Source organism: Carcharhinus amblyrhynchos, chromosome 2, assembly GCF_965287045.1.
Source record: "Carcharhinus amblyrhynchos chromosome 2, sCarAmb.v2.hapA, whole genome shotgun sequence".
Taxonomy (NCBI): Eukaryota; Metazoa; Chordata; class Chondrichthyes; order Carcharhiniformes; family Carcharhinidae; genus Carcharhinus; species Carcharhinus amblyrhynchos.
In genome coordinates this window covers 13,488,237-13,632,415 of record NC_137325.1, presented here as the reverse complement: position 1 = coordinate 13,632,415, position 144,179 = coordinate 13,488,237, and the positions used below count along the sequence as shown (strand labels likewise).

General features: G+C 43.9%; 4 protein-coding genes across 9 annotated transcripts in view; 3 read left to right on the top strand and 1 right to left on the bottom strand.

The window, feature by feature from the left end:
• LOC145352563 (leukocyte elastase inhibitor-like) overlaps positions 1-8,193 on the bottom strand; it is a 37,513-nt gene extending 29,320 nt beyond the window's left edge. Inside the window, exons 1-2 of one of the 4 annotated variants that reach the window (XM_080202598.1) lie at positions 8,102-8,193; positions 2,989-3,167 (exon numbers count right to left, since the gene is read on the bottom strand). In XM_080202598.1, coding sequence (XP_080058724.1) covers positions 2,989-3,167; positions 8,102-8,135 — 213 coding nt within the window. In that variant the 5' untranslated portion in view covers positions 8,136-8,193. The other 3 variants (XM_080202616.1, XM_080202607.1, XM_080202588.1) reach the window with 3 other exon arrangements.
• A 5,935-nt stretch (positions 8,194-14,128) lies between these two features.
• LOC145352557 (MARVEL domain-containing protein 3-like) lies at positions 14,129-46,579 on the top strand. Of its 2 annotated transcripts, none has more exons than XM_080202575.1 (4): positions 14,129-14,270; positions 19,520-19,832; positions 21,316-21,491; positions 34,512-40,907. In XM_080202575.1, the coding sequence occupies exons 2-4, from the start codon at positions 19,558-19,560 to the stop codon at positions 35,198-35,200; spliced, it is 1,140 nt and encodes a 379-aa protein (XP_080058701.1). In that variant the 5' UTR covers positions 14,129-14,270; positions 19,520-19,557; the 3' UTR covers positions 35,201-40,907. The 2 variants fall into 2 exon arrangements, with proteins under 2 accessions (XP_080058701.1, XP_080058691.1); XM_080202565.1 differs by lacking the exon at positions 34,512-40,907 and adding an exon at positions 44,070-46,579 and having other exon boundaries at positions 14,149-14,270.
• Positions 46,580-59,814: 13,235 nt separating this feature from the next.
• On the top strand, positions 59,815-95,576 carry clptm1l (CLPTM1 like). The gene is made up of 18 exons (XM_080202551.1): positions 59,815-59,888; positions 60,887-61,096; positions 71,124-71,224; positions 73,570-73,759; positions 75,506-75,648; positions 77,837-77,915; positions 79,004-79,121; positions 80,555-80,649; positions 82,268-82,352; positions 85,846-85,949; positions 86,111-86,176; positions 88,171-88,221; positions 88,543-88,625; positions 88,724-88,758; positions 88,870-88,925; positions 90,881-90,925; positions 93,151-93,266; positions 94,388-95,576. The coding sequence occupies exons 2-18, from the start codon at positions 60,926-60,928 to the stop codon at positions 94,473-94,475; spliced, it is 1,626 nt and encodes a 541-aa protein (XP_080058677.1). The 5' UTR covers positions 59,815-59,888; positions 60,887-60,925; the 3' UTR covers positions 94,476-95,576.
• Positions 95,577-99,234: 3,658 nt separating this feature from the next.
• Positions 99,235-143,961, top strand: tert (telomerase reverse transcriptase). 2 transcript variants are annotated; one of them, XM_080202529.1, is made up of 18 exons: positions 99,235-99,594; positions 103,503-104,318; positions 105,200-106,562; positions 107,106-107,301; positions 109,556-109,745; positions 111,308-111,496; positions 113,369-113,530; positions 115,464-115,559; positions 116,565-116,650; positions 117,872-117,985; positions 118,116-118,187; positions 119,948-120,136; positions 123,004-123,130; positions 129,582-129,643; positions 139,579-139,703; positions 140,370-140,507; positions 141,510-141,623; positions 143,644-143,961. In XM_080202529.1, exons 1-17 carry the CDS (start codon positions 99,376-99,378, stop codon positions 141,611-141,613), a joined length of 4,248 nt encoding a protein of 1,415 aa, XP_080058655.1. In that variant the 5' UTR covers positions 99,235-99,375; the 3' UTR covers positions 141,614-141,623; positions 143,644-143,961. The 2 variants fall into 2 exon arrangements, with proteins under 2 accessions (XP_080058655.1, XP_080058664.1); XM_080202538.1 differs by lacking the exons at positions 139,579-139,703; positions 141,510-141,623; positions 143,644-143,961 and having other exon boundaries at positions 140,370-140,506.
• The last annotated feature ends 218 nt before the right edge of the window (positions 143,962-144,179 follow it).

Below are 144,179 nucleotides of genomic sequence, written 5' to 3'. Positions count from 1 at the left end.
CGGCAACGCTCGGCAAGTTACACTCCTCTCTCCTCATTAAGTTCCAGTGTACAGTTTAACCGATGATACTGCGTTGAATTGTTTCTGACAAAGATTATCATCTGTTAAGGATTTAACTTGGCTAAGATTCTATAAAGGCAATATTTCTTGGAAATTAAATAATCTTCAACCACCCCCCCCCCTCGTTGTTTTTATGCTAATTTACTGGCTAAAAATATAACAGTGAACTAATGTTGACAAATCAGTAATCTCCAGAGAAGCCTTTCGATAGATTATTATCGACCCCAGAATTAGTTTGCAGGGTGGCACAATGATGCAGGCAGCAGTGGTTAGCACAGCTGCCTCACAGCACCAGGGACTCAGGTTTCATTCCCGGCTTGGGTCACTCTGTGTGGCGTCTACACATTGTCCCCATATCTGCGTGGGTTTCCTCTGGGCGCTCCAGTTTTCTCCCACACTCCAAAGATGTGCAGGTTAGGTGGATTGGCTAAACTGACCCATAGTGTTAGGGGGATTAGCAGGGTAAATATAGAGGGTTATGTAAAGAGGGTCCGAGTGGGACTGTTGTCGGTGCAGGCTCAATGGGCTGAATAGCCTCTTTCTGCACTCGAGGAGGGACCTGGGCGTTCTTGTGCAAGAATAACAAGGAGTTGGTTTGCAGGTAATTAAGAAGGCAAATGGAATTTTGTCCTTCATTGCCACAGGGATGGAGTTTAAAAACAGGGAGGTTATGTTGCAGCTGTATAGGATGCTGGTGAGGCCACACCTGGAGTACTGTGTACAGTTTTGATCTCCTTACTTGAGAAAGGATATACTGGCATTGGAGAGGGTGCAGAGGCGATTCACTAGATTGATTCCAGAGTTGACTTATGAGGCTATACTCATTGGAATTCAGAAGAATGAGGGGAGATCTTATAGAAACATACAAGATTATGAAGGGAATAGATAAAATAGAAGCAGGGAAGTTGTTTCCACTGATGGGTGAAACTAGAGCTGGGGGCATGGTCTCAAAATAAGGGAGACTAGGTTTAGGACCGAGTTGAGGGGGAACTTAGTCCAGGGGTTTCAAAAAATATAAGGGCGGCATGGACAAGTTGGGCCGAAGGGCCTGTTTCCATGCTGTAAACCTCCATGACTCTATAAAGGGTTGTGAATCTGTGGAATTCTCTGCCCAGTGGACCAGTTGAGGCTACCTCATTGAATGTTTTTAAGACAAGGATAGATAAATTTTTGAACAGTAAAGGAATTAAGGGTTATGGTGAGCAGGCGGGAGAGTGAAGCTGAGGCCACAAAAAAATCCACCATATGTTCAAAAGGCCTCCATTTTTGCAGTGTGATTCCATGACTGCTGCCAAACTCTCAGGAGGCAACGAGAACAGGTTTGATGTGCAGCAGTGCGATCACAGACCACAGCAAGCTTCTCTCTCACTCACAGGCTTTACAATAGTTAAGCATTTCACTTGCTGAGTTTAGACACCTGCAGGAAAACGGAGGCGGCCCAGGAAAGATTTATAAAGGACGATATCAGAAACATAAGGATTTACATAATCAGGAAAGGATGAACAGGTTGGGACACTTTGCTCTTTGAAACAAAGATGGGGGGAGATAGTTAGCATTATGAAAGATAAGAGTGGACAGAAAATGTCACACCGTGAGGGTGGTGGGGGAATGGGTGGTGTGTGTGAAGAGAATCATAGAATCCCTACAGCACAGGAGGAGGAGGCCATTCGGCCCATCAAGTCTGCACCAACCACAATCCTACTCAGGCCCTATCCCTATAACCCTAGCTAGTCCCCCTGACAGTAAGGGGCAATTTAGCATGGCCAATCCACCTAACCCGCACATCTTTAGAATAACTCGATTGCCATCAATATAAAACATCCGACAACAAAAAAAAGGAGAACACAGAAAAAAAATTCAATACTCAAAGAGTGGTAAGAGTGCAGAACAGGTGACTTGGCTGCAGAGAATAATATCAGTGCATTTAAAGGGGAAGCAAGTCAATAATTCAAGGCAAATGGGGAAATAGGGTCAGAGCGATGAATTTAAATGAGGAAAGAGGGGAAGAGGCTTAAAAGAGCCATAAAGAGGTAGGGAGGTGGATTTGAGACGAAGGAGAGATCAACCATGATCTTATTGAATGGTGAATTGCCTACTTCTACTCCTAGTTCCTATGAAATTTGCAATGAGGGCCATCATTACATTAGTCTGTAGAACATAGAACATTACAGCGCAGTACAGGCCCTTCGGCCCTCGATGTTGCGCCAACCAGTGGAACGAATCTAATGACCCTCTAACCTAAACTAATCCAATGTTATCCATATGCCTATCGACTGACCATTTGAACGCCCTTAAAGTTGGCATTAACATTGTCACTGTTTTATGAAACTTAACCAGTGAAAAATCTGCAGGGCATTGGTTAGCACTGCTGTCTCGCAGCATCAGGGAGCAGGGTTCAATTCTCAGTTTGGGTAACTGTGTTGAGTCTGCGCGTTCTCCCAGCCTCTGCACGTTTTTCTCTCCGGGTGCTCCACTTCCAGCAGTCCGAAAGGCACTAGCTGGTTAAGTGCATTAGTTCAGTATATCTGAACAAGAGTCAGAGTGTGGCGACAAGGGGATTTTCACAGTAATTTCATTGCAATGTTAATGTAGGCCTACTTGTGACTTGCATAAATAAACTTAAAACATTGCCACGCGCTCATTGAATCAACTGGCCTGTTTCTGTACCATGCAGTCCAAAGATGTGCATGTTAGGTTGATTGGCCATGCTAAAATTGCCTCTTAGTGTCCTGAGATGCGTAGTTTCGAGGACTTAGTGGGTAAATATGTAAGGATAAGGGAGGGAGGCCTGGCTGGGATTGTGGTCGGTGCAGACTCGATGGGCCGAATGGCCTCTTTCTGCACTGCAGGGTTCTATGGTTTCTATGATACTGATCCAACGTAAATACAAATGTGCCATTCATTCGGTAACACTCATGACACACCTACCTTTGCCATCTGAGTTGCAGTGTTTCCTTCCGCACCGAGATATACCATTGCCAGTGCAGCTGATATACTTAATGGGGATACAAAGATATTGCCATTTCTATCCTCTTTGTTCAACTGTTTGAAGAGATCAATAGCAAACTTGACATTCGAAACACCCAAGTGATCCATTCCTAATCTGTCTGGAACAGGAGAGAAAAAAAATAACATTTGAATTGTAATTTTTTTTTAAATTCTTCTCCCAGTCAATTCACACAAAAGCTGTGTTGTTGAAATCCTAGAGTTATTGGTATGGGCTGCATGGGGACAGTTATATCCCTTACTGAGCAGGCAAGCTGACAAAAGAACAGCAAACACTAGTTTTCTTTCAGGATCAGGGAGGTTGTGAATGTTGGTCCGCTTAGCGGGAATAGTAACATCAGATTCCAGAACTACAAATTGATCACAAATTTCCCAGACTATTGCATCATAGTACGGTGGAGTCTGGCAATTAAATGGTTTCAAGAAGGAGACAGACACATTTCTGATATATGAAAAAAAACAGATTACAGGGAAATGGGACACAGGTCGGGAGGTGGATTTGAGACCAGGAGGAGATCAGCCATGGTCTGCTTGAATGGCGGAGCAGACTCGCAGAGGCAAATTGCCTACTTCTGTTATATCTAACAGTGCCAAGGACCTGGGTTTGATTCCCTGCTCGGGTCACTGTCTGTGCCCCCATGTCTGCATGGGTTTCCTCTGGGTGGTCCGGTTTCCTCCCATAAATCCAAAGACATGTTGGTTAGGTACACTGGCCAATTCTCCCTCAGTGTACCCAAACAGGTGCCGGAGTTTGACGACTAGGGGATTTTCACAATAACGTCATTACAGCGTGAATATACTTGTAACTAATAAATAAACATTAACTTTTCCCGTGGTCCTACAAAAAATTGTGATGCGTGCCATCATTACATTAGTCTGTGGCATTAACATTGTCACTGCTTTCATAAGGTCACAGTTTTCTGTAACTTAAGCAGTGAAAAAAAAACACCTGAAAGAGTCTGGTTATACAAACTCCAACGTCCTTAATGAAAACAGGTGCAACTACACAATCCGTAGATTGGAGATCGTTTTCTCAGCATTGCAGGAAAGCTGTTAAATAAAAACGGTTCTGATTGGAATAGTGGAGTCTGAGCCAATGCAGTCCCAGCCAATATCCTGTGTCCTCCGCAAAGTTGAGCTCACCCAAACCTCACAGGCTCATATTGGTACGAAGCAGTATCTTGGGAGGAGATTGGGCCCATACTCATTGGGGTTTAGAAGACCAAGAGGTGATCTTATTGAAATGCAAGGTTCGGAGGCTACTTGCTGAGGGGATAGGAACACAGGAACAAAGGAGGAGGCCATTCAGCCCATCAAGCCTGTTCTGCCATTCAATATGATCATGGCTGATCATCCACCTCAATGTCCTGTCCCCCAAATCTCTACGTCATTGACTGATTTCTAAATGCCAATCTCGGTTTTAAGCACAGCCAATGGCTGAACCGTCACATTCTTCTGGGGTAGAGAATCCTAAAGGTTCAAAACCCTCTGAGTAAAATCATTTCTCGTCATCTCACTCACAAATACATTCCCTTTATTTTGAAATCATGCCCCCCTGGTTTTAGACTCCCCAGCAAGGGGAGTCTGTATCTACCCTGTCGATTCCTTTAAGTATTTTGTACATTTCAGTGCTATCACCTCTCATTCTTTAAAACTCTGGAGAGGACAGGCCCAGTTTGCCCAATCTCTCTTCATAGGAATGTCTCCTTATCCCAGAACAAGTCTGGTGAATATTTGTTGCGCTCTCTCTATGGCAATAATATCCTTCCTATGGTAAGGAGGCTAAACCTGCACACTGTACTCTAGATGCACTCAGATCAGGTTATATATAATTAAAACAATTCTTCACCATTCCTGTTCTTCCAAATAAGAAGTCTCTCAACACCAGGTTAAAGTCCAACAGGTTTACCTGGTATCACAAGTTTTTGGAGCACTGCTCCTTCGTCAGGTGAATGGGGCCACTCACCTGATGAGGGGGCAGCTCTCTGAAAGTTTGTGATACCAAATAAACTTGTTGGACTTTAACCTGGTGTTGAGACACTTCTTATTGTGTCCATCCCAGTCAGCATCTCCACATCCTGTATTTCAAACCCTTTTGCAACAAAAAGGTTAACATATCAGTAGTTATACCAATTGCTTGCTGTACCTGCATGATAGCCTTCAGTGCCTTATTGACAAGGACTCCCAGGTCCCTTTGTACACCTACACTTTTTAATCTCTCACCATTTAAGGAATACTCTGCATATCCATTCATCCTAATAAAATGGATAACCTCACATTTTTCCATATTGTATTCCATTAGTCATGTTCTTGCCCACTCAAAAAGTCTGTTGAAATCCTCTTTGCATCTTATTGATAGTACACATTGCCACCCAACTGTGCGTCATCCATGAACTTTGAAATATTACATCTGGTCTCCACAGCTAAATCAATAATATATATTGCGAACAGCTGGAGCCTCAAGCACTAGTCACAGCCCAGGCTGCCAATGTGAGAATGACCTATTTATTCTTACTGCTTTTTGTCTGTTTTTTAAAAAATTCATTCATGGGACATGGCTGGCCGGCCAGCATTGACCCTACTCATCCCCCGACACGAGGGTCAATTTATCACGGCCAATCAACCTACCCCACACATCATGGGAGGAAGCTGATGCACCCAGAGGAAACCCACACAGCCATGGGAAGAACATGCAAACTCCACACAGTGACCCAAGCTGAGAATTGAACCCAGATCCCTGGCACGGAGGGCAGCAGTGCTAACCACTGTGCCACCCCCCAATTCTGTGATACACTTCAAGACAAAGGCATGCTAAAGCCAACACTTCCAATCAATGGAATAGAGTATGATATTATTGTAATATTTATACGATTATGCCACACCCAAAGAAAAGCTCAACCATTCTGCTGACACACTCTCTCTTCTCTCATTCCTGCCAGGCCCATTTCGAATGTTAGCTGGAGCTGTGAGTTTGGAATTTTTTTGGGTGGATCAAGAATTAGAACTTTTAAGCTTAATCTACACTGCCTTGGGGAAAGGTTGCAGGAATTTTATGTACAAATACCACACACACCCACCCTGGTTTTATGGCCTGTCATTAAGATCACACTGCCCAGGTATCCCTGTGTAAAAGGCTACACAAACCATAAAATACAAAAAGGTCATTGTTACTCATACTCACAAGCAGTTGAAAGATAACTCGGGTGCTCATATAATTCTACATACAAAAAGAGGACAAACATACTGGAAGCCATTAAGCCAAATCAGGTTTCTTTTTATTCATTAGTGGGACATGGGCGTCACTGGGTAGTCAGCATTTATTGCCCATCCCTAACTGCCCTTGTTCAAAAGGTAGTTGAGAGTTAACCACATTGCTGTTGGTCTGGAGTCACGATTTCCTTCCCCAAAAAAAAGAACATTAGTGAACCAGATGGGTTTTTACGACAATGGTTTCGTGGCCATCAGTCGATTCTTAATTCCAGATATTTTTAGTGAATTCAAATTTCACCATCTGCTGTGGCGGGATTAGAACCCAGGTCCTCAGAACATTAGCAGAGTATCTGGATCAATCATCTAGCGATAATACCATGAGGTCATCACCTTTCCTCCTGGTATCCCAGGGCTGGGCAGGTTAACAGGTCAGGTGGGGAAATTTCAAATTATTTTATTTCTATTGGGAGGCATCGTTTCCACAAGTGTTCAGGGACTGGTTTTAAAATCAATCATCAGGTGATGCAACACAGAGTGCAGGAGGCGGCCATTCGGCCCATCGAGTCTGCACCTACAATAATCCCACCCAGGCCCTATCCCTGTAACCCCACATATTTACCCTGCTAATCCCCCTGATATTAAGGGGCATTTTAGCATGGCCAATCAACCTGACCTGCATCACTTTGCACTGTGGGAGGAGACCCACACAGACACAGGGAAAATGTGCAAACTCCACACAGAGTCACCAAGGCCAGAACTGAACCCAGGTCCCTGGTGCAGTAAGGCAGCAATGCTAACCACTGTGCCACCCTAGTTAGATCCCTGCACAGAATGATTAAATACAATTACAAGATAACGCAGACTGGGTTTCACCTTCAAGTGAAAAGGGATCATAGGATCCCTGGTGCAGAAGAAGGCCATTCGGCCCATTGAGTCTGCACCAAACACTGTCCCACCCAGGCCCTATTCCCGTAACCTCTCATATTTACCCTGCTAATCCCCCTGACACCAGGGTTAACGTGAACATGGCCAATCAATCTAACCCGCGCATCTTTGGACTGTAGGAGGAAACTAGAGCACCCGGAGGAAACCCACACAGACACGGGGAGAATGTGCCAACTCCACGCAGGCAGTGACCCGAGGCCAGAATTGAGCCTGGGTCCCTGCTGCTGTGCTAACCACTGTGCATGCAGGAAATTAAAAAAAAAAATAATAACCTAAAGCCCATTCTGTAGAATGATCAGTTTTTTAAAAACTTGTTGGGGAGGTGTGGGTTCCTGTCCAGTGATCCAGGATACTAATTCTGAGACCTCCAACCCCCCCCCCCCCCCTCCCCAACATGACAACACGAATTCAGTATTGTTTTTCTTAAATTTGCAAAACTGTAATCCCTGCATCATCCACTTGGGCAAACGACGCAGATCAGTCTAACTCAATCTTTCAATGCATCAAATTCAATGCTTTGAAAATCAAAGATACGTCAGACTGAAAGAGAAAGAGGAAGAGAGAGACAGACAGACAGAGATACAGAGATACAAGCAGCCGCTTAGTTATTTTTAGACTCCCCCCCCCCCCCAAGTCACAATTTCCCAAACAGGAACTTAACTAACATGGCGATGGAGCAAGGCTCCTACACAACCCTGTGTTTACTGTTGTTAAACCTCAGCCAGGTTAGCTGGTGCTGGAAGGCAGACAGGCAAGACCCACCCGAGTAATAAGGCTGGGCGCAGCGCTCCGGCTCACTGTACACCGCTGCTACACTGACAGCGAGCGCAGCGCTAACACAGCAGCAGCGCAGGTAGACAGAGACTGCAGACATACTCACTGCGGGGTGACTGACAACACACGGAACAAAGCATAACCCCGCCCGCTTCTCCTTTACTTTATTGACTCCAATCAGCTGATGAGGGAGGTGGGTGGGGGGGGAGAGAGAGCGCAGGGCCGTGGGGGGTGGGGACAGCTGGACGTTGTCCTTCCCGTGATCCTGGGCGGACTGGACAGCGAAGCCAGTTACTGCGGGGTCCCAAACTAAATGCAGAGCCGGGCAGGACGTGCGTCTCAAGTTGTACCGCAGCCCCCTCCAGAGTGCAACTTTTTCTGCGTGGGCAACCTCTAAACTAACTCTGCAACATTCGGGGGACCAAGACGTCGGCAACGTTTCCTGCAATGCATTGAAACGTCTCAGAGTGTGTCACCTGATGCATGTGAAGAACCTGAGTATTTGAATGAAAGAGAAATACTGCGGATGCTGGAATCGGAAACAAAAAAAAACAAAATGCTGGAAAATCTGAAAGCATCTGCGCAGAGAGAATAGAGCCAATGTTTCGAGTCTGGGTGACCCTTCATCGGAGCTCTAGATTTGCAACATTGGCCAGAATTTTACCGGCACGTTCCGGGGCTCCCAGAACAGCATTCTCTGTTGGTCTCAGGTGGGATCTTGCAAGACTTGGGCGCGCAAGGCGCTAAAATTCCAGCAGTTGGCTCTATTCTCTCCCCACTGAATATTTGAAGTGTATTTGTTCGTGTCACGAGTAGGCTTACATTAACACTGCAATGAAGTTACTGTGAAAATCCCCTAGCCGCCAGCACCTGTTCGGGTACGCTGAGGGAGAATTTAGCGTGGCCAATGCACCTAACCAGCACGTCTTTCAGACTGTGGGAGGAAACTGGAGCACCCGGAGGAAACCCACACAGACATGAGGAGAACGTGCAAACTCCGCACAGACAGTGCTCCAAACTGGGAATCGAAACCGGGTCCCTGGCACTGTGAGGCAGCAGTGCTAACCACTGTGTCTCAGAGTGTTACTTGATATATGTAAAGAAGCTGAATATTATTACTGCTTTTTGTGTGATGGCCATTCTGGAATGATTGTAATGTTCTGACAGATTTATGAATACAGTATATTTTTGGGGGAAAGAAAACCTGGTGTGAACTGAACCTGCAACACAGCCCTGGTGCCTATGTGGCTGAAAGGTCTGGGACAAGAAACCTAACTGCATCAAACTAACATCTCAGTGGATACAATAGAGTCAATTTCATATGCATCTCAACTGCGCTGCAGCACCTCACTGTGCAATATCATGTAGATGATTGGAACAGCGTTGTATTTCCTGTAATTACCATTTTGTAATGTTCTTTTACTTGTACGGAAGCAACTCTGAATACAGCACCATCAATGTGGAAAATTTGAACATCATTGTACTCTGATTTTTTTTTCATGTTGCAGATGTTTTGTGAATAGAGTGTGTTTTCACATAGCAAAAAGTATGATGCTCTATTTGGGCTTATAAAATGCTACTGATAGCCTTCTCTTCTCGCTCGTAATGTTAGCTTGTGCCCAGTGGGGATTGGCATATATTCTGGCTGTGTCCATATTTCATGTGGAACCCTGAGCACTTTTGGTTGGGTTAGCACTGAAAATCAGCAGTGTGTGTGTGTGGCTCTACCTCGCCACCTACCTGACACTGTTGAGTCTTGCACTTGAAACACATGGGTGTGTCTACAGTCGGTAGCGAATGCTTAGTTCCTTCTCAACTGGTCCAGCAAGTCGTTCAGTGCTCAGGGCAACTAGGCATAGCATCGAAACTGGCATTTATTCATCAAAAAAGATCTCCAAGATGCATTTTAGCACCACCCTTTAGCAAAAATGTGAATGCATTGGAGAGAGCGCGGAAGAGGTTTACAAGCATGGGTTAGGAAAATACATTGGAGAAATTGGGCTTCTTTTCCTGGAGAAAAGAAGATTGAGAAGAGATTTGACATAACCCATTCTCATTACTAAGAGCCTTTAGGTTCAGAATTCTTCCGGTCACCTTTTCTGTACACTTTACACAAAGATCCAATATCTATGGCTCTGAGCGGAGATAAACATTGGAGAGAGAATGCCAAGTGCAAAGAGCCCAATTATCATGCTTTTTGGTGTTAGGGTCCCGGCTCAGAAACCCCAAGGTATATTGTGAAGCCAAACTAGACCCCAACACCTTTTCATCTTTGGTATTAGTGTGAGGATATGATGGGTGGAATTTTACGAGATTGATTCTGTTTTCAGCTGGTATGAAAATGGGAAAGTTCCTGATCCATTTTCTGGATGAGCTTTCACGCACAATCCTATGCACTTATTCATTGAAAAAAAAGGGCTAGCCTGTTTCTAGCTGCTTCAGGCAGTGAGCTGGGCCTTAATTCACCAGCTAGCCTGCAGAGGGAGCTACTGCACATGCACATACCTCTGAGGTGGCACATGTGCAATTTCAGCAGCAGGGGTCTGACAGACAGAGAGAGAGCTGTCAGGCCCCTGCTGCTGGAGCCAGCCTAAATGAACAGTACCCACCACCCCCCCCCCCCCCAGGGCCTATTGCAAGGGCCTATGGCTGATTGTGAGCCGCACAACACACAAACTGAAGGTGCCGCCCTGATCTGATCCCATTGCAGAATGGCAGCAAGCCTCTCCTCGCTCAATCAGGCTGCTCCATTCATGATCCAACACCTTCATGCCCTGCCCCTATAGGTCCCACCTTCTCCATGCCCTGCTCCATAGGCCCAACCCTTTGGCACTGCCCAGTGGACATTGCTCATGTGCCTTGTTGACATTACCCAGGTACTGGACTGGCAGTGCCAAGGTGCCAGGCTGACACTGCCAGGCTGGCACCATCCAAGGGACACCTCTCGGCCTCCCCGGGGCCGCAGGTTCCACTGGTGAGGACAGCACAACTGTTCCACATTTATGGGAAGCATTCTCGCGCCGAAGGGAACCTCTGCCAGATGTTTCAATCCAGACACATTAAATTGGGAAATGTCAAGCTAATTCACTTGTTATAGTTAAACTGTGTTGTTAAATAAAGTTTGTTTTGATAAAAGCTTCCCAGTGTGTCAGTAGAGTCACACCTGGATTGAAACAGCTCATCCTCACACTAATGTCTTAAATGAAAAATTGTTGGGACATGATCATTAGGTTACCTCTGCATTTACCTTCACTATTTCAGGGTGAACAGCTGAGTGCTCTGACTTGGAGTTTCAGTGTTTTGTGAATCTCCTCCAGTATGGGAAGGAAGGACTGAATGGCCTCCTGCTGTGATGCTATCTATCATTTGGAAGTGGCAGCGATCGCTTTCCAATGCCCCAAATCTGAACCACATGTGTTGGGTCAGAGTAAATTTGCCCTTTACCTGTCTGTCTCCATTGTCTAATCTGAGGACTGGGATCCTGCACTAAACTCTGTCCTTTTAACACTCCTCAGCTTAATCAAGCCCCAATACTTACTGCACCAGAACCTGTCAAAGGTTATGTGCTTTTTGATCTGGGAAACCTTTTCTGTCTCCATTTCTGGTGATAAACTGTCCACTAGTTCGCATTCCAAGCCCACCGATTCCCACAACTACCTCCACTATAGCTCTTCACCCCACATCCTGCAAGGCCTCTTTCCCATTCTCTCAGTTCCTTTGCCTCCACTGCATCTGTTCTGATGATGCCACTTTCCAAAACAGCACTGCTGATATGTCCTCCTTCTTCCTCACTCATGGTTTCCCACCCACTGTGGTTGACAGGGCTCTCAACCACATCCGCCCTTTCCCCCGTGTCACTCCTCTCACCACCCTCCCCTCCCTTCCAGAACCAGGATAGGGATTTGGGTTCTCTGCATGTTCTGCTGCCTCTGTTCTCCTGCTCTCCCCGTGCCCCTGTTCTCCCCACAGTGTTCCTGCTCTCCCTGTCCCCTGCCCAATTCCCTTAACCGGCACGCATTTATCCTGATAATTTTCCTCATTTACATGTCTTGGGGCACTAAGGGGCAATTTAGCATGGCCAATCCATCTAACCCAATCCTTGGAGAGTGGGAGGAAACCAGAGCAACCAAAGGAAACCCATGCAGACAACATGCAAACTCCGTACAGACAGTGACCCAAGCCGAGAATTGAACCTGGGTCCCTGGAGCTGTGAGGCAGCAATGCTAACCACCATGTCAAGTGACCTATTTAGTAAAAAGCAAACATTTTATTAATGAAATGGCAATGAAGGTATTTTAATGGCAGACTGTGCAAAGTTCCTTTGCCACATGTAGAATATGGAGATGTATTTAACGTATTGTAAACACTCAAGCTGAAGGCCTGAATGTTAACAATATTCAGAATTAGTTTCACCGATAATGTTTTGTGCTCATCTTTTGGTGCCAAGTTTTAAAAGGTTTAAGATCTTACTTCAAAAGTCAGAGGCCGCTTGACAGGGTAGAGTTTGAGAGGATGCTTCCCCTGATGGTGGGGGTGGGGGTAGGGGTGGGTGGGGATGTAGAACTAGGGAGCAAACACCCTAGTGCTGAGGATGGCATGGTGACACAGTGGTTAGCACTGTTGCCTCACAGCGTCAGGGACCTGGGTTCGATTCCCGCGCTTGGGTCACTGTCAGTGTGGAGTTTGCACATTCTCCCCGTGTCTGTGTCGGTTTCCTCCGGATGCTCCGGTATCCTCCCACACCCCAAAAGGTGTGCGGGTTAGGTGAATCGGCTGTGCTAAATTTTCCCTCAGTGTACCCAAAAAGGCACTGGAGTGTGGCGACTGGGGGATTTTGACAGTAACTTCAGTGCAATGTTAATGTAAGCCTACTTGTGATACTAATAAATAAACTTTAAACCTTTTACTTTACAAATACGGGGTCTCCAATTTAAGATGGAGATGAAGATGAATTTCGTCTCTCAGAGTTTATAGTCTTTTTGCACTAAAGAAATCACGCAACCTCAGAACTTTCACCCTGTTTCTCTCTCCACAGATGCTGTCAGACCCGCTGAGGTTTTCCAGCATTTTCTGTTCTTATTTCAGATTTCCAGTATCTGCAGTAATTTAACTTTTATTACAGTCTTTGGAATTCTCTTTCCCGTGGAGCAGATTGAATATATGCAAGGCTGTGTTCAGCAGATTTCTGATTGATAAGACAGCCAATTTTGGTGGGGGACAGTGAGGTGGAGTTGAGGTCACAGTAATGGTGGAGCAGGCTCGAGGGACTGAATGACCAATGTCATTCTGATGGGAGGGGACGTTTATGGTCAGTAATACATTCGGGAGCATTGGTGGCACAGTGGTTAGCACATCTGCCTCACAGCATCAGGGGCCCGGGTTCAATTTCTGCCTTGGCTCATTGCCTGTGTGGAGCCTGTTCTCCCTCTGTCTGCATGGGTTTTCTCTGAGTGCTCTGGTTTTCTCCCTCAGTCTGAAAGATGTGCTGGTAAGGGGCATTGGCCATGCTAAATTCTCCCTCGGTGTACCCGAACAGATGCCAGAGTGTGGTGACTGGGGGACTTTCACAGTAGCTTCATTGCAGTGTTAAGGTAAACCTCACTTGCGATACTGAAAAATAAACTTAAAATGAGAAGGGGGTAAGGGTCCCTAATTCAACCAAAAACGTTTTGAAAATCCCAGTTGCCCTAGAGTATTTAACTCAGTTAATTTGATTTAGTTTATTGGTTTGGTCAAAAACAGATTGACTTGAGTATTTAACTGAATTGAGCTGCACTGCACTATATGAACTACCATACTTGAAGTGTAAAGCATCGCACCTTTACAAGCCTTATTCATCTGGGGAACATGAAGCAGGTTCCAATGACGAAGTCCGCCCTCCTGAACCCCCCACTTCCTCCCTCCAGGTTTATTCACAGGCTGGGAGATCCAGGTGAGTGAGTGGGGGACCAAGAGGAACAGAAATTGATTTTTGTTTGGCGGGTTTAATCATTAACTTTGATGCTAAACTCTGCCCAGCCGCTTTCTGTTCTTCGTGAAGTCGTGTTTTTGAGGGTGTTTCGGTGAGTTTCTCTTCATTTGAATCAGAGATTCTTTCCTCCTGTGTGGGACCTCCATCCTCCAGTGGTTGCTGTAACTCAGAAACTGGGACAACCTGAATAACCAGTTGCACACACACACACACACACAACTCTCTGTCTTCACCTGCCTGGTTTCGATTTACAAACAGGACGCTGCTGGAGAACAGGGCGGACTTTATCTCGGTTTCAGCAGAGGTTAGATATCCTTTTATTTGCTTATTTGTCTTTTTGTCCTATTTATCTATCATACAAATATATATATATATATAGACAGATAGGAATTTAACACACATCGATAATCTTTTGAGATTTCATTCGAGGTGAACGGTTGGGTGATGTGGCCTTGAGGTTGTTTTGTGACTCTCTCTCACTTACCCAGCACAGGTAGGAAGGGCAAAGTGGTCACATGCTGCTATCTTATCACCTTCAAACGGCGCAGAGCCCCATCCAATGCCCCAGATGTGAGCCCACTGCTTCTCCCCTGGGTCTGATTGATGTATTTACTCTTTACCCGTTGGGTCACACAGTCTTAACCTGAAGATTGGGATGGCCAACTTAGGTCTCCTCCACCACTCCCTACCCTCCCTATTTAGCGCCTCTCCCTTAACGGAGCCTGCATCAGAATCTGGCTATTTTCCTCTCCACTGGGTTCTGGGTGAATGGGAAGCGATTGGATCTGCTCATGCAAAAATCTCTTTTGTTTCAGCCTCAGGTACCGTTGACACCTGCCACCACCTATCTGTGCTGTCCTTTGTTAAGAAATAAAGTAGGCTTTCATTAACGCTGCAATGGAGTTACTGTGAAAATCCCCTAGTCGCCACACTCTGGCGCCTGTTTGGGTGCACTGAGGGGGAATTTAGCACGGCCAATGCACCTAACCACGGGTCTTTCAGACTGTGGGAGGAAACCGGAGCACCCAAGAAAACCAATGCAGACACGGGGAGAATGTGCAAACTCCACACAGACAGTGACCCAAGGCGGGAATCGAACTCATGTCCCTGGTGCTATGAGGCAGCAGTGCTAACCACTGTGCCACCATGCTGCCTTAGTGCCCTTGAAAAGAGGCATCAGTCACAGATGTTAATACAGTGTTGGCATTGCCTGTACTGGAATTAACTTCTACCTGGTACCTCTCTTACTTGCTGAAAGAAAGGTATAATTAAATAGTCAATAGTGGCAAAAGAAATCAGGGTATTTTGCAAAACTGTCTAATTGTTTCTATATTGCATGTTTTGCTTTGGCAATTTTCAACTTGTCCTGCAGCTGTTAGACTTGCAAATTGAAATAAGGAACTAAATTAACAAGTCTAATTTCATCTGAAAGGGAGAGTACCTACTGAATCCCAGTATTTGAAGTGCTCACATTTTTTCAACAACCACTCAAATGCAAATTATTCTGTGTGAATCATAGTTTATTTATTAATGTCACAATAGGCTTACATTAACACTGCAATGAAGTTACTATGAAAATCCCCTAGTCGCCACACTCCAGCATCTGTTCAGGTGCACTGAGGGAGAATTTAGCATTGTCAATGCACCCTAGCCAGTCTTTTGGACTGTGGGACGAATCCGGAGGAAACCCACGCAGATACAGGCAGAATTTGCAATTTCCACACAGACAGTGATCCAAGCCAGGAATTGAACCCAGGTCCCTGGTACTGTGAGGCAGCAGTGCTAACCACTGTGCTACCCATGCTGCCCCTGGAATCCCTACAGTGCAGCAGGAGACCATTCGCCCCATTGAGTCTGCACCAACTCTTATCTAGGCCCCATCCCCGTAACCCTGTGTATCTAGTCCATTAATCCCTCTACCTGCACATCTTTGGACACTAAGGAGCAATTTACAATGGCCAATCAACCTAACCCACACATCTTTGGAGTGTGGGAGGAAACCGGAGCACCCGGAGTCAACCCAACACAGGCATGGGAGAACACGCAAACTCCTCACAGACAGTGACCCAAGGCTGGAATTGAACCCAGATCCCTGGCACCGTAAGGCAGCAGTGCTAACCATTGTGCCACGATTCATAAAGAGTGCTGTTTGTAATAGTCTGGAATCTTTCAACAAGAATTTGTCGTGGAATTTAAAGGGAATTGCTCGAGCAGAACACTTGCACCACAGAAGGATTTGGCCGATTGTGTTGCAGATACAATGCAAACCAGTTGGTGACGTTTTTATTTAAATGACTTTAAAATTCTCAGCCTTGTTTCCCAATTCTCCCACCCTCCCAAGGACTTGCCCTTCCAGATAACTGAAATCTCCAATCCCACAGAGGTATCTGTGCTCCATTCATCATCCTGCTTTTAATCACTCGAACATTGATGGCCCTGCCTTCAGTTACCTCGGCTCTAAGTTTTGGAATTCCTTCCAGAAAAGCCAGCATTTATTGTCCATCTCTAATTGCCCTTAGAAGGTGGTGAGGAGCTGCCTTCTTGAACCTTTGCAGTCCATGTGGTGTAGCTACATTCACAGTACCTGTTAACAATTCCCACACACTGTTAGGGAGGGAGTTCAAGGATTTTCACCCAGTGACAATGGAAGATGTATTTGTCCAGACGCCCCTTATAACTCATTATCGTATCTGCTTCCCCAAAGAACAAAGAAAATTACAGCACAAGAACAGGCCTTTCAGCCTCCAAGCCTACACTGACAATGCTGCGCAACTGAACTAAACCCCCCTACCCTTCCGGGGACCATATCCTTCTATTTCTATTCTATTCACGTACTTGTCCAGATGCCCCTTTATATTTCCACTGATGTGTTTCCATGTCAGGATGGTCAGGGGCTCGGAGGGGAACTTGTAGGTGATGGTAAAAGGCGGTGGTTACAGCCTCTTTAAAATCTACCGCTTTGACCACAATGTGGAGATGCCGGTGTTGGACTGGGGTGGGCACAGTAAGAAGCCTCACAACACCAGGTTAAGGTCCAACAGAGTTTTTTGGAATCACAAGCTTTTGGAGGGCTGCTCCTTCTCCCACTTAACTGACGCTTATCTTTCCTTATTCGTTTACGCTCCGAAAGCTCATGATTCCAAATAAATCTGTTGGACTTTAACATGGTGTTGTGAGACTTCTTTGACTACACTTTTAGCCATTTAACCTAATATCTCCCCAGTATCAGACTTTATTTGTAATGGTGCTATATGACTGTATGTTGTTTCTGTGAGGTTGCTAAAAGGTTATTTTCTCCTCATTTTAAATGGAAGGGGTTCTGCTTTTATTTCTTTTCCACACCATTTGGAATGATGGCATTTCTATCTGGTAGTTGCTGGACTGGCTGTGTAGCTGACAGTGTCTCTGTTGTGTTGGTGGGATTAACATCCTTGTCCCATTCTCAGTATCTTGTCAGAGGAGTCAGCCATGTCTCAGTCCAATACCTGTTAACTATTATTGAAGTCTTTTAACATTCCATCTGTATCCAATGTTATTTCCAGTTCTGTTCAGTTAGGTAGTGCAACTATTGAAAATGAAATCCTCTTTTTTTTTGCTATACTTTACCTTTTATTGTGTAGCTTGCGTATTTAAACTAATGAACATTGTTTCTTATCCTTGATAGTTTATTAATTGAACGTTGGTCACTCTTTGTGAATGGAGATTACTGTATAGATTACAATCTTGTGTATAGGGGTTTAGAATCATAGAACCTCTACTGTGCAGAAGGAGGTCATTTGGCCCATCACATTTTCGTCGACTCTCCAACAGAGCATCTTATCCTGGCCCACTCCATTCCCCTAACACCACACATTTAACCCCGCTAATCCCCCCTTTACATCTTGGGGCACTAAGGAGCAATTTGACATGACCAATCCCCCTAACCTGCACAACTTTGGACTGTGGAAGGAAACCCACGCAGACACAGGGAGAATGTGCAAACTCCACAGAGACAGTCATCCAAGGCTGGAATCAAAACCAGGTCCCTGGTGCTGTGAGGCAGCAGAGCTAACCACCGTGCCATCGTGCTGCCCTATTTGTGGATATTCAATTGGTCACCATGTTCAGTGACCTATTTAATGAAAAGCTAATTGATGCAATAGGAATGAAGGTATTTTTATGGCAGACTGTGCAAAGTTCCTTTGCCACATGTAGAATACGGAGATATATTTAACATATTGTAAAAACTCCAGCTGTAGAACACTTAATAATTTTTGGAACCAGTTTTACCAATAATATTTTATGCTCGTCTTTTGGTGCCAATTATTGAAAGGTTTAGGATCCTATTTCAAAATATCTTTACTCCTGTTCACACAGTTTTTGAGAAGAATCTAAAAGATTCATGAGAAAAGTTCAGGTACAAAGAACTCTGTTAGGTGGATAGATTGAAGCTGTTCTCCTTGGAGCAGAGAAAATTAAGAGGAGATTTAACAAAAGTGTTCAGAACCATGAGGGGCCTGATGGGAAGAAATGTTACCCAATAGTGGAAGGACTGGGAGGAGGAGAACTTTTTTTTATTTGTCATGGTACGTTGGTTGGCCAGCATTTATTGCCCATCCCTAGTTGCCCTTATTCAGAGGGCAGTTGAGAGTCAACCACATTACTATGACTCACATGTAGGCCAGACCAGGTAGATTTCCTTCCCTAAAGGACATTACTGAACCAGATTGGTTTTTCCAACAATCAACAATGGTTTCGTGATCATCAGTAAATTCTTAATTCCAGATTTTTTTTATTATTGAATTCAAATTCCACCATCTGCCATGGTGGGATTCGAACCCGGGTCCCCCAGAACACTAGCTGAGTTTCTGGATTAATAGTAGAGCGATAATACCCCTAGGCTATCACCTCCCATGTATCTTAAGATGATTAACAAAAGAAACGATGGTGACAAGTGAAAGATTGTTTTTACATAGTGAGTGGTTAGGATCTGGAATGTTCTGCTTGGGAGTGTGGGGGAGGCAGATTTAACTGCAGCTTTCAATAAAGAGTGGTTGGTTAAGCACCAATGGAACAGAGGTTCCATAGGCTGCAGAGTGAGGATTGGCTAAATTGCTCTTGCAGAGAGCCAGTATATTCATACCTGGCCTAGTCGCTATCTCCTGCGCTGTAACCATTCATAGAATCCTATAGTGCAGAAGGAGGCCATTTGACCCATTGCATCTGCACTGAGTCTCTGACAGAGCATCTTACTCAGATCGAACCCCTGCCCTATCCCCACATCTCCACTCATTTTCCCCACTTATCCACCTAACCTACACATCTTTGGACACTCAGAGGCAATTTAGCATGGTCAATCCACCCAACCTGCACATCTTTGTAGTGTGGGAGGAAACTGGAACACTGGAGGAAACCAATGCAGACACAGGGAGAACGTGCAACCTCCACACAGACAAGTCACCCAAGGCCGGAATTGAACCTTGGTCCCTGGCGCTATGAGGCAGCAGTGCTAACCACTATGCCACCATACTGTTCCTCTATGATTCTCTTACACAAATATACTCTAATCTTCAGATTTGACGTGGATACCTGGGAACAAATGAGGCTGAAAAATGTCTGATGCAAATAAAGTTCCAAGGAGTTCTGATAGAAGTCGACCCTCTAATCGACCTCATCGAGAACGAAGACCTCAAGACCGTTCCAGTGCTGAGGGTAATCATTCAGGTAGACGTAACAGAGACGATCGCCGAGATCCAAGGAATTCTCACCAAAGTAAACCATATCCTTCGAGGCAAGCACACCTTCCCAGTGAGAAGCAAGCACACCTTCCCAGTGAGAAGCAAGCACACCCTCCCAGTGAGAGGCAATCGTACCCTCCCAGTGAGAGGTAAGTTCCATTTTATAACTATTTTCCATTCCATGATGTCATGTATTCTTTATTTTATAAACATTAAGTACTTTACACCTTTTGTGCACAAGAATTTATAGCCAATTTTTCAGATCAGCTGACATAATTGAACTATTAGCTTCAGATTCGATGCAGTTGTGCATTTTTATATAAAGTACTTTCTTGTTTAATAAAGGACGTTTGCCTGTGTGGTTTGTAGATATATTGGAATTAAACAAATAAGCCCAAGATGCAGGTTGTACAAAATGAGAATACAGATGATCTCTGGCAATGACTTATTGGTTTGTGACATTGTGAATTTGATGGACATAGTCTGTGGCTTCTGATTTTGGTTTTCATTGAATGTTTGTGTCAGCTTTACTCAGTAAGTAGCCCTGGGCAGAACCTTCCTGTCTCGCCCTCCATGTGAATCGTAGCAGGTGGGACACGGACCATGCAAAAGTCCGTTGACATCGGCAGGATTTTCTGGGGTGAATGTGGCTGGAAAATCCCACCCCTTGTCCCTGAGTCAAAAGGTTGTGGATTCAAGTTCCAGCGTGGCTTTAGCTGTGTAATCTCAGTGCAGGGCTGAGGGAGAGCTACATTGTTGGAGGGACTATCTTCCTGATGAGTTGTCATCTAGACTCTATCTGTCTGTTAAGGTGGATGTAAAAAGAAAAGAAATGTTTGGCAGCTTGCCTAAGATTGATTCCCCTTGTCAACGCCACCAATTGCAGAGTGCCTGATCATTAGCTATTTGTGGGATCTTGCTCTGTGCAAATTGGTTGTCAATTTTGCTTTGATAAAATTTTCAAAAATGATCCACTGCTTGTAAGCCAGCAATTTTTTCAGAAGACGTGGACATTACTTTATGAATAGAAGCTTTTTTTCCCTCAGGAGTGCACTAGAATTTCTGTTAAACTTAATTGAGGAATGATCCCTACACGGTCCATCTGATCTCGATATTTTTCCTCATTATCAACCAAGTCAGTTATGTCCTCCAAGTTTTAGAGGTGATTTGCTCAAAATAACAATGGTCAAGCTGTATGTAGAACATGTTTTTATTTATTAAAACAAATTGAATCTTGTGAATTGAAGAGTTCGGAAGTGAAGCAAGCCATGACTTTTTAGAAGTTTTTTTGAAGTTTCAAAGTTTAAAGTTTTATTATTTGTGTCACAAGTAGGCTTGCATTTACACTGCAATGAAGTTACTGTGAAAATCCCCTAATTTTTTGTACTGTGATGTGTGAAGGCCCTCTGTGGATTCATCGCACTGGCTTTCTCCCTGCGGTTTAGCTTTTTGGAGAGAACGTTGTATGGTCAAAATGATTCTGGGGCTGTTTCAAAGATTGACAGCAACTTTTTTCATTGTTGGGTTTTGTCTATTTTTTAAAAAAAGTCCAGTTGTCAATTTTGGATTTGTTATGAATCTTTGAAAGCTGTTGAAAATCTGCTTTGAGTTTAAAATGTCCCGTTTCTGTAGATACGATCCACGAGGGGAATTTTACTCCAGACCACCTGATGCTAGATCACCACCACCTCAGGCTAACAGTCAGCCATCTTCCTCATCCCCACCTTATTACAGCTCAGCATCGCCGACTAACAGCTTTCCAAAAGAATCCTTTAGGACAAAGTGCTCGCATGTGTGCTCAAGAAGAGGCATGTATAACCTTACTGATCTTAAATTAGAAACTGTAATGTCAATTTTAAATTGATAAGCAGAAAGCTTTTATCTTGGGATATTGTCGCACAGTTTGTTAATGACCAAGTTTTCTGTGAATCTGGTTTGCTGAAGATAGTATTTCCTGTTGGTTAAAAATTCAGTTGCATTTTATGTTAGTATGTTAGCATGTGGATATTTGTAACACAGCAGTCCAATTGGATTTTATATTCAGAGCTATATATTCTGACAATGTAGAAGGATCATTATCCATCTTTTGACGAGAAGTGTAGGGAAGTATAAACTGAGTAAAATCCAAATGTTCCAATTCAAGGTGATTTTATACCTGGGTCATCGCATGGCCAGTGTTCCTCATTGTTTATTGAAATCTCCTTACTGTCTCATTGCTTTGCTGTCCTCATCACCGTCCGCTCTGTCTCTGACTGCGGTAGGGATTGTCAAATGTATTTTTAGGAGGTTTCGTCACGTGGCTTGTTGCCATCTTCCAGCCATTAGTTGGCCAACACATCCATCCTTGCGACGTACAGCCTTCCTACGCCAATCGGAAAGCAAAAAGACTCCTTACCCAATTGGATGATGTTTACCTGCTAGCCAAACAGCCTCCACCCTCTCACTTTTGATACTTTTATACTTGGTATTTGGTGTGGCATGGTTGCACAGCGGTTAGCACTGCTGCCTCACAGTGCCAGGGACCTGGGTTCAATTCCCAACTTGGGTGACTGACTGTGTGGAGTTTGCATGTTTTCCCGTGTCTGCGTGGGTTTCCTCTGGGTGCTCCGGTTTCCTCCCACTCTCAAAAGATGTGCGGGTTAGGTTGACTGGTAATGCTAAATTGTTCCTTAGTATCGGGGGAGCAGCTAGGGTAAATAATGGGGATAGGGCCTGGGTGCGATTGTGGTTGGTGCAGACTTGATGGGCCAAATGGCCTCCTTCTGCGCTGTAGGATTCTATGATATGTTAGGGGAAACATGAGTTAAAAAGAAAACATTTACTTTCAAATGTCCTGATGATCTTTCTCAACAGCAGTGCCCTGGAGATTCATCTTCAATTCCTGGAGACTCCAGGCCAAGCCTGGACTGATTTAATTATAGAATCCTACGGTGCAGAAGGAAGCCATTCGGCCCATTGGGTCAGCACCGACCACAATCCCACCCAGTCCCTATTACAGTAATTCCACACATTTACCCTGCTAATCCTCTGACACTAGGGTCAATTTATCATGGCCAATCAACCTTACCTGTACATCTTTGAACTGTAGGAGGAAACTGGAGCACCCGGAGGAAAGCCACGCAGACACGGGGAGAATGTGCAGACTGCACGCAGACCCAAGCCGGGAATCGAACCAGGGTCCCTGATGCTGTGAGGCAGCTGTGCTAACCACTGTGTCGCCCCTAAACTCTGACTCTAAACTTTGAGTCTGGACCTGAGCCAAAAGAAAAGTGGCAGAGCACAAAAAATAAGGAACCTGTCCTCTCTCTGTCTGACCCCAAAAATCTAAACTTTGACTCTGTCGGGTGTAGGGTTTCTCATCTGCACGAATTTGGTGTTCTGAGCTGCTGCCACATTTGTATTACCATTGATAACTTAGAAAATAACGAGCAGTCAAAGCTAGGGGAATTTCAGATTGAATGAACGCCAATGCTCAGACTTGTCTGTGCAGTGATTGCACAAGTTGTAGGACAGGAATTTGTATACAGTATTCAGATGCGATGGAAATGCCCTCTGGGTATATCCTCCACATTTTTCATGGAACCGTCCCGTGAATAGGTTACTTCTACCCACACGCAGGGAGGAAAAAACCAACCCACCACTTTCTTTTAGAAACTAACAGTAGTTAGCTTTAGGAAAATCTTGCATTGAATTATGGGCAGAGGGGGAGGGTTGTTGGGGTGCGTGATGCGGATTTTCCTGGCCCTACACGCCATCCCAGGAGGGGTACACCCGGATGAAGTGTCGGAAGATATTGTTGCTGGAGCAGAACAGTGTCAGCTGGAGCACAAGTTGATCGGCACGTAGAAGGTTCACAGAAGATGTGCCACAGGAAAGCACTCGCTCTGCAGGCTGAGAAAAATCAAACGCATAGAAAAGTCGGCAACCTGTTATGAGGAAAAGCAGAGAAGTGCAGGAAACCCAATCCCTGAAACTGGAGATACAGGGATACTAAGCAACACCGTAGTACTGATGAGTGTGTGGTTATGCAGGAGGTGAGGAGGAGGTAGTGAGTAGAGATACAGTGATTCGAGAGATGGCAGAACTTCTCTGCAACCATGGCAGAAATGGCCAGAAAATTCCAACCCATTGAATCTTGCAGAACAGAAGGAGGTTATTTAGCCCACTGTGTATGCGGTGGCTTTTTTGAAAGAGTTTTCTAATTAGTCTCACTCCCCTGTCAGAGCCTGGAAATTTTTTTCCCCAAAAGTATTGCACTTTGAAGATTGCATTAGAATCTCAGAATAGCATGTGAGCCATGACTCAGTTGGTAATCTCGCCTCTCGAGTCCAAAAGTTCGAGTCCCGCTTCTGGGCCTGAACAACAAAATCTAAACCCCGAGATTGTGCTGCGCTGTCAAAGGTGATGTCTCAAAATTTAGACCGGGATTGTGTTGCGCTGTCAAAGGTGCTGTTTTTCAGATGAGAGGTTAACCTGAGGTCCTATCCGTCCTCAGCTGGAAGTAAAATATCCCACATCACTATTTCGATTAACTTCAGGGGAGTTGGTCCTGGTCAATATTTTGTCCTTAGTCAATATCAGTTACGATTACCTGGTCAGTCTTACTGCTGTACTCTGTGGAGTTTAGAAGGATGGGGGGGAGGATCTCATTGAAACTTACAGGATTCTGCTTGGCCTGGGTAGAGTGGATATGTGGAAGGTGTTTCTATGAGTGGGAGAGACTAGGATCCCCACTGTAGGGATTCTATGATAACCATCAAAAGACCTTGTATATCCTGTAACGTGGCATTATTGTAGTTGTGGGCTAGAATTTTCCAGCCGTTCCCGCTGGTGGAATAGATCATAGAATCCCTGCAGTGCGGAATGAGGCCAGTCAGCCCATCTCGTCTGCACTGACTACAATCCCACCCAGCCCCCAATCCCCTTAACCCCACGCATTTACCCTGCTAATTCCCCTGACGCTGAGTGGCAATTTAGCATGGCCAATCAACCTAACCCCACACACCTTTTGGACTGTGGGAGGAAACCGGAGCACCCGGAGGAAACCCACGCAGACACGGGGAGAACGTGCAGACTCCACACAGGCAGCGACCCGAGGCCGGGAATCGAACCCGGGACCCTGGCACGGTGGGGCAGCAGACTTAACCGCTGTGCCGCCGTGCTGCCCTTGCATTTCCACCAATGTTCGACCCCCACTGCCCCCCCTCACTGTATGTTTCCTGTTGCGGAAGGGTGGGTGCTTTGTAAATCAGGAAGCCCTGTTGACTAGAAGATTCCACTGACCAATGGTGGGCTGCCTCCACCACGAAATCCCGTGAGCTGCGGAAGATCCCACCCCTGGATTTAGGAAAAGTTCAAGAAGTATTAACTACCTGTGAAATAGTACAGATGAACCGTGTGTAGACAATGGAAGAGTAAAGTTCCTTCCTTGTTATTGTTGTTGTTGCACAGTAACTGACTTTGGAGTTTCTATTGGACTGTTTCTATATTTGTCCTCCAGAAACTATAGTAACCAAACTGGTTTTAACTGCCCCAGTTTCAGGAATGAGCCACTCCCATTTGAACATTTTTCCTGCCTAGTAGTTTCTGAGCTGTGGCTATACTGTAACCAGGTGTTGTTAAGTTTCGACTATTGAACCTGCAGCCATTACATCACAGCGTATGCATGCAATACATCCGTCTGAGCTCTAGAGCAGAATTAGGCCACTCGGCCCATCGAGTCTGCTCCACCATTCAGTCGTGGCTGATTTTTTTTTTCTCTCATCCCCCTTCTCCAGCCTTTTCTCCGTAACTCCTGATCCCCTTATTAATCAAGAACCTACATCTCTGACTTAAAGACACTCAATGACCTGGCCTCCACAGCCTTCTACGGCAAAGAGCTCCACAGATTCACCACTCTCTGGCTGAAGAAATTCCTCCCCATATCTGTTTTAAGGGATCGTCCCTGTAGTCTGGGGTGGTGCCCTCTGGTTCTAGTTTTTCCTACTAGTGGAAACATCCTCTCCACGTCCACTCTATCCAGGCATTGCAGTATCCTGTAAGTTTCAGTAAGATTCCCCCTCATCCTTCTAATCCGCAACGAGTACAACCCATAGTCCTCGACCGTTCCTCATACGACAAGCTCTTCATTCCAGAGATTATCTTGCGAACCTCCTCTGAACCCTTTCCAAGGCCAGCACATCCTTCCTTAGATATGGCGCCCAAAACTGCTCACAATACTCCAAATGGGGTCTGACCAGAGCCTTATACAGCCTCAGAAGTACATCCCTGCTCTTGTATTCTACATCTCTCGACATGAATGCTAACATTGCATTTGCCTTCCTAACTGCTGACTGAACCTGCACGTTAATGTTAAGAGAATATTGAACAATGACTCCCAAGTCCCTTTGTTTCTGACTTCCTAAGCAAGCATTTCCCCATTTCGAAAATAGTCTCTGCCTCCATTCCTCCTTCCAAAGTGCATAACCTCACACTTTTCCACATTGTATTCCATCTGCTACTTCTTTGCCCACTCTCCTAACCTGTCCAAACCCTTCTGCAGTCTCCCTGCTTCCTCAATACTACCTGTCCCTCTACATATCTTTGTAGCGTTCACAAACTTAGCAACTGTGTCTTCAGTTCCTTCCTCCAGATGTTAGCGTATAGTGTGAAAAGTTGTGCTCCTAGCACTGACCCCTGAGGCACACCATTAGTCACCGGCTGACATCCTGGAGGAATATGAGAGACTTATTCTTTCTTTTCTTTGGAAAAATGATGAATTGTAAAAGAATTGAAAATTTTCACGGGGAGTGGCGATCAGAGGACATTTCTCCACCCAAACCCACAGGAACTGTGTCAGATGTGTTGCTAAAGGATGGAGTCATGATGGGATTTTTGAGTTCAATAGCTTAAATTGAGGCATTCCTGCTATTTTCTGCACAATTTTTGAGATCTAGCTTTCTATAATTTTGGAAATTTAGGCTAAAAGGTCTAATTAGAAACTAAATTGTGTAACAAGATGTTCTAACTTGACAGAATGTGGGGCGGCACAGTGGTTAGCACGGCTGCCTCACAGTGCCAGGGACCTGGGTTCGATTCTGGCCTTGGGTGATTATCTGTCTGTGTGGCATTTGCATGTTCTCCCTGTCTCTGCGTGGGTTTCCTCCAGATGCTCCGGGTTTCCTCCCACAGTCCAAAGATGTGCGGGTTAGGTTGATTGGCTATGCTAAATTTCTTCTCAGTGTCACAAGATGTGTAGGTTATGGAATTAGCGGGGTAAATGTGTGAAGCTATAGAGATTTGCGGGATAAATGTGTGAAGTTATAGGAGTGGGGAGAGGGTCTGGGCAAGATGCCCTTTCGGAGAGTGAGTCAATGGGCCGAATGGCCTCTTGTAGTGATTCTATGAGATTATTTTGGACTCCTAACCCATCAGTAGTTGTACGATCCCAACTGCATTCCAGACTATTAATGGAATGCTCTTTCCTTGCTTCACATTGTGGAGGCAGCAACAAGAACAGAGAATGCTGGAAAATCTCAGCAGGTCTGACAGCATCTGTGGAGAGAGAACAGAACCAAGGTTTTGAGTCTGGATGACAATTCATCAGCTCTACTCCCTCTCCACAGGTGCTGTCAGACTGGCTGAGATTTTCCAGCATTTTCTGTTTCAGATTTCCAGCCTCTGTGCGAATTTGTTTTTACTATGCTTTTGCCATTGCGCGCGTGCAGCTTCTACAGTGGCAGAGAAAGCTCGGAGTGCCAAGCTGCTGTCTATTTCACTAACTCGTGATAACTGCTGTCCTTGCCAGAACTGGAGGACAGATGATCAACCACACTGCACCAACATTTTAAATCATTTTTTTTAAGAATCCCTACAGTGCAGAAGGAGGCCATTTGGCCCATCGAGCCTGCACCAACCACAATCCCACCCAGGCCCTATCCCCGTAACCCCACATGTTTACTCCGCTGACACCAGGGTCACTTTATCATGGCCAGTCAGCCTAGCCCGCACATCTTTGGGCTGTGGGAGGAAGCCAGAGCACCCGGAGGAAACCCACAGAGACATGGGAAGAACATGCAAACTCCACACAGACAGTGACCCGAAGCCAGAATTGAACCCAGGTCCCTGGCGCTGTGAGGCAGCAGTGCTAACCACTGTGTCACCATGCCGCCCCAAACTTTTTTGAAAAGAAAAGTGACAGACTGCTTAGTAACATTTAATCAGTGCTGTGTGTTACTCGAGTGTCACTATTTTTAATCCTAATGCAAGTGATCTTATAATTAACTCTCCACCTTTGAAATCCATTTGGGAATTATGTGCAGGTGAGTAACCTTATTAAGATTCCCAGTATTTCAATCTTTTAAATCTCTGCAGCTTGCAATTTGGAACATGTAGCTTTGTGACTCTTCATAATGAAGCCTGAATTTCTTTTCCATTTGGATTCAGTGATTATGTTTGTCGTATTTGTACAAGTCGCAACTTTGTTCCGACTCCTGGTAGCACAAGTGGATTAACTGCCAATCTGTGGTGCTAGAAGAGGCAATTTTGTTTTTGTTCGAATTGCTACCATTACATTAGGGGCAGCATGGTAGCACAGCGGTTAGCACTGCTGCCTCACAGCGCCAGGGACCCGGGTTCAATTCCAGCCTCGGGAGACTGTGTGTGAAGTTCGCACGTTCTCCCCGTGTCTGAGTTGGTTACTTCAGGGTGTTCTGGTTTCCTCCCGCAATCCAGAGATGTGCCAGTTAGGTGAATCGGCCATGCTAGATTGGCAGAGTGGGATGCATGGGGATGCAGGGTAGGGTAGGCTGGGTAAGATGCTCTGTTGGAGAGCCGGTGCAGACTTGATGGGCTGAATGGCCTCCTTCTGCACTACTGTATTCTATGACTTCCAGCCTTTAATTTCATTTGTTGTTGCCAGATCTCATGCAGTAGTACAAAACTCAGTAATGCTGGAAGGATTGGTTATGTACAATGTTATGGTTTTTCCAATCTGACTCCTTCTTCTCACTCAAAATAAGAAATCCTGAAATGACAGTAACTGCAGCAGATAGTAATTTAAAAAGTTTGACACATGATATGAGATGAGAAAAGAACAGAACCTTGTTTGCTCATCCTTAGAGATCCATGCTGATTATTGCTGTTGACTGCTGTATGCTCAAATATAATTTGCATCTTTCGTAATTAATTGTTAAGAATTAAACTTGCTTAACCTATTGGAGTGTAATGTGAGAGAGCTTACAGGCACAACTGAAGTTACCAATTGCACAGGATATGACCAATTTTTAGTTGTGTTATTTGTAAGGCAAATGAAAAGTTCTTCCCTTAATAAGTCATAGCTAGAAGTAGGTTTTTCACATTAGTTTTGGTTTTTGAAGACTTGTAATAGTGCTTACTGATTTCCCTAAGCTAAATGTCCATATACGGTAATGGACAGGCATCAAAGTTTGAGTTCATTTGTCTGAATGTTGCATAATGAGGCAGCATAGTGGTTAGTCCTGATGTCTCACAGCTCCAGGGACCTGGGTTCGATTCGCAGCTTGGGTCACTGTCTGTGGAATTTGCATATTCTCCCCGTGCCTGCGTGGGTTTCCTCTGAGTGCTCTGATTTCCTCCCACAGTCCAAAGATGTGCGAGTCAGGTGGATTGGCCATGCTAAATTGCCCCTTCGTGTGAGGGGAACTAGCTGGGGTAAATGCATGGGGTTATGGGGACAGAGCCTGAGTGGAATTGTGGTCAGTGCAGACCCGATGGGCTGAATGTCCTCCTTGTGCAATTCTATCTATAATTCTAAGAACTAGGAGTAGGCAATTCAGCCCCTCAAGCTTGCTCCACTATTCAATACGATCTATTCTTGGCCTCGATTCCACTTTCCTGCCCGTTCTCCATAGCCATTACTATTAAAAATCTGCTTATCTCCTCAAATTTAGTCTCCGCATCCACTGCACTCTGGGCTAGTGAATTCCACAGACTCACGACTCTTTCGGAGAAGAAGTTTCTCCTCATCTCTGCTTTAAATCTGCCGCTTCTTATCCTAAAACTACGACCTCTCATTCTAGATTGCTCAACAAGGGAAAACACCTTGTCTACATCTACCCTGTCAATGTCATATACCTCCATTAGATATCCCCTCATTCGTCTAAATTCTAGAAAGTACAGGCCTAAACTGGTCAATCTCTCTCCAAAAGACAAGAAACCACTCATCCCTGGAATCATGGTCTTCAAAAAGCAATTAGATAATTCTCTCAAACTGTTGGGCTGTGGGTAAAAGGCAAGGGAATGGGGCAAGAAGTGACTCTTTTCCTGAGAACAGGTGATCATGTTGTCCTCCTCTGCTATAACCTTTCTACGATGTACTGATACTATATCCTATAAAGGTCATTGATTAAAAGAAACAGGAACTTGGAAAACCAACGGATTGGAAAATCACAAATTAAACTATTCAAAAAAGGAGGGAGACAGAAAGCAGGAAACTATATGCCAGTTAGCCTGACTTAAGGAAAATGCTACAATCCACTACTGGGGCTGGAATAGCAGTACCTTTAGAAAATCATAACACAATTGGGCCGAGTCAACATGGCTTTGTGAAAAGTAAATTATGTTTGACTAATTTATTAGTGTCCTTTGAGGAAGGGAAAAAAAACAATGTGGATAAAGGGGAACCTATGGATGTGGTGTACTTAGATTTCCAAAAGACATTTGATTAGGTGGCACATCAAAGCTTACTACAGATAGTAAGAATTCATGGTGTAGGGGATAAGTTAGCTGACAGGAAACAGAAAGTAGGGCTAAGTGGATCTTTTTCAGATTGGCAAATTGTAATTAGTGGAGTAAGTACCACAGGGATCAGTGAAGGGGCCTCAACTATTTACAGTCCACATCAATGACTTGGATGAAGTCATGTATGGTAGCTAAGTTTGCTGAACACAGAGATGGGCAGAACAGTAAGTTCTGAAGGGGACATGGACTCACGTAGTCTACAGAGGGATTTGAATTGGTTAAGTATGTGGGGAAAAAGTTTGACAGATGGAGTAGAATGAGTGAAAATGTGAATGTGTCCACCTTGGTAGGAAGAACAGAAAAACAGTCTATCACTTAAATGCTACAGGGTGTCCTGATACATGAATCCCAAGATTAGTACACAGGTACAGCAGGTGATTAGAAAGCAAATGATATCTTGGTAGTCATTGCAAGGCGCATAGAGTATAAAAGTAGGGAACTGTTGCTGTACAATACAGTGGCACAGTAGTTAGCACTGCTGCCTCACAGCGCCAGGGACCCGGGTTTGATTTCGGCTTTGGGTGACTGTCTGTGTGGAGTTTGCACATTCTCCCCATGTCTGCATGGAGTTCCTCCAGGTGCTTCAGTTTCCTCCCACAGTCCAAAGATGTGTAGGTTTGGTGGATTGGCCATGGTAAATGTATGGGGATATGGCAGGCGTTAGGGCCTGGGGAATATACTCTGTCAAAGTTGATGCAACTCAATGGGCTAAATGGCCTCCTCCTACACTGTAGGGGTTCTATGCTACAGCTGTACAAGGGCTCTGAGAGCACATTTGAAGTAAATGGTCAGTTTTGGCCTCTGAAACAGTTCAGCGAAGCTTCACTCAAATGATTCCTTGCAAGGGTTTGGTTTACAAGGAAAGGTTGTGCCGGCTTGGGCCTGTAATCACTGGCGTTCAGAAGAATCTTCTTCAAATGTATAAGATTCTGAGGGGACTTGACAGGGTGGATGCTGAGAGGATGTTCCCCATGAAGGGGAGAATAGGGGTCTCCTATTTAAGACTAAAATGAGCAGAAGTGATTTTTCTCAGAGTTGGTAGGCTATGGTCTTCTTCAGAGACCAGCAGAGGCTGGGTCACTGAATACTTTCACGATGGAGTTAGATCTTTTGATCAAGAAAGGAGTTGAGGGTTATGAAGGGAAGTCAAGTGGGTGGAGTTTTAGCCATGACCTTTTTGAATAGTAGCCATGATGTGAGATACCGGTGTTGGACCTGTTGGACTTTAAGCTGGTATTCTGAGACTTCTTATTGAATGGTGAAGCAAGCTCAAAGGGCTGAATGGCCTCCTCCTGTTCCTAGTTCTTGCACACCATGTGAAGTGTAAACACTGACTGTGGTTGAGCTGACGACCTGTTTCTGAGCTGAGACTTCCCTTGCTTCCTGAAACAAGTTGTTTCAAGGCCTGGAGGGAAATGCTGGATAGACAACGAGAATCATCATATCCTCAAGTGCTTGAAAACATGAGACACGTACAGCATTAAGAACCAACACCTCTGATGACCCAACAGTAGAGGTTCCTGACTTTAACCTCTTGAGGACAATGGACAGCGTTCAACAGAATCTGTACTGGATAAAATAGCCACCTGCTCCACAAGTGGAAGGTGAGGGATGACCCAAAGTGTGATCAAGGCCATGATCCCCAGACCAGGGAACACATCCCATCAATCTGCCCACTTAAGATCTGTTGTGGGAAGCTCCTTGTTCCTCCATCGAATGGAGAGCCAAACAAGGCAAGCCCCTGTAAGGAAAGTAGTAATCATATTGAAGACAAACGTCGTGATGAGGAAGAGGATAATGTGTTGTATTTCATACATCTCCCGCATGAAGCCTTTCCGTCTTGGGTAAAAGTGATAATGGTCAACAAAAGTAGATTTAGACCTGCCTATCAAGAAAAGAGTTAACTTGCATTTTGTATCAATTGTGGATTATACAGGATTCTCTACAAAAACCACATTAATTACAGCCATCACACTCTGGACTGTCTTTAAGCACAGTTTAGGGAGCACTGTTTGTATATTGCTGCAGTGTGATGGGAGCTGAAGGGCAAATTAGAAGCCACTATGGACCTTCCTAAAAATAACAAGGCAAGCCGAGACTTTTCTTTTTGATTCTTCCTCTTTCATGGGATGTGGCCGTCGCTGGCTGGGTCAGCATTTGTTGCCCCATCTCTGAGGGCATTTAAAAGTCAACCACACTGCTGTGGGTCTGGAGTCATGTGTAAGCCAGGCTGAGTAAGGAAGACAGATTTCCTTCCCTAAAGGACAGTAGGGAACCAGACGGCTTTTACAAGAATCGGCAATGGTTTCACGGACATTACTAGCTTTTAATTCCAGATTTCTATTGAATTCAAATGTCACCACCTGCCCTGGTCCCCTGAGCATTATCCTGGGTCTCTGACTTGCGGGTCTAGCAGCGGTTCCACTATGCCACTCGAAGAATGGAACTGCAACTCCAAACTTTGCATTTTTCTAGTGTAATCTAAACCAGTCTCTGGTACATTCTAGTTCAAATGTATACAGCTTTTGAAAAACTGAAATGATGGAAATGTGCATGAGGAAGGGAAGCACATGACAAGAGGAAAGATGAGTTAACAGCTAATGTGGACCCTTAGACAGGACTCTCTTAAGGACATAAGAAATAGGAGCAGGAGTGGGCCATCTAGTCCCTCAAGCCTGCCCCGCCATTCAATAAGATCATGGCTGATCTGAAAGTAGTTCAGTTCCACTTACCCGCCTGCTCCCCATAACCCTTAATGCCCTTATTGATCAGAACTTTTTAGTGTGAAGGTCTGCACCTAAATTGTTACCCTTGTCCATTCTCTCCATGGATGCTTCTGTCCTGCTGTTTTCAGCATTTTTTAATTCATTATTGTTTTGGATTTCTAACATCTAAAGTTTTTGCTTCTCCGAATTCCGAATAGAATTGTCTCATACAAAGAAAGTGAGCCTGCAGATCAGGTAAATTAAAACTTCCTGTGGTTCAATTAAACTGCACTAATTAACATGATAAAGGCAATCAAGGTATTAAAATTCTTTATTATCATCTTAGAATAGGTGACAGCAGTGCTTTAGGAACCCGGGTTCGATTCCTGGTCTTGGGTCACTGTCTGTGTGGAATTTACACATTCTCCCTATGTCTGTGTCGGTTTCCTCCAGGTGCTCCAGATTCCTCCCACAGTTAAAAGATGCGCAGGTTAGATGGATTGGCCATGCTAAATTGTCACTTAGTATCAGCTGGGATAAATGCATGGGGTTGTGGGGATAGGGCCTGGATGGGATTGTGGCCAATGCAGACTCAATGAGCCTAATCCTTCCGCATAATAGGATTCTATAATTCTATGAATATCAAAAAACACACGAAGATAATCACTTGCAATGATGTGAGACATTAAAGCAATGACATTGTTCCCTGAACCATAAATGTACCTTTATAAAGATTAGACTCAATTAAATTTTAGTCTTTTCTAATTACTAATTAGGGAAGCGATGACCTGGTGGTATTATCACTAGATTATTAATCCAGAAACTCAGCTAATGTTCTGAGGACCCAGGTTCGAATCCTACCACAGCAGCTGGTGGAATTTGAATTCAACAAAAAAACCTAGAACTAAGAATCTACTGAAGTCCACAAAACCATTGTCGATTGTCGGAAAAACCCATCTGACTCACTACTGTCCTTTAGGGAAAGAAATCTGCCGTCCCTATCTGGTCTGGTCTACATGTGACTCCAGAGCCACAGCAATGTGGTTGACTCTCAACTGCCTTCTGAAATGTCTGAACAAGCCACTCAGTTGTATCAATGATTCAGGAAAGCAGTTCGTCACCACCTTCTCCAGGGCAACTAGGGATGGGCAATAAATGCTGGCCAGCCCATTTACCAAGAACAAATAAAGAAGAAATGACTGTGCATTCCTGCTTGTACAATGAAATATTTTAACTACGGTGTAGTCTAGTTATGGATGGATTCTCTTCTGCCCCTGTATCCGCTTTTGGTCTGCTGTGTTGAGGTGTTGGACTGAGTGTGCTGCGCTTTTCCATTAACCGACTTCCTCGATCTGCTTGTTGCAGGGCTGCTGCAGATGGTTGAGATCATTCTGAACCTGGTGGTGCTGATCTGCGCAGCGGCAACCCAGAGCGCCTCTGCTGGCTTTGCGAGTATCGGAGGCTTCGGGAGTGCCTATTATTACAACATGGGTTATGCCAACAGTGGATTTCTAAACCACGAGGTGCAGCAGATCGGTGAACTAGACGTGCAGTACAACGGGATGAAATCGACCACTGTGTACTGCGCGGTGGGGCTGAGTGTTGTCCTCTTTGCTTTGGCCGTGGCCTTTCTTATTGGCGGATGGGTGATGCAGCACAACAGGTCCTCCATGCAGCACGGCACACTCTCAAACTTCCTGCTGCTGGAATGTGTGGCGAAGGTTCTTGCGGCCCTGGCTTACATCATAGGAGTAGCCTTGTACCTTCACTTCATTCATAAAATTAATGCCACTGACACATGCCAGCAGAGGGAGTCGCTCTACAACCGGCACGGCTACAGCTCGGTGAAATGCGCCATTCTCGGCACGGAGGTTGCAGTTTCTATCTTTGCTGTGATGCTGATCGTTGTTTACATTGCCGGAGTGGTGTTTGGTGCCCTGGCTTACCAAGAGATGCAAGCTACGCAGCCAGAATACACAAAGTCCCCCGGGAGATCCACTGTGCAGGGATCTCCCGAGATGGTGCCAATGAAACCTGACCTCTTGTACATATAAACATGGTTCCGAAAGTGAAGCTGATGTTACAAATCACAAGATGGATTTGTCTGATTTTTTTAACCAGTAGTCTTTACCAGCCTACAACCAGCTTAAGGAAAAAAAGTCCATTGTGTCAGTTTTGGGATTTGAGAAAACTGTAACAGTAATTTTGTGGCATGATATTTGGCAAATTAATATAGAAAAGTATAATATTTGTGCAAATCAGTTAAATATAATCAGGTGACAGACCACAAAATAGTCAATTTGAATTCATCATAACACTTGAGTTAAATTAGGCATATTCTGTTGATTCAGTTAAGGATGTAATGGATGTTAGTTTTGTGATGTGTATATTTTAGACCATTGCCTGTTACAAATTTTAATGTTTACGTATTTGCCAGGAGCTTCTTGTATGGCAGCAATTTCTTCGTGGAAATTATTGTGAAGAACTGATCAACTTCATATATAAGCTATTAGTTAATCACTCAAGTTTTATACGTTTCTGCTAATCAATTAAAGTCTGGATCATTGAAGGAGCTAAGTTAGCAATTTGAAAAGATTAGATGTCAAAAACTGATGTTGTCTTTGTATGTTTTATCTGAGTTGATGCAGTTAATGTTATGGATTTGTACTCCAGTGAAATTCCTGTTTCAGAGTGCAGACAACTGAAATCCCCCCTTGTGTGTGTAGCTCCAACTATCACTAACCCACTGAAGGGGCACATTAACCTGACCACCGGTCCTTTGTTGCTTCTGAAGTATAAATGGAAATGTGTTTTGATTCCCAGTCACGTTGTAACTGTTTGGAGTTGCAAAAAAATTCTATATGTAAAGTAACTCGCCTTGACAGTTGCTCTGCAGATGTTGTGCCAGACACTAGAAGGAGGGTGGGTGCTTTACACTAGAGCTAAGCTAAAAATTGTGACCATTTTAGACCATTATCTCTGTTACAAATTTTAATGTTTACATATTTGCCAGTAGCCTCTTGTCTGGCAGCAATTTCTTTGTGGAAATGATTGAGAAGAATTGATCAAATTTATATATAAGCTATTGGCTATAATGTCATCCTGGATATTAGTGATACCAATATCATAGAGTCATAGAGGTTTATATCATGGAAACAAGCCCTTCGACCCAACTTGTCAATGCAGTCCTTTTTTTTAACCCCCAAGCTGATCCTAATTTCCCGCGTTTGGTCCATATCCCTCTATCACATATCTTTGTGTTCTCATTTTACCATACTTCACCATTGCAGCAAGCTACCTCTTTAGCCTGACTCATCATGGGATGGCAAATATATTTTAAAAACTGGATAAAATGCTAAATAATTTCCGATGGCTTTGTATCATGGAACCCTTTATTGCCATCATGTCTTACATGACTTCTGATATTTTACTTTATATCCCAATCAATTTCAAATTGCTTTCTTACGCTGGAGGTTTCAATACAGTTGCACAATTGTTAAAAAACAATGATGATGATGGTTAAACAAAAAAAAATGAGAACACATCATGATAAGTTGAAAATAAAAAGGACAAAGTAACTTGATTTGGGCACCGACCCTTTCAGACTGAAGGTCACACAAGCTTCTTTTAACAGGCTTATTCAATGGGAAGGAGGGCTGTGAATGGTGGTGTGATGGTAACATTGCCAGGCTAGTAATCCAGAGGCACTAGCTAATACTCTGGGGGGCATGGGTTCAAAACTCACCAGGGCAGCTAATGGAATTTAAATTCAATTTATAAAATCATAGAATCTACAGTGCAGAAGGAGGCCATTTGGCCCATCTAACCTGCACTGACAACAATCCCGCCCAGGTCCTATTCCAGTAACCCCATGTACTTAACCTCCTAATCCCCCTGACACTAAGGGGCAATATCGCATGGCCAATCAACCTAACCCGCACATCTTTGGGCTGTGGAAGAAACCGGAGCACTCATAGGAAACCCATACAGACATGGGGGGAATGTGCAAACTCCACACACACAGTGATCCGAGGCCAGAATTGAACCCAGGTCACTGGTGCTGTGAGGCAGCAGTGTTAGCCACTGTGGCAACATGTTGCCCTGGTTTCTGGAACACGAAGCTAGTCTTAGTAATGGTGACTGTAAGTGAAAATTGATGGTTGTTTAAAAATTCCATTTCTTTTAGGGAAGGAAATCTGCCATCCTTACTCAGTCTGGTCTTACGTGTAACTCCAGATCCCCCACAAAAATGTGATTGACTCTGAACTGCTCTCTCTGAAATTCCAAATAAGCCAGTCTGTTTAATTAGGGATGAGCACCAAATGTTAACCTTACTGGGTTGATGCCTGGATAATTAAAAAGAATGTTCCCTGGCATTTGAAAAGTGTGTTTAGCAATGAACTAAGGCGATAATTCAGACATGCATTTATTTGGATTGACCACAAGAATAAACTGTCAGTAACAGGGACAGCATGGTAGCATAGTGACTGGCACTGCTGCCTCATAGCACGAGGGTCCCGGGTTCAACTCTGGCCTGAGGTGACCGGCTGTCTGTGTGGAGTTTGCATGTTCTCCCCATGCCTGTGTTGGTTTCTTCCGGGTGCTCTGGTTTCCTCCTGCAGTCCAAAGACGTGCAGGTCAGGTGGATTGACCGTGTTAAGTTGCCCCTTAGTGTCCAAAGATGTGTAGTTAGAAGAATTAGCTGTGGGAGATGTGTGGGGTTATGGGAATGGGGTGGGGAAAAGGGCCTGGATCGAAGCAGACTTGATGGGCCGAATGACCTCCTTCTGCATCGTAGGGATTCTATGAAATATTATCAAAATCCTAAGATCGGTTACAATGTTAAAGCTGATGCCAGCTATTCTGTTTACATTCTTTTAGTTTCTTTTGGCAGTATGGTGTGTAGGTGAACAGCATATAAGTCAGGGGCGAAAGATATTTAGAAATATCGTATTTGTGATTGTTCTTTTGTTCTCTTAAATATTGTTTGTTCGTGTAGGGTTTTGCAGTACATTTAAACAAAGAAAACTTACTGTTGCTGTAATGAAAATATTTAACTTCCTCATTTGTAGGTTAGTGATTGTAACACATTACCTATGTGACTTGAAATGGTGTGCCAGAGGATATGGAAATCATTCTACCTGTCCAGGAACTCGTTTGATTCACTGGTTTACAAAAGACCTTTTTTGTAAAAGGTTCATTACTTTTTATTTGTAAAACAACCGGTCCACTGCTTTTGACTTTGTGCTGAAATGAGAGTATTGGTGCCACGGATTGGGTCCATGTGATGAAATAGATTGAGATCCTTTTGTACTCACTGGGAATGCCGACCTTCCTGGTCAGGAAAAAGAGAAAATGCAACTGGCTGAATCAATAGAATCCTTCTACGCTGCAGAAGGAGACCATCCGGCCCATTGGGTCTGCAAAGACTCACTGAAAGAGCATCTTACCAGCCGCCCTCCCCTCCGCTATCTCCTGCGTTTAATAAGGCCAATCCACCTAACCCACATATCTTTGGACTGTAGGAGGAAACCAGAGGAAACCCACACAGGCGCTATGAGATGGTGCAGACTCCACACAGATAGTGACCCAAGCCGGGAACCGAACCTGGATCCTTGGTGATATGAGGCAGCAGTGCTCACCCCTGTGCCACCGTAACATCTCTTAAATGTATTTACAGTGCTGTGCTGAGGTTTTTTTCTCTGGTATTTTTAAGCCATTAAAGTACAATTCTGCAAATGCTTACTTCCTGAATCAGCTACACTTCGCATGTAAGCTGTAAGACTGGGAAAGGCATCACAGCTCAGCTCAATGTTCCTTGCACATTACTCAAGTCTTGGTATACTTCCAGCAAATGGGGAGTGGCGATATTTCTTCTCCCGCTCCTCCTGATCTGGGGCTGCTGAGTTCCTAAGGGGCAACAGAACCTGTCCTTGATGGATTTGGCAATCTGCTGGTGAAGCTATAATGAAATGTATTTTGTTTTGTACAATCTGCATGTGAAGGCATCACAATGCTAGGTTAATGAATCTACTGGGTGCGGTGATATGATTGTATCATCTAAAATCAGTACAACATTATCTTCATTACAGATCTATAACATAATGAGGAGCATAGATAAGGTAGATAGTCAATATCTTTTTCCAAAGATAGGGGAATCTAAAACTAAAGGGCATAGGTTTAAGGTGAGAGGTGAGAGATACAAAAGGGTTCAAAGGGGCAATTATTTCACACGGAGGGTGGTGAGTTCTGGAATGAGCTGTCAGAGGTAGTAGTAGAGGCGGGTACAATTTTGTCTTTTAAAAAGCGTTTAGACAGTTGCATGGCTACAATGGGTAGAGAGGGATATGGGCCAAATATGGACAGCTGGGACTAGCTCAATGTAAAAACTGGGCGGCATGGACAAGTTGGGCCGAAGAGCCTGTTTCCATGCTATAAACCTGTATGACTCTATGACTTCAACTCTGTCACCAAGATTTGAGTTTCTTTATGATTCATTTAGTGGTGAATAGACAAGTAAATGTACTGGGTGCAAGTGGCTCTACGTATATATACTCCAAACACAGCTCGATGTTTTCTAAAGCCAAACTGTTGTGTACAGTATCATGGTGAATTGTAACGATGGCATTAGGTTACAGTATGGTTTTGAAAGATTTAAGGTCATACGAGGGAACTTAATTTGTTGGAGGCCAAGAGTCAATTTCATGACGGCGGGATGAACTTTAGCAATTACGTCCTGGGACTTTCCAGCTTCCTAACAAACAATAGTGGGAAGCCCTTTTACATGCATTAGCATGTCATGGAAGCTCATTAAAAGGCCAGCTCTGATTCCCTACCAGCAAGGTATTAGAACATTCATCATTGCACATAAGTAGCGTGTACTTGTCATGGTCGGCTCCTTCCATGGTTAGTGGTGAGTTGCTGTTGCATTGCCCTCTTTGGGGCGTGTCTGTAAATGGGAGACTCTGCTTGATACTAGATGGTGACAGTGCAGGCTGCGTGGACAAGAGTTAGTGGGGAAGGGTGGGGCACTGGCTGGGCAGAGGTAGAAAGGCTGATCTGGATGCCCTTTATCCGGAGCTTTGATCCTATGAGGAGATGGCAGGATGGTGACTTCTTGCCAGTTCTCTCTTGCAAGAATCAGAAAACTTCCCATACATAATGAATTGGAACAGTGCAGGATTGAGTGTAGTCAGCGATCCCATTCCCCAGCAGACATCACTCCCATTTCCACACCCACCACCGAACTTGGATTCCAGAATAGAAGATTCCAACCCGTTAGTCTGTATACTTTCTTAAGAGACTTTGCTGTTTTCTATATGGCCATGGTGAAGACCACATGGCATCTAAGTATTGTTGACTGGCATTTTGGTTCTTAAACTGCTTGGTTTAACATCTTAGCTTTTCCCACCTAACGATCTATTTTCACAGCTTTGCGTTAACATGTTGTACAGATTTGTACAGAGTTCCAGACAGAACAATGCATACTGCTATGAGATAAATGGTACAAAATAAAATGTTAAAAATAGATTATTATATGTGACAAAGAAATGTGTCTGTACTCTTCAAATGGAATAACAAATCCAATGTTTAATGTAAACTGTAAACTATGGCATGAAAATTAGTTTGACTTCAAAGATGCATTTATTTTTTGCAATAACAATGTTGAATGGGTCAGAGGGGATAGGCATGTTTTAAAGTCCAATTCAGAACAAATGATAAATGAATATTTTGGGGTGAAATTTTGTATTTTAACTTTACACTGTAAATCATTTAAGAAAATAAATGGTTTGTTTTCCCTTTTTTTAAAAGCATTCTTTATTACATCTATTATTAAAAACTGGGTGAAGAATGTACATTGTTGCCTTAAATTTAAATATTATCGCAAGAGCTAAGGAGAGTGAAAGTAGTCACATTCAACCTGCTGGGTACAAAATCCTCCAAATATCTTGTTGCCAGTATAACAAAAGTATTGAAAATAGTGACTGAATTCTAAAAATGGAATTGAAATGCAATTTTACCAATAACATGAAATGGAATAACCCTGGAATATTTACATAAAGCCAAAATCACAACTCCAAAAGTGTGAATGGTGGTGAATTACAGCTCACTCAGGAAGTCTGGGTTGCTGTGGTGGTCTGCACATTGCATGTTGTGACCCGTATCATGATGGTAAAGGCTTCCGGGTTCTTCCGCAGAATCCCCACAGAACAGGAGGCCATTCGGCCCATCAAGTCTGTACCGACTCTCCATCAAACATCCCAACCAGGCCCTATCCTTGTAGCCCCACATATTTAACCTACTAATCCCCTACTCTACACATCTTGGGACATTAAAGGGCCAATTCACAATACCTGCACATCTTTGGACTGTGGGAAGAAACCGGAGCATCGGAGGAAACCCACGCAGACACTGGGAGAACGTGCAAACTCCAACCCGAGGCTGGAATTGAACCCGGGCCCTGGCACTGTGAGGCAGCAGTGCGAACCACTGTGCTGCCATCATGTAGCTGACCAGGTATCTCTCTCACTCTTAGCATTTGCCATGGGCATGTATTGGATGGACTTGCAGGTCTGTACTCCACATGTTGGCCACATTGTGGACCACATCTTCCTGGACCATCATGTCTCGGGCTGGGATTTGAACTGAGAACCTCAGGCTCATAAATTCAGGGGCACAATAAGATTTCCCAAAAGTGAGTGGTTGGAATTAAAAATAACAGGCTACTTTTAATCTCTGAAGAGCCATGCTGACTTTATCAGCTCAAAAACCTGCAGCTTGCTGTTATTTGTAAATAAGGTTATCATTTCAGGTTGATGATCTAATCCAGCATCCATGTAATTTGTTCTAGCATTAGTGGACAATGATATTTTTTCTATGATGAATCTTAGAGTTGAATTTGTTCTCATGCTGGCTTTGCATGAGTGATTGATCACAACAACATTTATAATGTGGGTTTTTTTTTGTCACCCAAGTTTTCAGTTTAGTGGCACTCATTTTTTACATGAACAATTTACAGAAAAGTTGACAAACTTTGAAACTATTGAAAGCTATTGTCAACCAGTATCTTTTATCAAACTAAATTTTTGAATCTGTTTGTCCACTGGCTTGAATGAGCTACTAAACCATGTAAACACATCATCGATCATCTAGTCAACCGTTTTGGAGACTTCATTGGCAAATACTAACCAGTTCCAAGAGCTTGATGTTTAAACAATCACGTTAAAAACATCAGTTTTTATGGGTGGCATGGTGGTTACCATTGCTGCCTCACAGCACCAGGGATCTGGGTTCAAATCTGGCCATGGATGATGGAGTTTGCCCAATCTCCCCATGTGAGTGAGTGTCTCCTCCAAATGCTCCAGTTTCCTCCCACAGTCCAAAGATGTGTGGTTTAGGTTGATTGGCCATGCTAAATTGACCCCAGTGTTGGGGGACTAACAGGGTGGATCAGTGGGATTATGGGGATAGGGCCTGGGTGGGATTGTGTCTGTGCGAACTCCATGGGCCAACTGGCCTTCTTCTGCGTTATAGGGCTTCTATGATTCTATGATCAGTGGGGCCTACAAATAGATATATTTTGCTTGCCTTCATCAACTGTTTAATAGATGTTAAGAAATACAAAAGTAATGAGCTATGTGTAATTTGAATCACATTTTCAGGCTCCCCATGCATACCTATAACACCATCCAGAAAGATTATTGATTTGTTAAACATGACCATATGACCAATCATAGAAAGAAACATTAATTGCCTTCCTCTTTCTTCTTAAGGAAATAACAATAAAATTAGCTTCGAAATGATATTGTCAAAGCTAAATTTTTTTACTTCTGCCTCTGCATCTTGCTTCCTGTTAGGCTTTTCTTTGTCTGGATCCTTTCATTCATATTTATGCTTATTAAAGTATATTTCTATTTTTGAAGAATTGAGCATTTCTTATGTCGAGAGTCAGTAAAATATACTGCCAATTCAAGGTTGTTTATACAAGTTTATTTTTACTTTCCAGACATGTGAAATGTCCCTTACTTGTTATAATCATTATTTAAATTTGGAATATTTTGTTTGTGAATAAAAACTTTAAATAACATTGTAAAGTTGCTTTCAAGTGTAAACCAATCCAAGTTCAAGTTTCACTCAGTATCACTTGAACTGCTGACTCTTGACATCAGTAACCCCAGAACCATTCATAAGTCATTCTTGTTTTTGCCCCAGTGGGATGGTAATCTGATCCATGGCTGGCACAGTGGTTAGCACTGCCGCCACACAGTGCCAAAGACACGGGTTTGATTCCCAGTTTGGGTCACTGTGTGCAGAATCCGCACATTCTGCCCGTGTCTGCTTGGGTTTCCTCTGGGTGCTCCAATTTCCTCTCTCAGTCTGAAAGACATGCTGGTTAGGCGCATTGGCCAAATTTTCCCTCAGTGCGTCCGAACAGATACCAGAGTGTGGTGACTAGGGGATTTTCACAGTAACTTCATTGCAGCAGTAATGTAAGCCTTCTTGTGACACTAATAAATAAACTTAAACTTTAGCTGGGATATTTGGGATGAAAGTTTTCCTTCTCCTCCCATCAGTGAAAATAGGATTGAGGCCCTGACCATGTGTGTTGCAGCCACAATGGGCACAAATCCTAATGCTGACTCTCATCCTGGCTACAAACTCCTAGGCATCACAGGGGGCAACAAGGGTTGGACGTGGGCCGAAAGAAAAGGGGCAGAGCACGAAGGGGACATGTGCTCTCTGTCCAATACCAAAATCCAAACTACACTACACATGGGAAGTGAAATCAGCCACAGATTCGCCATAGTCCCCCTGCCCCGCTCCACAACACCCACTGGATTGCGAGGAAATAATTTAACTTTCACAAAATGCATAGTTATTGTGTGATTGCATGGTTTTAAAATCTTTGTGTTTTGTTTACAGGTGTTTTGCAGTTCACTGAGATAACAACCAATATCATGGTCCTGATCTGTGTGGCAGCGTCGCAAGCAGCGATATCAGGCTACACATCCATGGGAGGACTTGGGATGGGTGCTTTTAGCATTGACTCAGCATACAGCCCTTTCCAAGGCACGGAGCTTGAGCAGGTCCGGGATCTCGACATGCAGTTTAGCCAAATGAGAACCCCTGGAGTCTACGGGGGGGTAGTTTTTAGCATTGTTGCAGGTTCTCTCACCATTCTCTTTTTAGTGGCCAGTGCTAAACCTCTTCATCGCTGTTCCACGAAAGTTCTCACAGCCGAATTTGTGTTCAATATTCTTGCCTGTGTCGGGTATATAGTGGGCGTTGGACTGTATTTACATCTTATTATTACTGTAAACAGCACAGAAGTCTGTAGATTAAGATACCGTTTGTATGCCGGCCGTGGTTACACCTTTATGAATTGTGATGTTCAGGGGGGAGATGCTGCTGTTGCTTTATTTGGCTTGATTTCCGCTTGCTTGTATTGCGTGAGTGCCGTTTTCAGTTTTCTGACACTAAGAACGCTGAAGGAAATTATCAAAGATATGTATGGGGGCAATGCAATCCACCACAACTTTGAGGAAGTTGAATATAAAGAGGCTGCAAACCATCGGAGGAATAACGGTGAACAGCAGCTTATGACTCTTATGTAAAATAGTTAACTCAAGTATATTTTGTTTCCCAAGTGTCTGAAGGTTTAGCTGGTGATTCAATCAGCCGTGAAGGTGCCATACTCAATCACTGATCAGTGTTGTGCTACTTGATATCATCTGTGATAGTGGATGTCAGACATAACACAAGGAACAGAATTCAGCCCCTCCAGCCTGCTCCACCATCTTGGTGGTCCCAGTTCCACTTTCCTGTCTTCCCCCAATAATCCATGCCTCCTATGCCTGTGAAAAGTCTGTCTAGCTCTGCGTCGAATAAATTAAATGACCCAGCCTCCACTGCTCCCTGTGGAAGAGAGCTCTGTACTAACAACTGTCTGAGAGAAAGAAATTCTCCTCATCTCTGTCCTAAAGGGAAGACCTCCTTATTCTTAAAATTTGTGTCCCCTAGTTCCAGTCCCCTCATGACTGGGAACATCCTCCTAGTATCTATCCTATCAACCCTACATACCCTATATCTGTCCAAAAGATGTGCTGGTTACGTGCATTGGCCATGCTAAATTCTCCCTTAGTGTGCTGGAATTTCACTATGGGATTTTTACAGTAACTTCACTGCAGTGATAATGTAAGCCTACTTGTGACAATAATAAATAAACATAAAACTATACCCTAGGAAGATTACCTCTCATTCTTCTAAACTCCAGTGAGTATATGCTCAACCTGTTCAACTTTTTTCATAAGACAAGCCTTTTGTTACAGGAATTAATTTGAGAGAAAGAAAATGAAAACTGGCCAGCGTTTCCAGAGTTAGGAAAAAGAAATTCCATTAGAGTTTTACTTCTGATGATAGTCCTCCAGTAACATTTGCAGAGGTGTGTGCATGTGGATGTTAAGCAAGAAGACAAACAGGCTTGGTTAGTTGGCACAAGTTAAAACGCATGTGTGAATAATGACCTGGCTGAGATGCTGGAATGTAACTCGCAGAACTAAATGCTACTAAGCTGAAACAAAAATATTTTAAATAGTTCCATTTAACATGCTGCAAAAATGTATTTTTAAAAAGTGAGTTGTAAAATTGAAGATTTATAATCTAAATATTATTTCAAAACAGTTAGTTTCTTTCCAGCTGCAACCAAGGGTGGGATTTTCCGGCCTTGCTTGCCCTAAACTGGAAAATCCCGCCTGAAGACAACGGACCTTTCCATGGTCCACCCCTTGCCTGCTCTAATTCCCTAGTGGATGGGACAGTAAAATTTGCCCCTATGTGTTTAGTACCAATTCAAACGAATTGGAAGATGATAATTTTGTAAAGTTTTGAAAATTTTACATACTATTGATGGCATGATACTCCTTTACACAAATTGAGAAAATCAAAGCTGAATGTTGCTCATCAAGTCACATGATTCAATTAATCTGCTGTCCATCACTGAGTGGTGGCAATGGGATGGTCATGCCTATATATTAATAAATTGTGAATTTGGGTTAGTGTTGAATAGCTCAAGCTTCACTTATTTTCTTCTGTCCAGTGTTGTCTGTTTTTCAGTCAGTTCCTATCCTCATCATTAAAGATTTTTAAAAATATATTAAGCAAATCATATTGCAAGAGCTGCAAAAATCATATTAATCCAAAACTGAAGTGATACATTTTCTGAAGGTATGTAGTGTGCTTGCTGCATTCCTGATGCAGCAAATTTACAGATTAAGATCAATGGAAATTGTTTTGTGAGGAACTCTGGCTGTAAATGAAATGGAACCTAATACTTCACATGTACAGTAAAATACTTGATTTTATATCCTATCTTCATTTGCATGAGGCTTAAATTTCTTAAGATTGTCTTGAGAACATTTTTAAATAAATGAATTTCTGAAGTATGCTTTTCATTTGTGTTCCTGGCAATCGAGTGGATCAAACTGAGAATCTGATGAGAGAAAGTATCAGTTTTCTCTTTTTCAACTTCTGTATGTAAATTATCCAAAAGAACGTCGTTGCCTGAGAGGCCATCTTGATCATGTGGCCATCCACACTTTCAATGCATCAATTTTGTTGAGAGTCAACATGCTGAATTGAGGATTTGAATGAATCATAGAATTATAGAATCCGAATGGTACAGATGGAGACCATTTGGCCCATCAACTTTGTACCAACCACAATCACACCCAGGCCCTATTCCCATAACCCCACACATTTACCCTGCTAATCCCCTTGTCACTAAGGTCAACTTTAGCATAGCCAGTCAACCTAATCTGCACATCTTTGGACTGTGAGAAGAAACCAGAGCACATGGAGGAAACCCATACACACACACACAGAAACTGCAAACTCCACACAGACGGTGACCAGAGTCAAACCTGGGTCCCTGGTGCTGTGAGGCAGTAGTGCTAACCACCATGTGAAAAAGAACAGTTAATCAAAAAGAATATTACACACATTTTATAGTGGTAGGGCTTGTCCATTTGGATTGGAATGCCATTGGAAAAAAACACTTTGCAGGGGTGACAACTGTCTGGTCAAAAACCAATGAATGATGACCTGAGTAAACCCATCCCAGAGTGAGTAAGCACTTTATCCATATAGAAATGGGACCGAAATGTGAATTTGTACCCCTACTTACAGCCAAACCAGGGCAGAAATTCAGGAGGGTACAGATTCAGGAATTTCAGAACGGATGCCAAAGTATTTCTTTACAAGAGGAATGGGTATCTGTTAGGGTTTGAGACGAAGTCTCCATGTATTCAATAGCCAGATCCTGTGATGGAAAATCGGAGTGCTCTGGAAAAATGATGGACTGAAAACTGATGAATCCAAAAATAAATTAACAGATCTTATTTGGCGGAGAGCTAAAAATGTGGGTCGATACAGGAGCGGTAAATGCTGTAGCAACATTGCACAGGTAAGTGTTGTAGGCAGAAACAAACGCGAATCAACTCTGAAAGTGGGATCCTGTAAAACCTGGAACACTTGTTCAGAGATGTAGCTGATTTTACACAAGTGGACAGTCGACTGGGGGACTACTTTCTCGCCTGGTTTTAGCCGAACAAATGCGACCATCTATCATTTTGTTCAGCCCCCGGGTTTTGAGGAGTGGTTGGGAAAACGAAGGTGAGGTGGTGAGCAAGCAGGGGAATCGCAGGAGAAGATGGAACTGGAAGATGGAGAGATTGCAAACTTTAAAGACGGGTAATAATTATTCTGAAAAGAAACAAACTATTCGACCCCAAATGAATCGCAGAAAATGGGGAGAGGAAACCCTAACATTCGCACCTAAAAGTAGCTTTAAATTGAAGTTATATTGAGGGGTGGACGAGGTGCTGAGTTTTGGGCGGGGGGGGGGGGTGGATCTTGATCGATTATAAACTGATGACATTTCAGAAAAAAGTGACGACGTAAGATTCTTCCAGTGTTTAAATACAACAGTCGTCTCCAAAACAAAGCTGGATGGATTAGAAACACAGCACACGTTGTCCTAATCAAATTTACTTAGAATACTTGCCGATCTCAAAATTGCAAAAGCTATTTTTTAATGAAAAATGAGGATTTTTTTGTTAAAGTTGAAAGAGGGAGAATGATATTGCACTAAAATGTGGCCTGAAGCTGTAAATGTGTGACGCACATTTCCCGTTTTCAGACTCTTATTTTCAAACATAAAGTGAGAATTGATTGTTTTTACCTCACATGAGATAAAACGTGAGGTTAGCCGGGTTTGGGAGTTGGATGGATGGTGGTGGTAATGTTTGGGTGGAGTTAGAAAGAGAAGAGATTATGCAAATCATCATAGCAAGGTTTTAGCAGTAAGGTTTGATCTACAAAGCATGTCGTTGGTAGTGTTAAAAAGGAAAAGATGGAGAAAGTACATTACAGGATTTGTTAAACTAAAATATTTCTGTCTCCAACAAAAGCAAATCTCTTGTCCAAAACGTACAGCTTTCAATTGATTGGTATCTTTAAATATGTCCCAAAGTATTTCACAAAAGCATAGTCACATAAAATATGGGTGCTGGGCCACAGTAGCAAGTATTAGGCGGGATTACCAAAGATTAAAAAGTTTGAAAAATGGAACACCATGAAAAGATTAAAATCTGAGTTTCAAATGTGGTGAATTGGTGTGTCAGCAAGGACTGGAATGGTGGATATGGGGAGGATAGAGAGTTCTAGGTGAGTTGAAGAGTTGAGAATAGGGAAGCTGCCCAGATGTGTATTCGGAATAGTTTAGTCTGGAGATAACAGACTTGATTGAAGGTTTCAGCATCAGATGGATGAAAAAGAGGGAGGAAAGGTAGATGACATTAAGGAGGTGGAAGATTGGAGTTCTTTGGTATGAAGAGAATATGGGTTTGGAAACTGAACTTGGAGTTGAATTTGAAACCAAGATAGCAAACCCCCAATTTCAACCTTAAACAGTGGCCAGGGAGAAAATGAATGGCACAAAATGCTAGCTTCAGTCTTCCCATGCTCAGCATCCAGGAAATTGTAAGCTATCAAACATTTGACATTGAACGAGCAACTTAGCTGGGGAGGCAGTACAGCCGAAGGAGTGAGAATTCACCTATAAGAGCAAAGAAGCATTTACATAATGGCTGGAATTCTCCGGCCATTCACGCCAACGGGATTCTCTGCCAATGGGTTTCCTGTTGGTGTGGGGTGACGTCAGTGGGAATTCTCACTGACAGCAGCAGGACCAGAGAATCCCACCACTAGCAAACAATGTGCCACCTCCCACCGGCGGCAAATACACGGCTGGGAGGCTGGAGAATCTTGCCCAACATCTTTCATTTAAGACGCAAAGTGCTTTACAACCAATGAAGTGCTTTTGAAGTGTAGTCAGTGTTGTGATGTCGGAAACATGCATAGCAAACTCCCACAAACAGGAATGTAATAATGCCTGCTATTTAAGGAACGTGAACAAAGCCTTTCCCTTTTTAATTCAAACTATCTCCTTTTCACTTTGAGCCTTTAATTCCAGGTACTAACTTTTTCCAATTCCAGTTTATGTTTTTCTCTATCCTTTTCCAAATCAAGCTGTTTCATCTAGATTTGTATTTTTACTATTTCAAGCTGTGTTTGATCTGATTTATCCTCTTCCAAAATAAAATGCTAAGTTAAAATAGCCACTGTTTCTGTTTTTTAGAGTACACAGTGGTTAGCATTGCTGCCTCACATTGCCAGGAACCCAGGTTTGATTCCCAACTTGGGTCACTGTGTGGAATCTGCAAGTTCTCCCTGTGTCTGCATGGGGTTTCTCCGGGTGCTCTGGTTTCCTCCCACAGTCCAAAAGACGTACTGGTTATGTGCATTGGCCATGCTAAATTCTCCGAGTGTACCCGAACAGGTGCCAGAGTGTGGCAACTAGGGGATTTTCACAGTATCATCATTGCAGTGTTAATGTAAACCTACTTGTGACAATAATAAAGTTAAACTTTTAATGTCTACTTTCAAGGCCAAACCAATCAACGATTTGAATCGTTTAGCATAACTTTCCTCCTTTTGTACTCTGTGCCTCTATGTATAACAATCTTATTAATTTGTCCTGCCACCTTCAAAGATTTTTACATATGAAGCCCCAGGTTCATATACTATGTTCCTGCTTCCCCTTTTAGAATTGTACCATTTAGCTCAAATTGTCTTTGTTTCCTTTCAAAATGCATCCTGTCACATTTCCCTGCATTCATTTTCAGTTGTCATTTTATCAGTTGTTCTTCGACCTCCTGTATTCTGCTGCTACCCTCTTTGCTTTTTACTACATTTCCAAGCTTTGTGTCACTCGCAGTCAATTTGCACACAGCAAGGTTCCCAAATAATGACGGAAATGATCTCTTAATCTAGCTTAAGGAAAGAAAGACTTGCATTTATTTAGCGCACTTTGTAAACAACAGGACTTCCCAATTCTTCAATTAAGAATGTTGAAATTTAGCCACTGTTGTACTATAAGAAACATGGCAGCCAATATGTGCACAGCAAGCTACTACAAGCAACATTGAAGAGATCATTTTCTTTTAAATACGTTGGTTGAGGAACAAATATTAGCCAGGATAATTCTCCTGCTCTTCTTTAGTGCCATGAGATCTTTGATGACTACCTGATGATGCAAATGAGGAATCAGTTTTTCATTCTTCATTGGTTAGGTTACCTGAATGCACAGATGATCTCAGTTTAACACTGAAATGGCAGCCTAAATTTTGTGCCCAGGTTTCTTGATTTCATAGCCTACTGACTCAGAGATAAAGATGTTACCACTAAATCGAGGTAGATACCCTTGACATCCTAAAATGTATCACAGGAGCCTATTTGACAAAAATTGATACCAAGCCAAATAAGGCATTAGGATATGTGACTAAGAACTTGGACATCAAGGTAACTTTTAAAGAGGATCTCGGAGGGGAAGAGAGGGGCGAGGTAGCAAAAACGTTAGGTGATAAGTTCAGAAGTTAGGGTCTATATTGTTGAAGCCATGTACTAATGATGGGTCAAACAGAATCAAAGCCAGAGTTGGAGGACCACGAGTCCTCAGACTGTTGTAGGCTGGAGAAGGCTATAGAGATAGAGAGGGGTGAGAACATGGAGAGATTTAAGTGTGAATGCGAGCATTTGAGATATAAATAATAGACATTCCCAAGAAACCGTTGCAAAAAAAATATTGACAGTCTTAACATAGTTGCACCTTGAAACTGTGGACACTCGTGAGTTACTAACTACAAACAACCCTCAATGCGCCAAGTCTGTTTGCAGTTTAAAATGTGGGGTACGCAGGTAAGTATGAGACAGCAACATGCAAAATACATGGCTATTGTGGAATAGGGATCTCTTCATTTCACATCCACAGTGGCAGCAGAGCTTAATTCCCATCTTGACAGGCAGATCTTTCTGCTTTGATAATGTCTTTTTTCTGCATTTCTCATATCAGGTGTCATTTGGCAATTCCTGACAAATATTGCATCGAATTTTGCTTAACTGGGATTTTATTTCGTGAAGGCTTCAATGGCTTTACATTGGGTTAAAATTCTCCGTACTTTTGTATGTAGGTTTTGCTTCATTGAACAAGTGGAGTTTTATTCGATCTGTTTTGAATCCAGTGTCCATAAGTAAAAGAACATTACTTTTTCACTGCATGGTCCAGTTACATTCTGCAGTTTATACTCAGTGTTTTACTTGTGATCACACAAAACTTTTCAATGTATGGATAATGCAACGAATTTCCATCAAATTAACCATATTGCGTGTATGTTATGAGAATGGTAACGCAATGTTGGGGCAGCATGGTGGTTAGCACTGCTGTCTCACAGTGCCGGAGACGAGGGTTCAGTTCCTGGCTTGGGTCACTGTCTGTGTAGTTTCCACGTTCTCTCCATGATTGCATGGATTTCCTCTGGATGCTCTGGTTTCCTGCCACTGTCTGAAAGATGTGCTGGGTTAGGTGCATTGACCTGAACAGGTGCCGGAATGTGGCGACTAGGGGAGTTTCACAGCAGCTTCTTTGCAATGTTAATGTAAGCCTTACTTGTGACTAGTAAATAAACTTTAACCCTTCAGGTAATGAAATTCTGTTCCGAATGGAGTTGCTTAATGCCAAATAGCTGCCTAACATTTTTTTTTTCAATTTCAGTACACCTGATTTTATTCAAGATTTACAAAAGGTACAAGGTGAAATGGAGGCAGAATTGATTAATACAAAATCTGGGGAAGTAGTTATGAGCAGTGCATCCATTGAGACAACTGTTACTTCAAAATCTGTTTCGAGTCACAAAACTGCAGTGATGGACCTTCGCAAGAAGGAGGAATGCCAAAGGAAGAGCAGGGAGTTGAGCACCACCAGAAAACCAATATCCTCAATCACAAGTCACACTAAGGCTGTGAAGAGCTCTGATGGAATCAAGAACCATACAGCAGTCAGCCAAAGCCCTGCAGGATCAAATCAAACCGATTTGCAGCCTTCAGTACTTGGAAAATCTCTTCAGACAATGGGGAGTTTATCTTCAATCACTATACCCATGCGTTTGGATGCTCTTGCCTATTTACTAAATCATGCTTTTATGAACCCTTACAATATAATACCCCAGGGACCATGCTTTATGAATCAGTGTAGTATAGCTGCATATAGAAATACTATCCCTATGACTTACTGTCTCTGTCATGGGGGAACTCCTATTGTAGCTGACTGTAATTCAGTACCTATATACTTGACCCAGCAACAAAACTCTACAAATGCATTTTATCCCAATCAAGCAAGCATTAACACAGGATACCAACCTGGACCAGTAAACTTGGTGCCAAATCAGAATTATAGCTATGTTAATCAGCATATTGCTAATAGAGAAATGGCTGTTCATTCAGACAGAAGATGGGAACAAATTAACTCTTCACTCTCTGCATCAAGCACAAAGAAATGGGATGATAGTTCCAGACCAGTGCAAACCTTGGATGAAGCTTTTGGTACTGAAAGATGCAACAGTGGTTTTAATCAAACAAGGAATACTTTCAAAGGAAATGATTTCAGAAGTACTTCATTTCAAGGAATCTCAGGGAACTGGAAAAGTAGTCGGAATGATGATCATGAATGGCAAAGCAGGAATTTTGGTAGGTCTGCAAGAAAGTTTAACAATGATTCAAGCAGCAAGTATAAGAGTGGAGATGCAGGAGATCGCTATAAAATTAGTGGTTTTAGCAGGGAAAGAACAGTTGGGTCAGATTTCAGAAGCAGGAAGAGAAGTGAAGAAGAAAACTCTTGGTGCTCTAGTCAGGATAAATTCTCAACACCCAAACAAATGCGTTGGTCAGGAATTGGAGAAGACAGCTGGCATCAAAGAAGGGGACAAACTGGCTCTGCAAAACAAGAGGCAAATCAACGTTTGGGGGAAAATTGCAGAACCAAAATAATTGAGTCCACAGATAAAGAGAAAACATCAATCTTTGCTGGAAGAACTACCACTGTAGAAGATTGGGATGCAGAATATGACACAGAGCTATCAAAATCAGTTGATCTTAAAGAAAAATCATCTATACATGCTAAAAATGAGAACATATCAATACATGAAGACTGGGAGACTGAATATGTTGAGGAAAAGAATTCTAACCAAGAGGGCTTGTCACAGCTTCAGCAGACTGAAGAGGAAAGCATAGATGTTGGAAAAGTGGAGATCAGTGAGCCTGTGAAGAAACGTCCATCTTCACTAGGCTCCACTGCTTGTGTCCAGAGCAGCGCATCATCTGAAGTAGAAAATATATTTAAGATTATGGAGAAAGATACTGCATGTGCTACTACAGTGAGTGTGGCTGAAGAGAAAGTATGCACTGTGGAATTACATATTACCTCTGGAGGAGTTGATTCAGACATCTGTGGACATACTGATCAACAAAAACCCCCAAAGGAAACAGCTGAAAGGGAAAACTCTGGACAGTCTGCAGAGACTTTTGAGAAGTCCATAAATGATACAATGAAGTCTGGTAAGGAATATGAATATGCTGAGGATGCAATCGAAAGACAAAATGAAGAGAGTCCAGTAATGCAGAATGTTAGTGGCCCTATAACTTTGATCATGCCCTCTGAAAAATGTGAATCTTTTTCCTTTGAAGTGGTGGAATCTAATATGTCAATAGTAGATGATAATTTGGTTAAATCTGTCAGTGTGACAGAGAATAAAAATCTAGCAGGCATGTTGGATTGATAGCTTAAGAATTTTTTAAACATTAGAATGAACAAAACCTGGACTAAAAGTGCACAGTTTTTTTTTATTTTACTTAACTTCTGTAGAATCTTAAAAGTATAGTTTTCATCTTGTTTTTGACAAAATTTGCATTTAAGAAATGGGGAATTTTCACTTTTAATGTATGAGAAAACATCATAAAATAACAAAATCAGCGACTCCTCATGCTGCAGAACATAACATTGGTGGAACTATAGCAGAAATCACCTTACTGCATGAACATGGGTTCCACTCAATTGTTGACAATGGTGCAGGAATGCTGTAGATATTAGAATATTTAAAGCCAAACTGCGAGATAATGTCTGATCCTTGTGTTAGCTGCTTGTCAGAATTATCAATGCGCTGTTTTCCTGTACTATAATCAAAAAGACTTAGTCTACAGTCACTACAAGTTTGGTAGGAATGGAACTATTTAGTTTGGCACCCATTCTGCTTTATTTGTACAGATACATCCTTTCAGAATGGAAATTCTGCTTTATGGTGCTCCAAGCATTATTTTTGACCAAAGCTAATAATATTTATATGCAGCACATTCTTTTCATAATATTTTGATTATTTAAGTCTCAATTTTACACAGCATTTTGCTGGTATTTTGGTTAGAAGGATTGTATTTGTTAAGTTTGCCAAACCTGAGTCTTATATATTTATGACATTTTGATGGCTGAATTTATGAGCTACTTTTGTCCTTGGTACTCATGCTGTTTCAAGACTCGTGATTAACATTCTTTTTTCTTGTTTGCTGATATATTTTGTGGAATATTTTTGTTTGAATGTTAAGTACTGATGACTTAAGAGAGGAACAAGCTGCAGAAAATAATTTATGGCTGAAACTGAGAGAAAATTAGATCAAGCAACTTAGGTGCAAGTCATTAACCTGTTCTAAGTGCACATGGTATTAGACATTTGCTTTCACGGTTTTTGCTGGCCTGTTTGTTTTAGAATACAATTAGTACTCACTATTTGAACAATACTTTAAATGAAAGGATGGTAACAATATTTGTGATATATATTTCTCAGAGAGCTAACACAAACAACTTTTTAAGTAAACCAAAGTGTTAGTGAGAAAATATTTTCTTTTTTATATACTTATTTTGAGATTTAATAATTGTATTTTTACTAAAACAGGTGTGCAGGTGATTTGGAAAATTAAACTTGAACAAGTAATTGCAGAATGCTTTGGGCAGATAACTATTTTTGAATATAACATAATAAGCAGGACCAGAGAAATATTGCATCTTGAGTAAAGAGATAAAAGTAAGCATCAAGGCAACAGTAGGGTTTTTTTTGAAAAAGTGAAACAAGTAAAGTGTTCTACCCAGAAGTTTAGTTGTGCCAAGACAGAAGTAAATTCCTTTGAATGACTTGGTGAGGCTTTGCTTTTGCATTTCTTAATACCAACCAATTTTCAACCAGAGCTAAATGCAAAATACTGTGGATGCTAGAATCCGAATCAAAAACAGAAAATGCTGGAAAATCTCAGCAGGTCTGACAGCATCTGTGGAGAGAAAATAGACCCAATGTTTCAAGCCTGGATGCCAGACTCAAAATGTTGGTGTATTCCCTCTCCGCTGGTGCTGTCAGACCTGTTGAGATTTTCCAATATTTTCTCCTTTTGTTTCAACCAGTGTTACTTGCATTATTTTTTGAAATAAGTTGTTAGAGAAAAAAATTGCCTGTGAAAGTCAGTTTTTTGATTAATCCTGGGAGAGGTAGAAAGTAGTTATTAATGGAGTGCATGAGCATCAGGTCTGAAATACATTGGGAATAAGAATCAAAATTACAGTACCAAGTCACTTATAGGCTACATTTTAAGTATTAGTTTGGAAATTTGGGATACAAACTTTTGCCTTGTTTCTCAGCATTTCTTAGCTCACTGCAGATGCAACCTGTGAATTATTTAGAAAGCATACATGCACTATATAGAATTTGTAAGTTCTGGTTTATGTGGGAGCTAAATTTTACTCTCCTAAATTGTATTTATTGGAAGATGTTTTTGTTGTGAACTGTTCTGCAATATATGATTGCCACTTTGTATTTGTGTTGGCTTAATCAGAATCAGAATTGTTCGCAGTGTTACAGAAAGTTTTATTGATCTTGAAGTTCTAGTCTCAGGTAGGTTTTGCTTTAATTTTCAGAGGTGCAGCAAAGATAGTTTGACTTAATCTTGCTTATACTATTTTGAAATCAAACTAGTCAGCATGACAGTTGAAAAATTAAACAACACACAATTGGCCCATTATAACTCTAGTTTCAGAAATGTGGGGCTGAATTTTCCTGTCCTGTCTGCCACAGGAATCATAGCGAGCGGAATACAGACCATGCAAAGGTCTATTGACCTTGAGTGGGATTTTTTTGACCTTGGGGCAAGCGCAGCTGGAAAATCCTATCTGCTATATTTAGCACAAAAATAATGATTAGAAGAGAAAGGGGTTGATATAATACCATTTGTAGGTAGTTATGTAGCAACTTGCACAAGTCTTCATACATTGAAATGTGTTATGTTTTAGAGTCATTTTTATTTGTACTCCACATGATGCTTAGTTAATTTTGCTTGTTAGATGTGGAACTTTAAAAACAAAAACATGATAATTTGTTATTTTGTTTTATGATGTAATTTGATTCAGAGTGTATATAATTCACTTTCTAATATTTAAAAAATACACTTGTGCAAAGTGCTCCTTTACTTCCTAATGGTATGTGGTAATGATTGCTTGCCATGGATTAGTCACCCACAATTTCAGCTCTTAAAACACTACGTGGAGCAAATTATGGCCCAAATTTTACAATACAGGTTATCAAATCAACAATCTGCCAGTATATACCAGTCAAATGTGTTGTGATTCCTACCATTGTTAATCTTGGGGGAACAGACTAGTTTGATGTTTTGGACTTGATGTGCTATGATCTTGCTTACTGTAAATTCAGCAATTGGTTTGCTACGACATGCAAGTTTGTTAACCTCTGGTCGTAACATTACATTCCTGGTGACATTTACAACTGTTCAGAGAATATTTCCTATTTGCAAAAAAGCATTTATACTTTATTTCAGCATTAAAACTTTAGAACTTCACTAATAAAAATTCAAAATAATTACTGATTTTGTTAGAGATGGATAATGTGAAGCCCCTTCTGATGAGGTATTATAATTATTCTTTGTGTAACAATAAATCATTTGGTGGAAAATTTTGTCTTAATGGTTGTTTTCTTTGTTTATAAGCATATTTCACTGTATATTGGAAAGTTACCCTTCATATTGTAAGTATTGCAGTAACTGTTCCAGTGTAAACAGCTTAGGCATCATCATGAGCTCAGAGCTCTTGATACAATCTTTAAAATGTCATGAATTGTGCATTTGACCTGACCTCATTGTTCTACCTCACTACTAGCTGAAAAAAATCAGCCTCCAGAGTTAGTTGGCTGTCAATTTTGAGTGTACCCCAGCTCCAAAATTGATAGTGGGTCACTGGGGTTTTTAAAAATAGGTGCATGTAGAATTTAAAATAAATGCAAAATAAAGAATATAGGAGAAAGACCAGGGACCAAAAAAGGTAGAGAAGAAATATTTGAAAAAAGATATAACATTTTTAAAGTTAATCTTGCAGTGATAATGATTTTCACATATCTGTTATAATATTTGATTTTTCACTGAAAGATGTCTTGCGTGTGTGATGCATATTTCCTGTGCATAAACTTTACCCACTTTCTGCAGGAACATTTTCAAACAGTGCAATGGGATCTTTTATATTCAGCCCGTGGGGCAGGCAAATGGAAAATTTTGCCTTAAAGGTTGTTTTCTTTGTTTATAAGCATATTTCACTGTATATTGGAAAGTTACCCTTCATATTGTAAGTATTGCAGTAACTGTTCCAGTGTAAACAGCTTAGGCATCATCATGAGCTCAGAGCTCATTCAAAAGGAAATTATGTCTCATTCAGAAGACAGTACCTCCTACTAGCACCCTCTCAGTACTTTAGTGTCAGCCTTGCTTCTTGGATTTAAGTCCCACTCACAGGCTTGAGCACAGAACCTAGCGACTCAGACACAAGGGTGCTACCAATGAGCTATGTGCGGCATGGTGGCTAACACTGCTGCCTCACAGCACCAGGGAGCCTGTCAATTCCCGGCTTGGGTCACCATCTGTGCAGCGTCTGCACGTTCTCCTCATGTCTACGTGTCTTTTCTCCAGGTGCTCTGGTTTCTTCTCACAGTCCGAATGACATGCTGGTTAGGTGCATCGGCAATGCTGAATTCTCTCTCAGCGTACCCGAACAAGCGCTGGAGTGGAGTGACTAGGGGATTTTCTCAGTAACTTCTGTACACTGTTAATGTAAGACTACTTGTGCCACTAGTAAATTAACATAAACTTAGCTATAGCTAGCTAAGAGCTGTTGGAGATTAAACTGCCAAAATAATTCAACGTGTGAACGTCTCTGAATTTATTTTTAATTAAACTATTTGGCAGTCAGGGGGTTTGCTGGATGCATGTCCCTCAGCACGTAGTCCTGGATCTTGGAAATCTATTGGTCTGCAACATTTGGTCATGGAGAGCTCTTTGTTTTGAAGTTCTGGGCAACCAAAGTGTCTTTTGGCAAGTTGATGGCCATCCAGCAGTAGTTGATGAGCCCAGGCAGTAGAGTTCTGCATTATGGAGCTGCTGGGGAATGAATCCTGACAAAAATCTCTGCATCTCTTCGCTTTGCAAAGCAACAGTCCAGGAGGTGGGCAATAGTCCCTTCGCTTCTGCAAACACACTGAGAAAGCGTGAGACCTCGGGCATAGAGGAAGGTCTGATGGGGAGCACTCTTACCATCACCGTCATCACACCTTGCACTCTTCTTCTAAAGTATACTTATAACATTTCTAAATGTATATTAAACAAAAGTTAAAATTTGAGGCATGTTAAACAGCGCGTGTCACCCTGAGGTGCCTCACTACACTTACAATCTGATGGGGAAGGCTCTTTCCACCATCAGCCAAACTACATCTTGTGCTCGACTGAAATTTCCAATAGTGAGGCATTCTGCCAAATGAACAGTCTGCTCAGGGAACCATTTCCCATCTTCCTTTCCTGAACGATCTCTGGGGGAAGTGGGGGGGTGGATTTTGAGGGGGGAGGTGTGAGGGGAGAGGAGGATTTTGGTGGGGGGGGAGGAGGGGTGAATTTTGGGAGAGGAGGAGGGGTGGATTTTGGGGGGGAGGGGTGGGGGAAGCGGTTGAGGATGGGGAGGAGTTTGGGGGCGGGGGAAGATTTTGGGGGGAGGGGAGGAGTTTTAGGGGAAAGGGGCGGGGAGGGGAGGAGTTTTAGGGGGAAGGGGTTTGGGGGCGGGCCCCGCGCGCTCCGCTTTGAATTGTAACGGTTGGTCGCCGTGTCCGCGCGCGCCTCCACTTCCGGTGGCGAGTGCCGGTGACGTAAGTTCCGGGCGGAAGGTAGTAATGGAGAAGCTCAGAGAGTGACACCGCATCACTGACACATTGTGTGAGTTAGAGTGGCGGGGTCTCACTGACAATGTGTGGGTTAGAGTGTCGGGGTCTCACTGACACAGTGTGGGTTAGAGTGGTGGGGTCTCACTGACAGTGTGTGTGTGAGCTAGAGTGTCGGGGTCTCACAGACACTGTGTGTGTGTGTGTGTGTGTGTGTGTGTGTGAGCGAGCTAGAGTGTCGGGGTCTCACTGACAGTGTGTGTGTGAGCTAGAGTGTCGGGGTCTCACAGACACTGTGTGTGTGTGTGTGTGTGTGTGTGAGCGAGCTAGAGTGTCGGGGTCTCACTGACACTGTGTGTGTGAGCTAGAGTGTCGGGGTCTCACTGACACAGTGTGTGTGTGTGTGTGTGTGTGAGCTAGAGTGTCGGGGTCTCACTGACACAGTGTGTGTGTGTGTGTGTGAGTTAGAGTGTCGGGGTCTCACTGACACTGTGTGTGTGTGTGAGCTAGAGTGTCGGGGTCTCACTGACACTGTGTGTGTGTGTGAGCTAGAGTGTCGGGGTCTCACTGACACAGGGAGTGTGTGTGTGAGCTAGAGTGCCGGGGTCTCACTGACACAGGGAGTGTGTGTGTGAGCTAGAGTGCCGGGGTCTCACTGACACAGGGAGTGTGTGTGTGAGCTAGAGTGCCGGGGTCTCACTGACACAGGGAGTGTGTGTGTGAGCTAGAGTGCCGGGGTCTCACTGACACAGGGAGTGTGTGTGTGAGCTAGAGTGCCGGGGTCTCACTGACACAGGGAGTGTGTGTGTGAGCTAGAGTGCCGGGGTCTCACTGACACAGGGAGTGTGTGTGTGAGCTAGAGTGCCGGGGTCTCACTGACACAGGGAGTGTGTGTGTGAGCTAGAGCGCCGGGGTCGCACTGACACAGGGAGTGTGTGTGTGAGCTAGAGCGCCGGGGTCTCACTGACACAGGGAGTGTGTGTGTGAGCTAGAGTGCTGGGGTCTCACTGACAGGGACATATTCTTGTTTTTAACTCTGTCATTTTTTTTTAGAATTCAGATATGTTGCTCTAGTTTCACACTATTCCCAATATGTTTGGGTTGAAGACAACCTCTTTCACCACCCTGATTGTGGGGGTATTTATTGCCTATGTCTTACACACTTGCTGGGTGATGTATGGCATCGTTTACACCAAGCCCTGCACTAACCCCAAGAGCAAGAACTGCATCAAGCCTTACCTAGCTCATAACCCTAAAATTCAGGTCAGTGTCAATTGCTTTTACATACTACAGTTGATTCTTCAATACTCAATGGAGCAGATGTTAGCTGAGTTGATGCCTTTCATCTAAGTTGTACATTTTATGTCTAGAAGTCAACATAATGTGGTTGGAAAGTTTTTGTTTTGCCTTTGGTTTAGAAATTGCATTGAATTTGTGACACTGCGATAGTCCATCAACTTTAGAAGTGGGCAGTTTCACAGTGTTACACACTGTCTTCTTGGCAGTGCCTGTCTAGATTGGGACTGACTTGTTTCCACTCTGGTTTGAAGGGATCTGAAATGGCTGATGAGTCAAATATGATACCTGTGGCTTCTGCTATTTGCAGCGTTTGGAGGGCTGGGTTGTTGGGAAGGTTTGTGTCCCCTGTCCGATGCCTTGACTTTGCCTATGCGTGTTCCTGACAAATTTGTTTGGTGTCTTCCTGAATGAACCTTGTAAGAAGTCTCTCAGTACCAGGTTAAAGCCCACCAGGTTTATTTGGAATCATGAGCTTTTGGAGCATTGCTACTTCATCAGGTAACTGATGGAGTGACTCGCCTGATGAAGGAGTAGTGCTCCAAAAGATCATGATTCCAAATAAACCAGTTGGACTTTAGCTTGGAGTTGAGACTTCTTACTGTGCCCATCCCAATCCAATGCTGGCATCATCACATCATGAATGAACCTTGCCCATTCTGGTCAATCACAATTCAGGATCTGCCATGGGTCAGTACGGATGTGTGACCTCCTCAGGGATGCTCTGAGGGCATCCTTACACTGAGCAATGTTATACTGTTCATGCGTTCCGCAGTCAATCATTTTGCTGCAGCCAACATCACTAAAACTGCACAGAATGAGTGCATTTGCTTTAAACAGCAGCAATAATTTTGCTGCAGCCAGTAGCACCTCAAAGCTCAGGCAAAATCTTAACTATGCCATGATTGATGAAATGATTTTTAGAGAGGATGAGAAAATGGGCTTGTGCTAGCAGTCACTTATTTTGGCACATGTGCCAAAAATTGTGTTGAAAGTCATGGTGGCAGTGATTAGCACTGCTGCCTCACACCAGGGACTTGGATTCGACTTCTGGCTTGTGTCACTGTCTAAGTGGAGTTTGCATGTCCTGCCTGTGTCTGAGTGGGTTTCCTTCGGGTGCTCTGGTTTCCTGTCTGAAAGACATGCTGGTGAGGTGCATTGACCCAAACAAGCGCAGGTGTGGGGCGACCAGGGGAATTTCAAGGTAACTTTGTTGCAGTGTTAATGTAAGCTTGACTTGTGACTAATAAATAAACTTTATTAAACTTTATAAACCTTTTTGGTCTTGTCGACTGCATCTGGTGACCGGGATGCCATTCTATTGATTTTGACAACTTGTCAATGGAGACGGTCTTGTTGCTGACAACCATAAGGTATCAAGTTGAGGTTCACCAATGAATCCCTGAAACCAGATTCCTTTTTGTCTTTGGATATATACATTTATTTTTAGATTTGATAGTGTACTGACGAGGTGTTTGTGTTGCCATGTGATAGTGAAAGGCCTGTGATGCTAGCCTTCTTTCCCTTTGGGTAACTGGCACTCTTTAGGAAATGGATTACCCGTATCCCCAGGAATAGATTGGTGGGGGGGGGGGGGGGTGGTGTGGAGTAGCGCGGGGGAATGTAGTCACAAAGGGATCAATATTTGCAGGATGGATTCCTTGCCTAGAAACATGCTGTGACACTTATCTTCAGGTGGATAAAAGCAAAAGAAAACCAGAAAATGCTGGAAAGCTCAGCAGTGGAATGAGAAACAGAAATAATGTTTTGAATTGGTAAAATTGAGCTGAGAGGAGGTAGAAATGTGATGGATTTTTATAATGCTGAAGAGAGGGATTGCAGCAAAATAGGTGAGGGATAGGTGGAAGTTCAGGAGAGATATGACATAGTTGTCATGGATACAAGACAAAGGGAATGTTAATGGTAGTCTTAAAGACTAAAGAAGGTGCCAACAGCGATAGCAGAATGTGTGAATAACAGAATAAGGATCAGTATTCTCTGAAAGCAAAAAATAACAAACATCTTCAAGTGGAGTTTGTTTTCATTATACAGTTGGAGCTCCACCAGAAACTGCTGCATGGTTTTCATTTGTCATAATCATTGAATAGGTGGTCAAATGGCACTATTTTGTGATATTAAAACAGATCTACATGCATGGTTACTTTTGCCATTAGTTCCAGCTCTCTAACCAAATTGTGGACATGATAGTTAGCATGGTGGATGGAAGCGTGCCTGTGCTTGGTTTGTGTGAGCTTTCAGAAGGCTTATTAAAGGTCCTGGGCAAGGTTTTTTTTAGCGAGAATAACTTGTGACATTGTTACTAATTAGATGGGTAGTATAAAACAGTAGAACTAAAGAGAGCTTGAGTGAAACATGACTGAAGATGTCCCCAGGGATTTGTATTGGAGCGTCATGTTTTAACCATATATCCTGATAAGTTGGATGAAGGAATAGAGTTTTTATGCACGTTTTCAGATGAGATTAAGTTAGACGTAGGAAGTTGCATAGATGGGAACAAGGAGGCGGGAGGGGCTGGCCCTGGATAATACACTCCTTGGATAGTTGGTGCAGACTCGATAGTCCAAATGGCAGTCTCCTTTGCTATAGCGATTCTATGTAGATTCCACTCCCATTCATATGTTTTTAATGTATAGTAGATCTGAATGCTTTAGACCCACTTTTCAAGCCACAACCTAACTTGGAACTATATGCCTGTTCTTTCACTGCCACTGGAACTCCCTGCTTGGCTGCACTGTGGGTGTACCTACACTACAGAATGTAACAGTTTATGAAGGCAGCTCACGCCACCTTCTCAAAGGCAATTAGGAATGGGTAATAAATGCTGGCCTAGCCAGTAATGCTGTGAGCTAATAAGTTGTGGAACAATTTCTTTGACAGTAATAGTAACTAATATAAATTTAACATTACTCCATACCTTCCTTGCTTTTAAAAGCTGAAATACATTTAGCACATACATTCAGTTTACCCTTACCTTCCATGTGCACCAAGTTATCCTACAGCTGGCTACTAACCCTGTGCTAGGAATGTGAATGGGAATGGTCATGTTAATTTTGTTTCAAAGATTTGCATGGTGTGAGAATAATGCAGTGAGACCAAGATTTGCATTTAAATGTCACTTCTCACAATCTTAGGATGTCCCAAAGCAGTTTATAGCCTGTTGAGTACCTTTGAACTGGGGTTACTGCAGGAAGTGTTGCAGCCAATCTGCACACAGTAATCTCCAACAAGGATCAGTGTGATAATGAGCAGAAAATCTGTCTTTAGTGATTGGTGGTTGGGTACTGAGCAGGACGCTGGGGGTAACAGCCTGCTCGTCGAATTAGTGCCACAGGATCTTTTACAAATACTTTTTTTGGGGGGCCTTGAAAGGCAGCATCTCTGGCAGTGTAACTTTCTCTAGGTATGATGATGTGGGATGCTGGCATTGGACTGGGTGGTGGGGCGGGGGGGGTGCACAGTAAGAACCTGAAGGAGCAGCGCTCTGAAAGCTCATGATTCCAAATAAACCTGTTGGACTTTAACCTGCAAGTATCTCGCAACACCAGGTTTATTTGATAGCACGAGTTTTTGGAGCACTGCTCCTTCATCAGGTGAGTGCAGGATTTGTTTGTGAAATCTGCACTGACCTGATGAAGGAGTGGCACTCCAAAAGCTCATGCTATCAAATAAACCTGTTGGACTTTAACCTGGTGTTGTGAGACTAATTATTGTTCTATAGGTATTACACTGGAGCATCAGAGTTTACTTGAGCTCAGAGTCTCTGGTGTTTGATTAGAACCTACTTGACTGGAAGTGAGCCAATGCTTAGAGTGCAAACTACTGGCTCTGGCCAGCATAACTCAACTTTCTCCAGCATTTGTAAATTCTGCAGAGCTCCAGTTGTTTAGTTTCCACTGATGAATCCTCTATCTTCCAATTGGGTTATTGATGCTGACAAATGTCTTCACAAAATATAGTAATCTAACTGGGTTAAAATTGGTTACTGACAGGTTTTTATGTGGTTCCGGTGTATGGAACTGTTTCCATAACAGCAAAAAGCTGTAGCTGACCTTGAAATAATTCTGACACAACACTATAAAGTTGATTTTTACATTAAAAGAAAATTGTACAGGATGTGGGCATCACTGGCTAGGCCAGTATTTATTGCCCATCCTCATTGCCCTTCAGAAGGTGGTGGTGAGCTGCCTTCTTGAAATGTTGCTGTTCCTGGGGTGTAGGTACATCCACACTGCTGTTAGGGAGAGAATTCCAGAATTTTGACCCAGCGACAGTGCAGGAACAGTAGCAATATATTTCCAAGTCAGGGTGGTGAGGTACGCCACCCCCTCTTTCCTCCTGCCTATCCTTCCTAAACACTTGATAGCCCTGTACATTCATCTCCCAGTCCCTGTCACCTTGCAGCCACGTCTCTGTAATGGCCACCAGATCGTATCCATTTGTGTCGATCTGCGCCACCAGCTCATCCACTTTATTCCGAATGCTTCGTGCATTCAGATAAAGCGCTTTCATCCCAGCCTTCACCTGGACCCTATTTGCCGTAACGCCACCAATTGGGACATCCTCGGCCTCTTCCCTTACCTGTACCCTATCCTTAACTTTAGACCTCGTAGCGTCACCTACCCTCGCACCCTCCCCCCCCCTAATTAGTTTAAAGCCCTGTCTACAGTCCTCTTTACTCGATTCGCCAACACTCTGGTCCCAGCACGATTCAGACCAACCCCATCCCGCCCGAACAAGTCCCACCTACCCCAATACTGGTGCCAATGCCCCATAAATTCAAACCCATTCCTCCCACACCAATCCCTGAGCCACCCATTCACTTCCTTTATCCTGTCAACCCTACGCCCGTCTGCACTCAGTTCAGGCAGTAGCCCAGAGACGACCACCTTGTCGGTTCTACTTTTTAATTCCATTCCCAGCTTCTCATACTCCCTCTGCAGATCCTCAGTCCGCACTTTGCCTACGTCGCCGGCACCCACATGTACTACAACGACCGGGTTCTCACCCTCCCACTCCAGGTTCCTCTGCAGCCCAGCTGCGACATCCTGTACCCGAGCACCAGGCAGACAACACACCCTTCTGTGCACTTTGTCATTGTGACAAAGGACAGTGTCAATACTCTTCACCCCACTATCTCCAATCACTACTATGTTCCTTTTCCCCTTCTCTTTGCCTATGTCCTGCTGCATCACTGTACCGTGTGCAGTTTGCTCACCAACCTCACCTGCCTCGTCCTCTTCCAGACTGGAAGCAAGAACCTCAAACCTGTTATGCAGATTAAGAGGCTGAGGCCTCCGCTCCTCACCCCCCTTCCTCCTCCTCCCAGCAGCCCCCTTTTGTCCCTGACCCTTAGATTTAGCCAGTCTAGGGGCACCCTCTCTCCCCCTGATGAGCCTCAGTGTCTGTAGCTCAGAGGCCAGCTCATCCACCTTGAGCTGGAGCTCCTCCAGCAACCTGCACTTACTGCAGACATGGTCACTGGGAAGGACCCTGGGGTCCGCCAGTTCCCACATCATACAGAAACCACACATCACATGCCCCTCCATTATTCACTGTAATTTTTTATGGGGAAAAAATTTTTTTCCTTGTTTCTTGCTGTAGTAGTTTTGAAAAAATTTTTTTTCCTTGTTTTTTTTTTCAAACAAACTCACCTGGCCTTTTTCCTTCCAGCCCTTTTTGATATTAAGCCCTATTAACTCACTCTGCTTCCCACTCACTCCGCTGCCCGCTCAGACGCTGCCCGCTGTCTGTGGCAGTTGTGTGAACCATATACAAGATGCACAAGAGGAACTCGCCAAAGTTCTTTAGGCAGCAACTGCCAAACCCACAACCATAATCATCTAGGACAAGAGCAGCAGATACCCAAGAACACCACCATCTGGAGGTTCTCCTCCAAGTAAGGTGGTAGCAAGGGATGATATCGGAGCCAAAGAGCAGAACGTGGAATCGTTGTGGGTGGAGATTAGGAACAGCAAAGGGAGGAAGACGCTGGTGGGTGTCGTCTATAGGCCCCCGAATAATGATCTGGAGGTGGGGCGGGCTGTTAACACGCAAATAAGTGCGGCGTGCAGGAATGGGACGGCAGTAGTTATGGGAGATTTCAATCTGCATATTGATTGATTGGTCGACCCATGTTGGACGAGGTGGGCTCGAGGAGGAGTTCTTGGAATGCTGCCGGGATAATTTCCTTGAACAGTGTGTGTTGGAGCCGACGAGGGAGCGAGCTATCTTGGATCTGGTGCTATGTAATGAGGCGGGTAGAATTAGGGACCTTGCGGTGAAGGATCCTCTTGGAGAGAGTGATCATTGTATGGTGGAGTTTCTGGTGCAGATGGAGGAGGAGAAAGTGGGTTCCCGGACACGCGTCCTTTGTTTGAATAGAGGGGCGTATGGTAGGATGAGAGAAGAATTGGCAAATGTGGACTGGGGGAGTGCGTTGGAAGGTAGGTCTGCTGAGGAGCAGTGGAGGATCTTTAAGGAGATCTTTCTTGGTGCTCAGCAGAAATTTATTCCGATGGTTAAAAAGGACAGTAGGAAGAGAGGTAATAAGCCGTGGATAACGAAGGAGGTGAAGGAAAGTGTTAAATTAAAAGCGGAGGAATTTAGAGTAGCTAAGAGCAGTGGGCGAGAAGAGGATTGGGAAAGGTTTAAATGTCAACAAAGATTGACAAAGAAGTTGATAAAGGAGGGTAGGAGAAGCTATGAGGCTGGGCTAGCACTTAATATAAAAAAGGATAGCAAGAGTTTTTATAAATATATAAAAAGGAAGAGGCTGGCTAGGGTGAACGTTGGTCCTTTAGAGGATGAGAAAGGGGAGCTAGTGGTAGGGGATGGGGATATGGCTAAGGTCTTGAATAACTTTTTTGTTTCTGTCTTCACGGAGGAGGACGTGAATAATTTGCCGGGTGTTAGAGATGGAAAGGTGGTAGGAATGGAGGGTCTTAATGACATTACTGTTACTAGAGAGGTGGTGCTCGACAGACTGGAGGGGCTGATTGTGGACAAGTCCCCAGGACCGGATGGAATGCATCCGAGGGTTCTGAAAGAAATGGCGGAGGTTATAGTGGATGCCTTGGTGGTTATTTTCCAGACGTCGCTGGATTCCGGGGAAGTGCCGGAAGATTGGAAAACGGCTAATGTTACGCCGTTGTTTAAGAAGGGTGCCAGGCAAAAGGCGGGGAATTATAGGCCGGTTAGTTTAACGTCTGTGGTAGGTAAAATGTTAGAATCCGTCATTAAGGAGGAAATTGCGAGGCATCTTGAAGGGAATTGCTTGATAGGGCGGACGCAACACGGTTTCATTAAAGGGAAGTCATGTCTGACAAATTTACTGGAGTTCTATGAGGATGTGTCTAGGGCAGTGGATAGAGGAGAGCCGGTGGATGTGGTCTTTCTGGATTTTCAGAAGGCGTTTGACAAGGTACCTCACAAGAGGTTATTGCAGAAGGTCAGGGGACATGGAGTTGGGGGTAGGGTGTTAGCGTGGATAGAGGATTGGTTGTCAAATAGGAGGCAGAGAGTGGGGGTCAATGGGTGCTATTCGGATTGGCGGTTGGTGACTAGTGGGGTGCCCCAGGGGTCAGTGCTGGGGCCTCAGCTATTTACCATTTATATAGATGATCTGGAGGAGGGAACCGAGTGCAGGGTGTCGAAATTTGCTGATGACACCAAGATTGGGGGAAAGGCAAATTGTGCGGAGGGTGTGGAGAGTCTGCAGAAGGATCTAGATAGGCTGGGCGAATGGGCCAGGAAATGGCAAATGGAATTTAATGTTGGCAAGTGTGAGGTGGTCCACTTTGGTAGGAAGAATGGTAGGAAGGACTATTACTTACGGGGCGAAAAACTGCAGCAGGCGACGGTGCAGAGGGACCTCGGGGTCCTTGTGCATGAGTCGCAAAAACCCAGCTTGCAGGTGCAGCAGGTGGTCAGGAAGGCGAATGGGATGCTGGCCTTCATAGCGAGGGGGATTGAATATAAAAGTAGGGAGGACTTGCTGCAGCTGTATAGGGCATTGGTGAGACCGCAGCTGGAGTACTGTGTGCAGTTTTGGGCGCCGCACCTGCGCAAGGATATTTTGGCCCTGGAGGGAGTGCAGAGGAGGTTTACTAGGCTGATACCAGAGTTGAGGGGATTGAGCTATGAGGAGAGGCTGAATAAACTAGGCTTGTACTCGTTAGAGTTTAGAAGAATGAGGGGAGATCTCATTGAGACGTATAAGATGATGAATGGGATGGATAGGATAGAGGTGGAGAGACTCTTCCCGCTCAAAAAAGACAGTAGGACTAGGGGGCACAGCCTCAAGATAAAGGGGAGGCGGTTTAGAACGGAGTTGAGGAGGAACTTCTTCACTCAAAGGGTGGTGAATCTCTGGAATTCTCTGCCCGTTGAAGTGGTGGAGGCTGCCTCGCTAAATATTTTTAAGAAGCGGGTTGATGGGTTCTTGATAAGAGAGGGGATTAAGGGTTATGGGGAGAGGGCGGGAAAGTGGAACTGAGCCACAACAGATCAGCCATGATCTTATTGAATGGCGGGGCAGGCTCGAAGGGCTAGATGGCCTACTCCTGCTCCTATTTCTTATGTTCTTATGTTCTTATGTTCATTAGTGGTGAAGGGATTGAATATTTGTGGAAGAGATAGCAACCAAGCGAGCTGCTTTGTCGTGGATAGTGTCAAGCTTCTTGAGCGTGGTTGAAGCTGCACTCATCTTGGCAAGTGAACGGTATTCTGTTACACACCTGTCCTTGGCGGACAGGCTTTTTGGGAGGTCAGGAGGTGAGTTAGTCATCACAGGTTCCCAAGCCTTTGAAGATAATGCCAAACTTTTTTAATTGTTTGGCATAATGTGTTTGTTTTACTTGTGCTTGAGCAGTTCCTGCATTTCTTAAGTAAGGACACAGCTCAAACCATGAATGGCAGCTTCATTTTTCACTTCCTCATTAAAGATCAACTTTGTAATGTAGTGTATCAAATTATGTTGAGGTCAGTTAAAGCATTGTACCCAGTTTCACTAGAGCAGGAATGGGCCAACCATTATTCCCAAGCAATAATGCTTAAAAAATAACCTTTCCAAGCTTAGCATGATATAATTCAATCATCACAATCCAGCAGGTAAGGAATATAATTGCAGATAGGACAAAGTTTCCTGGGAGGAAAGGTTGAAATACCATGATTCAGAGACAGGTTGGACAATCCTGACATGACATTTATTCCAAAATTGTTCTCAGAGTAACCAATATGACAGTGAATCTAACATGGCATGATTTGTGTCCTGTGACAATTGTCAGGCTGCTGATTGGCAAAGATATGCAGCTGCAACCTGATCAAATCATCTATAGGGTGTGCGCTTTTTAGTCAAGGCTACCATCCCTGTGGTTTCCTTGTAAGTGATGGATGTGGCTTCCTCTCATGCACTGTTCGTTCTTACTCCAAACCAATTTCCAGGAGAATTCCCTTTAAACAATGATTCCCCGCCCCCCCGGTATGGACATGACCAAGTTTCCAAGTTGGTGGCATGAGGTGTTTCAACTTGTGAATGCTAAATGCAAGTTCCCGTAGCTGTAAGTATTCTCTGAACCATTGGAACCTAAAATGTTTAATCAGCTGAGTTTTTCCAGCATCCTCCATTCTTCTTTCAAATAGCCATCTTTGTGCCGTATGTTGGTTTTCAGAAAGTGGGAAAAGCAATGAGACTCTGTAATTTTGAATTCTCAGATTGTTAGAGGTAGGATTAAAGTGTTTTGATTTTGCTGACATCCACTGACATTCTTTTAAACAGCTATTTTCAGTTTTCTGCCACAGTGTTGTAGTGTTCGTTGTCTGCACTCCCAGATGTCACTTAATGAGCTATTGTTTGTTTATATGGATGTTAACATTGGCATTTTAGTAAATATTTCTTTCAGGAACAAGAACAAAGAATAATAGAACAAATGATATTTCTTTAATGTTTGCTTATTGTTTTGAATTTGTATTTTAGCTGAGCATCTATACTTCAACAAAAAGCAGTGTTACTGATGAAGCCAATATTAACCTCATGTTGAAGATAGAAAACTTTGATGTGAACTCTAAATTTGAGAGGTAACTACTTTTGAATTTTGTACATTTTATTTGTTTATTTGTCGTGTGGGCAACCTATAAGTCATACGTGAATCATGATGCATCTTCCACACTTGTATGTGGGTAGAAGGGTATATCAATAGTCTGAAAGATACTGTTCTCTACTTCACTTCTTCAGTCATTCCAGAAAATAGAAGTAAGCGGGAAAATGAATTAGTGCCACTTTATTGCCAATTAATTCCAAGATTTGAAAAACCATTTCTTCCAAATGTGCCAAAAAGACCTATGTACCATACTTATCTACAAAATATGACCATTGACTATGGTGGGTTCTAGATAGTAGTGGGAGAGGGGGAGCAGAATGAGGAGGAGGGATAAATAATCCCAAAGAAGTTTAGCACCAGGACTCATGTTTTGTGAATGCTCAGTGCTCTTGTAGCTTTCAGTGTTGTTTGAACCATTCAAACTTTGTGTTTGTTAAATAACCAGCTGAGTTTTTCCTGCATCCACTATTCTTGTTTCAAAGAAACTGCTGTGTTTGCTCCAAGATACAATCTACTCTTAATTGGAAGTTGTTTAATTCAGTTTGGATGTTTTGAGTACAGAATGCTCCTTCTGTGTTACTTCTTTAATTTGACTTTCTGGGTAATTATTGTTCTTGTAAAAGTGACTTTGATCACGGGTCAATTAGTTGCTTACCCACGGAGGCTGGCATTATAATATGGAATAATTGGCAGTCGGCTCATAAAATGATTTTTCCTAGCTAGACCTCCTTAATCAGTTTTCTTTTGTAGGACGTCCTTCTAACATTGAACATTACACAACTAAATTCTTGTCTTTCTGGGGGAAACAGGGTAGCCCATGCTGTGAGGAGCTTTTGAAATCCAAAAGCAAGGTCTCTACATAGTTGTCTTCAATAGCTACCAATTTCCTAACCTCTGTAACTTCTTCTGAATCGCTAGTGCGGCACTCATCAGATTTATTTTCCCCAAGATGCCCATGGTTTGCTTTTTCAAATAGCTTCTCTTTCTCAACTTCATACAAGCTGAAAGGCTTAACCTCACTTTATTCTCCCAGCACTGTTTTCATATAGATTAAACCTTTGTAACATTTCTAAAGCTCTCTCTCCCTATCCAACTCCTCATACATGTACCTAAGTGCATACTATTAATTGAATCTCAAGGTCTGGCCAGAGTCACCAGTTGTGTGTTCCCTGACTGCAACCACAGTTTAAAGTTAAAGTTTATGGATTAGTCACAAGTAGACTTGCATTAACACTGCAATGAAGTTACTGTGAAAATCACCCAGTTGCCACACTCCGGCGCCTGTTCAAGTACACTGAGGGAGAATTTAACATGGCCAGTGGACTTAACCTGCATGTCTTTGGACTGTGGGAGGAAATCGGAGCACCCAAAAAAACCCACGCAGACACGGAGAATGTGCAAACTCCACACAGACAATGATCCAAGCTGGGAATTGAACCTGGATCCCTGGTGCTGTGAAACAGCAGTGCTAATCGCTCTGTCACCACGCTGGCCCAAATTATAATGGTGCTAAGTGAAATGCAGAGAGGGCTCATTTCCATTTTGACAATTGAGTCTGTAATACAAAACTGTCCTTAAACAGAGTGCAAAAATCATTAATACTGTATGGGAAATAAGATTTGTCTCTTGCTCCCTTGTTGAAAATGTGTCCATCAATTTAGGTCATTCGTTGTTGCTAAAATAGTCCTTTTCTCATGTTAATTATGGATACAGATGATAAATACCAACACAGGCTGCTTGGTTCAATTGGCAAGTTTGCTTAATTCCTATGTAATGCATTTTTTAAACTAGTCTTCGTTGCATAGTACCATCCACAGTAAAGTAGTGCTGCTTGTGAAAAGGTATGTTGTGCAAGAACAGGATAATCTTCATTGTGCTGTTCGCTCTTAATATGGAGAATTTTGGTAAAGTTAATGAAACAGTCCAATCTATTTATCTTTTTTTAAAGAGGGGAAAAAAAGAGAAACACAGATCTCCAGATTAAATGCCAACAAAGATCTCAAAGATTTGCTTGAGATTTTAGTACACAGTGTGTTTGCTTTATAAAAGAAGTAATGATTTTGTCTAATAACATAGTAGTCTGTTAAATATTATGTTCTTTGAATCTGAGCAATAACTGTCAAATATCATTAGAGATAATTAGAGAGATTGCGTTTTCATTTGAATATAGTATCACTCTAATAATCACCTGAATTTATTTTGATTTCTATGTTCTTTAACATTCAAATGTGGTTTACCATGGATGTTATTTTTTAATTAATGTATTGTGCCATTGCTCCATGGATTATTCTATCTAACATACATTTATTTATCTTTTTAAAGGGTCGTCAATGTTTCATTACCAAAGAAAACTCGTAACAATGGGACGCTGTACACTCATTTATTTCTCCACCATGTTGGCATGCTACCATGGCAAGACAATAATCATGTATATGCCAGTGGACACCTTACAACATATATGGTTCCTAAACCTGAGGAAATCAACTTAATTACAGGAGAGAGCGAGGCCCAAGTACGTATTTGAAAAACAACAAACAGTTATCATTGAAGTTAAAGTGGCCAGACAGTGTGTGCAGTGAGCAGAGCTGGTGACAGTCCAAGTCAGCCCTCCTATACAGACACAGCCTCCTGGCATTACCTGAACATGAAGGAAGGCGCATGAACAAAGAATAATCAACCCTCCAAGCCTGTGCCGATCGTGATGCCCTAACTAAACTAAGTTTCCATATTTTGAATATTATTAATTTTAACAGATTGAAAGCATATTGGTGGTTTGCTGCAAGATTAGTAGCAAACTGATATTGCATTTGGAAATGGGGCAATTTCAGCAAAAGTCATTTTCTTTTAATTATTAATGGATTCGGTAGCTAAGTACTCATATCCCACTGTACTAATGGTGTTAATCACTCATCTCCAACCATTGATAATGTTAGTTCTGCCATGGGTGAACAATTGCTGTTTCTAACATTGTGGTTGTTAATAATTATATAGCCGTATAATTTTGTATTTCTTGGTCTTTGTGCCATAGAACTTAATTGCTACTGCAAGTGCTCCCCACCCCACCCCACCCCTTTCCTGAGTGGCTGCTTGAACACTTCAACCCTGTGGAACACAGCCTTTGTATCTTGTTTAACCTTGAACTGGGCTTTGAGCCCTATATCCAGTCCATCAACCACTACTGTTCACTTCCAACTTTGAAACTTTATTTGACTGTCCCTAACTCAGCTCCATTGTAGCTGCAATTCTCAGTTCATGGCTTGGTTCTATGCTCTCCACTTCTCAACCTCTACTTTGTACAAACTGTAACTTCTCTCCTCCCTGTACAAGTTCCTCTTTACCTGTCACCAGTTTCTTTCTTTCTTTTGCTACTCCCTTCTCAGCATCTCTAAAATTCTTATCCTTGTCATCAAATGTTTCTTTGGCCTGTCTTCTACTATAACATCTCAGATTTCACTCTCTGTTTTCCTCCTCTCCCTCTGGTGTACTTTACCACCCCTGCTCCTCATCTCTGGCAGAACTTTCATATCGTGCCCCGTCTTTGGCTGCACTTTTACTCAACGCCTCCTCTTGCTTGGATGTATGAGTCACCTTGAGAGGCTTTGCTGTATTCAAGGCACTGTATAAGTAAAGTTGCTATAGCAATCTTGGTTCAGTGGGTGACTGTATGTCCCATATGCAAGTTTTTTGCACATGAAAGATTGAATTCTAGGTTACAACGCTACTGGAGAGGATTTTCTATTCCTGAAGAGTATATATTGTACAACATCATTAAGATTTCACTTGCTGGAAAAACATGGTGGTCTGGAAGTCCAGTTTAATTACTATTGTGTTGTTATTCAGATCATTTTCTTCAGTGACCTGACAAACTTGATACACCTTTTGAGTCTTATTAAGTGTCATGAGTAAGGCAATACTCTTTTTTGTTGCACAGACAGTAAAATTCAACAGGTTGCAAGTAGAATAATTGCATGCTAGTTAACCCACAAGAATGACTTGCAAGGTATCAGATCTGCTGTAATTGTTGATGCATTGTAAAGCTGCTAATGATAACCATATACCTGGGTGTTTATCTCAAAAGCATATGGACATTATTCATTAATCAATTCCCAGTGCTCACCCAGGCTTATTTTATGTGTCTTACCTTTTTAGGAGTTTTACATTGCAATTTCTGCTTGCTGTTGAGTTTCTCATTGCGCAAGGTTAATTACTACTTTCTTTCTGGAATCAATTTAACCTTTTTTTTTCCCCACAAAACCAGGAAGCAGCAGCTAATGCTGAAACTAAAGCTGCAGATCGGCCTGTTGCCCACTGGCGTTCCAAACTCACCATCAATATCATGTCTGACAACTTCACTTTTGATGGATCTGCACTTCCCGCTGACATACACAGATATTTGAAACTGTAAGTTTATGACTAGCTGCAGATATTTTAAGCAAATCTTAATACCGGCATTGCTATGACAAGTAGAGAGGTTAATTATGGATCAACTTCTGGAGGCAGAAGGCATGGCTGTGGTACTAATTGAGCACTTTGCATTGGTGATTAACAAGAAAAAAGGCTTTCCCAAAGTTACAATACATGAGATGGTTGCTGGGATGCTGGATGAGATAAAAATACATAAGGAGGTAGTAGTATAGAAGAAGGTGATGACCTAGTGGTATTATCGCTAGATTATTAATCCAGAAACTCCTAATGTTCTGGGGGCCCATGTTCAAATCCCACCATGGTGGAATTTAAATTCAATACAAAATTAAGAATTCACTGATGACCATGAAACCATTGTCGATTCTGGGAAAAACCCATCTGATTCACTAATGCCCTTTAGGGAAGGAAATCTCCTGCCTTCACCTGGTCTGGTCTACATGTAACTCCAGAACCACAGCAATGTGGTTGACTCTCAATTCCTCTCTGGCAATTATCCAGCATTGATTGCAATCAATTGCTGAGAGAAGTAACAAAATAAATTGAAAAAGCTATCGCAGTCTTCTTACCCTCCTTGGATACAAGGTGGAATCAAAAGATTGGAGGATTGTAAAAATGTTGTTCAGAGATGATGAGATTGATAAACCTGTCAATTCCACACTGGTGAGTTTAATGTTCGTGGTGGGAAAAGTTTAGAAACAATGAAGTTGCTGAAAATTATCAGCCACCAGGACGAACGTAGACCAATAACTGAAAGTTAGTGCACACACGTTGAGGACAAATGAACTTGTTTTTTTTTTGATGAGGGCTGTATAATTGATGGACTTTCATAAGGTCTTTGATCACATATCAAATGTTCAGCTTGTTGGAAAAATAAAAGGGGTAGCAGCATCATGGATGCAAAATTGGCCCAGGGATAGAAATCCATTGTGAATGGCTGCTTTTTGGACTGCAAGGAGGTGTAAGATGAAGTTTTCAAGTTTTAGAGCTGTGACCATTACTGTAACATATGTTAATGAGTAGGTACAGGGCACAATTTCAAAATTTTCATGTTGTTTAATAATCTCTCAATGAGGAAGATGGTAGCGAACATCAAGAGGGCAAAGACAGGCTGGTGGAATGGTTGAAGATGTGGCAGGTGGAATTCAATATGGTGGGTGGCATGGTGGCAGATTGGTTAGCACTGCTGCCTCACAGCGCCAGGGACCTGGGTTCAATTGCAGCCTTGGGTGGCAGTCTGTGTAGAGTTTGCATGTTCTCCAGGTGTCTATGTGGGTTTCCTCCTAGATGCTTTGGTTTCCTCCCACACTCCAACGATGTGTAGGTTAGGTGGATTGGCCGTGCTAAATTGCCCCTTGCTCTCCTAAGATATGTAGGTTAGATGGATTAGTCTTGGGAAATGTGTGGGGTTACAGGAATAGGGCTGGGGATGGGAAAAGAGGGCCTGGGTAATAAATTCTGAAAGAGAGTCCGTGCAGGCCGATAGGCTGAATGGCCTCCTTGACACTAAGGATCCTAGGATCCTATAAACCTGAGGCAATACAACTTTGGTAGGAAGAATGAAGAGAAATGATACTAAATAGTACAATCTTTAAAGAGGTTGTGCGAAGGGAGAGAGAGAGAGAGAGACACCAGGGGATACTTGTTCACAAAGTTTTGAAGGTGGCAGGACAAAATAATAAAACTCTTAACAAAATATGTGAAATCCCAGGCTCTCTAAATGGAGGAATGAAGTACAAAGCCAGATGTAATGCTGAAACTATAGAAAACACCAGCTCAGCCCAGCGGGAGTATTGTCAGATTCTGGGAACTGCACCATTCAGTACAGTGCATGAAAGCTTTTTAGAAGATATTTAAAATAAAGGTTCCAGGAATGAGAGATTACAGTTGTGTGGATAGACTAGAGAAGATGGGGTTGTTCTCCTTGGAGCAGGAGAGGCTGCAAGATTTGAATGAAATATTTAAAATGCTGAAACATTGGTGCTTATGTGTGCTCAAGTGCTACAGAAATCCTTTTTCCCCCATTGAATTCTTTTTCTAGTCAAGTATACTTAGAAGTACAAATCTATGCTTTAAATGAGAAGAATCATTCTGGTCTTTCAAAAAGGTTTATTTGACCAAGAACCACTTCTTTGTTAACACTTCAATTGTGATGTTTGGTACTTAGGATTCAGCCTGGAAAGACTGTGCAATATCTTCCTATACTGTTTGTAGATGAATTAAGCAACCGAGTAAGAGATTTGAAGGTGAGTTCCATTTATTTCCCCTCTGCCTTCCCCCCTCCGTAATTGGAAAAAAACCTTGTTACCAAACCTAAACATACAGATGTGCTTCATTCCATTTTCAGTCACTGTCAAATTTTGTCTAATGAGAAAAGTTGGAAAGGTGTTTCTTTACGTATTTTCTTTCACTATCCTCTTTCTTCCTGACCCTCGCCAGGCAGCCTGCTCTTCTGCTCTCAAAATACCCACTGGGAGATACCAAAGATTCTTAGGCTCTCTAATCCAATGTAGGAGCACTGGCATCCCCATGCTGATGTATTTGAATTTTGTAACTCTTCTTGTGGGAGTTCAAGGGCTGCACAGTAGCTAATTTTGCTGCCTCATAGCTGCAGGATCTGGCTTTGATTCCGGTCTTGGGTTACTGTGCAGAGTTTTCATTTTCTCCCCATGTCAGTGTGGGTTTTCTCCCGGTGCTCCGGTTTCCTCCCACAGTCTAAAGATGTACAGGTTAGGTGCGTTGGCTGTGCTAAATTGTCCTTTAGTGTCCCAAGATGTGCAGATTAGATGGACTAGCCATGGGAAATGTGTGGGGTTACAGGGAAAAGGCGGGAAGATACTCTGTCAGAGAGTTGGTGCAGATTTGATGGGCCAAATGGCCTCTTCTACACAGTAGGGATTCTGTGATTATGGCTGTAAATTCCCAGTTTACCCATCTGTGGTATGACGCACCAGTGTTACCATCTGTCACCCAAGGTATTTCCAAGAAATAATGTACTTTGATCTGGATGGTAAACTCTATACTCACTATAGTTGTTTGGCAATCCTCAAAATAAAGGAGTATTCATCACCAGAATAGCATAGCAACTCATCCAGTAATTTACTAATCAACAGAAGGAAGCAATGATTGGATTATACTTGATGTTTGAGTACGTGCATCTTAATGTATTTTATGAAGTTCTGCTTGATTGTAATTCTCATCAAAAAAAGGTTATAAATTGGATATTTTAGAACAGCGTTCTATGTATGCTTTCCTTGAATTAAACTTTTTCAATACTCCAATTCCAGAACAATGTGCTTTCTGTTGTCTAATATTCTGAAACTTTATATTGCAGATTATAAATGCTACATCCATTTGGTTACCTCTTACGATCTCTTATGATGCCATATCACTTGGGAAGCTAAGATTTTGGACCCACATGCAAGAGGCTGTCTATTCACTACAACGCTTTGGTATGCCCTTTGTCCTTTCAAGTGGCCAGCTACTATTTTTTTAAGTGTAATTTTTGTTATCAAATTGAGTGATGTCAGTACAGAGGAATGGGAGTCTCCCCCATTTTGTGCAACCATATAAATATTGGTTAAACTGGCATAACATCTCTGCGAGCAAACGTTCTTCACTACTGGTATTAAGACATGTGTTGCAGCAATCTCAGAAGAGCATTATTTTCCATTTTTCATCTCAACAGTCCTGGGCCACAACCTTCACACTTGCTGATTTGGAACTGTATTATGGGCCATGCTACATCATATGCTATACCACTGTTTCCCTGAGTTAGAGCTACCCAATATTTCAGTCTTGAAGAATGTTATGACTCAGCCATGCAGAGGTGTTATGAACACATCAATAATTTTGCTTCTTTTTTGGAAGAATGTTGAAGGTGTTTTTATGGCCAGTGGAATCCATATGAACTGTTTCAGTTATACTTATCACTGTCCTGTTTAGCAAACAATGCAAGTACTGAAATACTGTTACTATCACCATCCATTTGATTGTTGCTGCATTAATTACATCTCTTGCCCCTCAATTCACAGTAGGTTAAGAAAATAAATTAGTGTTGGAATAAGAAAGAGCAATTTAGTCACGAAAGCTCATCATCTCTCAAATAAGTCCAATGAGAGCCTTTTACACATTCTACTTAAGCACTTTGTCAACTTGCTTGGCATTTTGAGCAAAGATGTTTCCTGAGACGTTGTAAATGTATTTTTTGGCTGGTGAGGAAATTGTTTAAAAAGTCTATTTATTAATGTAACAAGTATGCTTACATTAACACTGCAATGAAATTACTGTCAAAATCTCCATGTCACCACACTCCAGCTCCTGTTTGGGAACACTGAACACTTAGCAAGGCTAATGCACCTAACCAGCATGTTTTTTGACTGTGGGAGAAAACTGGAGCACCTGGAGAAACCCCACACAGATGAGGAGAACATGCAGACTCCACACACAAGTTACCCAAGCCCAGAGTTGAACCTTGATGCCAGGTTCTGTGAGGCAGCAGTGCTAACCACTGTGCAGCCCCACTCAATGCTGTGTTTAGTTGTTTTGTGAATGACATTGAAGACCACACTCAATGTTGAAAATTACAAATCACACCATTCGCTTTGGATGTAGTGATTCTAATTGTAATTTCTGCTGGAGGTAATTCCTCCTTCAGTGTAGGAAATCCCTGTTCACAGCTTCACCATCTTGTCTACAGAAGACCCAGCTGTTGGACTATTTTGCGTGAGTTGTAATGGTACTAATTATATTGAAATTTTGTTTCATTGCCAGGATTAATTTTACTTAATCCCAGAAGTTGCTTTATTGGAAGAAATGTCGTTTACTTAAACCAAACAAAAAATCACTTTTTTTTTTCCCCTTCTTTTCCCAATGCACATTTTAGGTTTCACTGAAAAAGATGTTGATGAAGTAAAAGGGATCTTTGTAGACACCAATCTCTACTTCTTAGCTTTAACATTCTTTGTCGCAGCATTCCATGTAAGTTGCATTTAAATTGGCAGCTTTGTTCTCTTGGGGCAGTTCTACCTTTGTTTAACATACTCAGACGAGGGGATGCTTCTCAGTGATAGACCCAAATATATAGATAAAGATTGTTTTATTGGGATGTTTGGTAGAATGTGGTGTTATATTGAGGTGTTTTATTGGGTTATCTGGTGGATTGTAGTGTTACCTGTCTAATTCAAGAAACCAGTGTGTATAAGAGAACTGTTTTTTACTCATTCATGAGAAATGGCTGGCCAGCACCTATTGCCATTCTTTGTTGCCAAAGGGCAGTCGAGTCAACCACATTGCTGTGGCTCTGGAGTCACATGTAGGCCAGACGAGGTAAGAATGGCAGATTTCCTTCCCGTAAGGGCCTTAGTGAATCAGATGGGTTTTTTCTGGCAATTGACAATGGTTTCATGGTCATCAGTAGATTCTTAATTCCAGATTTTATTTTTATTGAATTAAAATTCCACCATCTGCCATGGTGGGATTCGAACCTGGGTCGCCAGAACATTAGCTGAGTTCCTGAATTTAAGAGTCTAGCAATAGTACCACTGGGGGAGGCAGATAGTTTTAATGCTGCTCTCAAGTAATTTTGTAGATCAGATATTGAAAGCAATCACCACTAATTCTACCTACTTTTTACTTTACTAATTTTGTTTGCAAGAGCTATAGAATGCTATAGTATCAAAAATAATGCAAACTCAATTCGATATTTTCACAGCAAAAATCCATTAAAGCATCAATTCATGTGTACTTTGGTGCATACTTACGTGCTTAAACTTTTTAGAAGTATTTCCGATGGAATATGTTTATTTCCAGTTTAAGGACAAGCATAGTCCATTCAGCGCACCCTTGCCACTTCTGTTGTGTATCCAGCTACTAAAGGGTGGGCCACTGCGTTGCTTGTTGATTTTTTTCCAACTTTTTCAATGAAAAGTGCATCAGTGAAAGGGTCTGGTTTAGATTGAGATTTTTAACCACTGCACGTCCTAGGCATAGTTCTATGTGTGAAGTTCAAGATTACTGCATTCAACAAATTGGTAAAATTACACCTGGGATAGTGCAGTAATATGGACGGCACGGTAGCACTGCTGCCTCACAGCGCCAGGGACCCGGGTTCAGTTCCAGCCTCGGGTCACTGTCTGTGTGGAGTTTGCACATTCTCCCCATGTTTGCATGGGTTTCCTCTGGTTGGTCTGGTTTCCTCCCACCGTCCAAAGATGTGCAGGTTCGGTGGATTGACCATGCCAAATTGCCTCTTAGTATCAGGGGGACTAGCAGGGTAAATGGGGTTACGGGGATTGGGCTTGGGTGTGATTGTTGTTGATGCAGGCTGGATGGGTCAAATAGCTGCCTTCCGCACTGTGACTCTCTGGAATACCCAATACCTAATGTGACAACAAAAAAAACGAAGAATCTGCAGATTTGGTTATTTTGTTGCTTTGAAACATCTATTATCTGACCTTTCAATTTCATCTTGGGTTTCTGTAGTGTTTTGTTTCTTTTCGCATTTTGGGGCATTTTTTTCTACATTTCAAGGTGTTATTTGAAAACAATTTATTGTCACAGTCCTGCATTAAATATTTTACTTGTCTTTTTTGTGCAGCTCTTGTTTGATTTCTTAGCTTTTAAGAATGACATTACGTTTTGGAGGCGAAAGAAAAGCATGGTTGGCATGTCTACAAAAGCAGGTAAGAGTTCAGTGCAGCTAATGAACAGCACCCCTGTTTGTATGGACAGGCAACAAATATTGTGCCAACATCCCAGAAAAATTGCAATCTTAGCAATGACTCCCAGCTTACTTTTGTACTGTGCCCTTTTGTTTTACTTTTGCCCATGGACATCCCATTTTGGCTTGTTGAAAGGTTTAGTTTCTATGGCAGGCTGGTTTACTGATAATCTTGATGTTCCTGAAATTTATCTTAACAACAGGTTACTGAAGTGAACTAATTGAGTTTCTTTAATAAGCAAGATGTTAAAATGTGTTATTTTTACTTTTAAAACAAAATTACCCTGCCTCCCCACTCTGTTTATTCTCTGTGTATTTATAAAATGTGCTATATGGAGTTTGTTGAAACTGTGCCAGTGTGTGTGTAAATGTGAATATGATGTGCATTAATAGGTGCATAGATCCTTTTTACTTAACCATTGTTGAAGTACAGTCGCATTTAAAGCATCCACATTTAAAACTGGCAACCTCTGGTAAAAAGCAGTAACTTTCCATTTGCGTCCCTGTCAATTTCAAAGTTGGTGGCCACAGGGTCGCCAGTGCTTCACTTTTGGAAGAGACAGCATTGTGCATTCGTTTGGGCTTCTGTTTCTCCTATGGTTTACAATGGAGATTCAATATTACTGAAAATTGTTCCACAGCTTCAGTTCACAACAGAGGCAAATGGTGGCTAGAGTGAGTGAACGGTGACAGCAAGAGTGTTGTACTGTAAACCTAGGTGGAAATTCGGCTATTTCTTAATACGTTAACTGTCACATTACGACACAGCCCTTAAAATACACTGTGCCTCAACCAGTACTATCTGATAAGAAATAAGAAATAGGAGCAGGAGTAGGCCATCTAGCCCTTCGAGCCTGCCCCGCCATTCAATAAGATCATGGCTGATCTGAAGTGGATCAGTTCCACTTTCCCGCTTTCTCCCCATAACCCTTAATTCCCTTGTCTATCAAAAACCTATCTACCCGTGTCTTAAATATATTCAGCGAGGTAGCCTCCATCACTTCAATGGGCAGAGAATTCCAGAGACTCACCACCCTCCGAGTGAAGAAGTTCCTCCTCAACTCTGATCTAAACTGCTCCACCCCACCCCATTTTGAGGCTGTGCCCTCTAGTTCTGCTGTGCTTTCTAAGCGGGAAGAATCTCTCTACCTCTACCCTATCTAGCCCCTTCATTATCTTATATGTCTCTATAAGATCCCCCCTCAGCCTTCTAAACTCCAATGAGTACAGACCCAGTCTATTCAATCTCTCCTCATAGGCTAGCCCCTTCATTTCCAGTATCAGCCTAGTGAACCTTCTCTGTACTCCCTCCAAGGCCAGTATATCCTTTTGCAAATGTGGCGACCAAAACTGCACACAGTACTCCAGTTGCGGCCTCACCAGTGCCCTGTACAGTTGTAGCAAGACCTCCTTGCTTTTGTATTCTATCCCCCTCGCTATAAAGGCCAACATTCCGTTTGCCTTCTTGATCACCTGTTGCACCTGCAGACTGGGTTTTTGCGATTCGTGCACAAGGACCGCCAGGTCCCTCTGCACCGTAGCATGCTGCAGCTTTTTGCCTTTTAAATAATAATCCCGCCTACTATTATTTCTACCAAAGTGGATAACCTCACATTTGCTAACATTATACTCCATCTGCCAGGTCCTCGCCCATTCGCTCAGCCTATCCAGGTCTCTCTGCAGACTTTCCGCGCCTTCCACGCAATTCGCTTTTCCACTCATCTTCGTGTCACCAGCAAATTTTGTTACCCTACACTCAGCCCCCCTCCTCCAGATCGTCTATGTAAATGGTAAACAGTTGAGGCCCCAGCACCGATCCCTGCGGCACTCCACTAGTCACCAACTGCCAACTAGAATAGCACCCATTGATTCCAACTCTCTGCTTCCTACTAGACAACCAATCCTCTATCCACGCTAACACTGTACCCCCAACTCCATGCACCCTAACCTTTTGCAGCAACCTTTTGTGAGGCACCTTATCAAACACCTTCTGGAAATCTAAAAACACCACATCCACCGGTTCCCCTCTGTCTACCGCACTAGTCACATCCTCATAGAAATCCAATAAATTTGTTAAACACGACTTACCCTTCACAAATCCGTGTTGCTTCTGCTTGATCAAACCGTTCTTTTCTAGGTGCCTCGCTATTTCTTCTTTGACGGATTCTAGCATTTTCCCAACTACGGACGTTAAACTAACCGGCCTATAATTCCCTGCCTTTTGTCTGCTACCTTTTTTAAACAGCGGCGTAACATTAGCCGTTTTCCAATCTTCCGGCACTTCCCCAGAGTCTAGCGAATTTTGATAAATAATTACTAAGGCACACGAAATGTCTCCTTAATTCCGGTTGGTGTTTGTTTACCAATAACACTGAGCAATGATGCACCTTCATTTGGGACATGATATACCTTTGGCCAATGCTGTAACATACTGCCAAACTTGATGGGTTGTATATTTTTCCATATATAAATTAAAATACTACTTTTCAATATTGAAGTTTTGCTCAAAGCCAATTAACTAGAATTATTTTAAATTTTCTTAGCTCTACCACATCATGTCGTCACGTAGCAGACAAATCACATTCACGTGATTGCCCTTTTGAAAGCAGTGGGGTCGTAACAATATTGATAGAATTGTTGTTCTGGGTACTGAAATGAGATTCAATTTCTGATCTCTATTGAGTTAATGAATTTCAGATGGACTTGGAACAGAGTCAAGAATTGGCATTTGTGATCCCTGGCCTAAGGATGGCTGGAGCAAATGGTCAAAGTTCCTGTTCTTGATGATTGGAAGTGCATATATCATGGAGTCGTAGATAGTCATATTGTCTATGATGATCTTATAAGTCCGCACTCTGAGAGATACTGTGGTGTAATGGTAATATCGCTGAACTAGTAATCTGGGTCAAATCTCACTACGGCAGCTGCTGAAATTTAAACTCAATCAATAAAATCTGAAACTGAGAATTAGTCTCAGTAATGATGACCATTAGACTATCATCAATTGTTAGCAAACCCCTACCTAGTTCACTAGTGTCTACAAGATACTAATGTGCTGTAGGGAAGGAAATCTGCCATCCTTATCTGGTCTGGCCTACATGTGACTGCAGACACAGAACAATGTGGTTGACTCTTAACTACCCTTTGAAATGGCTTGGCAGCCACTCATTTCAAGGACAATTATGGATGGGCAATAAATGCTGGCATGACCAGTGATGTCCATATCCCATGAAAGAATAAAGAAAGTAAATGTCTATTCACTTTTTTTAGATTATGGATCTAAAGGAAAGAAAAACTGAAGGAGCAAGAGTCCTTGACTGTGTACTTGTTTATATTTTGAACAGAGCTGCACATGTCTGTTAAACGTTTGACCTTTTGACAATAGCCAATCATTTGGATAGGAAAATGATTAGTAGAATGTAACGTTTTTCTCTCCGTCTGGTTCCCTCTTGCAGTGCTTTGGCGATGCTTCAGTACTATTGTGGTTTTTCTTTTCCTTCTGGATGAGCAGACCAGTTTACTAGTCCTTATTCCAGCTGGAGTTGGTGCAATTATAGAGGTAGAGTAAAAATCTGAAATTACACACGGATCAATATTTACTTTTGGGCATTGGAGCAACCTTTAAGAGGTTTAAAACCTTTTTAATTTTGGAACTACTATCAGTATTTGTTTTTCGCGTGTGTAAATAAAGAGTAACTTGTGTGTTCCTTTGTACTGTAGGTCTGGAAAGTTAAGAAAGCCTTTAAGATGACTGTTAAATGGCATGGCTTAAGACCAATATTTCAGGTGAAGTATGAAAAAAAGCTGCGTTTTATTTCACAAATGCACAGCGATGATTTTGCATACTAAACTACTTGAGCTAGTTTTTAGATTGTGGACTTAGCTAAGCTGTTTAAGCATTAGACAGTCAAGGATTGTATGTAGGAACAGTAAGAAGTCTCATAATGTCAGGTTAAAGTCCAACAGGTTTATTTGGTATCATGAGCATTTGGAGCGCCATTCCTTTATCAGGTGACTTGCCTGATGAAGGAGGAACACTCCAAAAGCTTGTGATACCAAATAAATCTGTTGGACTTTAACCTGATATTGTGAGACTTCTTACTGTGCCCACCTCAGTCCAACACCGGCATCTCCACATCATGTATGTAGGAATTAATTGGTTATGTTGGCCTGTTTCTTTTAAATTCCACATGATGTTTATTTTGAAGCAATCGCTACACTTGCTGCTGTACATTCTTGCCACCAGTATCTGGCAGACTAGGTATGGAACTGGGTTAGAAACCCAAAGTTAATGAGTTCCATGTCCACCTATCCATGGAATGTTTGAAATAAACATAAAAATTTGCAAATTAACATCCTTGTCAACTTCGGAGTCATGGATGAATGTCCATGATACAATTGGTAGATATGGCCACTACCCATCATTGTAAAAGGGGGAGGAGAAAACATCTTCAGCACAAAGTCATCCTCCACTGTGGGGTGTGCACTAATATTTGGTAATTGAGACAAACTGAGAAAATTTCGACATCTCTGAAATACTGTGGGTTGTCAATAACACAATTATATCCCTTCAAAATGTATCCCTCAACCATCCCCCCCACTTGTTTGTGGGATTTCATTCTGCGGAACATGGCTGCTGCATTTTCCTTCATTAGAACATAGAATTTACTTCATTGGCTGTGAAGCACTTTGGAATATCCTGACATGATGAAATGCACTACAAAAATCATTTTTAATGCAGAAAAGGTGCCCTACGGCCCTTCACGGAGGCATAATCGATAAAAGATATGCCTCAAGTCAAAGGAAATATTAGATGAAGTGACAAGAAACTTGGTTGAAGAGGAGGCTTTTAGGGGAGGTCTTTCAAGAGAAAATGCGGGAAGAGAGGTAAAGATGTTTGAGCAAGAGGTAGTTCTAGAACCTTGGTGGTTAAGGCTTGGCCATCAATGAAGGGGGAACAAGTGAGGTGCCAGAGGTAAAAAAGTGGGGACTATGAAAACAGTTAGTAAACCTAATGGAGGCTGAAGAGATGTGGAGAGGGCAATACCATGAATGGATTGCAACAGATGGATGATAAACTAGAAGTTTGGAGGGGGTGGGGCACAGGTAGTGAACCTCAATTAGCAAAGATACAAGTGAATAAACTGGCACAGCAGAGTTTTGGATCAGCTGAAGTTTTCTAAGGACAGAACATCGTCCAGGGCATCACTGGAATAGCCTGGAGGTGACAAAGGCATGGGTAATTGCTTTGACGTGCCGAGGCAGGGTTGGAGCTGGGTAATATTACGGAGGTGAAAGAAGGCAGAGTTTACAATGGAACAGACATGAGGTGAGACATGTGACTCTGTGCCTATCAAGGATTTGAACTGGTTGATGTTGCATTTGGTGGCCAGGACATGGAGTTAATGAATCTCCCAAGAAAAGGTTATCTAATTAGTTAGAAGTTTAATGGGAGTGTTGTCAAGGCAGCAGGAGGTTGGTGTCCTAGAGAGACAGGGGAGAAACTAGATAGATATTGGATTAGAGCTAGGTTAGGGTGGGGTGGACTATTCCTCATTATTTCTCGCTTTGGAAGCCTGCTGGATCGGAGGTATTGGTATCTGACTTTTCTCCTCCCAAGCCTGAGGAAGCTGGGCCAGATTTTATCAGACACCATGTAACCAAAGGAATATAACCATAAATGTCAGGGCATTCCAGTTTACAACCAACAAGTTGTCTGTGACAAATCTAATTTTAGGTGAGCAATGAAATGGATTACTGTGGGGGTCTTTTTTTTGCAGTTTGGAACATTTGATGAATCTGAAAAAAAGACTGAAGAATATGATACTCAGGTATTTGGCTTATTTATGCTATTCTACTTGGGCTTAGCCTGATTTTTAAAAAGAAAATAAAAATAATGTCTCGTTGAAACATTATTGGCTTTGAAGCTTATGCCTCAGTCTATACTTAAGTAAAGATAATCTGTTATCCCAATTTGAGCTTTACGTTTATTAGAAAGAGTGCTAGCTGATTCTAAATCAAACAGTGAAATATTTAAGGATTTGATGCAGTTTTAGAAATGTATGGTTGTTTTTATTTGTAGTGGGTATGATTATCTCTGTCCATTTTAAACATGTCCTGATAGTTGTGGATTTTCCTCCCTTTCTGTTTAGGCAATGAAATACTTGTCCTATGTGCTTTATCCCCTCTGTTTTGGTGGAGCAGTGTACTCCTTATTAAATATAAAGTACAAAAGGTAACTATTAATGGCCCTTGACTTAACCTTTCCATAAAGATTCAAAAATAAGTAAACGATCTAATGCATTGGATTTGCCATATTTCATATCTTTTCAGTTGGTACTCATGGTTGATAAATAGTTTAGTTAACGGTAAGTGTCTCTCTCACACTCTTTTTTAAGTTTTTTTTTCAATATAACAAATATCTAAATGACTTTATTTATTCTTGCATGGCCATTAAAATGTCCGTGTGGTTGTTGCAGGTGTTTATGCTTTTGGATTCCTGTTTATGCTGCCTCAACTGTTCGTTAATTATAAGGTTGGTGATCAAACGGTTTATCCAGTTCTTGTTACAGCTATTTTAGGAGCAATTAACCCACCTCGCTTGGAAATGAAATGATCCAGATGCCATGTTGTAATATTTCAAACTTTCTCTCTTTGACCCCCCACCTTGCCACGTTATCAGTGTATTATATTCTCCTTGGCTCTTTTGGTGGATTCAGGTATCTGCTGTTCCTTTCTGAGAAGGCAGTCTGGTTACCAGAAGTGTGAGACAGTGCCCCCCCACTCCCCCCCCCCCCCCCCCCAATGCCAGTTTTGTATTTCATTTGTGAGAAAGCTGTCGCAGAGATTAAGGAACCACAAATGCATCTGGCATCCAGAATTGGAACATCCGATGAAGTCTCCCCGAAGACTCAATGGGTAAATGTACAATTTTGGTAGAGTGGTGTGGAGAAAGATGATCGGCAGTGCCTCTCTACGTTCCCTGGCTGGAGCGGATTTTGGGTAGACAGTGTGCAGGGGGAGGGGGCATTTGTTCAACATCACAGTTTAATGACTTCTGGAATCGATTGAGCTTGATTGATTCTCAATGCTCAAAAGTTCTGTCTAGCTAACTACAGCTCCAGAGAACGGGTCAGATATAGGTCCACACATTAGAAATGATGAGGGTCACCACTGTACTGGAGGGCTATCAGCACTGTTGCAGATTGATGAGAGTCTAAAATGGACAATTTAAACTTGTTCTGTTTGCTTTTTGAAAGGTATTGTTACTGTTTTTACCCATTTGACCCTTAAATTCTAATTTGAGGGGAAAGAAATACTATCAACACTTTTCTAAGAAAACATCTCTCTTGCTCAGATTCTGTTAGATTTATGAAGGCATACTACATTGACTCTTTTAGATGGGCAAATTTGAATGACTTATATGGCAAGTTCATCTGCTGCTTGTCATACATGGGCACTCAATTATAGCTTTTTAAAAAATATTCATTTTCAATATGTTGCTGTCACTGGATAGGCAGCATTTATTGCCCATCCCTAATTGCCCTTGAGCAGATGGTGGCAAGCAGCCTTCTTGAACTGCTGCAGTCCATGTGGTGTAGGTACACCCACAGGGCTGTTAGGGAGGGAGTTCCAGGATTTTGACCCTGAGATGGTGAGGGAACAGTGATATATTTCCAAGTCAGAATGGTGAGTGACTTGGAAGGGAACTTCCAGGTGGCATTGTTCCCAAATTTCTGCTGCCTTTATCCTTCTCAATGGTAGCAGTCGTGGGTTTGGAAGGTGCTGTCTAAGGAACCATGGTGAGTTCCTGCAGTGCATCTTGTAGATGGTACACATTACTGCCACTGTCTAGTTGTGGAGGAGGGATTGAATGTGGAAAGATTTGCATTCATCCACACAAGTGGAGAGTATTCCATTACACTCCTGACTTGTGTCTTGCGGATGGCAAACAGGCTTTGGGGAGTCATGAGGTTAATTACTTGCTTCAGGATTCCAAGCCTTTGGTCTGTTCTTGCAGCCACAATATTAAATGGCTAGTCTAATTCTGGTCAATAGTAACCTGTGGTATAATGCCATTGAATGTCAAAGGGAGTTGATTAGATTATCTATTGTTGGAGATGGTCATTGCCTGGTGCTTGTGTAGTGTGAATGTTACTGAACCCAGTTCTTTTTGCAGTGAAAATCCACAAGCTACACTTGAACATTGGATCCTAGCCAACTCGTATGTTCTCTTCCCCCTCCACCTCTTCCTCAACCCCACTTTCCGCAAAGAATACCCAACAGCAGCTTTCCAGCTGAGGTGTTGGGGCTTCTTTATCTCTGTGGCTTAATACTATACCAAATGATATCTTTAACCACTGTCTCATCAGGGGAGCCAATAGCTATTGTCTCTAATGGGAATAGAACTTGCTTGATGCAAAATATTTGTTTTGGAGGGAAAAAAGTCTCAAGACATCCACCGATTTAATATTTTCTGTTTACTTGCAGCTGAAATCTGTGGCACATTTACCATGGAAGGCTTTTATGTACAAAGTAAGCTATTTTGTTTGCATCTCGAAATTTACTCAAATATCACATTATGCTAAAATGAATTAGAACAAAGCCCAATTCCTCACACGGTGGTTGCAATCTGTTGCCTGTTACATGGAGAATTCCACGTTCTTAGCCATGCCTTTTTGCTATCGACCACCTTATAAAGCACGCTGGGATGTCTCATTGTACACACTGAGCACAATAGAATGTAAGATATTTACTTTATTCCTGTCCACTTCTGCCTGCAGCTTAGAACAGTGTCAGTGTGTGCTTGTCAATAGCAGGTTGATTCACTCCACAGATTTGAATTTTGTTTTGAGAGTTCAGAGAATGTCCTATCCTCAAAGCAAATGTAAATAGTTTAGTCCAAATGATTGTACAGCATTAATGTAGCTAATTTAATTTTTAAGCTTTGTAGTTTAAAAAAATAGAGATAATTGTGCTCCGTTGCCTTGTTTGAGATGATGGCTGTCCTAGGCACTTTGCGCTCTTGTATCTGAATGTGCTATGGTGGCTTTTTGCAGATAGACGGCACTAATTGAAAATAAAGCTGGGTTGGGGAATTGGAGTATGCTGGTGGTGTAATGATGGCTGTGTACTCCATATCCTACCATTTTTGAACATCTGGGTTTATATTGAGCACTGCATTTGTGATCAAATTATGGGTGTAGCAATAGTGCGTGTTTGTTATCTGAACTGGAATTTGTACGTTTCATGCATGTACCTCTCTCACCTTCTCAATGGTGGACCATGAGATGGTAAAATGAGATTATATACGGATTAAAAGCAAATTACTGCGGATGCTGGAATCTGAATCAAACAGAAAAAGCTGGAAAATCTCAGCAGTTTCAGACAGCATCTATGGAGAGAGAATAGAGCTAATTTTTTGAGTCTAGATGATCCTTTGTCAGAGCTGAAGAAGGGTGATCCAGGCTCGAGACGTTAGCTCTGTTCTCTCTCCACAGATGCTGTCAGATCTAAGATTTTCAAGCATTTTCTGCTTTTGTCATATATAGATTGTTAAGCTGCTTTATTTCTAAGCAAATAGAGAAAAAGAGATAAATCAGTAAAACCTATTAGTGAGTTACATTCAGATCTCCTAACTTGATTGCAACCAAACGACTCTAAAAATCCATCTGCATTCTTCCTCAGAGCCTGGCCACAACTTGTCATTATTAAGGTTGGCATGTGTTTTAACTGGAGCTGACATTACCACCGCCAAAAAATTATTCAAAAACTCTGCACAGTGACAATGGCAAAAATAACCTGCGACATTGTTACTACTTTTAGTTTAACTTGTTTTCTCAATCTAAAGGTGGCTTCATTTTTTTTCATTTATATTAATGTGGATTCATGAGCCACTAAGCATAAACTTCTACTCTGGAATTGCTGTTTTATAGTTTACACTTCCCTTGAGTTTGTTCTAGGCTGGTATTGTCACTATAGAGAAAGTAGGTTCAAATGCTGAGATGTAGGTTGAGATATCCCTGGGCCAATGGTAAAGAAAAAGTTGTGAATACTAGAGAAGTATAATATCAAAATGTTTTAAATGTACTATCTTTTGACAAATGAGCAAGCAGATATTTTGTATCCAATTTTAGGTATGAAGGACAGAATACTAGTTCCTTTGTTCAACCACTCCTGCCTCCAATATAAATGAAACACAAATCTTTTTGATTTATTATTGTCATGTGTATTAGTATAGAGTGAAAAGTATTGTTTCTTGCATGCCGTACAGACAAAAACGTACCATTCATAGAGTACATAGGGGTTGAAGGAAAAGAGAGGGTACAGAATGTAGTATTGCAATTACAGATAGGGTGAAGATTAAGATCAACTTAATGGTAGGTCCATTCAAAAGTCTGATGGCAGCAGGGAAGAAGTTGTTCTTGAATCTGTTGCTACGTGATCTCAGACCTTTTGTATTGTTTTCCTAATGGAAGAAGGTGGAAGAGAGTATGTCCGGGTGCATGGAGTATTTGATTATGTTGGTTGCTTTTCCAAGGCAGTGGGAATTGTAGGCGGAGTCAATGGATTAAATCTTATCACTTCCTTTTGATGGCCGAGTAGAAATAATTAATTATGGCCTATTATAAGTGTAGGTTTGGATTCTATTGTGTTAATCCTGTTCAGTTAGCAGTTTAATATGCATTATCTAATGTTTTCCACCTTCCGATTCAAAATAATGTACCTCTTTAATTGTCACAACCTGTCTCTCATTGCAGGCATTTAATACCTTTATTGATGATGTCTTTGCTTTCATCATCACCATGCCAACATCACACAGACTAGCTTGCTTCCGGGATGATGTAGTGTTTCTTGTTTATCTCTACCAGAGATGGTAAGACTTACTAATGTTGCAATGTGAGAAAATGAGATTTTTAAACTGTGCTGTATTTTACATTTCAAGCTGAGGTTTCATTAGAAGGATGAGGGAATGAGTAAAGTGCTTTAATTTGCTGAATTTGAATTGGGTCCAAAATTCTTGACTAAAATGGATTTAAGTTTTCTTCCCTGCAAAATGGATCCTTTCTTTTAAAGTTTATTTACTAGTGTCAAAGTAGGCTTTCGTTAACACTACAATGGAGTGACTGTGAAAATCCCAGTCTGGCACCTGCTCAGGTACACTGAGGGAGAATTTAGCATGGCCAATGCACCTGACCTGCACATCTTTGGATTGTGGGAGGAAACTGGAGCACCCAGAGGAAACCCACACAGACATGGGGAGAATGTGCAAACTCTTCACAGACAGTGACCCAAGCCAAGAATCAAGCTGGGGTCCCTGGTACTATGAGGCAGCAATGCCACTGTGCCACCATGCTGCCCCATATCTTGATACAAAATATGCCGTTACCTCAGACCACAACAGCTGCTGTATAAGAGATGACAATGCCACTTTGCTCTACAAATACATTATTATAAAATCACACAGCCAATACATATCCTGATACTGACAAGGCAAACACAGTGGAAGAATGTTTCATATTTTTCATATCGCTGTTATAATCAGTGACACTCACATCTCAAAAATGAATTTTTAAAAATATCGCAGTAAACCATGATGAGTACAAAACCCCCAACAAAGGGAAAACATTGCCTTGGAATTTCTTTTATGAATGCATTGTTGTCTTTAAGTACTGGCTGTCAGCGCCAGGAATCTGGGTTCGATTCCCAGCTTGGGTCACTATCTGTGCAGAGTCTGCACTTTCTCCCCGTGTCCATGTAGGTTTCCTCCCACAATCTGAATGACGTGCTGGTTAGGTGGATTGGTCATGCTAAATTCTCCCCCAGTGTACCTGAACAGGTGTCGGAGTGTGGTGACTCGGGGATTTTCACAGTAACTTCATTGCAGTGTTAATGTAAGCCTACTTCTAAATAAACTAAATCAGAATAACTGGATGGATTTACCTTTTTAGTCATACCTCCTCTGTAATTCTGACATTGTGTTATCTTTCATTGCAGGCTTTATCCAGTGGATAAAAGCAGAATTAATGAATATGGTGAATCATATGATGATAAAGAGACTGTGAAAAAGCTGCACAAAGAGTGATTTTTTTTTTTGACTGGGTTTTCACTGATAGCCATCTTTCGAAAGCTCTGCTACCTGCAGCACAGCCACTTCACCGTTGATCCTTTCCTGCTTATGACTCCAGGATGAATATATCTCCAGCAGCGTCTGCCTTTCTGGGTTTATAACTCTGGGTCATAACTCGTGAGAGTTAAACAGTATTACTCTTATAAAGAAGATAAAAGTGTAAACTATAATGTTGTTTGACAGCAACAGCTCAAATTTGTATCTTTAATGTGACTTCCTTCAAGGGTCCAAGCCGATGTGGTGTTAACTGATCAGAATGGTACTAAAGTTAGCCAAGGACAACTTCACCAAATGACCAGAGTACTTAAGCATTATCGCACACTACTCTTACTGGCTTGCTTTATTTTACTGGTTTGCAAATGGTTTTGTTTTGAGTGAGGACATTACAACATTTATAATCTGACTTGATGTCATTGTTTCTTTGTGACTGGTTATTACTGGAGCTGTGGTTCTACATTCCATTTATTTATTGTATTAGTAAACCATGATTCAGCCAAACGAATGATCAAAACATTTGAAACTAATCCAGGTTAGCACGGAGTGGACCTTTCAAAAAAAAATTCAATTTGGACATTAAACTTGACCACATCATTGATTTGTCAAAGGTAACAAACAATAAGTATTTTTCAAATTAAATGTTTAAAAAGATAATAATTTGTTAGACTTGATTCTCAAACACTGAAATCTGACCTTTGCAACACTTTTAATTTATCCCACAGTATCACTTTGATTTTTTTAAAGGAATGTGGTGCAGAAAATAATCTTGAGCTAATCTATGGGAACATCTAGCTGTTTAGAAATTGATTTCTTTTTGACAGAAGGTTCACCATTTCAGGTTAATGACAGTAGACATTGGTTCAAAGTTTAAAAATGGCTCTGATTTCTGTTGATTTAATAATTGACATCACTCACTAATCTGCTCCATAGTGCTCTGTCTAGGTTCTTCTGCTGATTGGTAAAGTTTGCTTTGATTTGCTGAACAGATGTAATGATCTCTGTCTTGAGTATGCATTCTTTTTTCTGGTGATTTGGTTATAAAGTTATTTTTTAATAATACTCACCAAAAGTGTGTTCTGCAGTTTTTATGTAGCTGTGATGGTGAACGCAACTTTTTTCCAAATTTAAAACACAAAGGTACTAAACATTAAACTATTTGCAGTGGTGTCTGATCTTTTCTAAGGAGTAAGTCCCAGAGCCTAAGTGCTGAATACTGTTGGATATCTTTTGACTTATTTTTAGTGATAGACCCTTAGGCGCTGAATTTTTTTTAACCGATTAAAATCGCATCTTTACAACCCTTGAGCCAGGCTGGTGTCAATCCTAGACTGGCTGGAGTGACAGATATAATCCATTCACTTGTGCCCTTAAAGTTTGGCTGCGGCTATGCATTTTCTTAATCTGGTTTGGTAGCAGAATTAAAATTGGATAATGCTAATATCAGCTAAACTGTCAATCCTTTAACAGAGATTGGCTTCAAACTGGTAAAGGCAGTGTAGTGCAGGGCGATTTACCTAGAAAGAAGTGAATCCAAGATGTGGTGTAAATGGTGAATGCATGAGAATGCCAAATCAGTCCAAAACCATCATCCAACACAAAACTGCTAGCACTAGGCAACTGTGAAAGGTGAAAACAAAAATTGCACTAGACCGGAGCAATAAATAAATTGCTGCATGTTATCTGACTTAATTTTCTATGAAAGTACATTTAAAAATACATGCATATAAGCACATATTATACTACACACTGATTTAAAATGAGAGTTTCTTTCTCATCCACAAAATTGTGAGGTTACAGACTTCAGCGTGTCAGTATGGGTTTCCTCCAGGTGCTTCAGTTTCCTCCCACAGTCCAAAAGACACGCTGGTTAGGTGTATTGCCATGCTAAATTCTCCCTCAATGTACCTGAACAGGAGCTACAGTATAGCAACTAGGGGCTTTTCACAGTAACTTCATTGCAGTGTTAATGTAAGCCTACTTGTGACACTAATAAATAAACTTCAGCAAAAACCATTACATATTTAGTCTGGGACTGGATCTTTCAAGGATGTAGCCCAATTTCAGTTCAGTTCCCACAGACGCCACTCTTCATGCTCATTAGTCACAGTGACAGGCTCTTCCATTACAGTCCCTGGGTGTGTCCTGTCCTAACAGTGGTGGGGGCTCAGCAGTCTGTGTTTTCAATTTTGTTTGACAGGGTGGGGGCACAAAGTCCTCACCCTTGACTCTGGGCACCCATGAAGGCCCATGGCTTCAAGTCAAATGTGAGCAAGGAAACCTCCTACTGATTACCATTGCAGATCTCTCAATTGACAGATCAGTAATCCATGTTAAATATAACAGCAATCAGGGCATTGAATGTGCCTGGATGGGCCCTTACTCAGCACAGAATGGCTCAACTAGACATTCATTAGGTGTAGTGGACCATCAGCTGCAATAGAACAATGCAATCGCAAACACACATACCCTGACCTATTCTTCACTCCTCCATCCTCATCAAGCCAGCAGTCACCCTTGGTTTAATGAAAAATGTGCGAGGGCACACTTGGGGTGCCTGACAAGTGCCAAACTGGTGAAGCAACAGCATAAGTGCATGCATATGAAACAATGCTACAGACAGTTTAAAATTCTGTAGCACAGCAAAGCTCTGTAGCCCTGCTTTCTTTTTGTTCATTCGTGGGACATGGGTCCCATGTTGGCTAGCCAGCATTTATTGCCTATCCCTTGTAGATAGTGGAGGACAAAAATGCATCAAACAGGATGAGTCCTCATGAAAATTCCATTTCAACTCTAGTAGAGCCCAACGCAAGTGCAAAAGTATTTGCACTCATGATCAGCTGGGTCTTCTGGAGTCCTCCACATCACTCAGTTGTCAGTCTTCAGTCAATACAATTCATCATACATGATGTGACGAAATACCATGTATAAATCTGGCTTAAACAGTCAGTGAGATGTTGCTTACATGGGAAGTGCAGTCATCACAAGTATTAGTGATGCTGATCTCATTAGCACTGAATGTAATGGGTCGAATAATATTCATTATTAATAATCAGAAGCATCCAGCTCCAATAGTCAAGTACACTGGGCACAGTAAAGGCTACAGATCTTAATGACCTGTAATTTAGCTGTATATCTGAGCTTGTTCTGGATTACAGATCCTCAGTAATCCAGAACAAGCCAAGATATACAGCTAAAATACTACCTGGTAAATGTGGGGAAAAAGTCCAGGTAAGTCTTGTCCACAAAAGGCAGGCTAAATCCAATCTGTCTAATGCTGTAGTCCAGGAGAATCCTTATTCCCTGTACAAAGACTTGAGTTAAAGAGGTTAGTTAATGAATGTATTACCATCCATTACATGCACTGCACAAAGGATTGCCAACTGATTAACTTTTTCTGGATATTTCATTGCTTGACTTGCTCCCGTGCTACAGCCATTCAATGGTTAACACATCGATCCTGGTGACATACTGCTTTCATAAACCAATTGAGAGCATCAGGCTAGATTATTAATCCAGGAAACACAAGGACTACACCACTCCAAGAATAAATGCATAGGAGAGGAAGGACAATGCTGGTAGGGTGAGGTGTCAGGTGGATGGGAGGAGAGGTGAAATGTTGAATGGGTGCAGTTAGAAGTTTCACAACACCAGATTAAAGTCCAACAGATTTATTTGGTAACACGAGTTTTCGGAACACTGCTCCTTCATCAGGTGAGTGAAGAGTTGGGTTCACAAACAGGTCATATATAGACACAAATGCAATTACAAGATAATGGTTGGAATGCATGTCTTTACAGGTACAGCGATGTGACTGGAGAGAGGATTAAGTACAGGTTAAAGATGTGAATTGTCTCAAGCGAGGAAAGTTAGTAAGATTTTGCAAGCCCCAGGCAAGTCATGGGAGTTGCAGATAGTGTGATATGAACCAAGATCCCGGTAGAGATCATCCCATCGTGTCCGGAACTTGGCTGCTTCGGAGAACGCTTACGCAAAGATCAGAGCTTAATGCCCGTCTCTGCTGAAATGTTCCCCGACAGGAAGGGCACACTCCTGACTGGTGATTGTTGAATGGCGTTCATTCATCCATTGTCGTAGTGTCTGCATGGTCTCCCCAGTGTACCAGGCCTCAGGACATCCTTTCCTGCAGCGTATCAAGTAGACAACGTTGGCTGACTCACAAGAGTATGTACCGTGTACCTGATGGGTGATATTCTCATGTGAGATGATGGCATTTGTGTCGATGATCTGGTACGTCTTGCAGAGGTTGCTGTGGCAGAGTTGTGTGGTGCCGTGGTCACTGTTCTCCTGAAGGTTGGGTCGTTTGTTGCATAAAGGCACGTAATGGGGGTGTGGGGAAGGCCTTGGTGAGATGTTCGTCTTCACTGATGACATTCTGAAGGCTCCGGAGAAGATGTCACAGCTTCTGCACTCTGGGGAAATACTGGACGACGAAGGTTACCCTATCCGCCGTGTCCCATGTTTGTCTTCTGTGGAGGTCAGTATGATTTTTCACTGTGGTGGGTTGGAATTGTTGATCGATGAATCGAGCTCCATATCCTGTTTTTACAAGGGCGTCTTTCAGCATCTGCAGGTATCTGTTGCAATCCTCCTCATCGGGCTATCAAATAATCCTGTTGGACTTTAACCTGGTGTTCTGAGACTGTGCCCACCCCAGTCCAACACTGGCATCTCCACATCATGGAATGGCTAGGGAGAGGAGATGGGGTTGAGGTGTAGATTGAGTGGGAGGAGACTGTGTGTTGCGGTGTTAGCTGAGCAAGAGGAAATGCGAATGTGATTGATTGCTGGGGGAGGGATAATAAAGGGGGATTCCTGTCACCTGGCCGTGAGCACCACCATGGCAGATAGCAGGCTGTATGAGCTGCTGCTCTCGGTCTATCCCACAGTGTGTACCCTGCAGCAGTTCATTGCGGCGATCAGCACCGCTGCTGCCGCCGCTCCGCCAGCGCTGCTGCAGTCCAGTGATCCCGAGAGCTACCAGCGCTTCATCTCCCACCTCACCGTCTGTATCCCCGGGGAGGCGAGGGCGGTGTGCCGGCCGCTCACATTCCAGCAGGTACCTGGGGAGAGGAAAGGGGGGGAGGGAGGGGAGCTTCTCCCGGTCCAGGGAAACACAACCCCGGCAAAAATACAAACGCGTGGCGCCTTCTGCATTTCCGCTTCGCTTTGCGTCCCGCGGGAAAGTTTAAAGCCATAACCAGAGGCACAAAACTGGTAATACTTAGTGACACACAGTCACACTCCCCACAGCGTTATACTCACACTCCCCATAGCGCTATACTCACACTCCCCATAGCGTTAACCCTCACACTCCCCATAGCGTTATACTCACACTCCCCATAGCGTTAACCCTCACACTCCCCATAGCGTTAACCCTCACACTCCCCACAGCGGTAACCCTCACACGCCCCACAGAGTTATACTCACACTCCCCATAGCGTTATACTCACACTCCCCACAGCGGTAACCCTCACACGCCCCACAGAGTTATACTCACACTCCCCATAGCGCTATACTCACACTCCCCACAGAGTTATACTCCCACTCCCTATTAGTGTACACTCACACTCCCTACAGTGTTAACCCTCTCACTCTCTACAGTGTTATACTCGCCCTGCCGGCGGCGTTAACCCCCTCCCTGCCGGCGGCGTTAACCCCCTCCCTGCCGGCGGCGTTAACCCCCTCCCTGCCGGCGGCGTTAACCCCCTCCCTGCCGGCGGCGTTAACCCCCTCCCTGCCGGCGGCGTTAACCCCCTCCCTGCCGGCGGCGTTAACCCCCTCCCTGCCGGCGGCGTTAACCCCCTCCCTGCCGGCGGCGTTAACCCCCTCCCTGCCGGCGGCGTTAACCCCCTCCCTGCCGGCGGCGTTAACCCCCTCCCTGCCGGCGGCGTTAACCCCCTCCCTGCCGGCGGCGTTAACCCCCTCCCTGCCGGCGGCGTTAACCCCCTCCCTGCCGGCGGCGTTAACCCCCTCCCTGCCGGCGGCGTTAACCCCCTCCCTGCCGGCGGCGTTAACCCCCTCCCTGCCGGCGGCGTTAACCCCCTCCCTGCCGGCGGCGTTAACCCCCTCCCTGCCGGCGGCGTTAACCCCCTCCCTGCCGGCGGCGTTAACCCCCTCCCTGCCGGCGGCGTTAACCCCCTCCCTGCCGGCGGCGTTAACCCCCTCCCTGCCGGCGGCGTTAACCCCCTCCCTGCCGGCGGCGTTAACCCCCTCCCTGCCGGCGGCGTTAACCCCCTCCCTGCCGGCGGCGTTAACCCCCTCCCTGCCGGCGGCGTTAACCCCCTCCCTGCCGGCGGCGTTAACCCCCTCCCTGCCGGCGGCGTTAACCCCCTCCCTGCCGGCGGCGTTAACCCCCTCCCTGCCGGCGGCGTTAACCCCCTCCCTGCCGGCGGCGTTAGCGCTCGCAATCACTATAGTGTTACCCCCTCCCCGCCTGCGTGCGTTGACCCCCTCCCCGCCTGCGTGCGTTGACCCCCTCCCCGCCTGCGTGCGTTGACCCCCTCCCCGCCTGCGTGCGTTGACCCCCTCCCCGCCTGCGTGCGTTGACCCCCTCCCCGCCTGCGTGCGTTGACCCCCTCCCCGCCTGCGTGCGTTGACCCCCTCCCCGCCTGCGTGCGTTGACCCCCTCCCCGCCTGCGTGCGTTGACCCCCTCCCCGCCTGCGTGCGTTGACCCCCTCCCCGCCTGCGTGCGTTGACCCCCTCCCCGCCTGCGTGCGTTGACCCCCTCCCCGCCTGCGTGCGTTGACCCCCTCCCCGCCTGCGTGCGTTGACCCCCTCCCCGCCTGCGTGCGTTGACCCCCTCGCCATCCCACAACCAGAACATGATGCAATTTAAGCTTGTTATTGAGAAAGAAATAGACAAGCTGCAAAAAAAAAAGTTTTGGCATGGGCAGAGTGGATTTTAGTAAAATAAGACAGGGTTCTGGCCAAGGTAGACTTGGAAAGCCACTCATGGGAAAATCTACAGAAGAGCCGTGGGGAGGCATTCAAAAAGGGAATGGGGAGGGTGCAAGTCCAGCAAGTTCCCTCCAGAGTGATAGGAATAACAAGCCCAGAGAACCATGAATGATCCGAGATGTTCAGGATACAATGAGAAGGAAAAGAAAGGCAAAGTACAAGGGGAACAACTCAGTGGCAGCATTAGTGAGGTATAGAAAATGCAAGGTGGAGCTTAAGAAAGTAATTCGGAATGCACAGAGGGGATATGAGAAAGCTCTGGCTGGTAGAAGGAGGGAAAATCCCAAGATATTCTATGAGTATATCAATGGGAATAGGATAACCCGGGAAAGAATCGGACCCATTAGGGACCAAGGGGGGCAATCTGTGGGTGAACCAGTGAACACCGGTAGAATGTTGAATGAATATTCACATCTATCTTCATCCAAGAGAATGAGGACAATGATATGGGATTCAGCGAGAGGGACTGTGAGGTTCTTGAGCAAATTGCCATAGGGAGGGACAAGGTATTGGAGGTGTTGGTAGCCTTAGAAGTGGGTAAATCTCCAGGCTCAGTTGACTTGTGCCCTAGGCTGCTGTGGGAGGCAAGGGGCTCTTACTCAAATTTTCAGTTTCTCTCTGGCCATGGGGGAGGTGCTAGATGACTGGGGAGGAGCTTATGTGGCTCTACTCTTTAAGAAGGGTTACAGAGCTAAACCAGGGAACCGCAGGCCAGTGAGTCTCACATCAGTAGGGAAACTATTAAAGAAATTTCTGAAGGAGAGCATCTATCTCCAGTTGGAGTGGCAAAGCTTGATCAGAGATGGTTAATGTAGCTTCGTCAGAGGGAGGTCATGCCTAACAAATTTGATTAAAGTTTTTGAGGAGATGACCAGGTGTGTAGACAAAGGTAGTGCAGTCGATGTAGCTTATATGGATTTCAGCAAAGCCTTTGACAAGGTCCCACGTGGGAGATATGTAAAGAAGGTAAATTCATATCAGGTACAGAGTAATTTGATAAAGTGGATTCAAAATTGGCTCAGTTGTAGGAGGTGCAGGGTGACTGGAAGCCAGTGTCCAGTGGCATACCACAGGAACCTGCTTTGGGCCCCTATTATTTGTAATTTATATAAATGGCATTGATGACTGTGTGGGGGGTAGGCTTAGTAAGTTTGTGGATGACACAAAGATTGGACAGATGGTTAACGGTGAGGCAGAGTGTCTTGTGCTACAAGAAGGTATAGATGGAATGGTCAAATGGGCAGATAAGTGGCAGATGAAATGTAACCCTGAAAAGTATGAGGTGAAATACTTTGGAAGGAATAATTTGGCAAGTAAGTACTCAGTGGATACTAGGAAGCTCTGTGGAACAAAGGGACTTTGGCATGTTTGTCTATAGATCTCTGGAAGCAGAAGGGCATGTTAGTCGTGTGGTGAAAAAGGCATATGTGACATTTGCCTTAACCGATCGAGGCATAGATTACAAAAGCAGGGAAGTCACGTTGGAGTTGGTGAAGCCACAGCTAGAGTACTGTGTGCAGTTCTGGGCACCACGTTACCAGAGGGATGTGATTGCACTGGAGGGGGTGCAGAGTAGTCATCCGATGCCCATCCCTAGTTGCCCTTGAAACTGGGTGGCTTGCTAGGCTATTTCACAGGGCAGTTCAAATTGCTGTGTCTCTGTAGGCCAGACCAGGTAAGGATGGCAGATTTTCTTCCCAAAAGTGAACCAGATGGATTTCCCTGACAATAGTTCCATGGTCATCAGTAGAACAAAGCACAGGAAGAGGTCCTTAGACCCTCAAACCTGCACTGACTATGCTGCCCATCTGAATCTATTGAATTCAAATCCCACCATCTTCTATGATGGGATTTGAATCCCAGTTCCCAGAACGTTAGCTGAGTTTCTGGATTAATAATCTAGCAATAATACCATTAGGCCATCTCCTCCCCTAGCTTAGCCAAAAGACCGAGAAGCGACTCCTGTGTTTGTTTGGACCACACATTTACTTTCCGTTCCCTTTCAGCTGTCCTCACAGAGCGATGTGGTTCTGCGGGTCATTCAGAGAATTTGTGCCAAGGGCAAGCGGAACGTGCTGAGCTTCGGTTACGCGTGCGTCAACGAAAAGAGTTTCATCCGCATCAGGTCAGCCCCCGACATATGCAGTTACCAGCCGAACCCCACGACGGTGACCATCAAGAACAGCGTGCTGTGGAAAACCCTGCTCAGTCGCATTGGGGACGATGTGATGATGTATCTGTTGGAGCACTGCTCCCTCTTCATGCTGGTTCCACCAAGCTGCTGCTTTCAGTTATGTGGAGTTCCCGTCTACAGCCTCATTACAAGTGGCGCTCGCCCCCCATCCACGTGGCTCAGGCACAGCCCAGCCAAGTATTGGTGCCACGTTTCACTAAAGAGCGTCCGCAAGAAGGCCAGGTTTTGTAAGGGGTTCCAGTCAAAGAGCACAAAACGGAAGGAGAGATTGCCAGCAGATGGGGTCACCAGTGACGTACAAGTTGCTGAATCCAACAGGCGGAAACGTGGAGTAACCCTAGTGAACAGATTGACAAAGAGGACCAAGCTTGATGTTGGCAAATGGGCAGCAAAGGATGTGGTCAGCACACAGGCACTAAAGAGATGTCAGGATGATGATAAGGTGGAGTCTCCCACAAAGAGGTTGAAGGGAAGCCAGTTGTCAGTCGTGGTGGAGGACAAAGCTCCCCATTCCATACAACAGGACACACTCGATGTGGAGAAAGGATCGAATGAGCCTCCTGAGGTATCTGAGCAGTCTGGTGTAGCTATGGATCAAGCGAATGAAGCAGCTTTCCAATGGAAAGAGGTTAGTACCAGTGAGGAGCAGGAACCAAAATATCCCAAATTCAGTGCACGTGTAAGCCCAGAGAAGCAAAGCGCCAATGCAGATAACACAAAGGTAAGGTGAGGTAATGCATTTTGGAAGGTCTGATACGGATAGGGAATATACAGTAAATGGCAGAACTCTTAGGAGTATTGATAGGCAAAGGGATCTGGGTGTACAGGTACACAGGTCACGGAAAGTGGCAAGGCAGGTGGAGAAGATAGTCAAGAAGGCATACGGCTTGCTTGCCTTCGTTGACCGAGGCATTGAGTTTAAAATTGGCAAGTCATGTTGCTGCTTTGTAGAACCTTAGGCTGCACTTGGAATATCGTGTTCAATTCTGGTCAGCACACTACCAGAAGGATATGGAGGCTTTGGAGAGGGTACAGAAAAGATTTACCCGGATATTGCCTGGTGTGGAGGGCATTAGCTATGAGGAGAGGTTGGAGAAATTTGGTTTGTTCTCACGACGGAGGTTGAGGGGCAGCCTGATAGAAGTCTACAAGATTGAGGTGCATGGACAGAGAGGATAGACAGAAGCTTTTTCCCCAGGGTGGAAGAGTCAATTACTAGGGGGCATAGGTTTAAGGTGCGAGGGGCAAGCTTTAAAAGAGGCAGATTTTTTACACAGAGAGCGGTGGGAGCCTGGAACTCGTTGCCGGGGGAGGTAGTGGAAGCGGATACAGTAGTGACTTTTTTAAGGGGCATCTTGACAAGTACACGAATGAGATGGGAATAGAAGGATATGGTCCCTGGAAGCGTAGGGGGTTTTAGTTAAGTTGGGCAGCATGGTCTGTGCAGGCGTGGAGGGCCGAAGGGCCTGTTCCTGTGCTGTAATTTTCTTTATTCTTTGTTCAAACCAGGATTCTGATGCCAAAGCGCCTGAACTGACTGAAGAGAGAGATGAAAACGCTCGGAGTGGACACTTTATACATGGCGAGGAAATGGTTTCTCTTGGCAAAGATGTTTGCTGCTCTGGACTTGTGGGTGAAAATTCAGTGGCAGATTTTGGGTCCGCGAGGTGTGGTGATAATTCCACTGTTGTATGGACCGCAGAACAGCAAAGAGATCAGGGAATAGAGCAGGCAGGAAGCAGAAACTGTCAGCAAGGTGGCAGATTCACAGCTAGAAGAGTAAGCAATATACAAGGGGTGAAATGTGCCATTGGAACCAACACAAGTATACAGCGCCAGGGAATGGTTGGCATGTCTGCACACCCTATATTTGCTGGGACACTCCAGAAAAGCTCTGCAGATGTCGCGCCAGTGAAGAATAAAGGTAAATGGGTTCCAATTTATGTCGAGAGAGGAAATATTATGTACTGTAGTAACACCAGGGAACGTTTGCCTGACACGTTTATACTAAATCGCTTGCAGGACTTGAGTACGGGTGGGCAAAGGCTGGTAGAAAGCATCTTCACGAAGAATCTTTCACCTGGGAAGAAGCAAATGCAGCCTGGGAACGGCTGGAGGAAAAAACGGCTTCCAAAGCGCTACTGGCAAATGAGAAATATTTTCTCTCGACTCCTGAGGAATCATAAGCGATGCCCGTATGTGCAGCTGTTGAGTCGAAATTGCCTTGTGGACATGCAAAAAGGACGTAAGCTCCTCAGTGCTTCCAATATTGGGGGAAGTACAGAATCCAGTTCTCTGCCCGTTGTGCAGGTGGTCTGCAGATCTTTAGGCAGTTCCAATACAGGGTTAAAAATGAATTATCCTGTCGGCGAAACCGTTCCTTTGGCTGTAGAACAGGGTCAATTATTGAGCGAGAACTTAAAGGACCATAACTCAATGAGAACAGATCTCCCTGGACGTCGTTCTACCGTTGAGAGTGACTCAGAGGAGCTGACAGATGCTTTGAGGTCTTCAGAAAGTCCTGACCTGTGTCCTCAGCCCAGTCACCAACCTGAAGCTGCACTGGGGGTGAATCACAAAACGAACGAAAAGCCCGGAGACCCCGACTGTCTCAAAGGTTCCCCTGGCTCAGACAAGGACTTGCTGCACTTGCTTAAGCAGTACAGCAGCCCGCTGCAGGTTCACCGCTTTGTGAGAGAGTGCCTGCTCAAAGTTGTGCCACCTGAGCTGTGGGGTTCCCACCACAATAAGTGCCGTTTCCTGAAGAACACAAAGAAGTTTATTTCCTTGGGGAAGTTTGACAGATTCTCTTGCAATGAGCTAATGTGGAAGATGAGAGTGACCGATTGTACTTGGCCCCAGCTGACCAAAGGTAATCCATCATTAATCCATTAACTTTCTTCAGAATGAACTGACACAGTGGTTAGCACTGGACAGCGCCAGGGACCTAGGTTCAATTCCTGGCTTGGTCACCGTCTGTGTGGAGTCTTCACATTCTCCCCGTGTCTACGTGGGTTCCCTCCGGATGCTCCGGTTTCGTTCCACAGTCCAGCGATGTGCAGGTTAGGTGGATTGGCCGTGCTAAATTAGTGACCCAAGATGTGGAGGTTCGGGGGATTAGAGGGGTGAATATGTGGGGTTATAGGGCAGGGGAGTGGGCCTGGGTAAGATACTCTGTCAGAGAGTCGGTGCAGACTCAATGGGCTGAATGGCCTCTTCTGCACTGTAGGGATTCTATGATCTCTGAACTGTCGGCTGTTGAACAAAACCTCATTTAAATTAACTATATTTGTGTGATCCAGACTTGCAGACTGACTATGTTTGGGACTGTGGCTGTAAGTCCAGCTCCTATAGCTGGCTGTATTTGTTTATCGCAAGTTCCTTTTAAATACAAAAGAATGTTTTTATCTCCCAGGCCAGCACTTTGTTCCCGCATCAGAGCACCAGCTACGTGAAGCAATTCTGTCTAAGTTCCTCTTCTGGTTAATGGACACATTTGTGGTGCAGCTGCTCAAATCCTTCTTCTACATTACGGAGACAACGTTCATGAAAAACATGCTTTTCTACTACAGAAAATGTGTCTGGAATGAAGTGCAGAGGATTGGTGTTCGGTAAGGGTTAAACTAATTGAATCGCGATAACTTGAGTTAATCTGGCTTTCAGCCCTCTCATAGCTGAGGGCAGCATGGTGGCACAGTGGTTAGCACTGCTGCCTCACAGCGCCAGGGACCTAGGTTCAATTCTGGCCTTGTCTGTGTGGAGTCTGCACATTCTCCCCATGTCTGTGTGGGTTTCCTCTGGGTGCTCCAGTTTCTTCCCACAGTCCAAAGATATGCGGGTTAGGTGCATTGGCCTTCCTAAATTGTCCCTGGTGTTAGGGGATTAGCAGGGTAAATATGTGGGGTTACAGGAATAGGGCCAGTATGGGATTGTGGTCAGTGTAGACTCGATGGGCTGAATGGCTTCCTTCTGCACTGTAGGGATTCTATAATTCCATGATTCTGAATTTAAGAACCTCTCTCAATTTGGATTCCCTATTAGCTGTGAAGATGATGTCACTGTTCAGTTAATCACGTTAAGGTTTAATTGCAATTTCAGTATTCAACAGCTATTGGGTATTTGTGCACTGAGAAATGTGGATGACTAGGACACTGACGTGTTGAAGTGTTGTCTCTGAACTAAATAAATAAACTTTTGCTGGCAAAGAAAGCTGCCATGTCTTAATTTTAATCTCAACAACTGACAGTGGGTCCCATCCATTTAAGGGATAAGACTTATTTAGATTGAAGTTTTCTCTGTATATCTGATCCAGGTGGTTTTCTGTGATAGACGAGCTGAAGATGTGATTCAAATTGTATTGTTACAGGACAGAAATGCCAAAGAGTAAAGTTGGTCTGGCAAGTCACATTAATGGGCGGCACGGTGGCACAATGATTAGCAATGCTGCCTCACAGTGTCAGGGACCCAGGTTCAGTTCCAGCCTCAGGTGTGGAGTTTGTGCAGACTCGATGGGCCGAATGGCCTCCGCCTGCACTGTAGGGATTCTACATTTCTGTGACTCTGTGCCACCCGGCTGTGTGGAGTTTGCCTGTTCTCCCTGTGTCTGCGTGAGTTTCCTCTGGGCGCTCTGGTTTCCTCCCAAATGTGTGCAGGTTGGAGGATTGACTGTGTTAAATTGACCCTAGTTGTCCCAAGATGTGTGGGTTAGATGGATGAGTGGAATAAATATGTGGGGGTTACGGGAACGTGGTCTGGGTACGACGCTCTTTTGGAGAGTCAGTGCAGACTCGATGGGCCCAATGGCCCAGTAGGGATTCTAAGACAGAATCCATGTAGATGGATGATTGATTGTGTTGGTCTTGTAGATGGGTAGTGTTAAGAAATAAGAAACAAAACCACTACAGGCAAACATTTAATGAAAATGAGACACACGGGAAGACCCGCTGAAAGTAATTATTTCTCTGCAGCTAATCAGCACTTCAGAATCTTAATAAATTAACTAAAGGCTTTGATTGAATAAATTGTACCTTGTGTATTGAAGGACAGTCCTAATAGACCAAATATCTTTAGGCAAAAGATGGTGCATTTAAAATTTAATAAATGAAGAGAGTTTGAAAACTCAAAAGGGTTAAAATAAAATGATTATTAACGTGACAAAATAAATTTATCTGTTAGACGGGAAATGTAAATGTAAAAAGTTAAAGTTTATTTATTAGTCAAAAGTAATTAACGCTGCAATGAAGTTACTGTGAAATTCCCCTAGTTGCCACACTCCGGCGCCTGTTCTGGTCAATAAACCTAATCAGTACATCTTTCAGACTGTGGGAGGAAACTGGAGCACCCAGAGGAAGATGAGAGGATAGTCACTGTAACACTTGTGCCAAAAGGAGCAGAAGGATGACAGGATTCAGGAGCAAGCCTGTGGGAAAGTGAAGAGAGGCAAAATGTACAAAACAAAATTAGAGGTTTGCTTAATTGTGTTTATTAATTGTGTATAAACTTCTTACTTTAGTTTTGCTATAAAAATCAGATTTCAGTGAGAGCCCCCATATTCTTTAGACATAAACCTGCAAAGAGGATAAAGCAGTGCAATTTTAAACTTGATTTATATAGTTTCTCAGGGCGCTATCTAAATACAGAGTACTGGAAATACTCAGCAGGTCAGACAGTATTGGAGTGCGAGGGGGGAGTGAAGGGGAGGGAGGAGGGGGAGTGGGTGTGAGGGAGAGAATCAAAGTCACTGTTTCAGGTTTGGAATCTCTCGTCCCTTCTTTCCTTTTATGAGCTGCGGACTGTTTTAATGATGTTGAGCTCTAAATGAACGATGCAAAAGGATGTTTTTTTTTCATTTGCAAACTGCCGCAGGAAGCATCTCGCCAAAGTGCAGCTGCGACCGATCTCACACCAGGAGGTGGAGCAGAAACAAAGGCAGAGAAACCTACCTCCCCCTTCCAAACTGCGGTTCATCCCAAAGAAAGATGGTTTGCGACCCATCGTGAAAATGCAGAGAAAAGCAGCACCGAAACCCTCTGCCCGAGGGATCAGCTTTAGAAAGGTTCGTGCCCACTCTCGGCTTTGTGTGTGTCCAGAATGCCTCGTCCCAGACTGACGTGTCTCTAAGGTGCTGAACCTTTGCTGGTGATCTTGAGTCAGAGGTTTAGGTTCAAGCCCTACCTCCAAAGAGGCATAATCTAGCTGGCTGTTCAGTGCCGTGCTGAGGGAGTGCTGCATTGTTGATGGTGTTGTCTTTCAGATGAGACAATAACTCGTGGCCTTGTCTGCCCTCTAAGCTAAGCATTAAAGATCCTATATTGAGGAAGAGTGGGGGAGTTCTCACCAGTTCACTGGGTGTAATTTACCCCTCAGCCAACATCCCTGGAACAGGGTATCTGGTCAAGATTACATTGACCTTCCTATGCACTAAATTTGCTGTGTTTCCTGCATCAAAGCAGTTACTACACTTCAGAACCACTTTATTAATGGTAAATCACTTGGGACATTCCTGGTGTCGCTCACCCTGAGATTCATCCTTAACTCAATGACAGAAGGAACTGTAAACTATTTTAAAAAACGAACCTAATTGCAGCCCTTCCACTGTTGCCCAAGCCTCCCTCCGCTCGCCTCCCCCCGCGCCCGCCCTCCGCTCGCCTCCCCCCGCGCCCGCCCTCCGCTCGCCTCCCCCCGCGCCCGCCCTCCGCTCCTCAGTCCCACTGATGTCTGAGGGTTGTCAGGGAGGGGTGGAAGTGGAGGGGTGGTGAGGACAGTGATGGACCAGAGCTAGGTCAGGGATTAGGGGAACGTTGATTAAGCTGAGCTGCCTTCTCTGTGTTCTCTGTTATTGGTGGAACGAGGAGAGCTGGGCTGTTATAGTAAATTGAAAGATAAATTTGCCATTTCATCTGGAAGGAGTGCTGCAGTCACCAGGAAGGGAGGAGGTCAGAGGGACAGATATTACACCTCTTTGCTCAGATTGAATTGACTGGAACTTCTTCCTCAGCCGTGATACATTGCTCTGGTGAAGGTGCCTTGCTCCAATTAGTCCTCCTGAAGGATATTTGATTGCTAGTTAGGCCAAGGCAGGTTTTTATCTCATTCTTTCATGGGATATGAATGTCCCTGGCAAAATCAGCATTTGTTGCCCCATCCCCTGCGAATGGGCTGTTTGGGAGGGAGTTCTATGGGTGGCACGGTGGTACAGCGGTTAGCACTGCTGACTCACAGCGCCAGGGTCCCAGGTTCGATTCCTGGCTTGGGTCATTTTCTGTGTGGAGTCGGCACATCCTCCCCGTGTCTGTGGGGGTTTCCTCCTCCAGGTGCTCTGGTTTCCTCCCACAGTCCAAAAGATGTGCGGGTTAGGTGGATTGGCCATGCTAAATTGCCCCTTAGTGTAAGGGGAGTTAGCTGGGGTAAATGAATGGGGTTATGGGGATAGGGCCTGAGTGGGATTGTGGTTGGTGCAGACTCAATGGGCCCAATGGCCTCCTTCTGCACTGTAGGGATTCTATGACTAGAATTTTGAGCCAGCAGCAGTGAAGGAATGAAATACTGCAGCGTGAATAGTTATTACTTGTATTTTTATCTTTTAGAAACAGTTAAATACCTAAAATATTCCAACAGACGCAGCTCTCTGACTCCCAGATGAAAGTCCTGTTTGGTGTGTTGAACTACGAGTGTCAACAGAAGCCAGCCTTGATGGGCTCCTCAGTATTTGGACTTGACGATATTTACAAAGCGTGGAGGGAGTTTGTGTTACAGAGTTTGAAAGCTGGGAAAGTGAGGGAGAGCCGTCCGTATTACTTTGTGAAGGTGCGTTTAATGTCCTGATGCTCCATCAAATTATTTCTAAATTTTTGAACAAATTGCCACAGGAGGGACGTGACATCCTGGCTGGTATTGATCCACTGTAGTGTGTTCCTGAAAGACTCAATGAAAAATCATCACCTCTAACTCATGGGATCCCTACAGTGCCGAAGGAGGCCATTTGGCCCATTGAGTCTGCATCAATTCTTTGATAGAATATCTTACCCTAACCCTCTCCCTATAGCCCCGCATATTTTCAATGGTTAATCCCCCTCACCTACACATCAGACTTTTGAATGGACTTACCTTGCATTAAGTTGATCTTTCTCTACACCCTAGCTATGACTGTAATACTACATTCTGCACTCTCTCCTTTCCTTCTTTATGAACGGTATGTTTTGTCTGTATAGCGTGCAAGAAACAATGCTTCTCACTGTATGTTAATACATGTGACAATAATAAACCAAATCAAATCATCTTGGGAAATTAAGGAGAATTTAGCATAGCCAATCCACCTAACCTGCACATCTTTGAACTATGGGAGGAAACCGGAGCAGCCAGAGGAAACTCACACAGACACTGGGAAACTCCACCCAAGGCCAGAATTGAACCCAGGTCCCTGGTACTGTGAGGCAGCAGTACTAACCACTGTGCCACTGTACCACCCTGTTAAAATTGATCCATTAGTGAGATATTCCTGATATTTTCCTAAGCCTTGATAGTGTCTGGAACTTCAGGTAACTTGCTCAGGAAACAAGGAGCTGGGAATACCTCTGAAGATTGGCACACAATGCCCATAGCGAACTGTGCCCGCACATCGGAAAGGTTCTGAGTTCAATCCCTGATCTGTGCCAAGTTAAAATGAGACAGGGGTTCTCCAGCTGTTCATGTCCCACTGCCGTTGTCAGTGAGAACGGAGAATTTGGCACTCAGCTAAATCTCCGTTCACTGCAGCGGGTCTGGAGAATCCCAACTGCAGGCGAAATTGGAGAATCCGGCCCCTGGTCTCTTCCTTTATGGGCTAAAGAGGGGATAAGTCAATAAGGGCTGCTGATTCTGGTGAAGGAGTACAAAATGGGAGTCTGTACGTTCTCCCCATGTCTGCCTGGGTTTCCCCCGGCTGCTCCGGTTTCCTCCCACAGTCCAAAGATGTGCGGGTTAGGTTGATTGTGCGCAGTTGTCCTTTGGTGTCAGGGGGATTAGCAGGCTAATTACGTGAGGTTACGGGGATAGAGCCTGGGTGGGATTCGGTTGGTACAGGCTTGATGGGTTGAATGGCCTCTTTCTGCACTGTAGAGATTCTCTGATTTTATGAATTGGATCCAATACTACCAGAATTCATTATCTGGTCTCGTACTTGGAAGAGACACGGGATGTATCGGCAGTTACAGGAAAGGAGGAAAAGTAAATACCTGTCTTTGTCTTTATCTGGGTTGGATTTTGCAGCTCCTTGCTGGTGTAACTGAAAGCTGGCAGGGGGGTGGAGTGGGCTGGTAAATACGGTGTGTTGTCTCCCCACTGCTTTCCACTTTGGGCAACTCAGTGGCACAGTGGTTAGCACTGCTGCCTCACAGTGCCAGGGACCTGGGCTCAATCCCCAGCTTGGATCACTGTCTGTGTGGAGTTTGCACATACTCCCTGTGTCTGCGTGGGTTTCCTCCAGTTTCCTTCCACACTCCGAAGGTGTGCTGGTTAGGGTCCATTGGCCATACTAAATTCTCCCTCCGTGTACCAGAGTGTGGCGAGTAGGGGATTTTCACAGTAGCTTCATTGCAGTGTCAACGTAAGCCTACTTGTGACACAAGTAAATAAACTTTACTTTGGTGGGGATGGAGTAAATGCACTGCAGAGTTAAACATGGAACTGTCCTTGTTGCAGGCGGATGTTACTGGTGCCTATGACACCATTCCTCATGCCAAGTTAATGGAAGTGATTTCAGGAATACTGGACCCCTCAATGCAAGAGAGTTACTGCATTCGCCGTTACACTAAGGTCTGGATGGATTCTGCTGGACAAATCAGAAAGTCATTCAAAAGTCAGGTACAGACTCATGGCGTGTGCGTGGCTCTGTGTGAGCGTTAAGGGAGAGTCAGTGGTCCGAAGACATAATCATGGTTTGAATATAATAGGAAATATTGTTAAATCCCCGAAGTTTAAATTCTGTTTCATCTTCAGTGTGCTGTACCTAAAACCGGGCTCTGTATAAACTGTGAGCGTAAAAGCATCAGTTTCTTTCTCATTGTTTGCAAACTTTTTACAAGGTGCTTGCTGAGTTCTCAATGAAAGATTTAGCAATTGCTGGCGGGTGGAGACTTTACTTAGTGGCTTGTGAGGCTGTCCTGGCTGGTTTCCACACCCTTGGGAGGATACTAATAGGAAAGGTGAACGTCTAATCTTACACATGACAACATTTGGCCCACGAAGTCTATGTTCATGCTTTTCGCCCAGTGAATCGCTTAGTTTATCACAAACTCCTGTTCTGAGAATCCTAGTGCAGAAGGAGGCCATTCAGCCCATCAATTCTGCTCTGATTCTCCAACAGGCCCTATCCCAGTAACACCATGTATTGACAGAGCGTCTTCCCCAGCTCCTATCCCTCTAACGCCATGTATTTACAGAGTTATCAAATCCCTGCAGTGAAGAAGGAAGCCATTCAGCCCATCAGATCTGCGCCGATTCTCCAACAGAGCATCTTACCCAGAGGAAACCCACGCAGACACGGGGAGAATGTGCTAACTCCACGCACACAATGACCCAAACCGGGAATCGAACCCAGGTCCCTGGCGCTGCGAGGCAGCAGTGCTAACCACTGTGCCATCATGCCGCCATCTTACCCAGGCCCTATTCCCATAACTCTCATACATTTACCCTGCTAATCCCCCTAACCAACACACCTTGAGACACTAAAGGGCAATTTATCATGTCAAATCAACCTAATCTGCACGTTTTTGGACTGTGGGAAGAAACCGGAGCACCCAGAGGAAATGCACACAAACACAGAAAGAATGTGCAGACTGCAAACAGGCAGTGCCCCAAGGCCGGAATTGAATCTGTGTCCCTGGCGCTGTGAGGCAGCAGTGCTAACCACTGTGCCACCACTGTTTGTATCTTAGACCCATTATAATATTACAGATATCCAAGTGGATGTCTAATTCTCTCAGAAAATAATTGATAAACCATTTTCAATAAGTTTATGAGAGAGTTCCACTGTGTAAAGAATTTTTTCCTAACAACTTCCCCAAACCCCCCCACTGCTTGATTTTTTCGTCTCTAATTTACATTTTTGTTCATATTCGGATCACCCTTCAGCTCTAATGACGAAGTCATAATTTCTCAACTTCTTGCGTACCTTTGGTCATTGGTTCTGCCCTGTTCTCAGAAGCGACTTCCAATGCATTTGTATTCTCACTATCACAGAAGGGTTAATTCATCCTGAATCCCACTTTAGATATCTGAACCAAGTATATAGACCCCACGATGTCTGGAGGTAAAGTGTAGGATCCACCATGCCTCGGGGGAACTAACCAAGCATCGGGGTAAATGTGGTAATCGATACACACAGTTGAATTTACACGTTAGAAGGTTTGTGTCGTGATTTGATATTACAGTGAGGTAGATGTCATCAACACAGGATGCGAACAAGAGATTGGATAAAGATTAAAGCACACGGGACAAGTGAGATGGCACAATGTGACAAAAGCAGAATTTAGAGAAACGAGATGATGACTTAATTGGAACCCCGAATGTAAAGATTGTAACACAAAAAGGTACAGGAACGCTGTAAGAACCCACAGGGAGAGGAGTAGCTCAAGAGCAATCTTGCCTTTTCGCTCTGAGTGCTCTTCCTCATGCCTGTTGAACAAGCTTGAATAAACCATCTTGTTGAAGTTCTATTGGGTCTCGGAGACTCAGTTCGTTCTATCCCGCCGACAGTATCCGAGTTGTTTTATTTTTCCTTCTGTCACGCACTCAGGTTTCCACGATGATGGATCTCATGCCAAACATGAAGGAATTTGTGTCTCATCTCCAGCGGGAAACCTCCCTGCAAAACACCGTACTGGTTGAGCAGGTGAGTGAGTCTGTTATGGTTATGTCCCATACTTCACATTATTTTTCCTGCCTCAGAAGGAAGAGATGGATGTGATATTCCTGTCTTTGCTCCTGATTCAGTTGGTCAAATATTTGGATTATTGGTTGAGCTCAAGAGAGTGCTTAAGTGAATCAAATTAATTCTTTTCAATACAAGGGCATTGTCTATAATTAGCAACTCTATATTTCTATTGATCTATTCACTTTGACAATCATAGAATCCCTGCAGTGCAGAATGAGACTCTTCGGCCCATCGAGTCTACAATGCCTCTTACCCTGGGTAAGCCTGGGTAGTTACAGAATCACAGAATACTACAGTGCAGAAGAGGCCCTTTGACCCATCGAGTCTGCACCAATGCATGAAATGCCCTGACCTGCCCACTTAATCCCACTTGCCAGCACTTGGCCAATGGCCCATTACTCCACTAATCCCCCTAACCTATATATCTTGGAACACTAAGGGGCAATTTATCATGGCCTATCCATCTCACCTCACATCTTTGGAGTATGGGAGGAAACCAGAGCACCTGGAGGAAACCCATGCAGACATGGGGAGAATGTGCAAACTCCATACAGTAAGAACTCTCACAACACCAGGTTCAATTCCAACAGGTTTATTTGGAATCACAAGCTTTTGGAGCGCTACCCCTTGATCAGGGAGTGATGATGAAGGAGCAGCACTCTGAGAGCTCATGATTCCAAATAAACCTGTTACTTTAATCTGGTGTTGAGAGACTTATTACTGTGCCTACCCCAGTCCAATGCTGGCATCTCCATATCAAACTCCACAGTCACCTGAGACTGGATTTGAACCCAGATCCCAGGCGCTGAGAGGCAGCAGTGCTAGCCACTGTGCCATCATGCCACCCCACAAATCCAATGAAACTTCATATCTGATCACCCCTATTGAAGTTATGGACTAATATGATAGTCCTGATGCAGTGCTGAGGTACATTAGTCTTTTCAATTGTGATTTTTTTTTCAGGGTCTGACATTGAATGAAACCTCTGGACAGGTGTTTGGTTACTTCAAGCAAATGATTGAGAACAGCACAATCAGGATTGGGGATAAGTAAGCAGCACTCCATTCCAGTATTCCACCCAGAGCTGCTAAGCCTGTTTCACCATCACGGCTAATATAAATCTGCAGCAGGGTCCACTTTCAGTGAATGTTTTATAGTCACCAGCAGGGGACATCAGTGTCATGTTGCATGATGATTGACTAATTTTAGATGTGTGACCTGTAAAGCCAGTGTGCCATTGTTAGAGGCTGCATTGCAGTGTCACTCTGCATACAACATTGCCACAACTATCAATGTACTCTGGGTCAAATTATTGCTTCAAATCGATTGAAGGAACTTCAGCATGTTTACAGTCTATAATCACCCATAGTTCATAGAGTAGGCAGCATTCTCCGTGGGAGGGAGTGGGCACCTTTCTCTGGGACAGTGTGGGCGTCCTTCCATCCACAAGCACGGGTCAAGATAAGGATGCGGGCCTTAGACAACAATCACAGCTGGCACAAGGATCAAAACTGCACCCACGGCAATTTCACAGTGACTTCATTGTAAGCCTTACATGGGACTAATAAATAAACTTTTATGCTTTACGTTAGCATCTGGCAAACTGCAGTAAGCGACCCCTTAGTTACTCACAATTATCATGGACTAGTAAATGCACTTTGAGGATAGCTTAATGCGTAATCTGTTTTGGCTAATAAACATTGTGAGCTTAATGTCTGGAAGCTGCACTTGAGGTTTTCCAACACTCAACGGATGTATTGCCTGCTGTGCCTCATTCACATTTCTGAGATGTTTTCCCGAACACTGCAGGGTATTTGAGTTAAATTTAAGATCTTGGTGGTGTGGGAGTTGGGTGGCATTCTTACCCAAAAAATTCTAAGTGCCGAACGAGCATGAAAACGGGAGAGAATCATGCCCATTTTTTCGGCGGGGGGGGGTGGGTGGTGGTGGTGGTGGTGGTGGGGTGGAGTGGAGAAGTTCTAATCTTATGCCACTTAGAGAAAGGAAAGAGGCAAAGCGTGATTCACGCCAGTAGGGGCAGTGGACGGAGTCCATCCACTCCGGAAAGCTAGCTGCCGACTGCTAGAGGGCGCCATTGCGGGTGATCTCTCAAAGGACATGTACACAATGCACTGGGAATCTGACCACCTTCCCTTACCACCCTGGCTGATTGCACATCAGCCCTCTCTTAATATGCGGAGATCCTATTTATATAAAATTATAATGTATATCTAGGGAAAATAATGTAGTCCATTCTCCCTGTTTTTTAGGTACTATGTCCAGTGTTGTGGAATCCCACAAGGCTCCCTCCTCTCAACATTGCTGTGCAGTTTGTGTTATGGTGATATGGAAAACAGGTTCTTTGGTGGGATTCAGGAGGATGGGTGAGTGATAGCACCTTTATATTTACAAATCGGAAATGTTGAACTGTATTACTAAGAAAGCAGATTGTTTTTTTTAATGGTCCTGTATGTTGGTCTTAGTTTGATTGGTGGGTATCCTTGTTTTCCTCAGGTTGATGCTGCGATTAGTTGATGACTTTTTGCTGGTTACTCCCCACCTGGCACACGCAAAGAGGTTTCTCAGGTACGTCAGACGGAGCAAGATGTAACTACCCATCGGCGAGCTGAAATCATCAAATCCCTTCGGGAGGCCATTCAGCCCATTGAGCTTGTACTGATGACTATCCCACAAAAATGTCGCTCATCGTTCAACAGACGACGCGTTGTGTTGGGACATCATTTCCTCCGTTTATTTCTGACATCTCTGACTAGAACAAATTTTATCTTTGCTTTTGAATCGTCCCATATCTCTGTGACCTCTGCCCTCTGAGATCCCCTCCAATCCTGACCTCATGACCTTCCCTGATTTCACCCCTCTGCTATCAGCAGCCATGTTTTCAGTTCCTAAGCTCCTAAGATCTGGAATTTATTCTCTAAATCTCCCCTTCTGCCCCATCTCTCGGCTCATTTTAAGTTGCTTTGTAAAACCTACCCCTCCGACCAGGCTCTTGGTAATGTGGCTTTGTGCCTCTCCACTGGGCTCCGTATCAGATTATCCTCATGGGGATTTGTCTCTGTTGTTGTTTGGAATGTTTAAGTTGTAAAATTTATTAGTGTCACAAGTAGGCTTACATTAACACCGCAATGAAGTTACAGTGAAAATCCCCTAGTTGCCACACTCCGACGCCTGTTCGGGTACACTGAGGGAGAATTTAGTATGGCCAATGTACCTAACCAGCATGTCTTTCAGATTGAGGGGGAAACCGGAGCACCCGGATGAAACCCACGCAGACACAGGGAGAATGTGCAAACTCCACACAGACAGTGACCCAAGACTGGAGTCAAACCTGAGCCCCTAGCGCAGTGAGGCAACAGTGCTAACCACTGTGTCACCGTGCTGTCCATGTGGGGTTACAGGGATAGGGCCTGGGTGGGATTGTGGTCAGTGCAGACTCGACGGGCCAAATGGTCTCCTTCTGCACTGTACAGATTCTATGATTTATCACATTGTATTTATGGGATCTTGCTGTGGCCAGGGTGGCAGCTGTGTTTCCGATATCCTAACATGACTGCACTTCCAAAAGTGTAAAGTACTTCCAGGTGACCTGAAGCCATGGGAAGTGCAACGGAAATCCAGAATCATTCCTTCTCTTGTTTTCCCCTTTATCCTCCAGGCTGGAATTGAACCCGGGTCCCTGGTGCTGTGAAGCATTATGGATAGCTGTTCACATTGACAAGCAGTGTTGTATAGTGCCAGAGGATCTTATCCTCCAATTGTGGAGAATGTCGCAGATATAAAGTAGAGAAAAAGAAAGACCTGCATTTATATAGCACCTTTCACAACCATTGAAGGTCTTCAAGTGCTTTACAGCCAATCAAATAGTTTTGATATTGAATCAGTGCTCTGAGTTAAACAATGCAACCAATTAATGCACAGCAAGCTCCCACATACTGCAACGTCAGAATGACTAGTTAACGTAATCTTGTAATTGTTGGATTGAGGGACAAATGTCGCCAAGGAGATAACTCTCTTCCTCATCTTTGAAATAGTTCTGGGAGATCATTCATTTCAATCTTAGAGAGTAGACTAGGCGTTGGCTTCATGTGTCACCTGAACAGCGAGACCTCTGACTGTGCAGCACTTCCCGTTATTGGCCTTGAATTCTGTGCTCAAATCTTGGGGTAGGATTTGAACCTGGAACCTTGTGACTCAGAGATAAGAGTGCTGCCAATGAGCCACAGCTGACCCTCAGCAGAGGGACGATGCTGCTGTTCTCCATTGCTGCGCGTTAACGTTCTGAAGGGGTCATACTGAACAACTATCTCTGTTTCTTAATGATCAAGAATTCTGGCTGCAGGAATCCCAGAGTACGGCTGCTTTATCAGCCCTCATAAAACGGTGGTCAACTTTGCTCTGGATGAGAACCTCCCGGGTCGTAGTCAGGCCAAGTCATTGCCGGAACATTCTCTCTTCCCTTGGTGTGGCCTGCTATTTGATACACAGACGCTGGAGGTCTACTGCGACTATTCCAGGTAGGAACCGTACTGTATCGGGCCTGCTCGTGTTAACACAGCTCCTCAAGCAGCAAGTTGACAATCTCGACTGTCCATTCGGGGGCAAGGATTGACCAGTGGCCCAGAATGGTGGGTATGTGGGAGGCTGGGCAGTGATCTGAGACCGTTGGACTCCATCTTTGTTGGCAGTTATTAAAAGTGAAGGGAAGAGCAGGTAATCTGATGCCTCAACCGGGGTGGGAAGTGAAGGAAGTCCATTTCGAGGGAGAGTCAGATACTGAGCAGCAATTTCTTTCCCCCGTCACCTGGAGGCAGTGGCCTAGTGCTGTTAACACTGGATGAGTCATCCAGAGACCCAGAGTAATACTCTGGGGAACCAGGTTCGAATCCCACTACGGCAGATGTTGAAATTTGAATTCAATAAAAATCTGGAATTAAATTTCTAATGATGACCATGAAACCATTTGTCTCATGTCCCTTGGGGAAGGAAGTCAGCCATCCTTAAATGGTCTGGCCTACATATGACTCCGGATCCACAGCAGTGTGGTTGACTCTTAACAGCTCTCTGAAATGGCCTAACGAGCCATTCAGCTCAAGGGCAATTAGGGATGGGCAACAAATGCAAGCCTTAGCAGCGATGCCCACATCCCATAAACAAATAAGAAAGAAACGCTGAGGAACTGAGGCACTTGTTTCTTGTTGACAAGTTGTCCCCATCAAAAGACTTTACTTGAATGGTACTCTCATACAAACTTGGCTTCAGAAGTTAAATTTTAACATATAATTGCAGGGTTTGAAAAATAAATTGACGTATTCAAACGGATTTGATCTTTCTGCTGTGGAGGGTTATGGTGTTAGAATGTATGGAAGACATTGTGTATATATCAATCTCTAATATACATGTGATTATGTAATTGGAAGCTGTATGCACCACATACCCTCAATTAAGAAAGCCTAATGAATATCAGAATGGATACTTCCTAACAATCACTAGTCAGCCATGTGGCTATCTTTCCAGTCTGTAGTGTCAATAACTGTTGTAGTCTAGTTTGTACTTCAGAATACATACCAGTATCATAAAGGTGAAGTATAGTCAGCATTCACAATTTATTGGTGTTACGATGGATGTAAAGGACACGAGGGGGGATCATCCCCACGAGGAGGTGGTGGAGGCGGGTACAATTACGACATTTAACGTACATTTGGACAAGTACATGGATGGGAAAGGTTTAGAGGGATATGGGCCAAACACAGGCAAATGGGACTAGTTCAGTTTAGGAAAGCTGGTTGGCACGGACGAGTTGGGCTGAAGGGCCTGTTTCTGTGCTGTAAATCTCGATGACTCTATCATCGACAGATCTCTCCATGGGCTTTGCGGGATAGGAGCTTCCTTATTTAGCGAGCTGATTCTCACCCAGTGAGAAGTGGGCAGCGGGTGTTTCTAAACCAGTTGCTTACCTTGGGCCAACGTGGTAGGTGCCAGTGTAGACTGTCTAACTGTGGGTGCAGCCTCTGGTACAATGAAGGGTCTTTGGTGATGAGAAAGTGACATCTGGCTGAATTACGACAGTCACATACTACAGACAAAAATACTGCACCAGTTCAGTTCACGACTGCACTTTGATTCATATTGCGGCACAACAGAACAAAACAGATCGTGCGACATCATTACCAAAGTTGTCATCTTAAGTAAATTTATCTATTAAGTAGTCACAAGCAGGCTTGCATTAACACTGCAGTGAAGTTACTGTGAAAGTCCCCTAGTTGCCACACTCTGGCGCCTGTTCGGGTACACTGAGGGAGAATTTAGCACGGCCAATGCTCCTGACCAGCTTTTGGACTTTGGAAGGAAACCAGAGCACCCGGAGGAAACCCACACAGACACAGGCAAGTGTGCAGACGCTGCCCAGACAGGATTGAACCCGGGTCCCATGGTACTGTGCCGCCCACTGTGTCTATCATTGTTGGTCATGATATATTTCCACGCAAATAAACTGGGTTTAAAAACTCTTACTGAAACTATCCGGTTGAACTCCCCCCACTCTCAGCGCACGTATAGATGAACAAGCCCATCTCACCTAACCTGAAATGTCCTTTGACAATCAGATTATTTCCTAACTTTTTATAGTTACTGAGGATGATGTTTGAATCACAAATGCAGGTCCCGCAGTTTAAAGATATGCAGGTTAGTTGGATTGGCCATGCTAAATTGCCCCTTAGTGTCTCTGAACAGGCACCAGAGTGTGGTGACTAGGGGACTTTCACAGTAACTTCATTGCAATGTTAATGTAAGCCTGCTTGTGACTAATTAGTAAATAAATTTACTTAAGATGACAGCTTTGATAATGGTGTTGCTCAATCTGTTTTGTTCTGTTATGCCACAATATGAATCAACATGAACTGAACTGGTGCAGTATTTTTGTCTGTAGCATGTGTGGTTAGGGGGATTAGTGGGGTAAATAACACGAGGTCACACAGGAAAGGGCCTGGGTGGGACCCTGTGTTGGAGAATCAGTGCAGACTGCACTGTCGGGATTCTGTGATCCCTAGAGATACTGGATAAACTCGGTAAGCCTGGCAGTACCTGTGGAGAGAGAAGCAGAGTTGAGCAGAGTCTTGAGTCTAAGTGACTCTTCTACAGAACACTCCTGCTGCTGGACCCTCAGAGTTTATCCGACGTTTTCTGTTTTGATTTCAGATTTCCAGCATTGCAGTATTTTGCTATTATTAAAAAAAAATCTGCGTTTGCTATTAAAGCTTTTAAGCTCACAATAACTTGATCACCAGATAATGGGGAGATTCCCAGAATTTCCAATCAATAATAGGCTCTGAAACTCTGTGCCCGGTATTCTATGCGAGTAACTCACCATCTCTTTAAAACTTAGCTACGCAAACACCTCCATCAGATCGAGCCTGACTTTCAATTGCAGCTCAGAAGCTGGAGAGAATCTGAGGAGGAAGTTACTGGCCGTCTTAAAGCTGAAATGTCACCACATCTTCTTGGATCTGGAGGTGAGCTGTGACACGCGTCAGAAAGATGTTTGCTAAATTCTTGCCCATCATCTCCGTGAGCAATGCGCAACAGAGAATATATAAGACTGTGACATATAGGAGTAGAATTAGGCCACTCGGCCCATCGAGTCTGCTGTGCTGTTCAATCATGGCTGAGAAGTTTCTCGACTCCGTTCTCCTGCCCCTTTCCCATAGCCTTTGATCCCCTTACCATTCATGAACCTATCTATCGCTGTCTTAAATACTATGTGGAGATGCTGGTGTTGGACTGGGGTGGGCACAATAAGAAATCTCACGACACCAGGTTAAAGTCCAACAGGTTTATCTGGAATGATGAGCTTTTGGAGCGCTGCTCCTTCATCACTCACCTGAAGCTCGTGATTCCAAATAAACCTGTTGGACTTTAACCTGGTGCTGTGAGACCTCTTACTGTGTCTTAAATACACTCAATAACCTGGCCTCCACAGCCTTGTGTAGTGATGGGCTCCACAGATTCACCACCCTCCAGCTGAGGAAATTCCTTGTCATCTTGGTTCTAAAGGCTTATCCCTTTTACTCTGAGGCTCTGCCCTCAGATCCTGGTCTCTCTCACTAATGGAAACATCTTCCCTAATGTCCGTGTTCGTTGGTAAAAGTGCCAGAGAGGACGTGAGGAAAAGAAAGTGACGCTGGGAGATTTTATGGTGCAACATCGTACTAATAGAGAGGGTGCTAGAAGCAGGTTCAACACTAAATATCCAACAGGAATGAGATAGATACATCAGGCAAGGCTTGCGTTTACATAATGGTGACTACCAGACACCTCAAAATGCTTTCAGCCAGTGAAGTATTTAGCGGAGTGTTAACACAGCAGCCAGTCTGCACCCAGCATGCTCCCCTGTTGTAATGACCAATAATCTGGGGTTTTTTGTGCAGTATTGATGAAGGGGTAAAGTTTGGACAGGGCAACAGGGTTAACCCTCTTCTTCTTCTTCATGTAGCACCATGGCATCTTTAGCATCCACCCAAACAAGCAAATGTGGCCTTGGGTTTAATGCTTTATCCAGAAAACAGCACCTCCAACTGTGCAGCACTCCCCCAGTGCTACACGGTCTTGTAAATAGTCAACATCTATTCCCAAAGGCAGGGGAATCTAAAACTAGAGGGCATAGCTTTAAGGTGAGTGGAGAAAGATACAAACGGGCCCAGAGGGGCAATTATTTCACTCGGAGGATGGTGAGTGTCTGGAAGGAGTTGCCAGAGGTAGTGGTAGAGGCAGGTACAATTTCGTCTTTTAAAAAGCATTTAGACAGTTATATGGCTAAGATGGGTATAGAGGGATATGGGTCAAACGTGGGCAATGGGGACGAGCTTAGTGGTTAATTTAAGAAAAAGGGCGACGTGGACATGTTGGGCTGAAGGGTCTGTTTCCATGCTGTAAACCTCTATTAAGAACATAAGAAATAGGAGCAGGAGTAGGCCATCTAGCCCTTCGAGCCTGCCCCACCATTCAATAAGATCATGGCTGATCTGAAGTGGATCAGTTCCACTTTCCTGCTCTCTCCCCATAACCCTTAATTCCCTTGTCTGTCAAAAACCTATCTACCCGTGACTTAAATATATTTAGCGAGGTAGCCTCCACCGCTTCAACGGGCAGAGAATTCCAGAGATTCACCACGCTTTGAGTGAAGAAGTTCCTCCTCAACTCCAATCTAAACTGCCCCCCGCCCCCTTATCTTGAGGCTGTGCCCTCTAGTCCTGCTATCCTTTCTAAACGGGAAGAATCTCTCTACCTCTACCCTATCCATCCCCTTCATCATCTTATACGTCTCTATAAGATCCCCCCCCATCCTTTTAAACTCCAACGAGTACAGACCCAGTCTACTTAGTCTCTCTTCATAGTCCATATTCCATAGTCCATATTCTCTTATGATTTTTGCGCCCAAGTCCTGGAGTGGGACTTGAGCCCAGATCCTCATGGCTCAGAGGCAAGAGGCTGACCAACTGAGCCACGACAAAGCGGAGACATTTGCAGGACTGTGGGGAAAGAGCAGAACAGGAAGACAAATTGGAAATCTCTTTCCAAGACCCAGCACAGGTACGATGGGCTGAATGGCCTCCTTCTGCACTATGTAAATCCACGATGAGTCAGTGAATTTTATATTAAATTTATTCAGTTCCTGCTCCATTCAGTAACTTCAGTGGAGTGCTGTGTGATTTAGACAGGGTCAGTTTTGAACATGAGACATTGGCCAAAAACTTCCGTCCTTGTTTGTGGCTGGGATTTTCCGGTGCCGCTGGAGTTTTAGCTGGAGCGCCATATTTTTCCATTTGCATTCACGACGGGTCCCGCCACAGCCGAGACCGGAGTGTCCCACCCTATGGATGTTCAGCTCAGAAAGTTGGGTGGCAGCTTTGCTGCCTATTCATCCCGGGAAGTATGTCCGATGCCGTTTTGCATCCGATGTAGTGGGGTGTTCAGGTTTATTTAACAGAAGGGAATTGGGATCCTCTATTTTTTCGGGATCCGATTGCTGCAGTGTGGTATTCACCTTTTCTACGATATACCCACAATCACAACCATTGTCGAAACCAGGTCAGCAGAGGGAGGGAGCCTGACTGCAGCACAATGGCTACTGCTAACTTAGTCTCACCAACTGGCCTCCTGGCACCAGGACGGATGTTGGTTGAGGGTTTGTTAGGAGCAGCGACCATGCTGTTCTCCTGAGAGTTATACTTTCCCCATCGCCACCCATGTGGGTCTGTCCCTCACCACTCTCACTGATCTGCAGGGGAGGAGTGGGGTATGATGATATAGTAGGTAGCCCCATTCCAGAATTTCATGCAAACTTTGGAAGCCTTGGAAGTAAGAGACTCAGTGGCGGATGACTGATCTTTTAACAGAGCTCTAAGTGAGGACTCAGTTATAGGAGCGTACAGCTGAATGTTCTCCTACGCAAACGCATTGCCTTGCAAATTTTCCTATGCAAACACAGTGCCAGAAGATTGGAAAACGGCTAATGTTACGCTGCTGTTTAAAAAAGGTAGCAGACAAAAGGCAGGGAATTATAGGCCGGTTAGTTTAACGTCTGTAGTTGGTAAAATGCTTGAATCCGTCATCAAAGAAGAAATAGCAAGGCGCCTAGAAAAGAATGGTTTGATCGAGCAGATGCAGCACGGATTCGTTAAGGGGAAGCTGTGTTTGACAAAGCTATTGGATTTCTATGAGGATGTGACTAGTGCAGTAGACGGAGGGGAACCGGTGGATGTGGTGTTTTTAGATTTCCAAAAGGCGTTTGATAAGGTGCCTCATAAAAGGTTGCTACAGAAGGTTAGGGTGCACGGAGTTGGGGGTAAGGTGTTAGCGTGGATAGAGGATTGGCTGTCTAATAGGAAGCAGAGAGTTGGTATCAATGGGTGCTATTCTGATTGGCAGTTGGTGACTAGTGGAGTGCCGCAGGGATCGGTGGGGCCTCAACTATTTACCATTTATATAGACGATCTGGAGGAGGGGGCTGAGTGTAGGGTGACGAAATTTGCTGATGACACGAAGATGAGTGGAAAAGCAAATTGCGTGGAGGGTGTGGAAAGTCTGCAGAGGGATCTGGATAGATGATCTGGAGGAGGGAACCGAGTGTAGGGTGTCGAAATTTGCTGATGACACCAAGATTGGGGGAACGGCAAATTGTGCGGAGGGTGTGGAGAGTCTGCAGAAGGATCTAGATAGGCTGGGCGAATGGGCCAGGAAATGGCAAATGGAATTTAATGTTGGCAAGTGTGAGGTGGTCCACTTTGGTAGGAATAATGGTAGGAAGGACTAATACTTACGTGGCGAAAAACTGCAGCAGGCAACGGTGCAGAGGGACCTCGGGGTCCTTGTGCATGAGTCGCAAAAACCCAGCTTGCAGGTGCAGCAGGTGGTCAGGAAGGCGAATGGGATGCTGGCCTTCATAGCGAGGGGGATTGAATATAAAAGTAGGGAGGTCTTGCTGCAGCTGTATAGGGCATTGGTGAGGCCGCAGCTGGAGTACTGTGTGCAGTTTTGGGCGTCGCACCTGAGCAAAGATATTTTGGCCTTGGAGGGAGTGCAGAGGAGGTTTACTAGGCTGATACTGGAGTTGAGGGGGTTGAGCTATGAGGAGAGGCTGAATAAACTAGGCTTGTACTCGTTAGAGTTTAGAAGAATGAGGGGAGATCTCACTGAGACGTATAAGATGATGAATGGGATGGATAGGATAGAGGTGGAGAGACTCTTCCCGCTCAAAAAAGACAGTAGGACTAGGGGGCACAGCCTCAAGATAAAGGGGGTGCGGTTTAGAACGGAGTTGAGGAGGAACTTCTTCACTCAAAGGGTGGTGAATCTCTGGAATTCTCTGCCCGTTGAAGTGGTGGAGGCTGCCTCGCTGGGTATTTTTAAGACGCGGGTTGATGGGTTTTTGATAGGAGAGGGGATTAAGGGTTATGGGGAGAGGGCGGGAAAGTGGAACTGAGCCACGACAGATCAGCCATGATCTTATTGAATGGCGGGGCAGGCTCGAAGGGCTAGATGGCCTCCTCCTGCTCCTATTTCTTATGTTCTTATGTCCTTATGATAGGCTGAGCGGGTTGGCGAGGACCTGGCAGATGGAGTATAATGTTAGCAAATGTGAGGTTATCCACTTTGGCAGAAATAATAGTAGGAGGGATTACTATTTAAAAGGCGAAAAGCTGCAGCATGCGACGGTGCAGAGGGACCTGGGGGTCCTTGTGCATGAGTTGCAAAAACCCAGTCTGCAGGTGCAGCAGGTGGTCAAGAAGGCGAATGGAATGTTGGCCTTTATAGCGAGGGGGATAGAATATAAAAGCAGGGAGGTCTTACTGCAACTGTACAGGGCACTGGTGAGGCCGCAGCTGGAGTACTGTGTGCAGTTTTGGTTGCTGCACTTGTGGAAGGATATATTGGCCTTGGAGGGAGCGCAGAGGAGGTTCACTAGGCTGATACCGGAGATGAGGGGGTTGGACTATGAAGAGAGACTAAGTAGAATGGGTCTGTACTCGTTGGAGTTTAGAAGGATGAGGGGGGATCTTATAGAGACGTATAAGATAATGAAGGGGATGGATAGGGTAGAGGTAGAGAGATTCTTCCCGCTTAGAAAGGATAGCAGGACTAGAGGGCACAGCCTCAAGATAAGGGGGGGGGGGTGCAGTTTAGATTGGAGTTGAGGAGGAACTTCTTCACTCAAAGGGTGGTGAATCTCTGGAATTCTCTGCCCATTGAAGCGGTGGAGGCTACCTCGCTGAATATATTTAAGTCACGGGTAGATAGGTTTCTGATAGACAGGGGAATTAAGGGTTATGGGGAGAGGGCGGGAAAGTGGAACTGAGCCACGACAGATCAGCCATGATCTTATTGAATGGTGGGGCAGGCTCGAAGGGCTAGATGGCCTACTCCTGCTCCTATTTGTTATGTTCTTGATGCCATCCATGATGACTCCAAACAGGTTGGGCACTGCCCATCACTGGTACAGAGGCTTCCTTGTAGGTTTGGTCTTCCTGTGACAGTCACATGAAAATCGCCACTGGCTTCAGGGGCGGCTGTTCACTGACTAACTAGATGGCCCTGCACCTCCTCTGAGTCAAAATTGTTTAATCTAATAGATTCAGTCAGGCTCTTGCTTGTTGGATGATCACCTCTTTTGACCAAGCGCTTGCTGTTTTTATAAAATCATTTAGCTACATGTGGAAGGAGGCATGAATCTATTATATTGAATCATAGAATTATACAGTGCAGGAGAGGCCCTTCAGCCCATCGAGTCTGCACTGACACATGAGAAACATATTGACCTAATCCCATTTACCAACACTTGAATGTTAGCCTTGAATGTTATGACGTGCCAAGTGCTCATCTAGACCCTTTATAAAGAATGTGAGGCAACCCACTTCCACCACCCTCCCAGGCAGTGCAACCCAGACTGTCACTGCCCTCTGGGTAAAAAGGTTTTTCCTCACATTGTTCTAAGGGTTAATAATGGTCAAGAGATGAATAATAAGAGTTTACAATTGGAAGTGATGTTCATGGTGGACTGTTTGACATCAGTCCCTCTGTTTGCTTATCTTGCTTGTCCAAGTTTAATGCCCAAACACTCACCTGTCCAAACGTGACAGCACAACAAGTAACAGTTGCTGTTATCTCCATTGTCACACAAACTTATCTGCAAAGTTGCAGGGCCAGAAATGCCCAAAGTGGAACCCTTAATTGATCATGTTTCATGGAAAAGCAAACAAATATAGGAACGTGGGAGCAGAAGCAGGCTATTCAGCCCATCGAGCCAGCTTTACGATTCAATATGATCATGGCTGATCATCCACCTCAATGATTATTTCCCCTTCAAGTTCACGCGTTGTCCGTGCGTGCGTGCGTGTGCTGTAAGTATGTTGTGTGTAGATAAGTATGAATTTGATCTATCTCACAGCATGGTTCTAATTTCTGCAGGTCAATACCCTCAGGACAGTTACCATCAACATCTACAAGATATTCCTCCTCCAGGCCTACAGGTATTATCCAAACAACTGTCTATCTGTTAGTTTGATGTGGAATGTTAGATTATAAATAAATAGGAGACCACCTGAGTTTATTCTAGTCTGGGGTTTATTTACTGTTTGTCGTGTTTTTGTGTGGCTCCAATATTCAGACATGCTCATCCAATCCTTGGGTGGGATTGTCCAGCTGCGCTCACCCCAAGACTGGAAAACCCCACCTGAGATCCATGTCCCGCCCACCACAATTCCCATGGTGGGCGTGACAGGAGAATTCCACCCCTTGTCTCCGCAGCTTCTTCACTTTCCCATTTCGGACATCCTGTACCATCAGACCATAAGACATAGGAGCAGAATTAGGCCACTTGGCTCAAAGATTCTGCTCCACCATTCAATCAAGGCTGATACTTTTCTTATCCCCATTCTCCTGCCTTTTCCCCATAACCTCTGATCCCCTTATTAATCAAGAACCTATCAATCTCTACCTTAAAGACACTCAATGACCTGACCTCCACAGCCTTCTGCGGCAAAGAGTTCCACAGATTCACCATTCTCTGGCTGAAGAAATTCCTCCTCATCTCTGTTTTAAAGGATCGTCCCTCTAGCCCGAGATTGTGCCCTCTGGTTCTAGTTTGCCTGTCAATGGCACTTTGTTAAGGGCACGCGGGGAATTATTTTTAAACCTACCATTTGGTAAAGTGAAAGGAATTGTTTTTGACAGATGGTAAGGTTGACCTGGTGAATAATCCTGACTGGTTAGTTTTCTGAACCTGGTTAACAGGTGGTGGTGGCTTAGCTCGGTTGTGTGGAGGCCTGGTTATCAACATCAAGCTGAAAATGGGTCATACAGAGCTGAATATAACAGACTAGTCACAGGTGGAGCAACAGAGCGGATAAACCTGTAAATTAGGGCAACAGAGCAGATAAACCTGTAAATTATGGCACTGTGCCCTATTTGTTGTTGTGCCCACTGGTCCATCTGCCCTGCCACAATTTTACAGGTGACGGGGAGAAGTCAAGTGGCTTTTAACTGTGGAACTAATGCCCCATTGAGGGCTTTGTCCCATCAGCACTTTGACATGGTGTCATGGTGGCACAGTGGTTAGCACTGCTGCCTCACAGCACCAGGGACCTGGGTTCAATTCCGGTCTTGGGTAACTATCTGTGTAGAGTTTGCATGTTCTCCCCATGTCTTCTTGAGTTTCCTCCGGGTGCTCCACTTTTCTGCCACAGACCAAAGATGTGTGGATTAAATGAATTAGCCATGCTAAATTGATCCTAGTGTCAGGAGGATTAGCAGGGTAAGTATGTGTGGTTATGGGGACAGGGCTTGGATGGGATTGTGGTCGGTACAGACTCAATGGGCCACACGGCCTTCTGCACTGTAGGGATTCTATGATTCTATGTGTAGCCTGGCAGATTTAACCCAGCAGGCTGTGGGTCAGTGAAAGAGGGTGGGGGTGTGCAACCCTTGCCAGGCTCTCTTTGCCGTTAAAAGTTCCCCACCCACAGTTTTGCCTTTTGCTGTCCTTCTAAACCACATGCTCCCCCTTTCCCGCCCTGTCCAACTAGCCTCCCACTTCTTCAGAAGGATTGTCAGCCTGGCCGCAGCGAGGCCTCCGGCTTAGTGTCTGGATCCTGATGTGGAGATGCCAGCGTTGGATTGGGGTAAACACAGTAAGAAGTCTCTCAACACCAGGTTAAAGTCCAACAGGTTTATTTGGTAGCAAAAGCCACCAGCTTTCGGAGAACTGCTCCTTTTATCAGGTGAGTGGGATTGATGATGGAGCAGCGCTCTGAAAGCCAGTGGCTTTTGCTACCAAATAAACCTTTTGGACTTTAACCTGGTGTTGCGAGACTTCTGGGTCCTACCACTTGCTTGACTGACCCTGCAGTACCAGCAGTGTAAGAAGTCTGACAACACCAGGTTTTAGTCCAACCGATTTATTTGATAGTAGACTCACAAGCTTTCGAGGGGACTCCCTCTTCGTCAGGTGAATGGAGAGTTCTGGCCTCAGGCAGAGCATATAAAGCACAGACAGTTTAGAGATTACTGATTAGAATGTGAATCTTTACACCTAACCTGCTGTTCAAGTCTTAAAGTGACCGACAATGTATGTGGAAGGAGCACTGATCACAGGTACCCTTCGTCGTCCAGTACTTCCCCGGAGCGGAGAAGCTACAACATCTTCTCTGGAGTCTTCAACATATAGATGAAGATGAACATCTCGCCAGGGCCATCCCCACACCCCCACTTCTTGCCTTCAGACAACCACTCAACCTCAAACAGACCATTGTTCGCAGCAAACTACCCAGCCTTCAGGAGAACAGTGACCACAATACCACACAACCCTGCCACAGCAACCTCTGCAAGACATGCCGGATCATCGACATGGATACCATCATCACACGTGAGAATACCATCCACCAGGTACATGGTAAATACTCTTGCAACTCGGCCAACATTGTCTACCTGATACGTTGCAAGAAAAGATGTCCCGAAGCATGGTACATTGGGGAGACCATGCAGACGCTACGACAACAGATGAATGAACATCGCTCGACAATCACCAGGCAAGACTGTTCCCTCCCTGTTGGCAAACACTTCAGTGGTCATGGGCATTCAGCCTCTGACCTTCGGGTGGGCGTTCTCCAAGGTGGCCTTCACGACACACGACAGCGCAGAGTCGCTGAGCAGAGACTGCTGGCCAAGTTCCGCACACATGAAGATGGCCTCAACAGGGATCTTGGGTTCATGTCGCACTATCTGTAACCCCCGTGACTTGCCTGGGTTTGCAAAACCTCACTCACTGTACTGTCTGGAGACAATACACATCTCTTTAAACTGTGATCAGTGCTCCTTCCACACACATTGTCGGCCACTTTAGGACTTGAACAGCAGGTTAGGTGTAAAGATTCGCATTCTAATCAGTAACCTGTAAACTGTCTGTGCTTTATATGCTCTGTCCGAGGCCAGAACTCTCCATTCACTTGAAGAAGAGGGAGTCCCCTCGAAAGCTTGAGTTTACTATCAAATAAATCGGTTGGACTAAAACCTGGTGTTATCAGACTTTTTACTGTGTTTACCCCAGTCCAATGCCGGCACATCCACATCATGAGTACCAGCAGTGGTCACTGTTTCCATTTGGTGCTGTTGGAGCACAGTTGTCTCTGATTGGCCAGCAGCTCTCTGAGGCGCCCTCTTGAGGTGGACGTTGTCCTAACTTCAAACCCATTAATGAGCCATTATATAATTAACAAGGTGAACTGGCTAAGCGGGAGGCAGGCTCCCCTCCCCCCCCAGAAGGTTTACGCTAGGGTGCAGGAAGCCAGCCCTTGGCAAGTATCTATTCATCACGGTCTCACTGGACGACAAAGACCTGTACTTCGAGTAAGAATGGAATGAGAGGATTGCATGTGAACTTTTGCGCTGTAAATTCTCCAGTTTGAAAGGTTAATATTTTCAGAAATACAAAAGCAAAATACTGAAGATGCTGGAAACCTGGCTAAAAGCAGAGAATGCTGGGAATACTCAGCTGGTCAGGCGGCAACTGTGGAGGGAGAAACAGAGTTAACGTTTTAGGTGGATAATACCTCCACATTCCCTTTACACTTGCACTCTTTGTTTTATATTGTCCCTCCATGGGCTTCCGATCAAAATAAATCACTTTGTGTTTCTCTGCACTGAACTCCATCTGTCAGTGGTCCCCCTCTGTTCCACCAACTTGTCCATATCCCTTTTGAAGTTCTGCAATGCTTCCAAGCTCTGGATCACCTGCAAGTTTTGACACTGCCCCGTACACCATGGACTAGGCCATTGGTAGAGGGAGTGCACTTCCTTCCAGATCTGTAGGATGAGTGCGTGGAGTCTTGATCTGAGGAAAAGCTCCCAGCTTTGTAAACTCAGCTGACTGTATTGTTTCTCATCAGTTTGATTGCTTGTTACAGCTCTCCCATCAATGTTGCTTCACGCATGGATTCTAGTATTTTGTGGGGAGCGTGGCCTGGAGAATATTGGCTGAGAGGTGGCACGGTGGCACAGTAGTTAGCACTGCTGCCTCACAATGCCAAGGACCAGGGTTCGATTCCCAGCTTGGATCACTGACTGTACGTTCTCCTCATGTCTGCATGGGCTTTGTCCGGGTACTCCGGTTTCCTCCCACAGTCCAAAGATGTTTCGGTTGATTGGCCATGCTAAATTGCCCCTTAGTGTCAGGGGCACTAACAGGGTGAATATGTAGGGTTATGGGGGTAGGGCCTGGGTGGGATTGTGGTTGGTGCAGACTCAATGGGCCAAATGGCCATCTTCTGCACTGTAGGGATTCTGTGAGTTGCTGGAAATGATCTTTTAAGTGTCAATCGATGGTATTGTCATCCTCAACAAGAGGGACACCATCCTGAGAGTGAGGGGATTTTGTCCATTTGGTCTTGGTCTGTAGGTGACCCTGGTGACTTCAACAATGCTTTGCTTCAATAAGTGGTCAGCATATTGTTGAATCTCTCAAAATTCCTCTTAGGATATCTACCTTGAGCTGTAGGAACACTGTCTTCTTGATTTGCAACTTTGGGTAGTTGTGTTGGGCATGTTCCTGAAGGTCATGTATTTCTATATCCTTCTTGTTGAATGAGTTCTGAAGACAGTGATATTCAAACCCAATTTTATGGAATCCGGTACATCTCACCCGATTTGATCCCATTGCTCTGGGATTAAGTGGGATGTGTGAAGAGTTTCCAGATTGGTTACATGTAAAGAATTCCACACTGCAGCATTGAGAAAGTGCTACGTTGTGTGGAATTTCAACATTCAGATCACGTTAAACTGAGACCTGGTCCTCCTTTTTGGGTGCATGAAATCCAACAGGAATCCTGCTAAGAATACAAGGAATTCTAACGTCTCGGTTAACTTCCAGGTCCCTGGCGCTGTGATGTAGCAATGCTAACTGCTGTGCCACCCTGGTTAGTCCTCAGCTGAAGTATGTATGCCCCCTTGTGTGACAGACATAAGTATATTTTATCCTTCTTCAAAATGTTTGGCTTGAATCAATGGGAATGAAGTGAACCTTGATCCTGGTATTTGAAGAAGTTAGTTAACATTTCGATCTACTTTAAAAAGTGTGTTATTGATTTGCATTTTATAACCCTCTTTTTAAAAAAAGGTTAACGACTCACTTGAACTTTGTTAATGTTTAGAGCTATGCCAGGAACAGTACATTGCTCAAGCAGCCTTATTTCACTCAGTAATCATCACTTGAGTTTTTCCTTAATCTCACAGTCTTCAGTGGCGTTCTATTGTACAGAGATTGACTTTTCCAAACTGAGATTTCACAAAACTCTGCACGTTGGTTAGACTACCTGTGAGTTGGCAGGGCAGGAGTTTGGTTAAAAATGCAGCTTAATATCAGTTAACGATGTTTCAGGAAGTATAAATACTTCCTTATCCGCTAATGGTCAAGCTATAGTGTCACCGGCTAGTCATGATGTGGAGATACCGGCGTTGGACTGAAGTAAAACACAAAGAAATCCCACAACACCAGTTTAAAACCTGTTTGGACTTTAACCTGGTGTTGTGGGATTTCTGTGTGTCACCGGCTAGGTCACTTATAGGATTTGCTGGAACTGAGCCTCTATCTATGGCCGGGATTCTCCGTTCGTGTTCGCCCTGCCGCTGCTGCCAGCGAGAATGGAGAATTTGGTGCTCAGCTGAATCTCTGTTCAGTGCAGCGGGACTGGAGAATCCCAGCCGCAGGCGAGGACGGAGAATCCAATCTGTGTGTCTGTATGGCTACACGTCTCGCAGCCTTGGAAAAGCAGCCAGCATAATTAAGAACCCAGGCAATCTCTCCTTCCGTTGGGAAACAGATACAAAAGTCTGAGGTCACGTGCCAACTGACTCAAGAACGGCTTCTTCCCTGCTGCTGTCAGACTTTTGAATGGACTTACCTCGCATTAGGTTGATCTTTTTCTACACCCTGTAACACTACATTCTGCACCATCTCCTTTCCTTTTCTATGAACAGTATGTTTTGTCTGTATGGCACGCAAGAAATAATACTTTTCACTGTATGGTAATACATGTGACAATAATAAACCAAATCAAAATGATAACAAAACAAATATGCTGTTCTGGTTACGCTCGCGTGCCAAAGAACCTATTCCACTTTGAAAAACTGTATCAAAGACAAATCTAATGGTATTTCTTTTGAGAGTATTGTAAAACCATTGTTAGACATTCAAACCCTATCCCAGTTCAATCTTGTGTCCCATTGTACAATTCTGAAATGCCTAAATATGAATTATAATGCACCGGGTAGGACGTCCATAAAGGCTATGATACAAATATAAGCATTAGTTCCAAACTTTCCACGCTGCTCTGAGAATTCTTTCTGATGCTTTTAAATTGCAGGAAGAGGTAACTTTTAAAAAATATCTCATGGGATGTGAGTGTCACTGGCTCGGCCAGTGTTTGTTGCCCATCCCTAACTGCCTTTGAGAAGGTAGTTGTGAGCCTTGAACAGCTGCAGTCTGTGTGGTGTAGGTATATCCATAGTGCTGTTAGGAAGGGAGCTCAGCAAGTGTGGTCCAAAGGTCAGGATGGTGTGTGGCTTGGAGAAGAGCTTGCCGATGTTTCCTCCTTCATCCCTGTGGGTGTTCATGAGTTGGAAAGGTTTTTTTCAACGAAGGCTTGGTGAGTTTTTACAGTACATCTTGTAAACAGTACAAACTGCTGCCGCTGTCTCGAAGATGGAAGAAGTGAAAGTTCAAGGTGGCGGATGAGGTGTCGAGCAGACAGGCTGCATTGATCTGAAACGTTTGAGTGTTGTTGGAGCTGCACTCACCCAGGTTAGTGGAGAGTATCCCATCACACTCCTGACTTGCGCCTCCCGGATGGTGGACAGGCTTTGGGGAGACGGGGTGAGCTTTTCACCACAGGATTCCCGGCTCTGATCTTTGTACAGCTGGTCCAGCTCAGTCCCTGGTCAATGATAAGCCCCATTCCCAGGATGTTGATGAGAGTGGGGGAATTCAGCCCTAGGGAATACTGTCAAGCGCAAGATGTCTCATTGGCACGATCGTTGCTTCATTTGTGCAGAGTCTGCCGCTTACACCACTGACACGGACCATGAGTAGCTGCAGATATTGGGCACACGATGCTAATCACTTCCATTGCCAGAGGCATCAATTCCAAAGACACAAGTTAAACATACTGATAATATTGGACAGGTCAGTAAGTACTTTGTGTTCTCACATTTACACAGCTGGACTGATTTTAGGCAGAGTGGGATCTTAAAGCAGTTCAGATCTCAGACTCAAACCATCCTAGTGATGAGATTCTTTATATTAACAGTTGGAAGAGACAGTTAATAAAACTTGCCTGTTTTCTTTCTTTCTTGTGTTTGTTGTGTGCTGTGTGTAGAATGGTAAATGTGTTCGCTAATAGTGCCCCCATCAGCGCTCACACTTGTTGCACCTTTCAGGACCTCAGGCCTTTCCAGCAAGATGGTGATGGACTGAAGTGTTATAAAAAATAGCAGCCAATTCTCAGCATCCGGGACCCTACGATTACAACGAAATAAATGTTGATTGAAGGATTAACATCCCTCCCTCCCGTACACACTCCCTCCCTCCCCACCTCTCGCCGTACGCGCTCCCTCCCTCCCCACCTCTCGCCGTACGCACTCCCTCCCTCCCCACCTCTCGCCGTACGCACTCCCTCCCTCCCCACCTCTCGCCGTACGCACTCCCTCCCGCCCTCCCGTACACACTCCCTCCCCCTATCCCTCGCTGTACACACTCCCTCCCTCCCCATCCCTCGCTGTACACATTCCCTCCCTCGCCATACACCGTCCCTCGCCATACACACTCCCTCCCTCCCTCCCCCCCTCCCGTGCACACTCACTCCCCCCCACCCCTCGCTGTACACACTCCCTCCCCCCCCCGTATACACTCCCTCCCCCCATCCCTCGCTGTACACATTCCCTCCCTCCCCATCCCTTCCCATACACACTCCCTACCCCATCCCTTGCCGTACACACTCCCTCCCTCCCCACCTCTCGCCATGCACACTCTCTTCCCCCCTCCCCACCCCTCGCCGTAGACACTCTCTTCCCTCCCACCCCTCGCCGTAGACACTCCCTCCATGTCCCCCACTCTTTGAATAGTGCCATGGGAGATGTTATGTCCACGTGAGGGGAATGTTTGCTTTGAATGAGAACATCTCCATTTAGTACTGGAGTCCCAGCACAGGAGCATATACTTGCTCTGGAGGTTGATGCAGAAGGTTTTAATCTGAATTTTCTGTGTAGGCTGTTCAAAGAAGAAAGAGCAGTATAACCCAGGATTAGGCTCTTCGCCCCTCCAAGCCTGCACCGAAACATAATATCTGCTTAAACTAAAACTGGATATTCACTTATCCTTCTATTCCCATCCTATCCACGTGTTCATCCAGTTACCCCTTAAATGCCGCTATCACACCTGCTCCCACCACCTCTCCGGGCAGCGCGTTGCAGACACTCACCACCCTCTGTGTAAAACACTTGCCTCGCACATCTCCTCTAAGCTTTTCCACATGCATCTTAGACCTACGTCCCCTAGAACTTGACTTTTCTACCATCGGAAAGAGCATCTGACTATCCACTCTGTCCATGCCACTCATAATCTTGTAAACCTCTATCAGGTCATCCTTCAACCTCTGTCATTCCATTGAGAATAAACCGAGTTTATCCAACCTCTCCTCGTAGCTAATACCCTCCAGCCCAGGCAACATCCTGGAAAACCTCTTCCGTACCCTCTCCAAAGCACCCACATCCTTCTGGTAATATGCCGACCAGATTTGTACGCAATGTTCTAAATAATGCCTAACTAAGGTTCTGTACAGCTGCAGCATGACCTGCCAATTTTTATACTCAGTGCTGTAAAGTTTATTTATTAGTCACAAATAAGGCTTACGTTAACACTGCAGTGAAGTTACTGTGAAATTCCCTTGCTCGCCACAGTCCGGCACCTGTTCGTGTCAATGCATCTAGCCAGCATGTCTTTCAGACTGTGGGAGGAAACCAGAGGACACCCACACAGACATGGGGAGAACATACAAACTCTACATAGTCAGTGACCCAAACTGGGAATCAAATCCAGGTCCCTGGCGCTGTGGAGCAGCAGTGCTAACCACAGTGCTACCATGCTGCCCCTGTTTTGTACCTGATGCAATGTCTGTCCACCCCATTACTCCCTCACCTCAGCCAATGCAGCGGTATCTCCTCTTTACAATATTATCTTTTGATTTTGTGTGGTTCTTTGCAATTAAACCCATTAAACTTCTGGATGTTGACATGTACCCTGTGAATTGGTGGGATCAATAGTGACCCTTCTGTTGCTCAAAGAATATTTGACAGCCTGTCACTCACAGATAATTCCCTTTTATCGGGAAGAGGTTATTGGTTGGTGGTCAATCTCCATTGTTTTGCGAAGCAATTTCTGAAGTTCATCTCCTGTTATCTAAATGGGAGAGGAAATTATTTTCTGAACCATTGCTGCAAAAGGTAATTAATGGTTTATGAAGTGCTTTGTAATGTTCTGAGCACATAAAGTTCTGTGAAAACCCAAGTCTTTCTTTTAACTGGTTTTGCAAAGCAATCAAGCTGCTACTAATCGAATACAGTTTGTAATTTTCCACTGCCGCGTTGGCACCTAAGGTAGATGTTACCATTCAAAGTAATTCATTGCGTGTCAGTATCTTTGAGGTACAAAGAAAATTACAGTGCGGGGACAGGCCCTTCGGCCCTCCAAGCCTATACCGACCGTAAGGCCCAACTGAACTAAAACCCCAAAGAACAAAGAAAATACAGCACAGGAACAGGCCTCTTAGTACCATGCTGAATAAATCCTAATCTTTTATCTTTCATTAGTGTGAATTGAGAATAGGAAGCATGGCATCATCCTTGACGATTTTGCTTTTAGGTTCCATGCATGCGTTCTACGGCTCCCATTTGGCCGAGGAGTGAGGGACAACCCTTCATTCTTCCTTGAGGTGGTCTCTGACATGGTGGCTTGTTGCTACTCCATCCTCAAAGCCAAAAACCAAGGTGAGGCCTTTATCTTCGGTCGATGGGTGTAGCTGGGACGGGTTTGGCTAATCAGGTTACCACAGAACCCTTGGCCTCCCGTCTAATGTGGGAAGAATATATGTTGCTGTGTGGAGGACTGTGCCATGTAAAGCTGTCTTTATCTTAGATGCACACTTGTGGATGGGATGGGATGTATTTTTATCACATCGGGGGGGTAGTTTGGCTCAAAGAATTGTATGAAAACATAGCTCATGGCACTGCCCCTTCTGCTGAATCTCCATTTTGTCCTTAGGAGCAGAAGGATTGTCAGAAGGAAATGTAACAGTCATGGAGGCCAATCCACTTTGTGATTTTCATCTCATCTTGTCTTAGAAATGACATTCAACAGCACAAAGAATGAATGCTTAATCTGATTTGAAAGAAGGTTGCTGATTCGTGAATAAACAATGTTTGTTTTCATTTTTAGCTGGTTTTATTACATTTATAGATCTTAAATAGACCTAAATTCTAGATCAGAATATCAATTGTGACACTTGATGAAGTAATTTTTCACTGCCAGCCTCACGTGCCACGACAATAATGAAGCATTTTCTGTGATCCTATTATTTATTTGACATTTCATTGGAGAAGTGCACCAGTTTTTAATTTATTAGAATTTACATGGCGTCAGCTCTTTTATTTTAGGGATTTCTCTCGGATCCAAAGATGCTTCTGGTCCTTTTCCTTATGAAGCTGCCCATTGGCTGTGCTGCTGTGCTTTCACTGTCAAGCTGTCCAATCACAGGGCTATTTACAAGTGTCTGCTGGGACCTCTACGAACCTGTAAGTATCTATTGACGAAACACTCACACGGACCCCTGAGAGCACTCGCGTGTGTGTGTGTATACACGTACATGCATGCCCGCCCGCCTGCCTGTGTGCGTGTCCGTCCATGTCTGTGCACACGTGTTCAGTTTTATTTACAAAATGTCTGCCCGACATTGGAAATCCATTATCTACTGTGGACTTTCTTGTTTAAACCTGACTTGAATAGATACTGAGAGCAATTGCGAGAGACCCGATAATAAAACTAATAAGCACTAGAGATACGACTTGTGTGGCCAAACCTGGCATGCTTATGAAATGTGAAACACATCTGTTCTTTCCTTCTGTTCTGCTTATTTTAAATTCAATCGCACTTTTCTGAATTGCCTTTTTAACTGGATTTATTAATGTTTTAGCACCAAAGAAAGGTGGCTAAAACTTAGTGTGACTCATAAGAACTTGGGGAAATAGAAGGGGACCTGTAAGTTTGGAACATAAACAAGATGGAAAGGTTAGGAAAGAGGGCAAACTAAATCAGAAAGTGGTGAATACAGAACCCCAAACCTGATTTGAATTGACCCCGAGTTCCTGGCACTGTGAGGCAGCAATGCTAACCACTGTGCCACCGTACTGCCCATTTGTTCCACGTGTCCGTGTAGACTCTTTAATCGAGCTATCCAAGTCTGCCGCCTATTACAAAATCACCGGAAGCTGGGAAGTCGAAAGAGTCGGCAATTCTTTGGGTTTTTACATTTAAGGAAAAGGAAGAGTTGCATTTATATCACGCTTTTTATGACCTCTGTATGTGTCAATGTGCGTCATGACCAACAAAGGGGTAGTCAATGTTGTCATGTAGGAAATAGATCTGCCAATTGGCACACAGCAAGCCCCCACAATGTAATAATGGTTGAACATTGTATTTTTTTGTGATGTTGACTGAGGGATGGACGCACAACATTACAAAGTGATGTGGTTTGATAGGAGAGGCGTTATGTCCTAACTGTGCCGCTCTCATTTAAGGTAGGGCCAAACTGCAGAGGATTCTTCCAGGCTCCACAGTCCGGCTGTTGCAATCTGTAACGGAACCTGCGCTTCATCGAGATTTTACTGTCATCCTGGATTGAAATGGAACTGGTAAGTGAAGCCAAAATGTCCATTTGTCTGCGGTCTGACTTGTAAAATTTGATTTATTATTGTCACATGTATTAACGTACAGTGCACAGTATTGTTTCTTGCGTGCTAGACAGCCAAAGCATACTGTTCATAGAGAATGAAAGGAGACGGCGCAGAATGTAGTGTTACAGTCATAGCTAGGGTGTAGAGAAAGATCAACTTAATGTATGTTAGGTCCATTGAAAAATTTGAAATCATTGTGACAGAGTTAAAGTTTTAAAAGCGTAGAGCGAGAGTAAAAGATAGAATTCGAGGGTATACTGGGCACAGTTTGCAAGAAGTCGCCACCCTCCAGTGCCATCTTGGATGTGACTATTTAATAGATTAAATAACCCCTGCAGTGTAAAAGGAGGCCATTCGGCCCATCGAATCTGCACTGACCACAATCCCACCCAAGCCCTGTCCTTACAACCTCATGCATTTACCCTAGCTAGTCCCACTGACACTAAGGAGCAATTTACCATGGACAGACATCTTTGGACTGTGGGAGGAAAATGGTAGACCCGGAGGAAACCACGCAGACGTGGAGAAAACATGCAAACTCCACACAGACAGTGACCCAAGCCAGGAATTGAACCCAAGTCCCTGGCGCTGTGAAGCAGCAATGCTAACTACTGTGCCACCGTACCACCCATTTGTTCCACATGTCCATGTAGACTCTTTAAACGAGCTATCCAATTCTGCCGCCTAATCCCAATAGCCCTGCCCTGCAAACCTATACATTTTCAGTGTTTATCCAATTCCCTTTTGAAAGTTATTGTTGAATCTGCTTCCATCATCTTTCCAGGCTGTGCCTTCCAAATCACCATGCTGCACTGCTTAAATGTGATTCTCCTCGTGTTACCTCTGGTTCTTTTCCCAGTTATACTGAGCCTGTGTCCTCTGGTTGACAAATCCTTCTACTGCTAGAAATAGTTGCTCGTAATGCCTTCTGTCAAAACCTTCCATAGTTTTACACTCCAAGAAAATCTCCTCATCCTTCTCTGCTCTTAAAAGTCCAGCTTCTCTAGTTACAGAAAAAGCCATTCAGCCCATCGAGTCTACACAGACTTTCTGACAGTGTATGTTATCCCCGCTTTATCTCTATAACCCCACACATTTACCATGGCTAACCTTTCTAACCTTCACACCTTGGGACAGTAAGGGACAATTTAACATGGCCAATCTACCTAACCTACAAATCTTTAGAGTGTGGGAAGAAACCAGAGCATCCGGAGAAAACCCATGCAGTCACAGGGACAATGTGCTAATTTCTCACAGGCAATCACCCAAGGCTGGAATTGAACCCAGGACCTTGGTGTTGTGAGGCAGCAGTGTGAACCACTGTGGGGCTTCCAGTACATGCAAATATGCCACAATGTGGGCCTGACTGACAATCTTAAATTGCTTATCAGCATAATTTTTAGCATGCTGATGATTATTTATGTATTAAAACATAAGACCCTATTTTTTTTGCAGGCTGAAATAATGCATACATACATTGTTTCAGCTAAACAAAGTAAGTTACAAACATTTGTTGGGTTCGTTCCTCAAGGCAATGCCTTGACCAATCAGAATCACGCTGCCCGGCTTAAAAGTTCAAACCATGCTTGGCAGTTAACTGTCAGTCACAATCAACTGGTGCATTCTCAATGGCAGCACCTCTACCAACACTCGGGTTCCGTACCACTACTCGACCATAAGCAGTGTTTTATCAAACACCTTCAGAAATCCGTATTAACTGCACTACCTTCATCATTCCTGTCCATTACTTTATCAAAGAACTCAACTGGGTTAATCAAACACAACTTGCCTTCAACGAATCTGAGCCAGCTGTCATTTTCTAATCCATGTGTCAGCTAATTTTAATCTAAGAGTTGACATTAGCCTGATTGGGCTGTAGTTATGGGGGTTTATTCTCTTTAGTTTTTTGAAGAAGGGAGTGACAATTTTACACGTCATTCGAATAATTCACAGGCCTGTTTTTTATTTTTATTAATAGGAAATACAGCACTGACACCAAGAAGAGTTTAACCAAGAGACTGAGCCGATATTATCCGTACCTTGGCAATACCTTTCGCAGTGTACTAACTGGGATCACCAGGAGAGACTTCCCTGCCATCTACTGAATTCCAAACTTTGCATTGTGTTCATTACCATTATTGAACTTGTTGCCCCCGATAAGGGGTAATGTTTGCAGAACAAAATCAATGATTTGTTTATCATAAGAAGAATCTTGCAGTATGATTTTCCAGGTTAGTCCGTGCCATGCTGACACTTAGAATCATTAAGATTGGCTGCCACTTATCTCAGGTTGAGGTGGGCGAATGGGTGGATATCAATTAATTTGGGTGGGTGGGGGAGGAACTACACCTCGTGCGTTTCTTCACATCTTGTGCCATTGCAGAGGAAGCATAAATACTCCAAAGCCTTGGGCAGGTCACCTCTGGAATATCAATCAGCTTTATGATGACTCTTCCACTACATATTTATGATGCTTGGTAAAGTGCTAGTTACCTTGTTTACCGATGCCATGTG

Coding starts and splice junctions, on each gene's coding strand:
- clptm1l (XM_080202551.1), top strand. CDS start 60,926: ATGTTTGGGTTGAAGACAACCTCTTTCACCACCCTGATTGTGGGGGTA. Junction 77,916..79,003: donor ACCGAGTAAGAGATTTGAAG/GTGAGTTCCATT, acceptor TTTATATTGCAG/ATTATAAATGCTACATCCAT. Junction 85,950..86,110: donor GAGTTGGTGCAATTATAGAG/GTAGAGTAAAAA, acceptor TTTGTACTGTAG/GTCTGGAAAGTTAAGAAAGC.
- tert (XM_080202529.1), top strand. CDS start 99,376: ATGGCAGATAGCAGGCTGTATGAGCTGCTGCTCTCGGTCTATCCCACA. Junction 116,651..117,871: donor ACAATCAGGATTGGGGATAA/GTAAGCAGCACT, acceptor CCTGTTTTTTAG/GTACTATGTCCAGTGTTGTG. Junction 140,508..141,509: donor GCTGGGACCTCTACGAACCT/GTAAGTATCTAT, acceptor CTCTCATTTAAG/GTAGGGCCAAACTGCAGAGG.
- LOC145352557 (XM_080202565.1), top strand. CDS start 19,558: ATGTCTGATGCAAATAAAGTTCCAAGGAGTTCTGATAGAAGTCGACCC. Junction 19,833..21,315: donor TCGTACCCTCCCAGTGAGAG/GTAAGTTCCATT, acceptor CCGTTTCTGTAG/ATACGATCCACGAGGGGAAT. Junction 21,492..44,069: donor GCATGTGTGCTCAAGAAGAG/GCATGTATAACC, acceptor TTTTGTTTACAG/GTGTTTTGCAGTTCACTGAG.